General features: G+C 41.2%; 1 protein-coding gene and 1 long non-coding RNA gene across 5 annotated transcripts; both read left to right on the forward strand.

The window, feature by feature from the left end:
• The first annotated feature begins 26827 nt into the window (after window positions 1-26827).
• Window positions 26828-102931, forward strand: bahcc1b (BAH domain and coiled-coil containing 1b). Of its 4 annotated transcripts, none has more exons than XM_047376967.1 (28): window positions 26828-26901; window positions 40220-40574; window positions 64504-64662; window positions 67829-67939; window positions 68614-70563; window positions 70825-70936; window positions 71467-71657; window positions 72517-72657; window positions 74198-74388; window positions 74778-75165; window positions 75947-76786; window positions 81541-81707; window positions 83860-83996; window positions 84315-84419; window positions 87421-87499; window positions 87631-87802; window positions 87896-88057; window positions 89918-90079; window positions 90200-90435; window positions 93028-93199; window positions 93348-93465; window positions 93823-93898; window positions 93984-94092; window positions 94178-94300; window positions 95716-95853; window positions 96395-97824; window positions 99788-100024; window positions 100424-102931. In XM_047376967.1, exons 2-28 carry the CDS (start codon window positions 40403-40405, stop codon window positions 100631-100633), a joined length of 8088 nt encoding a protein of 2695 aa, XP_047232923.1. In that variant the 5' UTR covers window positions 26828-26901; window positions 40220-40402; the 3' UTR covers window positions 100634-102931. The 4 variants fall into 4 exon arrangements, with proteins under 4 accessions (XP_047232923.1, XP_047232922.1, XP_047232924.1 ...); XM_047376966.1 differs by lacking the exon at window positions 26828-26901 and adding an exon at window positions 37348-37541; XM_047376968.1 differs by lacking the exon at window positions 26828-26901 and adding an exon at window positions 37348-37541 and having other exon boundaries at window positions 93984-94089.
• LOC124875115 lies at window positions 53653-55497 on the forward strand. The gene is made up of 2 exons (XR_007039970.1): window positions 53653-53787; window positions 53990-55497. It is a non-coding gene; the product is annotated as an uncharacterized LOC124875115 (long non-coding RNA).
• Window positions 102932-144179: the final 41248 nt, after the last annotated feature.

Consider the following 144179-nt stretch of genomic DNA (forward strand, 5'->3'; position numbering starts at 1 on the left):
ACAAGAAATGGCATGCATGTGGAAGAGGAAGAAGGCATCATAAATCTCATCTTCTCACACATTGTACCTTGTAAACACGCCCACACACACGTTTATTTTTATATTAGCATGTGGACATTCATGGATGTCTTGGCTTCTTGGAACTGAAACATCAAACACTCCTTAAAGTCAATGACCAAGTGCTCTTGGAGCCAGTGTTCAAAGAGATTCCCCACAGGTTGGGTGTTGTCCAGTTCTGGATCCCAGGATTGTATAAAAACAAGCACATATACACACCTTCACATCTGCTTTGGTCATCTGTCCACAGTTCAGTGGCCCCTCCTCCAGTGCTCATGGACTCTTACCCACATGCATTGATTCCCCCTACACCATTGTATTGCAGCAGCTCTTCACCCCTCTCTCTATCACCACAGAGCAGCTAACCATGTGAGTATGATAAATGGGCCATTCTGCACCGGAAGCACACATTGGAAACCTCCCCTGCCACTGTGGGCCAACTTCATAGACACACACACATGCTTCCTCCCTACATTTCTCTCACCACTCTTCAGTGGGTTATCCTCTACCCTCCTTTTCTCCCCTCCTGACCTCGCAGGCCTCCTTCCTTCCTGGTCGCCACATCTTCTCTCCCTTCACGCACAGGATCCTGATGGTGTGGGTGTGAGATAGAGGGACTACAGGCTTTTTTGTCTGTAGCTTTTAGTCTTGCGCACATGCCTGCAGCTCTGCTGGTGTTTATTATTTGCTTTGGGTCTGCAGTTGCATTTAATTCACTGTAGCTTCATGTATGCATGTATCAGGCTAAAGTATTATTAGTTATCAAGAAAAAAAACAAAGAACATCCAATTGTTTCTCTAATATTTCTTTATTTCACAAAAACAAAGCTTTTAATACACCTGTGTTAAAATAAGAGTAAAACAACAAACATTTATAACAGTATTATATAGGTTTTACAGCGCAAATAAGACATTTGAGATAATCTGAAATCAGCCAGGAGAGAACTGCTGGAACTCCAGGAGGCCCCAAACTAATTAAATGAAGCTTAATTGTGTCTTTTTGAGATGCATATAAAGTCCTCTAGATCCAGAAGACACAAAAATAAGAAATGTCTTTTTTTCCTGACAACTACAGTATAAATGTTGGAGAAGAAAGGGGACAAAAAGCCAAAAAAACAGAGACAGGTTTCATTTGCAGCCAAAACATTTGTAGTGGAATTAAACATATGGATGCCACAGGGCAAAGTGAAGGCTGGAATATATTAGAGCAGCACAATGTTACACTAACCCTGCAGTATCTTACACCGCTCCCAGAAATTAATGGAATAAAGAGGAGAGAGAAGGATTGAGTGTTCCTCCTGTCTTTCTCGGGCCACTGAAAAATCAATATTTTGCCATGATACATGGCTCTCGCTTTTGGCCGCAGATTTACTCCCAGATACACTCATCAAAAGCCAAATATCAGGTCTCCCGAGCTAAGGTCTGGCTTCAGAGTTAATCGGACGGCTCTATTTGGAATTGTATTATTTGATTTGTTTAGGAATCTGCTCATTTGAGGTTTCCCGTATTTTATAATTAACCCAAACTGACATTGCTTGTAATTTTTTTTATTTTACACACACCTGGACATGTCACTCCCCTAAAGAAAATATTATCTGACCAGTTCGAACTCGATTCAAGCTTTTACCATGCTTCTTTCTGTTAGAGAAAAAAAAAAAAACTAAGTGTAAAAATAATCAGAGTATATCAGCAAGGTGAGGTCATTTTAATTTAAATAAGATTGAGATGGACAAATTTAGAAACATGCTTACAAATAAATTGCAGGTTTATTGTTTTATGCACTCATAGGAGAGAATTAATCGTAATCAATATATCAGGCTTTTGTGGTCATCTGTTTTCAGCATTTTATATACATTAAAAAAAAAAACATGGAACCCTTTTAACTTTTATTGTTTAAAAGAAAATATCCAAATTTGCTCAATTTAGTTTGGATTTTTGTGAAAAATATATTTAGCAACACGTGTCCTTAATGCATAAGGTTTGTAAGGAAAGTACTCAATGTCAATGAGGTAGAGGCTTCATTATTCTTGGTATAAGGTTAAAAAACAGATACATTTTGCATTATAGGGTAAAATGTGTTGATACTGCGTTTCAGGAAAAATAAAATTCTACTGATTCTGCTAAAAATATATCAGGTATCAGTGGGTCTGTAATTCTTTCCCAGTCAGCCTGGACACTGATATCAGTGTGATACCACACAGTGCAATGTTTGAGTCAAAAAAGCAGTTTTGTGGTTTAAACGCTCAGTGCGTTTTTCACACTTAAAAGACAAATCTGGTTAATGTCTGTCGCAGGAACTGAAAGTTAGTTTCAATAGCTTGGTGTGAAATTTAACAGATATCATAACAAGAAAAATTTAACGAAACGTAGTTCGTTGGCTTGAGGATTTCCGGCCAGTAATTTGATTATATTTGAAATAGTTCTTACTGTTTGTCAGGAAATAAGGTGCCATCACAGCTTGGGATAGGTACCGAATTTGGTACTTTTATAGGTACCGACTGAATTCCACCAGTACTACCGAGTACCTATTCATGTAAAATTCGGAACTGAAATGCATCATCGTGACACTGAGGGAGTGGAAGAGTGGGCGATTTTCCATGCCAGTCATGAACACATCATTACACATACAAGAGTATTATGATGTCAGTAGCTGCTGGTACCAAAGAGCGTCTGATAGAAACCGCTCGAAAGTATGGTTCCACTTTTCAAACTGCGATGCAGATTACGCTCGCTGCAATATTTGTGACGTGAGGTGCAAGGCCAGCAGCGGGAATACTTTTTCATTATAACAAACTTTTTCCAGTTTTCCACAAAAAATATATGTCACAGAAAAGAGCACGAAAATGTAATGATAAGTGGCATCATGCTTCAATACACTGTGATAACTTATTAAACATGGTCGTAAATAAATAAATAAACAAATAAAAAAATAGATAAAGCTGCTGCTGATTATTTCATGTCCTCTCTTAAATTTCTATTTATGAAAAACAATTATAGGGCTGGTCTATATAACATAACTAGAAAATGCTTTAACTAAATTCTCCGGGGAGTAAAAGCCTCTTTCCTTCTGCTCAACATTCTCCTCTTACTACCTTCATAACTGCTGTTTACACTATAAACTGCTTAAACCATATTTAAAGCCACAAAATGATTCAGCATTTTCTCAATATGCACATAGATTCATTATTATTATGATCTTATTTTTTGGGTAACAATGCAGCAGTTTTGCACATGTAGCTGTTTGACCTTAAACACACGCTCTAAGAAGCCAACCATGTCACTTGAGCTGGATTTTTCCAACAAAGCCATGGCTGGTGGTTGCCCCTCCTATGTTAAATTTGGTAAATGTGTGCCCATGCATATTTTACATAACGACTCTGCCTATTATTGAAAATTTCGGGAGGGAATTGGGTAAGAACGGCTGCCTATTTATCATTCATTGCCATAAATCACAGCGGAGAGCATTTAATTGAGTTGGTATTGTTTTTGGAAGCTGGGTGCCTGAGCAAGCAAAGGGTAGGCGGGGGTTGGGTTCTGTCTCAGGCCATCCCAGTGCAGCAGGGGTGTGACTGAGAGGAGAGGTACTTGGAGGAGAGTTTCTTTGTATGTTTGTAAGCTTTGTTATTGTGTTGTAATAGCTTATAAAATTTAAAATTATTTTCTATTTTAATGAAATACTTGGGATGTTTGTATGTGTCGATCTGTAATTTTTAACAAAGCGTGTTTGAGAAAAGCAGAAGAAAGAACAGGAAATATGCCTCCCCTCTACGATCCCCCACCACCACCCCTTACCCCTCCTCCTTTCAGCACCGCCTCTGTCGTTCAAAACAATCAACTGGTAGAAAAAAACTGCATCTCTCACGTAAAGTGGAGCAACAACAGGCTGCATGTTCACGTTTTTATGTAAACCCATTTACTGTTTCGGTTTCAATCACCATGGACAAACTGTTCATTGTGATGCAAATAATCAGGCGTTCAGAAATGACGCTATTTTGCATTTAGTTTATCCAATTGTGCTACCATCAGACCTGTGCTGTACTCATCGTAATGGCCGTGCACATTTTAGTTCATTTGCTACTTAATTGTTTGGGATTTCATACCTTGCAGACAGTTAGTGCTGCAGAAAAAATACATGCAGGCTCGCCGCAAAGTCTGCGAGCAGCCGCTATAGCGAACATTTCCAGGACCCTCGCAGCTCAGCGCCATCCGCTGCCGTGGCCCATCTCTGCAGCTTTCCACCCCACTGACAGCGCGTTTCAAACCCTAACCTGCACATCCATCGTCCTGCAGAGCAAGGGGGGTATATCAGGAGCAACTGCGGCGCTGGAAACTCAGGTTTGCAGGGTCACACATGCAAGCACACAAATATTTGTCTTGCGAAATTTTAAATAATTAAGGTAAACTAGTTCGAAACACAAACGCACTCACAGAAGCTCATGCACGCCAACCGTTTCCAGAAAAACGCCTCGAAATGTTTTAAAAAGCTGTGTTTTATATATAACAAAGAGTAAATCAAGCTCTTTGTTAGTCCTACCAAATAGTAGGCTCAATAAAAGCATTTCTGAAGATAATTTAGGAAACACAAAGGATAAAGGCAATAAAAGTAACACAATTATATAAAAAATCAAGCAAATTAAAATATGACATTAGGTTCTGAATACCCAGACTTCAATCTAAAATACATTTTAATGTATTAAATTTTAGCGCAAATCATCCACAGAACAAGTAGCGAAAATATTTCTCAACAAATTAAAAAAAAAAAAAAAAAAAAATTGACTGAGGGTGTTTCAGGAGCAAACTCTCAATCTACATAAAATATTTAAATTTTAAAATGTTTTATGGTATTACTTCAATAATAAAATAGATATGCGCGTAAATGCGGTAATTGCTGTAGTATTTGATCAGAAATTGTCCTTTCTGTTAGACTGCTCTTGTCGTTCCTGTCTTAGTTATCTTTCATTGTGAGCCGTGAGGCTCAAACATGAAGAAATCTCATGTCAGAAGAGAGAAAGTTACAAGCGAATAAAAGAATAAAAATACACAATACATTTCTGACGCTTTCAGCTGCGTGACAGATTTAATATACACAAATAAATGTAATTTAATTGCTACTTATTTCTATTATCAGTAGTAAAGCAATAATTAAATTGTGAACAGTGAAGAATGAGGCTCAAACTGTGTTTAAAAATAAGACAATTCTATCAAAATTAATAAATATATAAATCATTCAAAAACATGACATTTAAGTATTTTTTTAAAAATTAAACTTTTTTATTAGACTGCTCCTCGCGTTGCAATTTCGTCAATTATTGCCGGCGGTTATGCTGAAATTAAAGTGACGAACCGTGAGGCTCCAACACGAATTAAGCGGATTTTACCTACAACTAAAACTTTAACAAATGAAAACAATAAGCATGAGACAGCGGACTCATTTAGCCGCATTTTAGACGTTTTTAATCGCATCGGAGATTTCCTTCCTGCCGCAGCCATAATTTAACTTCTACAGCAGGTCAGGATCCCTCTTCGTTTGAAAGCCTCTAGATTTGAAGCAAACGCACCTCAGCTCGGACGCGTGTTTTCCAGCCGTTCCTGCTGCTGTGTGTGTGTGTGTGTGTGTGGTGGGAAATGAAAAATCGCTGAGAAGGAGAAAAGAACTCTGCTTTTTGTCGAAAAGACTTAAACCGCGTCGCAGAAACTGTGAATAAGATAATAAGGATAATATGTTGGCGTTTTAATTGACTGCTGTTCTACACGCTGCGATCATCCGCTCAACTAAAAGCGTGTTCTTCAAAGTGAGCGGACTTACTGCTCTGTGTGTAATTATGGAAAGCAGCTCTGTTGCTCCTGCTGCAGCTGCCAGCCCGTAATTTTAGACTTTGCTTTCTTTGATGGCGCACATTCAGCATTAGATCACACAACACGAAACAAAGGAAAAAACAGGGGGAAGTCGCTGGGAATGAAATCCTGTTTGCAGCGTGGAAAAATGAAGACGGAGTCATTTTGTTTTCACACGATGAAAGCTGTTTACTTTGTTTTCATACTTAGTCATGCAGGAAATTTAGATTTGGAGCAGTTAGATTTATGGGATATAACATGGGGAACCTCGGCGATCATCTGTACACACAAAGCTATTTTGTTAAAGTGCTGTTTTGTTACTTTTAATTTTAATAATTTCTATAATTCGAGTAAAATGAGTTCACTTTATGCCACTTGGTTAATATTATTATTAATATCACAAATCAAATCACAGCTTAAAATTTTACAAAAGTTTAAAATAATTTTTCTCACCTTTAAAAACATATTGAAAATATTGCTGGAATGCTAAAGGTTCAATTCGCTGTTCAACAAGACAGAAAATCATAAAGGAAAATGTCTCACCTTTGCAAAAAAAGAAAGAAAACGGCTGAGAATAAAAATGGAAAAGAGAGTTCATTCTCAGTGCGCTCCCCATGCAGTCCGCGCTCCTCTCGGCGCAGCAGATACGGGTGAAACACGAGAAGGCAGGACGGGTTGCGAACACATATCAAATGCAAAGCAAACTTTTTGAAAATGGCGCCCCAGTAAACGCCTCCCAGTCACAGTGAAGGCAGGAAGGAGGCGCGTGGTGTAACGCGCAACGCAGCGCGGCTACAGCTTCTGCTCTCGTTTCTGTTGGTTGTAAGATCACGGAGCTAAACTCGTCCGCGGTCATAGAGCACTCCTTCACCTCCTCTCCAAACGGTAACACCGGTGCAGCAATCTGAGCTGACGCGTTTGCGCACATAAGAAAAAGGCGCGCTCCTGGAAAATCTGCGGGCTTCCATCCCATCCCCCTCTTCTTTATCTCAACACGGAGCAGGTCTTCCCGTTTCTCCTGCGATCTGCCCCCAGCGTGCACATGCTTTTCTCTTATTTTGTTTCCTCCGTCCCATAGTTCCGGGATCGCTTTTGTGTAAAAGCCAAACAAAAACGCGAACTGTCCCCTCGCAGCTGTCCCAGCGCGCAGGCAAGCTGCCCGCCTAACCGCGCAGTCTAGCCAGCAGCTGAGACTTCCAGGGGAGAGCTGTGAAGAGAGGGGGATCTCTCTCTCTATCCTCCCTCTCTCCTCTCTCTCTCGCTCTCCGTGTGTCACTCTTTCTCTCGGTTCTTTCCTTAACGGCAGAGCTACAGCGAGAGAAAATAAAGGAGGAGGAGGGGGAAGCCCACGCTGATAGCTGGAGGAGAGGAAGCCCCAGCACGCTGAGCTTGTGTGTGTAGCTTTCCCTGTGTGTGTGTCTGCGCATTGTAGCAAATCCTCTCTGCACAGTTGTGAGGGAACACATACAAGGAGGATGAGAAGGCAGCAGCTTAAAGAAAGACAGCAAAATAAAATCAGCTTTAATGGCTTTAAAATATCCATTTCAGTCTTTTTAAATAGTCTGTTTTAAAAGATTTTTCTCTGGGTTGTGATGTGGGGTCAGGGCCAGAATTAGTAGGATGTACGCCCCTGGGCTAAAGAGTTTTGGGTACCTCCCCTCACATTTAAATTACAACAGACATGTAGTTAAGCACACATCAAGTCTATAAACAAGGTTTATAGACGGAGTCCATAAGAAAATAAAGTTTTTCCAGACTATCATTCCTGTGCAGCAAACCTTTGGAGCACTTTATACAGTGCTAGAGTCCAGTTTCTGGAGTGGATCATGGTGTGAACCCATCCCGGACCCTGAAACGGACCAGAGAACCATATTGTGGCATTGTTACCATTTCCGGATTCGGTACGGTTTATCTGGACCATGGAGAGGTGCAGTGTGAATGCCTGCTGGCCCAGCTTACAAAAAGCAGGAAGAGAGGATGTGAAAAGGGCAGCGTGTTTGAGTAGAAGAAGAAGTAGAGGAAAATCAAAGTGAGAGTGCGAATCCAAAGACTAGGCCCTGTCCCAATACCATACACTACACCCTGCGTCCCTCTATGAAGTATGTACTGAAGTGCACGTTCGAGTGCGCAGGTTACAAGAGTGCAAAATTGGAGAATTGGGACAGTAGGCGTTATGTCATGGAACTGCAACTCTGCATCGTAACTGCGACATCACTGCTTTTGCAGTCTTAGTGCTAAAAATTTGTTTAAAATTGCTGCAAGCAATTGTTTTGAGGAGAAGAAAGTGCAGGAACCAAAGGATGCTTACACACCAGACTCTCTTAATGCTATGGGCTACTGACTGCAGTAATACCCAGAATCACCCTGAACCAGGGTGGCATCTTACAATGTTGAGCCTGGAAAACCAGTAAAAAAAAATGATATATCGTCCCATTCATGTCTGAAGTTTAAGCTATTCTTGTTATTCTGATTTGATGGTTGATTACATTGATAGCTGTGATTGTTTTTTGCTCAAAACGTCACATGCAGCAATGAATTGTGGGTAATGTACTTTGGCAAAGTCCGCTAAGATGCGCACTTAACATGTGGTGATGTAACTGAATTTGTACTAAAGGATTTCTGTCTTGATCAGTGTCAGGACTATGACATCCCTGTTTTTAAATTGTTGCATAACGTGTATTTATTTGAAACAGACTAGTTCAAGTTTGATCAGACAAAGTATTTAAGATTTTAAACTAAGATTAAATGTGGTTCAGATTTAACAGTAGAAAAAATTAAACAAATAAAAAAAGTAAAATGGTGTTTTTATTTATAGCAGAATAAACTGACTTCAGGTGTGGTCTAAGGCCATATTTTCCTTACTGTGCTTACACTGTTCACAACAAGGGGTGAGTACTTATCATCGACTAGACATGCAAATAAACAATAATAAACCTGTACAACTTGGTGCAGCTGACAGAACTTTTTTTGTTTTTGTACTCAGAGTTCTTGTGCCAAACCTGGTAGTATGGCAGCCTAGGCAATGATCCTTATTTTCCAGATAAAAATGCTCCCAACAAGCTATGGCCTTGCTATGTGTGTTTGGAGGTATTTTCAGATAAATCACTTTCAGCTTGCAGAACAGTCAGCCCTCACCTATGTAAACGCACCCCTGAGGGCATTAGATTTATCTGCGAAAATACGATTCCACACACACACACACACACACACACACACACACACACACACACACCTACTCTTGTTTTGCTATATGTAGTGAGGACCATGTGTTGACTCCCATTGACTTCCATTGATTTTCAGTCATTTTCAACCCTTTCTATGCCCTAACCCTGACAATAACCCTAAACCTAACCATTACCAGTGCATGCCTAACCCTAACCTTAACCTAAAGTCAATTCACATCTTAGTCCTAAACCTAACCGTTAGCAAAATAGGTCGTGAGGACCAGCAAAATGTCCTCACTTTGGTACAAATGGTCCTCAATTTGATGGTGAAATCGGGAAAATGGTTCTCACTGCGATGCCAAGACAGGAACACCCCCCCCCCCACCCCCCCCCCCCCCACACACACACACACACACACACACACACATCCCCATGCCCTGTCAGTGTAACCCCCCACCCCCTTCTCTCAGCATAAAGATGAATGGCCAACATCTCCTTTGTCTACATGCAAATGGACTTTAACCCCAAATTAATGGATAACTCCCCAGAAAGGTCTAATAATGCTCTGCGCAGCAAACCAGCAGGAGCAGGGCCAGCCCAAGGTTGTGTGGCGCCCTGAGCAGGATTTCATTGGGGAACCAATTCCAGCAAAGGCACAAGTATTCTTTTGAAAAGGCAATCTCACGGCATCAGCATGAACAATGTGGACTTTTATGTTGCACAACACTTACTGTAGTAGCAAGCGTTTGCAGTCTGTCTTTACTCAACATCTGGTAGAAGAATTTAGAGGAAGCTCATTCCTCATGTACAACTCTAACCATACAGTTGGATCCTATAATTGTTAATTTTAGTGATTTTTAGGTTTGTGTAACATTGTGCAAGAAATATTCCTTCTGTGGTCATTTTCAACCATGGACATGCTTCTAAAATGGAAATTGCTTTCAGATTCCCCAGAGTCCCACTCACATGGCATGCATACATTTTATAAAAATTGGGTTGTTAATGACTAAAAACAGAACCAACAGGGTAGGGTTTGCACCATCATTTCTTTGGTGAGATGCTGTGGGTCCAGAAGTAGCATGCATAAACTGCATAAATACAAACCAATCTTATTATTGTGATATTATCCTACTGGAAGTAGCCATCAGAAGATGAAGACACTGTGGTTATAAAGGGAGGGACTATAGGCAATAATAATCAAGTAGGTTGTGGAGTTTAAATGAGGCCCATTTAGCACAAAGGAAAAAACCACCATCAGCAGCCTGAACCATTGATACGAGACCGGATGATCCATGCTTTAATGTTGTTCTGACCCAACCTTCTGAATTTTGCAAGAGACATAAGTTATTGAACTAGGCAACATTTCTCCAATCTCTTATGGTTCAAGTTTTTTGAGCCTGTGCATTTCTAGTCTCTGGGTTTTTTGACCACACAACTGCAGACACAATATCACTGAACATATTCTCATTTTTGGACCATTTTCTGTAAACCCAAGATATGGTTGTGTCTGAAAATCCCAGTAGATCAGCAGTTTCTGAAATACTCAGACCCACCTGTCTGGTGCCAACCGCCAATAACTCAAATCCCCTTTCTTCCACATTGTGATGCTCAGTTTGAACTTCAATATGTCGTCTTCCCAATAGGTGCATAAATTCATTGACCATGTGATGTGCTGAGTCCCTATTTGTGTTAAGAACTGTTATACCTAATAATATGGTCGGTAAGTGCATACAACTGGTACCTTTGAAAATCCGTTTTGTGCGAATCCAAGTGCCTTAGGGTCCCTAAGCCAACAAGAGGCCCTTAGTAAACTCTGCTTATTAGTTAGAATGGTTCTGTGCAGATGCAGAATATTGGCACTGCATCGCTCATAGGAGCAGCATCTGTCAGTAAAAAAGGAAACATCTCGCCAATTGGAGTGTTTTTTATTTTTATTTTCCTCTACAATGAGCGCTTTGGAAATTAAAGCAAGTCTGTCCCAAAGTGGGACATTTCAGAAACCACACAACCGCTGTGACCAACCTCCTCCACCGCAACAGTGAAAGAAATCCTCGTCAGTGTGCCTCCTCACTGTTTTCCCACCATTCTTTATAACTCCCTACGCCACAGAAACATCACATTGTTGTAATCCTGTTTGCGTTTTATGTCCTGACATTTGAACTTTCGGGCCTGTAATATCCTGCGCCAAATGCACAGGATGATGACAGACGCTGGTGGGAGTGATGGGGGCCAGCATGGAGCAGGGTGAAGGAATCAGGGTGCAGATATGATCCCCTCCATTAGCCACGGCGCCATGCTGCTCCGCAACATTACCACTGCACTAAAATTTTATTTTAGTAGCGCTGCAACTCGCTCGACTTGATCAGGAGAAATCCCCCCTGAGCGGCTCTGGCTGTGCTGTGTATTTAGGAGCAGGCTCTTGTTATATCCAGAATTTCTCTGCGAACAATAAACCCACATCCTGCGTGTGTGTGTAGCTGTCACCCTTGAGCGCAATCAATGGAACAGTCATTTGCTTCGTGTCAGGAGCAGGCCGGATTACCACGGACGTAAAAAATCATCTGGGTAAGGGGCCACTTGTTGCTGGGAATGACGATAACTAGAGGTATGAGGAGAGGAAATAGGAGGAGGGAGTCTGAGAGGTCCTGGAACAATTCCATCTAAACAAGATCAACCTTTCAGTACATTCCCATATTAACGTACATATTTATCTCCCAGATAGGGAGAGCTGTTAAGAGATGTCATTTGTTTCCAAATTAATTTTCACTGTGCATTTCCTATAAATAAACTCATCAGAACTGTCAAGTTTTATTGAACTGGATGAGGGTTGTTAAGAAGCACTCCCAAAGCATTTACTTCAAACTGGGGGTACCTCCGTTTCTACCCCACACGACCTCAGATGCAAGTCTTGTGCCTGGCTATTCATGTGTCAGTTCCAATTTTAAGAAAGTAGAAATTAATTAAATAGGAAATAATTCATGGTAAAATATCTCTTTAAAATTCATCAGCCAACATTATGAAATGGTCTGGCACAACTGCTGCAATCCTGGTGGAATATTGAACAATAATTTTCATTGTTTTAAGGTTTTCCCATCTCCGGCATATTTTAGCTTAAATTTATCAGATATATTAGGTCCCTTCCTTAAAATGGACTCCTATAGAATAATACAATATATAGATACCTCCTAATGCAAATTACAAATATGTGTTTTGGGGGATGGGGTCACAGGGCTGTAAAATATATTGTTGTTATTGCTAATTCATTGTCATCGCAATATCAGTGTGTACATTATTCATATTGCAAAGAGCTTTTTGGAGTGCAATAATTCTTGGCTAATATATTCCAAGTGTTATGAACTTGCATTTTACATGCAAATGTAATATTTAGCTATTTGGATAGATTCTTATGGCAGCAGATGTTCACACCGAACACAAATTACATTGCCCAAAATACTAAAGGTCAAAGAGTGATGGAAGCACAGGTGACAGACTGAGGAAAGAAGAATTAGGAAGATATCCCAATATTAACCAATATTATCAACATTACAAGATGTTCTGATATTCTGCAACCCTAGTGACAGCTATGGAGCAACTAGGCACCTTCTAAAGTCCACATACTCTCACAGAACACGCACACACACACACACACACACACACACACACACACATGCTTGCAAATACTTTGCATCGGGTCAATTCGCCCCTTTGGCTGTTCATACTCCAATGTTGTCCCTACCTGCTTCTATGTTGTACCATTTCATGCCCATTTATTTAGCCACTGTGCTTAGTTCATTTTTATTAAGTAAAATATTTTTTGATAAATTATGGAAGCCAATCATAAAATACTATAGTTTCATATATATGTTCAACTAATTGCATATTATTTTCTAATGATTTTTATAGCACCCTATTTCCATTGATTGTAGTTATCATTTTGGCCAGTCCGTTATTATAAAATATGCCAGATGCCCAAACAAACCAAAATAAAAACTATTAGCAATCTCCTGCTGCTATATATAAATAATTTGAGTTACATACCCACATTTCTTTACAGTAGTCTATAAGCTGAATATAAAAAATGACTAGACCTTAAATCAAGGGTTGTCAAAGTACAAATGTTTCCAAGGTGGGTTTGAAGTGATGTTTAAGGAGGGGCAGGATTCAACCAAAACTGCAAAGTAAGCAAAATGTCTAGCGTCTTAAATACACACATACAGATGCGCAAACACTTGCACAAAAACACACGAATGCCAATACTCAGGGACACACATTCTTGCAATATACATGTCTTATGTTTTTTGACAGCTCGATGTTTATTAAAATTTCTATTTTATCATTGATTCTGAGTAGTTTTAACATAGTAACACCCTGGAAGAAAGTTGCTGAGATTAAATCAAGCCTAAGTAATACAGCTGAAGCATATGATAAAAGTTTGATTTTTTACATTGACCCATTTAACCTGTCTAACCAGCCTTTTTTCAAATGAAAACTGTACTATATAAGAACTTGCCTATTTCACATGCACAATTGGCTGAATATACCTGTACAAAATTTTACTTGTACAAATAACTTTTCTTAACCTATAAAGTTGACCCTTTTCACCTGAACAACTGTGTCATTTTACCAAAAGAATTGTCCCATTTTACCAACACAACTGTCCCATTTTACCAAACAACTGGCCCATTTAACCTTAAACATTTGTGTTATTTTACCTGAACAGTTGCCCCAATTATAAACAACTGGCTCATTTTACCAGAGAATTGACTCATTTCAGCTGTGTAACTGGTCTATTTTACTCAAACAACTGTCCCCTTTTTAGTTAAATAACTATAATATAGAGAAATTAATAAAGAGAAAATTTATGTTACGATTTTGTTTTGCACTGAACCTTTTCCAAGTAAAAGAAATGATTACACTTCCACAGCTGTTCTAAAACTATTTAAATACATATCTTTAATAATTTTGCACTGGTTGGACAAAAGAGGCAGTATATAGAAGTCTCTATGAATTGAAAGAAAAACATCAATTGTCTCATAGAAAACTGCATGAATAACAAGTCAGGTCATATGGTTTGCAGTGCACTTTTTCTACAGTCAGTGGATGACACTCGTGCCCTGAATTTGTACCCTAACCCCCGACCATTTGGATTGCCATTAAGCTCCACAAAACGACACGTGAAAAGCGTAAAATTCGTAGAAATGACATGAACCGTATCCTGGGTTGCAAGCTATTTATACGCAATGCCTGGAGACCCCTGCTAGTACGCACTCTGAACTTTTCACTCATTCCTCAGCCCATGGCGTTGCCACATTCACTCAGTCTCATGATCTACACAGTGTTTATAGAAGCAGTATTGTTGTTGAGAAGGGTGGCTGCAACAGATGAGGGAAGCAACCTCGCCAGTGGCCTGCAATGTGCCCTAACACCCTGACTGTAACACCTGCAGCACAGTTTGCAGGTAGCACCGGTCCAGCATTAGATTCTCACAATATGATTATCTTGAGTTAAAAAAAAACTGTTTACATTAACTTTATATTAAAGATCAAATTTTTATATTTAACCAGAGAAACAACAATTATTACTACTGCTAACATAATTTATACATCTAAAAATATTAAAATAGCGTTATTTATAAGATTGTTATTTTGATTTTTAAATATAGACTTAAGCAAATATATAGGGTATAGTTTTAGGGCCATTATTTTAGCCAGATAACCAGCAGCGTACAGCAATGGGTGGGGGAAGGGCAGCACTCTGCAACCTGATACTCTGTAAACCCAGGGAATGTCATTGCCATCTCATTGAAAGGACTTCAAACCTTAGGAAGAGTACAACAGAAAATGTCAGGATTGATTCTGTGGTCTTTTAAAATCTTAGTGAACCTTGATACCTGCAACTGGCTTTTGACTCATCTGCAGGTGGTGATTGAGTTGATTGAATCTCTTTCCTCTGTTCAACCAGAAATCCATAAACAGCAGCATTAACAGAGTTCTGTGATGTCTCAAATCTTTATTGCTGAACAGTTTCAACTTTTTCTAATTTCACACATATTAGACATGACTGTATGCTCTTTTTCCCTTTTGCATTTTACCAGTAAATGCACAGAATTGAGTGTCTATTCCTCGAACAGTCAACATCTAGTTCTGGGACATGTCTTTGTGAGCTGTCTGATGCCCTGTTCATGTTGAATTTCACTAACCACATCTTTAATCACAGCCAGCCTCAGGCTTTGAAGGGAGACATCTGGGTCAGACCAGAGGCCAAGCAGCAGAAAAGAAAGAGCCTATAGTTAAAAAAAGAGAAACCCAAAGAGTAAAAGTGAGTTGTCCCTTGTGCTTCTGGAACCCACAGGATCAGCGTTAAGTTGACCTTTGACCTCCCAGCTGGACCAAAAAAAAACAGCCTTTGGACACACACTTCCCCTCTTTTTCCTCTGAGGAGATCACATGACTCTTCAGGGCCTGCCACGTCAGGCCGCGTGATGCTGCTGCAGATGTGAAGACAAGAAGGGAGGCGGGGGATTGTGAACTTATAAAAGGGGGAAGAAAAGAAGTTTTTAGTGAAAGATTGGAAGGGGAACAAGGGCTCTGAGATGACACGGAGAACAAGCGATCGCATCAGCAGACAGCCAGGAGGGGGCTGGAGGGGGTCACAAAGCTAGCTTTGTTTCTGTTCTGGCTGCAACATTAGCAGCTGCAATCTAAAAAACTCTGAGAGAATAGAGGATGGATGGCCAACTCTGTGGAGGGGGTGAACGGCCTGGCGTGGTGTTAAAGAGACGTCTCTGTTTGTGCTCTGAGCGCACTGTTTCATAGAATATGCATACAGGCCGTAACTCATGCAGAGAAATAAGGACCTACATGACAGATTGGAAGACAAAGGCAAAGCTGTGTCCCCTGTGATGTAACACCCTTTTATGGGTGATATGCATTACAGTGTGAAAGAAAAGATGAAGGTGTTTGCTGCTTTGGCATGAAGTCATATCCTAGGATGCTTTGCTGTCTTAGCTCACCAGTTTGTAGCTGTCTTAGTTATTTACCTCTGGGGTCACTGGACCTCCATAAACTAGAGGTCAGAGTAAGTTTTCCATGCAGTCATTGAGTGTGTGAGTGTGTGTGTGTGTGCGCTGTGAGTTCTCTAAACTGAACACCCTCCACTCTGCTAAAAATCACGTTAATCGCAGAAACTGCCGCCTTCAGTGGCATCAAGAAGATCGTGGCAAAAACGTTCCTTCTGTAACCTTAGATCAGTCTACTATCTCATTTGTCTAGATTGCTTTAAATCTTATCTCTCTGGCCACACTCATATGGTTTAATTATTAAATCATGTACATCCCATCCACCCCCTCTCTCTTCTGGTGTATCCCAAGACATTCAGTGCGATTGTTCCAACCCCTTGAGGAAGTCACATCCTGGTTCTCCAAAGACATTCTTAAACTTAACTTGATCTCTGAACATCAAGCTGATGGTCACTTAGACAGGAGGGCTGCAGGTTGGCTAAAATCTGTTGATGTTTTGGTTGTTCCTCACTCTGGATCACTCACAGATCAAGTTGGATGTGATGGAATACCTCTATTGAAGAAATGTACTAAGTTCAAGGGTCACTGAGTGTGTGTGGAGGAAAAACAAGACAAAAATCGTTGCAGAATTTTCCACTGAAGAAGAAGAACGCAACTGAAAGCACACGATGCGCAAAACAAGATTGCAACTGGATCTTGAAAAGATGATCAGGTTTGCTTTGATTTGGGTTGGGCCTCTCTTCTCGCTCTCTGTGGTTCTGTTTTGAATCTTTCTTCTCTGGCTCAGGAGGAAGCAGACATCATCGTCGCCTGATCAAAAAGCAGAGGAGGTTTTTGGGAAAATGGTCTCCACGTTGCATTAGATCAGAGTGTTTATATTTGGATATCTAATGGCAACAATTAAAAAATGCTTATTTATCAATAAATGGCTTTTTGTCAGCTTACGTTAAATATTTGTGTTCAAAACAAATTTTAGTTGCATTATAGTGGCAGAATGGTGATAAGTGCTTTCCAGCATAGAAATCTGAACTCTGCTCATGCTATCTCTTTGAGTTTTTCAGTATACAATCTGATTTCCTGCTCACCTAGCTCTCTATTTCCATATCATCTATAATATCTTACTTCTTACCTTGAAGGCCTTCAAGAACCTTGCTCCACTCTGTCCTATTGAGCTTATTCACACGTGCTCTTTGTTGCTCCTTTTTCATCAAGTTCACCCAACCACACGCTTACCTGTCCTCTGTGGAACTAAGGCCCTCCTGGCTTGATGTATCATTGTTTTAGTGTGTTTTTTTACTGCTTTAATTTTTGTGCTTCATGCTGTATTGATTCCTTTGTTGCCATTGTAAAGTGACCTTGAGTGTCTTGAAAGGTGCTTACAAATAAAATGTCTTATTATTATTATTATTGTTACGATTCATTTCCAACCTGTCACACACACTCACACACCAATACAGATGGCTGAAGAATGAGCAACTGTACTATACCACAGCAAAGCAAAAGTATTGCTTCTATGGTGTAAATCTCAAACATTTGTCCACGTTTATCTATTCTGCCAGCTTCATGATCAGCTTATGCTGGAGAAGAGATGCTACAAATGCTGCAAGACTGAGCTCTGTCTTTGGAGCAACTGCTGGATTTTGCAATGAATGTTAGATGTTTCCTGTCTAAACGTGTTTACCACATAATGGTACACAGTCAGGAGGTTTTTATGAATGGCTTTAAATGCAACCTAATTGTGTAGAAATGCTCAACAGAGTTGACAGGACAGTGCGAAAAATATCTTGGTGCCGACAGGTGTTAGCACTCTGAAGAGGAATCCATGAGGGGAAGGGTCACCTGACACCTCTTATAGTATCTTACAGGTTGTATTTACCCAACACAAGCAGAGAGGGAGCAGAGACAGGGCCCGAACTAATGAGCTTCTCTAGGAAGTCAACCAGTTGCCTTTTTTTTTTCTTTTTAAGGCTCACCACCCAGGGCGCCATTCTGGCACTTGGCAGCACTAGGCAGCACCGTCGGGGCAGCACTATGGAGGACCGATCCTGACAAAATTAAAAATAAAAGCATAAATATATATATTTTCTTTTTCCTTTTCCTTAGACATGCGTTTTCATCAAGAAATGTAAATATTTTCCCTTTCCTTACACATGCCTTTGTTCTTTTTACATTTCCTCGTCTCTCTTTTTCCTTTACCGTATGCATTTCTGCTTCATTATGCAAATTAGGAGGGCTGCCTTCTTCTCTCCAGCTCCTCTACTATTGGTCAATAAACAGGAAGAAGGAGGATCCATGTGCAGGCCGAGGGTGTGTCCCAATTCAGGGGCTGGGGCCCTGTCCCAATACCCACACTACACCCTACGCCCCTCTATGAAGTGTTTACTTTGTACAAGTGCATGTAAGGGTTGAAGTGCGCAGGTTACAAGCGTGCAAAATTGGAGAATTGGGACAGTAGGGGTTACGTCATCGACTTGCACCTCTGCACCGTAACTGCAACATCAAAAAGGGCGGGAACCAGGGCTGTTTTCACAGTCTTGCTGCTAAAAAAAACTATTTAAAACTGCAACAAGCAATTGTTTTGAGGAGAAGAAAGTGCAGGAAGCGACGGAGGTTTATACACCAGACTCTCGCCGCGCCAGTGTTTGTTTGAAAGGTAACTTCCGTGTTATGGCCTACTGACTGCCCAGACTCACTCTGAACCCAGTGGTATCTTACTATGTTGAGCCTGGAAAACCAGTAAAAAAATATATTTGTCGGCTTGCTGTCTAAATTTAACGCAGTTCTTATTATTCTGATTTGATGGCTGGTTACGTTGACGGCTGTGGTTGGTTTTTGCTCAGAACGTCACGTGCAGCAGTGAATTGTGGGTAATATACTTCGGCGAAGTCCGCTTCGATGCGGGCTTCGCCGAAGGGCGGATGTGGGGCACAAATGGGGCGGGGTTAAGGACCATTCTGGAGAATTGGGACACACTGCGCACTCGAACCCATCAACGGGAACGCCCAATTCAGGGACACAAGGGTGGAAGTGCGGGTATTGGGACAGGGCCCCAATCCTTCCAAGTCCGTACTTGTGGGCCGATTACGTCACAGCGCCGGGCGTAATGTCTGTCAAATGCTGCCGACAAATGTGTCCTTCTTTTGCCCGATTTGAAGGATGAGTTGTGTGTATCCTTCGCGGTCCATCTTTTCCCATGATTCAGTCGAAGCTGTTTGGTCAAACAGCGGCAGCCATGGCGGACCACTGTGGCAAAAGCTGTGAGTAAACTGTGAAAAATTACACTTTCTGTGACAGAAATGAACTTTTACAATGTTTTTAGTGGGGTAATATAACTGTGTAGACGTGAAAAATCTGCTTGATTCATCAAGACATTGCTTAGTTTCAAACGTGCTCCGACGTGTTCGGAGTTTTCCAATCTCACCGTAGTAACTGCTGGCTTGCTTCGCCAACCCTACCGGCGGTGGGGCGAGCTAGACCCGATAGAGATCTGATCGGACTATCGGCACTGAGCTCCTGCTGCCAGTTATCACAGTGAACGTTTAACACAAGTGATTTCTAACAGGTTATGTTAGTATTATTTTAATGTATTGTGTCATTTGTTCATGTAAGTCGATTTGACATTACAGGTGATATTAAAGTTAACCTGAATAAATGGAAAATTTTATGTAATACCGTATCGCTGGAGAGTGTGATTGAGAATAAATAAGCTTTTAAATATTCATTTTTGATGAAGAAATGTGCTATATGTGTTTTTAAAAGTGTCTTTATAATTCAGCTAGCATTATAATTCGTGATTCCAGGAACAGCTGAAGAGAAATAGGAAGGAGGAGGAAGGAGGAAGCTCAGGGGTAAGAATGACCACCTTTTTACTGGAGCTAAAAACTCAGCCACCGTGGCTTGGAGGTACAATAACAACATTCTTTGCAGTCAGTTTCTGTCCAGTTTCAAAAACTCCTATCTTTCTAACTTTCATAAATATCCATCCAGTGATTAACAAACTTCTTTTGGTTTTCCCTCTTTCCTTTTGCTTGTTTAGGACAATCCTGGAGAAGATGGGCCAACAGGGGAAGATCACCCCCTTGCAGGCCCAAAAAAAGTGGGACAATATGAAAAAGAAATATAAAGTATGTTCAGAAGTTCTCATGTCACACACAAATAAAACAAATATTTCTAAAAGTCTTATTGGTTTCTCTGTTTAATCAACTCTTTTTTTCTTCCTTCTAACTTTAGGATTGCAAGTATCCAGGGTCAGGAGAGGGAGTCAGTGAAAAGCCCACTGCTGCTACTTGGCCCTGGTTTGTCTTTATGGATGAGGTGTTGGGACAGAGGTCTTCCACAACACCTCCTGTCCTAATTGCCTCCATCCCTGAGGACACGCCAGGACCAAGCGGAGCGGTGGGCAACCAGATGGAGAAGGAAGACAGTGAGCCAGCAGGAAGGGGTCAGAAAAGAAAGAGAGACAGATATGATGGAGTTGATCAGGGAGGACATGAGGGCACAGAGAATGGACAGACTGTTTTTCTTCGTAGAAAGAATGGTACTGAAATAAGGTGCTATATAAGAAATAAATAAATATGTTTTGTTCAGATAGTTTCTTAAAGTTTTAAGCTGTTCTAATACATTTCTAAATTGTTTTTGTCACCAATGTATTTTATTTCCATTTGACCTAACAATACATCAACTTCATTTAAATTTCTAAACACAGTTTATTTTGAAAATTACAAATAGCATTTTAAACAGAATGTGGAAAAAAAGAACATTCAAACAGATCAAGATTACAAGACACAAAAGACATAAAATAAAACTATGTACAAGTATTTACAATGGCGACAGCAGGATCAACCTGAGTGACCGGTTCCTGGAAAAACTCTTCAACAGAACAAAGAGGCAGATGTCTTTCTGAACAGAAAGTCTCTGGCAGTGTGGCTAAATCTCTCACAAGGTCAGAGACTTGGATGGGATGCTGCAACCACTGATGGACAATCGGTTTCTCATGCTGTTGTGCAAATGGAATAGACAACCCCATTTGTGGACGTCGGGCCCTCATACCATCCTCATGGAGTCGGTTTCTAACCGTTTGTGCAGACACATGCACATTTGTGGCCTGCTGGAGGTCATTTTGCAGAGCTCTGGCAGTGCTCCTCCTGTTCCTCCTTGCACAAAGGTGGAGGTAGCGGTCCTGCTGCTGGGTTGTTGCCCTCCTACGGCCTCCTCCACGTCTCCTGGTGTACTGGCCTGTCTCCTGGTAGCGCCTCCAGGTTCTGGACACTACGCTGACAGACACAGCAAACCTTCTTGCCACAGCTCGCATTAATCTGCCATCCTGGATGAGCTGCACTACCTGAGCCACTTGTGTGGGTTGTAGAGTCCGTCTCATGCTACTACGAGTGTGAAAGCACCACCAACATTTAAAAGTGACCAAAACATCAGCCAGAAAGCATAGGTACTGAGAAGTGGTCTGTGGTCCCCACCTGCAGAACCACTCCTTTATTGAGTGTGTCTTTCTAATCACCAAAGATTTCTCCCTGTTGTCTATTCCATTTGCACAACAACTGTGAAATTGATTGTAACTCAGTGGTGCTTCCTAAGTGGACAGTTTGATTTCACAGAAGTTTGATTTACTTGGAGTTATATTGTTTTATTGAAGTGTTCCCTTTATTTTTTTCAGCAATATATATATATATATATATATATATATATATCACACAGGTGGTCTGCAGATGTTTGTGATGCCTCTTTCATCTATCAAGTTTAAAGGGCCAGCTGGACCACATCACTAAGATGTAAGATGTAATATATATCCATATATATATATATATGTATATGTATATATATATATATATATATATATACACACCACCAGAACATGACTACTGTATGCAGGCAGGTATAATATCATAGATGTGATTAATGTTTGAGGTGTATAACTAATTGTCATATTTTGTGAGCACTATCTTCTAATTCTGCATATTTCTGATTACATCTTAGTGATGCAGGCCCTTTAAACTTGATGGATGAAAGAGGAATCACAAACATCTGCAGACCACCTGTGTGATGCTTCGCTCACCATCCAGAAAGACTAACCAAAGGTCTCAGTTGCAGCATCCCATCCAAGTCTCTGACCTTGTGAGAGATTTAGCCACACCGCCAGACTTTCTGTTCAGAAAGACATCTGCCTCTTTGTTCTGTTGAAGAGTTGTTCCAGGAACCGGTCACTCAGGTTGATCCTGCTGTCGCCATTGTAAATACTTGTACATAGTTTTATTTTATGTCTTTTGTGTCTTGTAATCTTGATCTGTTTGAATGTTCTTTTTTTCCACATTCTGTTTAAAATGCTATTTGTAATTTTCAAAATAAACTGTGTTTAGAAATTTAAATGAAGTTGATGTATTGTTAGGTCAAATGGAAATAAAATACATTGGTGACAAAAACAATTTAGAAATGTATTAGAACAGCTTAAAACTTTAAGAAACTATCTGAACAAAACATATTTATTTATTTCTTATATAGCACCTTATTTCAGTACCATTCTTTCTACGAAGGAAAACAGTCTGTCCATTCTCTGTACCCTCATGTCCTCCCTGATCAACTCCATCATCTCTTCATATCTGTCCCTCTTTCTTTTCTGACCCCTTCCTGCTGGCTCACTGTCTTCCTTCTCCATCTGGTTGCCCACCGCTCCACTTGGCCCTGGAGTGTCCTCAGGGATGGAGGCAATTAGGACAGGAGGTGTTGTGGAAGACCTCTGTCCCAACACCTCATCCATAAAGACAAACCAGGGCCAAGTAGCAGCAGTGGGCTTTTCACTGACTCCCTCTCCTGACCCTGGATACTTGGATACTTGGTCTAAGGAAAAGGAAAAACAAAATATATATATTTCTGCTTTTATTTTTAATTTTGTCAGGATCGGTCCTCCATACAGCACAAACACTTCTGAGAAAAGTAAATGAGTTACAGTCAGAAGACGTTTTTTCTTGTTTCTTGTCCTGTCCAGTCAATAAACTTTTGTTCTGGTCAGAAATATGTCCATCACATGACACACAGGACTAACAACCATGCATGCACACACTCATACCTACGGACAGTTACAGATCGGAGAAACATTACGTAAATGTAATTCAGGCCAATACATATACTATATTGCCAAAAGTGTCTGTCTACTTCTACATGCACATAAACTTTGATGACATCCTTTTCTTAATCTATATGGTCCAGTTTGTTGATGGACTCACCGTTGCCAGCAACAGCAAATTTAACTATTATGTAAACATCTTCAACAAGGTTTAGGAGTGTGTTCATTGTTAGACGAGAAAACCAGAACAAGAGCCTCCGCTCTAATTCATTACAAAGGTGTTCAAAAAGGTTGAGGTCAGGACTCTGTGCAGGCCAGTCAGGTTTCTCCACACCTGCAGCCATAAAAGTTATTGGAACACCAGAATTCATTGATTTGGTTGTGGAACCCAATATTTTTGGCAATTTAATGTAAATACGATCCTGACGCCTTTTAATAAGTGAGGAACGTACCTCCATATTGTGAGTTAATGTGTAAAGTAGTTGAATTCTTATTTTCATTGGTGGTGAGTGGGGTATATATGCTGGAAACCCATCCACTCCCCTTCTGTTCATAAATCCTTTCAAAGGAAAGGCCAAAACCATAATGGAAAGATTTATGCGTCCATTGTTGCTTTTGGTGCAGAGAACAGAAGAGTTTCTATTTTTCATCGGAGGCAACCGTGGTTTGAAAAAGTCACAGCAGAATTACTTAGCGTGAACTCTGAGTTTGTTTAAGCAGATTTTTCCTGCTGAAAATTCTGGTAAACCTGTAAAGCACTTTTGTCCCTGTTGTTTGTGTGGAAATATCTGATGTTACATTTGTCAAAAATGCACATGTCTCACTTCACTCTAACAACACCCAAAATCTGCCCTGATGTGAATGCTGGACATTTATGCACATGTTTTTCTGGCTATTCAGGCTAAGCCAATCCTGAATGAACTTGTTAAGCCCATATGTCCAATCGAAATTTAGTCAAAACAAAGATGTTGAAAGTCAGGGTTGGTTAACCCATTGATCAACAATAGCAAATTTCTAAGCTTATTGAGATATCACTAGAAGTTTTTATGTAAACATCTGAAGAGGTCTATTTGCAGTTCGCCATAAGCCATGTAGGGAAAACAGCAAACATGTGAAAGAAGGTTGCCTTATCAAATGAGATCAAATTATGAAAGAGTTGCAAAATGCTAAATGGGGCAGAAAACTAACACTGCATGTCACTGTGAGCACACCATTTTCAACATGATACATGGTGATGGCAGCATAATGCTATGGGGATACTTTTCTTCAGCCTGAACAGGGAAGCTGGACAGAAGTGATAGGAAGATAGGTCTTCTTCTAGGACAATCTTGGAAGAAAACCTTAGACTCAGACGAAGGTTCACCTTCCAGCAAGATAACAACGCTTAACATACATATTGGTATTCACAAACATTCTCTTTGCTTGAATGCAGAAGAAGAAAAATATATTTTTTCCAAAAAAAAACAAACGTTGAAAGCATCATAATCTTTTCCTTCTATTTTACAATTATGCACAGTTTTATGTTTGTTTATCACGTAACATTTTCTATTAAATACATTGAAATATGTGGTTTTAGCGTCACAAAATGTGCATACACTGTAAGTGTACCCCATTGAAGGACACATTTGATTAAATGCATGTGAATAAAGAGCAAAAAACAACAACAAATAGTTCAGTTATGTAATAGTATGCCTCATGTGATGTTGCCATGTGCAAGCTTGTTTCTGGGAAGGAAGATTTTATCTCCACTAAATAATATTTTACAACAGAGAAACAAAAGAAACTGATGATGGTATGATGTTCTACCGATTTAAAATGTTATCTGAAGTGAATTTGATTGATTTAACAGAATGGTCTGTTTCTTATTTGTATCCAGGACACCCAGCATGCACCCGGGGTTCACCCCATCCTCGTTGGAGACTCCCCTTCTCCTCCTTTCCTTTGGGGATCTCGGCTCTTGCTTATGGGATCGTCGGCGACGCAGGGGTTAAGGTAGTGACGTAGTGCCCCTGAAGCGGTGACCCGGCGGGGGCAGCGTGCAGTGCATTGGGGGTGCATGTGCATGGAGGAGAAGAGAGAGAAAGGCGAGGCTGTGGTCCCATTTGGGAATAGTGCAGGAGACGCTTTAGTTGTTGGACACATCTTCCTCCACTTCCAGCCTGTGTTTCTTTTACGTTAATGTGAATATCTGGGAAGAATCCGCGATTTTTCTTAATATTCTCTGTTTGGTCTGAGCTACAAGGGGAGGTTACTGCACTTTAACGCTAAGGCTTGTCTGGATCGATCAAAAGCTGCGGAGAAGGACGCGCAGAAACGCCGCGGACTATTTAACGCTTGTGTTTATTGCGCTCCCTTTAATTAAAGCAGCGTGTATGTGCGAGGTTCAGTTTGCCTGCGAGGAACAGAGCGTCTCTGAAACTCTGGAAAACAGCAATAAATATATATGTATGTACACATGTAGCGGGCATTCATGATTCTGATGAATCTCAGAAAGTTGGATAAGCCGTGACCTCCAGGAGGGCCGATCATTTGCCAAAACAGCCGCCACTATAAACAAATATCAATTAGATCTCTGGAGAAGGGCTCATTGCTCCTGTTTCATGCCATGCAGGGTCGGGTTATTCCGTAAATAAAAAAGAAACAAGGACTTGGTGTAGCAGAGCACATGAATAGAGGGGGGAATGGTCTCCTTAAATCATTGGGCTTTACACTGGTATGAAGGTGGGGGGCTGATGAAGCCTTAAACAAGACTGAATGTCAGAGAAATGCTCCAGCTTCAACGCAATCATGAAAAAAACCAAAACAATACCACATAAATAAAGCAGAAGCCGGCCTTTACACTGTAAAAAATGAATATTCAATTTTGATCATTGGAATTGTAATCAGGAATATTGCGTAAAATGTAGCACCAAACAAAACCAAATCACATCTATTTTCTAGACTGTGCTCAACTAGGGTGCAACATCAATTCCAGATATGCACTCCGCTTCCAAATCAAATGAAACACACAACCTTTGGCAGCCATAGTGTGAACCCATATTAGCTTTAGTTGCCAGTGAAATGTTTTACATGTCAACCTTATTTTTTTTTTTTTCTATTTCAGCAACAATTTAGCTTTAATCAAAAACTAGGTTCTTATTTTCTATTTCTTTTTAACATGAGAGGACTAACGCCATAAGAATGATTATCTAAATACTTAAGAGTTTAACAGATTTAGTTCAGTAAGTGCAATAAACTTATTTATTTAAGTTGCTACATTTAGAGAATTTAAAATCTAGCCTAAATAAAGTATTCACACCCATTTTATAGTTCAAATTCTAACAGTTTATTTGATCAGTGTTGAAGCTGGCTTACACCTTCCTTTTTCTCTGCTCTCTGTTTTGAGGGGGTCAAACCTTAGGAAAGGGGGAGTGTGACCCATAAGCCTGCTTGATGATGTCCCTTTGCCCCCTCCACTGATGAAAGGAAAGTGAAAAAAAAGCCCCTGAAAATTCAAGAAAGCCTCTACAGTCTCCGGAGCGACAGCGTATGTAGGAAAGATGGAGCAAAACGGAGAGTTTCTCTATTAATTTTCTGTTTAATGTCAGCGCTGTAGAGAGAGAGGGAGGGAGAGAGAGAGAGAGGGGGGGTGTGCTAAGGACTCGTTGCACTGACATAAATGTGCTATTATACAGCAGCTTCACGGAGACGCACAGAGGATCCGGCGCTCTGGATACGAGGGGAAATCCCTGGGTGGATAAATTCAGCGACGAGTTGGTGCGTAAGTATGCGGAGCGCAGTTTAAGCCCAAGCGTTTGGATGCGCCTCGTGATTTGGATAAGTACCTTTAGCTGCAAAACAGTGAAGGTTTTATCCTGCAAGTTGTTCGAGAGATGTGCTCTTATTAAACACCTGAACGTTGTATTACTTTATAGTTTCTTGTTGCAACTCTTAACCTTTCAGATGAGGTTCTTAAGCAGTTTTAAGTTAATATAACAAAGTTTGCCGGTGCGCCAGGAGGGACATGGTCAACATATAACGCCGGACTCCCATTACTGCACACAGTGTTTTATATATATACTGCAGGTAGAGACTTTACATAAGGACTCAGCTGCTGTAGATTTACCTTTTCTCTCACACACACCTTGTGCGCTTTGGTTGGCAGAAGCTGTCTGATTTCTGACAGTTTGATAAAGTGAAAATTAAATTCAAATTTGTATAGTAAACTGATCCTGGATTAAAATTTTGAAGCCGGGGTTATTTCTTTTCTTCTTCTTTCTCAATTTTATTTAAGACCTTTTTCATCTGGGATGGACCAGTGACTTGATTTTTATGCAGATAAAGAAGGTGAAGAAAATCTCTGTTTGGTTTCATTCCTATAATAAAGACAGACTACATAGAATTTAATAATAATACAAATAATATATTTTGGGATTTATCACTAATACTAATAAATTAATAAAAAAAAGTTTCTAAGGAAATTATTTCCTTTTATTAACCTAAAAATATTATTTTTAAAAATTTTATTAATTATGTAAAAACAAAAATTATTTCAGCTTTATTTATTTTATTTCAGTTACATTTATTATGATCTAATTTACTTATAATTAAATTTATTTCATTTTACTTACATTTATTTCGATCAAAAAGTTATTTTATTTTACTTAATTTTACTTTAACTTAATCTTATTTTGGTTGAATTTTGGTTGATTTAATTAAATTCAAATTTCTGTTTAATTTAGTTTATTATCATTTATTTTTATTTTATTTAACATTTGAATATAGCAACATTTGTTGTATGTTTTAAAAAGTTTTAACTTTAAAAAAGTCACAGTATAATTTTTTCTTGCATATAATCCTGGGGATAAGAAGAGGCTCTCTGGGATCTTCTGTCCACTCTTTAAAATGTTCTTGTTTCTTCCAGATTTTGTTGTCATTTGTAATGATCACAATAGGACTCAATCTGCTCAGATGTTAACGTGAGAAGTTTTCTTAACGCGTTCATCCTTTAGGACATTTTTCCCCCATCGTTTTATTCTGGGAACTGGTTTCTCACAGAGCCGAAAGGTCGGCTAGAGGGGGTCAGCTGACCTCCTGACCCCACGGCCCGTCCTGTTCCTGCAAAGGTTTTTCCCCCCCCAACACATTCTTTTCAACACTTCTCTCCTGACTCTGGCTGCTCAGGGTTTCTCCACTCGAGTAGGACATATTTTATTGGATCTTTGGAGCTCAACAAGAAAAACTTGCAACTCGCTTTTCATTTCCAGTATCCCATCGCTGTGAGTGTGCAAGCGTGCACACAGGAAGCGATGCTAACACTTTTTGGAAGACAAATACACTAAGCCGAGGTTGGCACATGGGGCTGACGTGGTGCTGCAGCGTGTCAAGCAGTTGGTAGAGCTAATCCCGTCATTTGCGTGCGTAATATCAACACACAAGTTCGCAAGTTGCCTGAATATAAACTCACATATCAGCTGCACACGGTGCGAGCAGCGCAGCAGGGAGGGACACTATGGCTGTTAATGTTGACACGGTAATGATAAATAAATCCTCCATCTGAATACACGGTGGCTTCAGCTTGTCCATACGTGTGTGTGTGTGTGTGTGTGTGAGACAGACTCAGATTTGGTGCCTAAGCTAGTACTTCTGCCACCCTAACCATATTCTTCTCTAGCACTCTATCATTATTTCAGTCTTAAAGATACTATCCAGTTGTTGTACACTTACTGGAGTTGGCTGGTCAAGTATGGATTTCTGCAGCAGGGTTTCTCAAAATAGTTTTTCAATGTTTTTAAAAAAAGGCATATTCTGTATTTGGCTTGATGACATCATAAGAGGCATGGTTGCATTTTTAAACGCCATTGAAGGAGCAATTTGATTAGAAAAGTGTGTGAATAAAGAGGAAAAATAAAAATAGAAATGGGCATTCAGGAGAACTCTGATCATTTGCCTTCTGTGATATCATCAGAGGCATTGGCACATGAAAGCTTGTTTTTTGGAAGGTTGATACTGATGCAATAATGATTTACAACAAAATAGCAAAAATAACAAAAAAGACGACCAAGTATGTTGTCCTACAGGTGACAGACTATATAAAGTGAGTTGAATTGATTTCACTGGCTAGCAGCTTTAAAGGTGTCTAGATATTCTGTAGCTGTGTGTTATCTCTCATTCCTGACTGTTTCATATTTCCTGACCCGTTCTGAGCCTCTCTGCCAGGATGAGCTGAAATAGCTGCATCTGCCCTGGCTGCGTGTGCACACAGACAGGAAAAGGTCATGTTGTTTTTGTGTCCAGTCCACTTCTGACTTCATCACGTCTGCTCCTGTCGTCACGAGGCCAAATTGTTGTTTGTTGCAGCTGATGTTTACAATGTGGAAAGAAAAGCGGTCCGAGATGTTTGTGCACACCCCCAGAGTGCACAAATATCTACTGTGTCTGAATTGGGTAGTATAGGGGGTTGGTGGGGGGGGGGGTCAAGATGAGACCCTCTCCTGGACACACTGGCTATTAAATGGCTATCAGACAGAATCTGGTGCAAACAGGATCTCTGCCCCGCTCAGATGGCCTCCTGTGGGAGACTACTCTCCATTTGGACCTCATTTTAAGCCAATGTGTTTCCCGTTGATTCTAAATTGTCTGTGTGTGAATGTTTTTTAAATTTGGTCCTATACATTTTTAAGCTTGTTTAGACTGTGTTTTAGGGAGCCATGTGGAAGCAGTTTGTATTTCTCATGTAGCAAAAAAACCTGCATGTTCACTTATTTTAGGCGGGCCAAACTCCACCAAACGTACGCCGTAATCACCAACTACATTAAAGATGATTTTCATTAGGGGTTTTTGCATTAGCAATTGCTCGCTGATAATAAAAAACACAGTTTAGTAATGAAGCATGAATTTCCACAAAAAAACAAAGTTTTTAAAGACACAGAAGGAAAAACACAAGAGACCCAAAAATCCCACTAATTGGGATTGGTATTGGTAAACAGTGGACTAATTTCTTAACAGTGGTTCACCCAGGAAGAACTGACTACTAGGCGGTGTGGGAGGAGTTTTCCTGTGAAATGCAGAGTGACGTGTGTACAGACTATGTCGAGGTCAGACTCAAACAATCTGAGTTTATGATGTTATTAACCGCTGACAGTACAAATCTGCAATAATAAAATTAAACTATTGGAGATCATCTGCTAGTTGATAAACAGCCTGGAGTCGATCTTAAATTGATGACTCCTTGAATCTTAATTATCTAAGACAACATTTTTATCTTTGCACATAAACAACTCTGTTAGGCTTATTTTAGGCACATGGTCTAACCTGGATCATGTCTAGCTGGTGCATCCTCGCCTGGAGACAAATGATGTCACCCACTGTGAACACTGACAGATTTCGACTTAAATTCTGAAGCATTTGAAGTACCATTCCAGTCTGCCGTGGTTCTCTTCAAAAACCACTTCTGTGTGTTTTAATGTTACCGAATTTTTCTGAAATATTCTTGCTTACAGCTCAAGTTTTCTGCTGCGGGCGCACAAAATAGAACACAAACACATGGTTTTAAAAATCCTGAAAAAGAAGGCATTAAAACACCAGAAAAATACAACAAAACATAAGCGAAAGAACTCTGGTTGGTTGCACTATGCCTTCTGTGATGTCATCAGAGGCAGGACCTTATTTTTAAGAAGGCTGATTTTATCTCGACCCAGTAATGTTACATCAAAACAGCAAAACAGAGTGAAAAACTAACCATGGCCTGCTGTTCTAACGGGGGGGAAACTACACCAAAAGTAAGTACATATCTGTCTAGCTAGTAGCTTTAAAACAACCATATGAACAACAGCAGCGGAGCTCAGAAATTGCCCGGTATCTGGCCGGAGCAAGAGGCTGGAAAGAGGCCACGAACGTGCCTCGCTCCAGCGCTGGAGAGAGAAAGAAGGCAGCGAGAGGCAGAGGGAGAAAGGAGGAAGAAGTGGAAGAAGGAAGCGAGGGAGGGGAAGGTGGAAAGTGTCAGTCAGGAACGCTTCATTGCTCGAGGACAATCCGTGTGCAGGACCGGTCTGTTTCAAGAGCAATCAGTCAATCCGCATTAATTACCCCCCACCCCTTCTCCGCCTTTCCTCCTCTTCCCCCCACTGGCACTCGGACTATAGAAGGAGACTGGGGAGGAGGGGGTGGTGGGGGTGTCGTGTTATGCTTTCTCTCCCTCTCCCTCATCCACACACCCATCCCCCACCTTTTTTTTCTGCTTTTAGGTGAAAAGGAACCAATAAAAATCAAGCAACAAAAGCCTTTTCCTTGTCACTAAATAAATTAAATGCAGATTTCTGTTTTAAGTGGCAGCACCCCCTCTTCCTCCCCCTTCCTCCTTTGTGAGCTGTGGAACAGGATTCTTTATTGTCCCCTGGTCATTAGTGCTGTGGACAACACTGTTATAGGGGGGAGAGAACGGGGAAAGCAAGTCATTTCATAATAAATGTACCCCACATTTCACTGGTACCGTTGCTGGATCCGTCCAGTTTTTCCGACAGTGGGTCCTGCTGGAATTATTCTAGATTTTTTATTTTGTTGTTTTATTTTAATATAGAAATACACAATTTTTAAACAACATGATTAGTTAAAAACTATAACTGTAGCTCTCTTGAAGTGTTGATAAATCAGCACTGAGATTCAGATGAGTTTAGATGGACTGAATAATGAATGAAGGTTTTGCCTCACTTAAAATTATCTGAACAAATAAACTACAACCATAGCATGTCAATGCATGATTTACCTTTTAAAATAATGCCTTTGAAAGCGTGGAAGGATTTGCAAATACACACACAGCACACAGTGTGTGGTGTGTGTCTGTGCGTGTGATTGCAGAAAAGGAGCATGGACAAGCAGCCTGCTAGTTAGGAAAACAACAGCATAGCAAATACCCTCTCACTTTGTCCGTATTTGATTTTAATAATATAAATTAACTCTCCGTGCATTCAGCTTTACAAGTAGTAGATCAACTGCAGAACCCAGCCTGTGCTTGGGTCAGGTCGGCCCGGAGCGCTGCAGAGAGCCTATATTTTAATGTAAATGGACATAACCTGGAACAGCCTGGGTGAGTGCTTTATGAGGTGCATGCTTCACGTTGTCAGTTCTGGAGAAGTTCTGTTAAAAAAGCACGCAGGCTGCAGGATCTGCTTTAATGCTGCACTGTTAAAACAAACAGCTGCATTAAAAAACATACAAGTGAAAGTATTTGCAAACACTTTATTTGGGTAGAAAGTACATTTCATTTGACAGCTCAACGACACTAAATAAAACAGTTAAATTCACATTTTTTTTAAATGTCAAAAAAACAAAAAAAAATTTAAACTACTTCACACAAATAATTTAGCAAGGTTCCGACGGTCCTGTTTTCTATTGACTTAAACTGCATCATGGTTACAGCTTGGTAAATTGACACTAGGCAGCTAGTCTGTTAAAACAAACTGAAGATCTGCTGGAAGGATGAAATGTAACATGCATGAACTGAGCATTTAGTTTGAGCAGTTCAGTTGTTTTTTTTTTTGGATTAATTTCTCATGGACTAAACTGCATCAAATTTTACATGGTACAAAATGGTGAGCAAGTTTGACTTCAGCAAGCTACGTTTAGCTTGATGCAGACCTAAATTCTTGCTCCAAAGCAGAAACCTTTACCTCTAACACTTATAATGACAGTTTTGCTAAGTTGGTATATTTATTCATAATATAAACCATAGAAACATATTAGTCCGATTGCTCTCTGGAAAACAGACCCAGGGAATAATGGTCGACTGAAAGAACATCTGTAGTTAAATCCTAATCAGCAGTTTGTTTTACCAGAAGCTAACAATGTTAGAATGTAACTATTTTTCTAAGTATATTTACAAACTAATATGCCTAATTGAAACTTAATTTAATGGGTAGTATTTATCACCCTCCAAAACTGCTTTTTATAGTGTGCGCTATGACTTTTTCTCCTTCATTGTCTGAAAAATCAAACACACCACAGCTCTAGTCCTTTACAATTAGGATATTATACGACTTAAAACAAGTGTACCAGTTATTTAAGGCTATCACTAAACTTCAGGTCCTGAACCATCATAAACCATTTATCATTTAGTGTATTATTCCAACTCACCAACTATTTAGGCTCCCGTGTGGAATAAACTCGGAAATTTCCACTTATTGAATCAGCGGCGATAAAACAGAACGGGTTTTATTTTAGGCGCGGCTGCATGTGAGCGTCAGGACGTAGATCTAAATTTCTGTTTTTTCGGGATTAAAGAGAGAAATCTTACTATTTTCCCCACTGTCTTCCTTTGCCGACGTGAAAAACTTTTTTTCCTCCATAGTCTATTTGTTGGGGGGAAAATCCCCTTAATTCTTGGCAGAGCCATGGCTGTTTTCTTGTTTTTCTCCACTCTCGAGAGTTGTTTCTGCATCATTGTGCGGATCTAGCCTCCACGTTTAATACAACGTGTAATTTCTCCCCTTTTCTGCCGTCTTTCCCTTTGATTTAGTCACTCTTGACTCTCCTTTTGCTCTGGGGCCAACGGGGCTCGCCGTGCGGAGGGAGGTGGAGGGCGCCTTGAAACCGCCCCTCCTTATCTCCTTTCATCGTTCAGCGCTGGGGGCGCCTTGAAACCGCAGAGGCAGTAATTGCTTTTTTCAGGCAGTCCAGTGCGGACTGGCCAGCAGCCAATCAGAGCCTTGTTTACACTCGGTGATTGACAGCGCGCTGGCAAGTCGCCATCCAATAAGGAGCCTCGCTGGGCCGAACAAGCCTTGAGTTTTAACCCTTTGCCTGGACGTATATAAACAAAAAAGCTGCACGGGTATATTAGCCCTTAGCAGCTCATATATTTCGACATGGAAACAAACACACAAGCTCATATCCTTCCACTTTTAATTGGCTAAATTAGTGAACCATGCGCTGGGCTAACCCGGAGGACAGTAACGCTTTCAAATTATGCACTGATTCAATTTGTCCTGTGTGGCTGTGTGTGTGGATGGGTGGGTAGGTAGAGACAGGTGAACAGGCCTGGAATTTAAATAAATAAATATACTGCTGACGGTTTTGTCTTTTGCATGTAACACATAAACATCCCAAAAGACAACAGAACACTTGACTTTATTAGAGAGTAATATTTGTGATGCTGGATCTTCCAAAAAGTTTTTAAAGGAGAGGGGGCTGATATCAGTTCTTATATTTATGGCAATTTATGGTTGCAGGATGGACAATTTAAAGTAGCTCAAAATAAAAGGCAAAATAATGACACAGACATAAATAACCCCTAACCCAATTACAAGCATAAATATTTTAAAAATAAATAAATATATTATATACACCGAATTTATCGTCCTTCTATTTTAAATTAATATTCATAATAATTAAATAAATGCATATGAGATGGACCTGAAAGGAGCCGTAGGGCAATCATTTACAGAAACCAACATAAGTTTCAACTTTAATGCACTTAAACTGCATCATTTATTCCCTTGTGATAGTAGTCCACAGCACTGAAAGTCATAAAATTGTTTTATTTCAAAATAATTAGGCTGAACTGGACAGAGACTGCAAACTGAGCCTGATAACCACTGATACACTGATAAACAAAATGGTTATATCTAGCCAATAAAAAAGCTGCAACAATTTGTTCACACTTCCTTTGGGTAAATCTCAATGTTTCTGGGTAGAAATTATGTAAGTTTAAAAGCTACAAGACACTTTCATAATTTAGGTAAATTTTAACAAATTTTGGAACTAAATGAGTTAAATTCAAACAAATTATAAAAATAATTTTGCCCAACCAGTTTGTCCTCCTACGATGTTTGGTTTGTGATTAAGTCATGAAATGTCACTGCAATAATTATAAACCTGCAAAATCTTTTCTAATGGGCTTGCATGTAAATCGTGTCCGTGACAACCAAATCTAAGATGTACTGTTCATTAGCAATGACTGCCTCAGGCGATTGGTGCCTTCAGTTGTTTCGGTTGTCGAAGCTCACTTCGGGGAATGGTGTCACCCGCGGGTTCAGTAAGTTCTACTTGCAAGTTGGTGCGATTTGCTGTTTGTTTTGGTGCAACTATTAGCAACGTAAGCCAATAACAATTTATGTACATGTTTAAACTAATAGAGGATTCACATAGGGCTGCTTTGGGTTTACTGCCCTGCAAACTCACATTTTCCCAATGGTAACTTCGCTATTCAACTTTTAAAGACAAAGAGAACGAACCACAAGGAGCCCAGCTTCCTTGCAAGTTTATCTGTAGCATTAGCACAAAACTAATTCATATAAACACGTCAGCCTTACTGTTCTCTGCTGCACACCGAACGCAATGAATGAAAATAAAAACTAACTGAACATCATCAATTACAATTTGATCAAAACAGGGTTTTTTGGGGGGGATTTGTTACCAACACAAAATAGCAAATTTAGGGAAAATTTAACTCTTTTTAAAGTAATATACTTAATTAAAATGTTACTATTTTAATAGTTATATTTAATACCCTGCTGCATTTATTTTTATAGTGCACGTCATGACTTAATTTTGTCATTGACTAATGTTCAGTTGTTACAAATATTAATCCAGCGCAAATATTAGGCTAGAATTTGAGTTGCTTTAATGTCAGTCTGTTTTTATTAGCAAGCTGAAGTAATGTAGCAGCTGGATTATATGTTTGATAGGAGCTCAGTTTGGGTTGGTTGTATCATGCTTACATGAGTTTAAAAATCAGTCCTGGAATCTGTGTAGAATCTGTGTCCTGCTCCTTTCTTTGTGCCTTTAAGAAATGTCGTAAGTTTCTAATTTCCATTAAGTTTCACTGCTCATCTGCATAATATAATACACAATCATTTACAAAAATGCTGTTTTTATTTCTAGAAGTTTTAATGTCTCCCTTTTTGGGAAAAAAAAATATAAGCTGGACTTTAAACAAATTACCTTTTTTTTTTCTTTTTTAACTGAAACTCGGTTTCATATAGGAGACAGCTAAATCCTGTACCCTGTGAGACAACCTGCCCCAATAGCAAAATGTCAGAGTATCATTGATAGTAAATTACCTTTTGTTAAAATGAATCACAAAAATAATAAGGATCCATTTAAAGCTCTGGTTTAATGAAGGCACTTACTAAGGAATGCTCCAACCACCAAACTACCTAACTTAGCTCCTAACGCTTTATATTAGAACCTGTGATCTACACAAGCAGTGGACATCAAAACAAAATGCTATTGAAATGGTAGGATAATGAAAGGTTTACTTGTAGTTGACTAAATATCAAGGATAAATTATAAAAGAAAATATAAAAATATAAAAGAATAAGAATGAGTAAGAAGTCATGTTGATAAAACAGCAGAAGGAGCATAAAAGGACAGCAAAATAAAATATTGCACTTGTGTAATATGTCTAAAATGTTTGGACTTGCATATTATATATATTGATATACATGCATACAGATGTGCACATACACATTAACACATATACAAATACAAATAAATATGCCATTAAATTTAAATAATTTTAATGACCCAAATATAACACCCAACAAAATTTCTTTTTACAGTGTAAAAGTCCGTTAATGTTCTGCTTACTCAGGAAAAACTCCTGCAACTCGCCAAATCAAATGTAAAAGTTCCCTAAAGGAGCTCCATTAAAAGAAAATATAACCGCTGACACGCAGGAAAATAACCATCCATTCCGACCAGAACACATTTTGGACACAGCTGCAGCGGGATCACACGGAATGAACGCTGGATGCTATTTCGCAGGCTGCGCCAACTCCCGTCGGCTCCTCTCCTCTCCGTAGAAGCAGCTCCAACCTGTGCCGCCTGTCTCCTCGCATTTGCTCCAGCACGCCGAGGGTTGCAAATCAAACGCCCGCCGTTTCGCACCGCGGCTTCGATGGCTCCCTCATTGGCTCCTGGCAGCAGCCAATAGCAGCTTGTGTTTACCGTCGAAAGGGAGGATGGTGGTGGTGGTTCTGTGTGTGTGTGTGTGAGAGAGAGAGGGTGTGTGTGTGTTAGTGCGTGCGTAAAGGGTTGCGGGGGAGGAGGGGGAGCGCCTCACGGGCACGCTTTCACATTGTCGTCCTCAAACCAATAGGCCTGCGCGTCCACTCCTCCCCGCACACACACCCCTTCAACCTCCTCCTCCTCCTCTTCCCCTCCTCCTCCTCCCGCCGTGTCTGAGTCTCCGGCTGCATGAACGAACTCCGATTCACTACAAGCCTGAACTTCTATGATGCGTCTCTCCCATAGCTCAGCTGAGCGCACACACAGCACAGTCTGCAGCAGCAGCAGCGTTAGGATGTAATCAATCCCACATGTTTCATCTGTGCGACTCGGGGATTTTCACTCGAATATTTTTCTACTTTTTTCCTTTCATTTTACCCTCATCGCTGTACAACGGATCTAAGTTACCAGTAAGTCGCAAATTATATCAATACTTCCTTTAGTGGATGGAGAAAATCGCTTTTAGTTCAGTTGTTCCACTAAAGGGGTTATCTTAATTTAGCACTCTTTAGGTTTTACCTTTAGGAATATAGGGGAATAATGACGCCTTTTACAAAAAAAAAAAACATAGTTGGAGATAAGCAGACGCAGGCTAGTATGAAGAATCAGGATAAAACACTCTATACAGCGTCTATTCCGATACATTTAAACATTAGATTGATATTTTAAAGCGTTCATTGTATTCATTGATGTATCTCCACCATCTCCTGACCAGTGTGCAGTGGCAGCAGCTCTTAACTGTGTGTGTGTGCGTCACCTTTTTTTATGATCTCACCTCAAACTCACATTACCTGCCGTTTCTTAAAATCATTTATTGTAGACCGCGCCCGAGGGGATCGATTTTAAAATGTAAATTCCGTGTTTTCCTTTAGTCTCCTGTTGTGTGTGTGTGTGTGTGTGTGTGTGTGTGTATAGACTGCGGTGCTCCCTCGGCTTCAGCGCTGAGGAATACGCCGGGGCTGTCTTCGGCTGCAGTCCGGGTTAAGCTCTCCCTGCTCCGGGCTGGCCTTTTGGTTTTCTGGGTCCAGTGCGTCAGTTCTGCCTTGTGACTCTTAGACGGGTTGGCCTCAGAACCGGGACCAATTTAATAATTAAAAGCGTCATAATTCAAGTACTTTTATTTTTTGCGCAAAGGTCAAGACATTTATGATTTAATATATTTCCACTAGCACCCCCCTCCCCCCAAACCACATACACACAAGGCGCCGTTTTTGCTCGAAACCGCAAATGCACGTGATCTGACAAGCACACGTCTTTGCAGATTTTCTGGCTTTCGTGCAAAGTTAATGTAATTTCGCCTTGACCAGAGGTGGGTTACTATAGTCTGGCGACATTTTGACCTCTTCTCTGCCTCCTAGTGTGTGGTGGTGTGTGTCTGAAAGAGGAGCCTTGCCTGGATGGAAGGAAGTCTGAACCCCTTCCACGTTGACTGGCATTAAACGCGCACACCAACAGCTCCAAAACGACCAGTTTCTCATTCAGCTGTTTGCATGGATTTAGAGTCGGAGATTGTTGCTGAACGCGGGGGCCTGAGTGGCTTCTCTGTTGACGTGGAATGTAAACACCCTGAGACGTGTGTTTATGGGCCGAAAATGTAAAAAACCTATAGACAAACGTCAGAGAAGAGAGTGGTGTGTGATTAATGCCCCCGCGGAGAAGGGCCATTGTTTCTCACAGCCTTAGGGCCCAGGAGAAAGAGAGAGGAGCCCATTTTGCCTCCCCCCGTCACAACCACCACATTTTTGTTACCCTTTTATTTCTCCCAGCGCTGCCGACCAGATATGCACCGCAGAGATAACGCTAGGCTCTCAAACAAAAAGGAAAATTAATAATTTAAAAGCGCTCTGAGTTCGGAAAAGCGCCTAGATATATATTTATAAATAAGAGTGTTCAAAACTAGACCCCTTAGATCCAATGAACTGTGGACAATTTCTCCTCTTTAAATAAATAAGAAAAAGTTAATGCGTGTGTCTGAAAAAGTGTTTGTGTGAAGCTCATGGAACTTCGTAAACCCCCCTGGTCCACCAGAGCGTTTGATATTTTCTTTGTTCCTCTCGCCAGTTCCTGGGAGGTGGAGGTAAGATCAGCATCTACAAAGTGTTAGGTGGACGTGCCATGCATTGGAAAAGCTAATAGATGGAGGTACGCTGCTTGGGGACTCATGTTTCCCCTTCCTCTGCATGCGCATCTCAGAGAGCCCTATTTAAGTAAACGAGCGGAGCTATATGAGGGATATGACGTCCATACCTAGTTGGTTTCCCTTCTCATTTCTGCACCCATTCGCATTGGAGCGTAAAGGTGAATGATTTGTGTTCGTGAGTCCAGTGTAGCTCTAAAAACTGCAGAAATGTGTCGTGTTTTTGCCTTTGTGCTGATTCAAGGGCTCACAAATAATGTTGTATTTTTTGTGTAAGTTGATTTTTCTGTTGCGTTGTCCTCTGCTGAATAAAAATCAGCAACATCTTAACATACGTCAATATCACCTGCATCAATCAAAAATGCACCCAACTTAGTTTACATAAAAAAACATAATTCCGAGCGCAATAACGCTTTTAGTGTGCACACATAAAAATAGCGCATATGTTTTTGTTGGAGTTTTTGCGCAACATTCTGACCAGTCCTTGTTGAGACTGGACTAAACATTTTCAATCGAGAAAAAGACTTCCATAACCCAACCCGGATTGTTGTTTTGCTGCCGTAGGTGAATTAGTTGTTTGTAACCTGGGCCAAATGAACCGTTTTCTCAGCTTTCCATTCTTTGCGCTCTTTTCTGTGCGTTTTTTTTTTTTTTGCTTTCTGACTTTGAAATGGAAGAATGGCAGTGTGTGCGTGTATGAATATGTCTGTTCATGTCGTGCAGTTTAAAGTGAGACTGTTTTCATGCAAGCTGCTTACCTTCATGGCACAATCGTCGTTCAGATAGAGCCAGATTTTAATATAAGGCTGGTCTTTTTTAGGTGTTTTGTGAAATTTTAATCGGCTTTTTTTGTAAATGAGTAATGCTTGTTTGTCTAAACTCTAACAGCGGCTGTCTCTCAGCGAAACATCACTGCTTGGCTTTGACTTGTCTCCGGCTCTCTTTCCGCAGGACATGACGGGGACTCCGTTGCAGCCGCGCACTGGGCTCCGAGCAGCGACGGGAGCCAGAAGTTCATAAAAAGGATTACTATTATTATTATATTTTACTTTTTGGGATCTGGGTGCCTGAAACCTTCAGTGCCTCTGAATTTTTTGCTTTGGATTTTGTGGGGATTTAACGCTTCTCATCGGGATGGAAAGCCGCGATTTCGCGCCGCCGCACCACCTCCTGACAGAGCGAAGCGCCCTGGTGCATAACGCCGCGTCTCGGATGGCGCCGGGCGGCCACGGCTCCGTGCAGCACCCGGCGCACTTCCAGCCCGGGAAGTACTACTCATCCCACCTACCCATGGGTCCGCACTCAGGTCGGTGTCTTTAATGCGCTTATTTTTGCCGAGTTTTTGAAGGAATTGTTTTCTTAATGTTTTTGTTGCATATGCATATGTTAAATGCTGACTTGGAAAACTTGGAAACTAGGTTTTAGAATGAAAATCTGCGCTTTTGTTTGGGAAACGGAGAGAAAGAGACGCAAGCTTGTCTTCAGCAGCTCTGAAACAAACACAGAAAGCTGCATGATTTTACAAACCAGGTCAACATTTACAATGATTATTATTTTATTTATTATGTACTCCAACCTCTGACAAATTAAAAAAAATCTAAAATAATTTGGTTTCGTGTAAAGGCGACTGTACAGTGGCACAATCGTCCTATAGATTTATATTGGGCTCATCAGTTAAATAATGATTACCACAATTAACTTCATTTGGCTTATTTAATCACTTATTTTCTATTGAACAACAATTTGCCATTAAATAAAATTTTTGGGATGCAGTCCCAGGTTGAGGTTCTGGTCACATGCTGGTGTACCGGTCCCAAACGTGTGTTGTGGGTGTTGTAGTGGTTGGAAGTAAGGAGGTTGTGGGTAATACTAGAAAAGCCAGTTTCTATATTAAGCGGGGACGTGATGGGGTGCGAATGGGTTGACAGTGCATGCATTAGTTTTAACAAGTAGCTATGGTATCCTGCCTCAATAATGGAGTAGTGTGTGTCCGCGTGTTTGTGTGCGGAGGAAAAGAAAGGAAGAAAGAGTATTATCTGATAATTTTTGAAAATCTTTAATTGCATATTTGTAGGAACACGTTGGAGTGACTGGATTAGTGGGATCCTGTTTGAATAATAGGACAAGAATCCATGCATTGTTATTTTCAAGTGGATCTGGGTCTTTAAGAGACGCTGCTACTGTCTAGTGTATGGGCTCCACACAGACTGTCTTCACTTATTTTCATATTCTGTTGTCCTTCACAACAGCAGCACAGACCTCCAGCACTGATATGATCTAATTTAGAAGCATAATTTATACCTTGTCCTGCACAACGTGTTTTGGTTATGCCTGCAGCAAAAGGAAACGTCAGAGCAGAAGTTTATATATATATATATATATATATATATATATATATATATATATATATATATATATGCATTTCACTGTCACATCATCATATATCATTTTGTATTTGTGTAATGTACATAATTGACACACTATAAACACACTTGCTTCACACACACCTATATATATATATGCATTTCACTGTCACATCATCATATATCATTTTGTATTTGTGTAATGTACATAATTGACACACTATAAACACACTTGCTTCACACACCTAAAACAGTTTGTATTTATTTTAATGAAGGTGACTTAGCAGGACTCAGATCTCCTGCCAAGCAGCTTGTAGTAGCGCTATATAGCACTATAGATATTTCTTGTTGTCAGTCTGTGAAATGTGGAATACATGTAAAACATGGAGGTTTAGTAATCAAGGAAAAATACCTAGCTTGTCCAAGCATGCTTTCTGATTCAGATTGTCTGAATTATTCATTGTAAAAATATACATGATGAGATATTCTGTTGCCACTTTTTCTCAAATCTGACTAAAATTATTCAAGCAAAAGAAACACTTGATGTCATTCTTAGACCAATCATTAACACTCATTTATCTGGCAAAACAACTGAAATGCCAATTTGAGTGATATTGTTGCTCACTGGCATGGCATGCATTACAACCCATTTTGTAAATGATTCGATACTGTTAAAAGGTGGTGGTGGAGGGGTAAGCATTGTAATTTCGGGTGATAATGCTATTGTAATATATTCAAGAGGGCCTCTCAGTGCGTCTCAAGGTGCATGACACTGTATTGAGATTCCAGATATTCAGACTCTCCATGCATGTCCCTTATGGGGCTTTGACTGACATGATGGGCATGGAGGATTGTTGTTTAGGGGTGGGGGGTTGGGTGTGTGTGTTTGGTTTGAGGTTTGGATGGGAAGGGGCGGGGGTTACCTTTGTCCTTGCCCCCCTTAGAGATCGAGGGAGCTGTACGCCTGGCCCTAGGCCTCGTCACAGGGGGTATATATGATGTGGAGTTGGGCATAGAAGAGCAGGAGGGGGGTTTGTTTCAGATTTTTGTGAAGACACACACACATTCACGCATGTGCACACACGTTTTACAGCCACACCAGACTTGCTATATCACTTACAATAATTCAAGGAAGAAAAAAATAAAAAAGGACTCCCCCGTTCTGCTGTTTTTTCACATCCCAAAGAACCTGCAATCCATCAATTTGCTGAAGCCTCTCATTTAGATCAGCATGGTGTCTGCTTGAATATGGTTTCTCTTGACAAAGTAGTGGAATGACAGACGCATACCAGCGCCATAAGACTCAGCCCCTCTGTGATATTACACAGGCGTTCAGATTACTGATAGGAGCACTAGGAAAGCCTTTGTGTCTGTCCGTCCGTCTGTCTAGAACCCCTTTCCTACCATTTTGTCCGGATTGTTTTTTATTCACTTCTCCATTTTTCTTTTTCCTCCCTTTTTCTTCTGTGATGTTAGCCCCTTGAAGCAGTTGTCTTACTGTGTATGTGTGTTAATGTGTGTGTATAAGATTAGGGCTAGGTTTAGCCTGAAGTAGCGCAGGTGTGCAGTATTGTGGAGGGAGTGGCAGTGCTTGTCATTGAACAGGTGTGTTACTTCCCAGACAGCAGACGGTTTTTGTTTACATGGTTGTGTGTGTGTGTCAGGGAGGGAGTGCGCATTTGTGTGGCCCCGTATTAGAGTTTACATTAGTGTCATGCAGCACAAACACTCACAACTCTGAGGGGTCCATATTTTCAATTTCCCGTGTTTTGTTAGAGTAGATTATCTCCCAGTTGATTCTTCTGCTGCTCTGTTTCATTTCATGTTCAGTCTTGTTAACCAAACTCAAGTTCCTGCATCTAATATCTTCATACTTGCTTTAGGTGAACCCTGTCCGTTCATCATGATCATGCCTGGGAAAAATCTTGCAGGCTTGGAAGTTTCTCTGCTTTGATCGTAATGCCAGCCTCTGTGACACACCCCTTCACACCTCTCTTCCTGCTCATGGTTTCATCTGTGGAATTTGAGATATGAAGCCATGTGGTTAATGCAGACATGGCAACAGAGTCTGGGTGAGTGCATGTTGCCCTGTTAAGCCTGGTGAAGGTGGAAAAGTAAGGGGGGGGGGGGGGGGGGGGGGTTCGGGGTGCAAGTGGGTGGGATAGAGTAGATAGGCTAAATCTTTCCACCTGGTTGGTAATCCAGTCAGATTACCACTGCCTGACAGCACCCACTAGCCGTCTTTCCCAACTCCCCGGGCCAGCGTCTCCTCTGTCTCTTAAGAGTCTGAGTGGGTAAAAGCAAGAGAGAGAGTGGGTGTGTGTGTGTTTCTGTGTGTTTGAAACACAGAGAGCTGAGTCAGTAGTGGATGACTGCCCCCTCCAACCCCCATCCTGCCCTGGGTATAAGGGGGCACATCTCGGGTGCAGCATGCCAGGCGAACCCCCCCAGTTGGAGGAGACAGCTGGTGAGGGCTGCGGCCAGCTGAGCCGAGGCTGGAGGAAAAACAATGTAAACTGTCAATTCAGTTTAATTCCAAAAGGGGAAAAAAAATTGGTCCTTACCCAAATTTAATCAATACTGTACCATGTTACACTGGGATGAGCCACAAGTGGGAAATTAATGAAGACAATGCTGTAAAAAATTATTAATTATGCATAAAATTATATATATATCTATATATACAGTACAGACCAAAAGTTTGGACACACCTTCTCATTCAAAGAGTTTTCTTTATTTTCATGACTATGAATATTGTAGCTTCACACTGAAGGCATCAAAACTATGAATTAACATGTGGAATTATATACTGAACAAAAAAGTGTGAAACAGCTGAAAATATGTCTTATATTCTAGGTTCTTTAAAGTAGCCACCTTTTACTTTGATTACTGCTCCGCACACTCTTGGCATTCTGTTGATGAGCTTCAAGAGGTAGTCACCTGAAATGGTTTTCCAACAGTCTTGAAGGAGTTCCCAGAGATGCTTAGCACTTGTTGTGCCTTTTACCTTCACTCTGCAGTCCAGCTCACCCCAAACCATCTCGATTTGGTTCAGGTCCGGTGACTGTGGAGGCCAGGTCATCTGGCGCAGCACCCCATCACTCTCCTTCTTGGTCAAATAGCCCTTACACAGCCTGGAGGTGTGTTTGGGGTCATTGTCCTGTTGAAAAGTAAATGATGGTCCAACTAAACGCAAACCGGATGGAATAGCATGCCGCTGCAAGATGCTGTGGTAGCCATGCTGGTTCAGTATGCCTTCAATTTTGAATAAATCCCCAACAGTGTCACCAGCAAAGCACCCCCACACCATCACACCTCCTCCTCCATGCTTCACGGTTTGAACCAGACATGTAGAGTCCATCCGTTCACCTCTTCTTTGCCGCACAAAGACACGGTGGTAGGAACCAAAGATCTCAAACTTGGACTCATCAGACCAAAGCACAGATTTCCACTGTTCTAATGTCCATTCCTTGTGTTCTTTAGCCCAAACAAGTCTCTTCTGCTTGTTGCCTGTCCTCAGCAGTGGTTTCCTAGCAGCTATTTTACCATGAAGGCCTGATTCACACAGTCTCCTCTTAACAGTTGTTCTAGAGATGTGTCTGCTGCTAGAACTCTGTGTGGCATTGACCTGTTCTCTAATCTGAGCTGCTGTTAACCTGTGATTTCTGAGGCTGGTGACTCAGATTAACTTATTGTCCGCAGCAGAGGTGACTCTTGGTCTTCCTTTCTGGGGGCGGTCCTCATGTGACCCAGTTTTTTTGTAGCGCTTGAAGGTTTTTGCGACTGCACTTGGGGACACTTTCAAAGTTTTCCCAATTGTTTGGACTGACTGACCTTCATTTATTAAAGTAATGATAGCCACTCGTTTTTCTTTACGTAGCTGCTTCTTTCTTGCCATAATACAAATTCTAACAGTCTGTTCAGTAGCTGTGTACTGTATCCACCTCCTGCACAACACAACTGATGGTCCCAACCCCATTTATAAGGCTTGAAATCCCACTTATCAAACCTGACAGGGCACACCTGTGAAGTGAAAACCATTTCAGGAGACTACCTCTTGAAGCTCATCAACAGAATGCCAAGAGTGTGCGGAGCAGTAATCAAAGCAAAAGGTGGCAAAAGAGAAAACTCTTTGAATGAGAAGGTGTGCAAACTTTTGGTCTGTACTGTATATATATATATATATACAGGGGTTGGACAATGAAACTGAAACACCTGTCATTTTAGTGTGGGAGGTTTCATGGCTAAATTAGACCAGCCTGGTAGCCAGTCTTCATTGATTGCACATTGCACCAGTAAGAGCAGAGTGTGAAGGTTCAATTAGCAGGGTAAGAGCACAGTTTTGCTCAAAATATTAAAATGCACACAACATTATGGGTGACATACCAGAGTTCAAAAGAGGGCAAATTGTTGGTGCACGTCTTGCTGGCGCATCTGTGACCAAGACAGCAAGTCTTTGTGATGTATCAAGAGCCACGATATCCAGGGTAATGTCAACATACCACCAAGAAGGACGAACCACATCCAACAGGATTAACTGTGGACGCAAGAGGAAGCTGTCTGAAAGGGATGTTCGGGTGCTAACCTGGATTGTATCCAAAAAACACAAAACCACGGCTGCCCAAATCACGGCAGAATTAAATGTGCACCTCAACTCTCCTGTTTCAACCAGAACTGTCCGTCGGGAGCTCCACAGGGTCAATATACACGGCCGGGCTGCTATAGCCAAACCTTTGGTTACTCATGCCAATGCCAAACGTCGGTTTCAATGGTGCAAGGAGCGCAAATCTTGGGCTGTGGACAATGTGAAACATGTATTGTTCTCTGATGAGTCCACCTTTACTGTTTTCCCCACATCCGAGAGAGTTACGGTGTGGAGAAGCCCCAAAGAAGCGTACCACCCAGACTGTTGCATGCCCAGAGTGAAGCATGGGGGTGGATCAGTGATGGTTTGGGCTGCCATATCATGGCATTCCCTTGGCCAAATACTTGTACTAGATGGGCACATCACTGCCAAGGACTACCGAACCATTTTTGAGGACCATGTTCAACCAATGGTTCAAACATTGTATCCTGAAGACGGTGCCGTGTATCAGGATGACAATGCACCAATACACACAGCAAGACTGGTGAAAGATTGGTTTAATGAACATGAAAGTGAAGTTGAACATCTCCCATGGCCTGCACAGTCACCAGATCTAATATTATTGAGCCACTTTGGGGTGTTTTGGAGGAGCGAGTCAGGAAACGTTTTCCTCCACCAGTATCATGTAGTGACCTGGCCACTATCCTGCAAGAAGAATGGCTTAAAATCCCTCTGACCACTGAGCAGGACTTGTATATGTCATTCCCAAGACGAATTGATGCTGGATTGGCCGCAAAAGGAGGCCCTACACCATACTAATAAATTATTGTGGTCTAAAACCAGGTGTTTCACTTTCATTGTCAACCCCTGTATATATATATATATATATATATATATATATATATATATATATATATATATATATATATATATATATATATATATATACACACACATAGTGACCGAAATGCTTTAGGACACTGAGTGTTGTGGGGACACCATGATGGTGCAAAATAAAAAGAAGCTGGAGGAAATGCAGGTTAATCAACACTGATGTGCCAATATTTAAAAAATACAGCATTTGTGTGTTTTCTCACTAAGGTGCAGCCCGAGTTTCTACAGTTCCTGCAGTTTAAAGTCCCTTTAATGACATACCAGAGAAAAGTGCTGGGGTTATTGGTGTTTTCTTTGGCAGTCTCCCCCACCTGCTGCTGCGCACTGCCAGCATTCAGCATCTGCTAAATTCGGCTGCTTATAATTTTTTCTAGTCTTAAAAGACAAAGTAAAAAGCAACATGTTTCAGGTGTTTGTTCTTTCAGAGCAAACACAGACTGAAATTTACTGACCATTTAAAAGCATTAAGTTAGTAAATAATGTAAGTGAAGCTAAAAAAGGCATTTCCATTTGAAATTACACTATGTTAATATTTCAAGAAACAGTGAAGCGTCATTTAAAAGCATTGTTTCACTGCAACTAAACGACTTGACCTCAGAGTGGGGGACACGGACGAGACTGGAGCTGCCTGAGAGCTTGTATCAGCGCAGAGATAAAAAACATGTGAGACGGAGAGGTTTGGGCTGAGCCTTCCGTTTGCTCCGAAGCGCATGTGCCTCTGTGACAGGAAGACTTTTGTTTCGTCTCCAGCTCTCATCCAAGTTGAGAACAGCTGCTTATTGTTGGTAGCAGTGATTTAAAGGGAGTGGGGCACATTTGGTTGCGACATCTCTGGGGTGTGAACACACACCGCCATCTGATGACTTGGCATGTAAGTGAAAAGTGCCAGACTTCCTGTGTCCATGTGGTTGCTTCTCTCCCTCTCGCTCTTCTTCTTTCTCTTCTCCTCCCTGTTCTCCGTTCCCTTTCTGGCCAGACTTTCTCCCTTACTCCTCCCCCTCCTCCCCTTCTGCTTTCCTCTTTCACTTCCCCTTCACTAGGGCATTCGCTCCTCTCAGCTCTTCAAGTGGTGCTCCAGCCCTCCTCCTCCTCCTCCTCCTCCTTGTACTCCTCCTCCTCCTTGTACTCCTTCTCCTCAGAACCATGTTCCTCCCTGCTTGCCTCTGCTCTCTTCTCAATTTTCAATCGATCCCCACACCTCTTATATCCATCTTGCGTCTCCGTCTGCCTCCCTGTGCAAGCCTTCTCCTTCCTTGTGTTGTTAGCAGGCCTGCATCTCTCAGCACTTCTCTAGTTTCTGTCTCAGTTTCGGGCTGCTTTCTCCCACTCTTACACACTGCCTTGTTTGTTTCTCCCTTCTTCCTTTCTCTCCTCACTACACGGCCGGTTGTTGACGGGCCCGTCCCGGTGTAGCTCGGCCTGCGGCCAATTCACTAAATCAGAAACGTTTGGAGGATTTGGCAACAGGGAGTGAGAGCTCAGCAAGGCGCCTTTGAAGTTAGCGCAATGAGAGGAAAATCACGTTTTAAACACAAGGCTAAAACAGCTTCGTGTTGGAAGAGGAGCAAAATACTTTGCAAGCCATTTAAGGTATTCATACCTAACCAAACTAGACCATATTTTATTAGGATTTTATGTGACAGACCAACTCAAATCAATAAATGATCGTGAAATGGAAGGAAAATTTCTACATGGGTGTAAATACTTTTTACGAATACAAATTTGAATTACAAGCTGCACTTTATGTAAATACTAAATACTACACATTCCATATACATATATTCTTTTTTTCTATAAGTGTTTTTAAATTTTGTAAGTGTCTATAACCTAGATGTGTATCTTTTTAGCCGGGTCTCAGCTAAATTTCATTATGGTGACATAATGACAATAAAGAATATTGAATCTTGAAAAGTGTGGCATACATTTGTGGTCTAGTTGCCTTAAGAAGTTACCTAATTAGAAGAGTCTATCTGTATATAAATTAATCACGGGATAAATACAGCTGAAGTGTGAAGACTTCAGAGGTTCCTTGGTCTCCAGCATTGAGAAGACCAAGGAACACAGGTGACAGGCCAGGGAGAAATGTCGAAGAGGTGCATGATAACTTTGGAAGAGCTGAAGAGATCCTTGGTTCAATTGGAAGAATATGTTGACAGGAAAGTTTATAGAAGAAAGAAAGAAGAGGTCCCATTTAAAGTTTGCCACAAATAGGGAACATAGCAAACATGATTGAAGAAGGTACCCTGGTCAGATGATTACTACACTAAATCTTTTGGCCATTATGCAAAATGCATTGTAGGGAGGAACACTAGCACTTCACATCACCCTGAGCACACCATATCCACAATGAAACATGGTGGTGGCAGCATCATGCTTTGGAGATTTCAGCAGGTGTAAGCAAGCTGATCAGAGTTAATTGGAATATGGATGGAGCTACATACAGGACAATCCTGCTGTAAACCAGTTCAGGAAACTTGAGACTGGGATGGAAGTTCACTTTCCAGCAAGACTTCATTTACAGCTAAACAGCTACACAAGCTAATTAATAAAGAATGGGCAAAAACATTACTCTCTAAATGTGTAAAACCAGTAGAGACAGATTGCAAAAGACCTGCAGCAGTGAAAGGTAGTACTATAAAGTCTGGACTCAGAGGGGCTGACTACAAATACACTACTTTGTACTGATTGGTCACATCCACATAAAATACATTGAGGTTTCTGGTTCTAAGGTCACAAAAACTTCAAGTGTGTGAATACTTTCGCGAGGCACTGTACATTGTTTTCAACCGCAGATGTTGTATGAAGAGAACCTTGCATGATGCCTGAAACTGAACTTCTCCACATGCTTTAATTGTCTGCATTTTATGCCTTTCCTCCTGTTCAGATTCTAATCCATGTTTACGCAGAGTCACATAGCACAGTCCGGGCAGATTTACAGGTCACCATCGAGCAAGATGGCTGCAATCACTACAATCCCTTACCACAACCAGCCCCTGAGCTAGACTGGACCTTTTTTAAATCCACCTCTGGGTCACATTTACGCCTGGCTCATCCCAACTTGAGCTGCCCTGCTTGACTCAGTCAAGGCCTTCGCTCTCAGCTGGCGTGTTTTATTTTTTTGCTTCTCCATTCCATTCATTTCAGCCCCGTTTACCTCATTCACATTGTAATGGGCTCCATTCAGGCCAGTCTATGTCCAGTTTGTTTTGCTGTCAGGCGTTTAGATGGATGGATGGAGGTGTGGGGGCTGCAGGTTCATCTGGAGGTGAGGTTAAAGGATGAAGAGTTGTCGAACGCCCTTTGCTTTTCATGAGCCACACTGCTGCTGTGGAGCCTCGGATTGAACAGACTTAGCATTTGGTGTGAAAGACAGCTAATGTGCTCTAAATGGGAAATAGGTACATATCGGTGTGTGTTTCTGCATGTGCGGGTGTAAGGGAGTAAAGAAAAAGAGAGATGCAGCTGTGTGGAACAGCATGGATCATTACACAGCGACTCACATGAAAGCATTAAGTATATTCAGAAACCTTTGTTGAATATACATGGAGTTGTGTGCAGCTGTGTGTGTGTGTGTGTGTGTGTGTGTGTGTGTATGAAATAGCAAACGCTTTCCGAGCTCTTTCCCGAGCTGAGGGTTGTGAGAAGAGAAACGAGAGAGCAAGAGAGAGTCGAAAAAAAAAGATCCGTCATCAGTCATTCATGGCTAATCAGTCTCATGGGAAACACATACACACACACACACACACACACACACACACACACACACACACACACACACACACAGAGAACCAAGGTTCTAATCCTACTGGGACTACTCATGCCTCAATGTGTGCCTGTCTAAATCTTGGATTCAGGCTGATTAGAAGCTGACTCTCTCTCTCTCTACCTCCACCTCCTCCCTCTGTGGCTTCTTACTCTGCATCTTTGATTGCTGGTAAAGTGTCTCGTCGTCTCCTCTCTGTTTTTCTGTCGTGTCTTTTTAATAACCACCTACTGTCTGTTCTGCCCGTTTTTGATGTGTGTTTTGGTGAGATTTGGAATGCATGTGTGTGTGCATAATACAAGCACCTTGTTTGTGTGTGAGCGCGTACTTATTTTTTAGTACACGTTCCTGTCTGTGTGCAACATGTCCCTGCTTCATCATTAGAGTTGTCTGCGTTTTTATTTCCACCCTTATGTCAACTCTGTCATTTTTCAAGTCAAATAAGGAACACTGGAAAAATGGTAGAATTAAATCAATAAAGTTGGTGTTAAAGTTTGCATAAATTTTACTTTGGTGGATTTTAATAGTATAGACTGAATAGAAATTATGTGAGTCAAACAGCTAAAGAAAGTTAAAGAAATTCTAACTATTTATCTGTTTCTTCTCCTTTATTCAAAAGGAAAAAATAAGAACTGGTTAGTCATAAAGGCCAAAAACTTTACTAAATTAGAAATAACTTATTTTTGAATGTATTTAAACCTTTTCCCTGACAACCAGTATCTGCCTTCCGTTGGCTTAACCAACAGGTAGGACAAAATAGTTACTGTTGTTAGAATTTAACTATTAGAAATGATTAATTTTACAAAAAATATACTTGATTAAAATTAAATCAGTTTTAATGACAGACACCCCCCAGACCAGGGGTTCCCAAAGTGGGGGTCAGGCCCGGTAATTGTGGTGTGAAACCTAAAGCGTGAAGAGGGCCAAAAAGGACAAAATCAAATAAATAAATATATATTATGAAATAAAAAAATGTACTATTAAATAATTTTATTGTATTTATTCAATACATTATTAAATAATAAAATATACCTTTAGATTATGAAATTTTATATTTATTTATTTAATAAATAAATATAAAATGAAATAATTATATGTAATTTTAGGGGGTTGCCACGTCGCCAATAGGGGGTCGCCAGTCTCTGATACTATTATTTTAGGGGTCACAGGCTGAAATGTTTGGGAACCCTGCCCTAGATGTCCTTCTCTATAACGTAGCAGGTTTGACATTAGCATTAGCGCTCTCGCTAAACTAGTTAAAGTCAGACACAAAGCTACATTATTGTTGCAGCACAAAAACCTTTTCAACCACAAAACGTTATTAACTTTTTTAGAGTTGATGAATTAATTCATAATACAACTCATAAAAGTATCAACCTCACTGTTCTCTGCTAGATTCTGTACAAGACGTGTGAGAACAACAGTGAACTGAATCCACGTCTCGTAATTATGCTGCAAGAACAGATGTCTTAAACAGCATAATAATCTAGCAAACATAAAACAAAGATATGATTTGTTTTCTTTACTTATGTAATAACATTTTGCAGTTACATATAAAACAATGTGAAGGAGCTGATGTTTGTGTTCAGTTTCACTGGTTTGAACAGATTCCCAATGCATGCTATAATGTGCTATAATTTTTTATATTCTTAAAATCTTAACTGTAATTTTCCTTCTTGATATAAACAAATAAACAAATGATATGACCCACGAGTTACCTATGATTATTAAAGTTCTTGAGTTCAGCTTTGTGGAAAAATGTATTCCATCATTGATTTAAGGATAAAAAGGGTGACTCAAAGTCAAGCGGACATCTTTAATTTGCTTAAATACAGCACAACGTACGGTTGTTTGCTTTCTTTTTATTTGGTATTAAGTGGAACATAATTCACAGAAACTAATAACTGAAAACATGTTTGTTCTTGCCTCTAAACGTCTTTATAAAAACTAACTAGTAGGGAGAAAAGGGACTGTGGAAGGCTTTCTTGTAGCACTTTCACATTATGGAGAATCTTTGCATCTTTCTTGACAGACTGCTCACTAAAACACCCAGTCCTGTTTTAAAAATGCACTGCTGAAGCCACATTTACACAATTAACAATTTGTATTCATCAATCAGCAGCTTTAGTTTGTCAACAACTGTTAATGACTGTTAATTTTTCAAACTCTTTCTCTTGTTTGTTGAAGGCAAAGCGGAAGTAATTTTATTGACTTTAAGAACAATCTATATGCCAGTCATTTTAAAGCAACACCATAAACATAGACGTGCTCCAGGGTTTTCTATTTTTAAAAGCAGAACATTTTTAGGGTTTAACACTTAAAATTTATGCTTTTTCTGCTATTTTCTACTCGCATGCTATAAATGAAAAATAATAAACTGGCAAACTAAATCGAGGATGAAAATAATCATTAGTCACAACTCTAACATGACATTCATGCCTCTCCTGCACTCCCACACTATGTCTTAACCCCACAAGTTTCCATTTTTCCATGGTTTCCTTTTGTTTATCTCTCCCTGTCTTTTTTCATTTCTTCTCTGCTGATCTCTCAAATAAACTTTTATTCCTGTGTAAATATTACAATAATGAGGGAAAAGCAAGCTGAAATAAGGTCAGACTGTCTTTTTCTCACCTGTTTTCTCTCGTTCTCCACCCCCCCACCACCCTTGCTGCCTCTCTCGTGTTTCCTGTCTGCTGATTTGGTTCTTCAGTCTCCTCTCCTTCTCACACACATGCGCACACCCATTTTCTGGCGCCCACACAGTCAGTTTACTTGCAGACACGGGCATACACACACAGCGCAGGCGGCAGAAACACATTGACACCTGCACGTCGAGTTGTTGAGGGTCTAATTTAAGTAAAGTGCTTCTCTAGGAACCACAGCCCCTCGACTCACGATGATGGAGGGTGATACGGTACGATGACGGGGTTGAACACACATAGACACACATCTGCAGGGTTATACATATTTGCTTGCACACACACACACACACACACACACACACGTCTTCCAGTGATGATGAGCTATAACTACGTGTGGTGTGAGGCTGAGGAGGGCTCTGTAGATGGCTTGCAAGTAGCATGTTGCAATAATAATGTGATATTTGATCCCTGCAGGGAAATTCATGGTCTCTGGGCTGCTGGCAGACCCAACTGTATGGCCAGTTCACGCATCGGCAGGGAGGATTGAGTGTTTGCAACAGGATCCCTCAGTGGGATGGATGCTTGGTAACTTGGATGTGGTTAAATCTGGGACTGCTGGTTAAAGGATGTTGTCTCCTCTGCTGCAGCCGCCCTCTTCCTTCGCTTCTGCTGTGTAGGTGTGTTTCTTTCCGCTGGAGTTCAAGCCGTTTTAAGCCAGGTTTGTGCTGCATCGCTGCTGCAAATCTTGGGCTGCAACAACAAAAATAGCTTCAAACGTTTGGTTTTCTTCAGCTTTAGTCTAACAACTGTAATGACTCTATGTCTGAAATTGCTTTCTGGTAATTATTGGATAAAAAGGTACAAACTATGACAAATTTGAACTGAAATTCAAATTTGTATCTCTGTAATTTCTGTTTATTGAAATTTGTTTTGTAGAAAATATTTTCTGTATTTTGACAGTCCCATTGTGCTTTTAATTGCAAAATTTAAATTCTTTGTGCTTTTCTTTTTTTTTTCAAATAAAAATTAGAATTATAATGAAAGTATTCATTTAAGTTTAAGCTCAATAAAGCTGAAATCATATCATGTTTTACTGCTGCTGTACATTTTGAGCTGCAATAACAAAAATAACCTGAAACGGGTTTGGATTTCAGTAACTAATAGTTGTAGAAGTAGGACACCAACCGACTCTAAATCTGATATCCTGAAAATTGTTACATGGAAAAAGAACAATAATTTTTTTTTCAAATGTGTTTGTAATATAATTCATGCAACAGCCTTATCTAAGCTGTAGTTAAGTTTTGTTGCACTTTCAATGAAATTGCTTGTGTAAACAAAAATAGTTAAAGTAGCTTTTGTCTAACATCTGTAGACTAAGGACAACAGCTGGATATGAATCTGAGATACTAGTAAAAAGGCACAAAAATTAGTAAAACACATTAGTTTTTATATGAACCCAGATTTGAATGTTGGTAAATTTTCCATGTGTGAAATTGCAGAGACATTTAGAGTCTGAGCTAAGAGGAAGTTGGGCTGTTGTAACAAAAGTTCCCCTTAAAAGGTTTTGTTTTTAAATGTTTTGGTCTACCTACTTCAGACTGAAGACACCTGGATCTAAATCTAAAATATCTGAAAAATACTTAACCAAAAGTGAGGAAAATCATATGTAGCTTTTGCCTGATTCAGATTTTAAAACTGCAATTTTGTTTAGCTAGACTAATATATGAAATGTGTTGACTGCCCTTGATTGTTAGCTAGCTATTTTTGTTTTGTTAGCTAATATCTAAATTGTACAGGACTTTAAATGTGTATTTTGATAGAAGTCACCCATGCAGCCTGAGGTAAGCTGTTGTTAAAATGGCGGGGTTTCATTAAGCTTTAAAATGGTTTTTCTGTAGTTTTCTCCTTATAAATGTAGACTGAGTTATCAAAATACATCTTAATCTGAGGAATTTGAAATAAAACAAGAAACACAAACAAAACAGATCTACGTTTTACATTAATTCAGATTCGGATTGTAAACTTTCTAGGTTTGAACTTTGTTGAAGTCATTGATTGTTAACTAGCTTCATTCTTGTGTTAGCCGATATCTCAATTTTTCTTGTCTTTAAATGTTTATTTTTCCAATAGAAGAAGGTTTTGAGGTACGGTATATATTTTAACTGGACTAGGCTGAGTTCTGCTGACCTCTTTCAGGGTCTTTTGGGTTACAATAACAAAAAAGTGGTTTTGTTCCCCTGAAGACAGCAGCCGAATGAAAATGTGAGGGACCACATGAACACCACATAAAACAATTTAAATATTAATCTCTGTTGAACTTCTATGCATTGATTTTGTTGACTGCCCTTGATAAATATCTAGCCGCTAGCTTGTCGTAGCTGATTTTTCGTGTCTCTCCGTGTTTTTTCATAATAGTTTGTAGTCCTGAAGGACCTCTTAATTTATTAAATCCATTTCTTAATGTTGTTTTAGTACTGCCGTCACCTTAACCTTTTGGAAAATAATGAGATTTAAATATTTCTCTGCCAAATATCTGCAAACTTTTTGGTCCCAAGCAGTTTCCTCGACTTCTGCTTTCAGAGCCTTTGAGTAGAAAAGCTGCTTCGATAACAGTAATTGAATTGCTGAATGATCCTGAAATGTTTTTAACCGTATAGTGAACTTAATTTGCTACAGGTTTACTGGGACAATCTTTAACATTTAGGCTTTGAGTACCTGAATGTGTCTGTTTTTTGTCTGTTTTAACCTTCTTCGTAACTCAGGACCAACCGATGCATCATCAGAATCAAATCAATAAGGGGCAAGAAACTAAATCTCTCCCACTTCATCAAACAATTCGTTTTTTAACCCATCCAGGTAAAGAAAGCTCATCTCTCTACTGTAACATTAGTAATCTGGTCCCCTCTGCAGGCCTCCACCTTCCGAGTCTTGAGTTGTGTTATAAAGTAATAATATTGTACAAATTGCAATTTGAAATACTATCTAAAGAGATATTGAACATCACACTTCTTCCTTATAGTCAGTGTGTGTGTGTGTGTTTGCGGACTGAATGGACCACAGAGGCGTGGCATGGGCATGTTGGACTGAATGATGACCATGACAAGCTTCCTCACTCAAACACACACGCACACACACACACATCCGTGTTTTACTATCTTTATGAGGACTTTTCGGTTACTTCCATTGAGTTCCATTCATTTCCCTTGATTTTTAGTGCCTAACCCTAACCCTAACACTAACTCAATTCATACCCTAGTCCTAAACCTAACCCCTGTCCCAAGAACGGAATTTGAAAAAGTGAGGACCAGGAAAATTTCCTCACTTTGTCAAAATGTCCTCACTTTGCGATAAAAATACGTAAAATGGTTCTCACTCAGCAACAAGTACAAGAACACACACACACACACAACTTAGAGGGAACTGCGTTATCGACCCTCACCCCAGGCTTTCCTTAACATCAGCAGCCTTATGCTCTTCATTAGCGTCTCCATTTGTATGTATTTGTGTGTTGTTCTGGCCATAGCAGGAGGGGCACCCCCTCTTTTTCCCCAAATTCCCTTGTTTTTTGCTAAAACATGGAAAAACTTAATTTGACAACCCGGCTCTCTCCAACCTTCCTGCTTTCTTAAAATCTCTCCTGTTGTTAGTTCCTGCTCTCCTTGACCATACATGGTCCTTTCTGATGTTGTAGGTGGGTGGGTGTGTAGTGTCCATGTAGTCTATGGTCAAAAATATTCTTCTCACTTGCAGTTAGCAGACCTCCGAGAGGTGGACTGGAAACTCTTCCAGCAGTTGGACACTTGCAACATTGCATGTTTTCTTTTGTTAGATTTCTCCTGTGAATTATTGCCTTTAATTCTCATAAAGTGGGTACCATCAGATGTTTCTTTTGAGTGTCCTTACTGTGTCTAACTACAGTAGCCTCATGAAGGCACAGAACTTGAAAAAAAATTAGAGAGAAACGTGTGTGTATATGTGTGTAGGGGGTGTGTGTGTGGTGGATGCTCTGGTCTGCAGCCTGGGAGTCAGGCTTTGCTGTTCATAGTCTGCTGATTTATGCGCCTCACAGGGAAATCTCTCATTTGTAGCTCTTTTATCTTATTTTTCTCCCCCTTCACTCCTTTTCTCCCATCCTCTCTCTCTCTGTCCTCACTCTTCTTCCTGCCGTAATGTGATTCAGCATGGCTGCTTGTCTCAGGCGATATGCCATGCTTTACTTGTGCACCATTCTCTCTCTCTGGAACATGAATGAGTCAAGAGGAATCGCTGATGAATAACGAGATAGAGCAGGAGGAAAATGCTATCTGGATCAAGTCGAGCAAAAGAACCACTCTTCTGCCTTGAACGCGTTCTTTGTAAAGCACTGCTCTGCCGTTTACTCACACATTGAATGTGTTGATGTCCCCAGTGTCACAATGCTTTTATGGACCTGTGGGTGTGTGCATCAGTGTGTGTGTGTGTATGTGAGGGGGGTTTCTAAGCGCCTTCTGCAACCGACTTGTTTGAATAGCCCTGTCACTTGTGCACACACACCCACACGCACACACACTCACACAAAAATGTGTGCACACACAGAGCCGGAGGCTCGGTGCCAGGGCCCTTGGTGGTTGGAGGCTCATGAAAGGGCCAGACTGGCGAGAGGTTGCCAAGTGTTCGCCAATAAGCGTAACAGCCAAGCTAACGACAATAAAAAACCTCTGACACACACGCACACTCGGAGGCTGCACATCCACACTCTTGAGGTGTCTCAACTAGTCCAAGAGTGTATGAGTGTGTCGGAAAGAGAGTTCAGTATATCAGTGTGAGGCTTTTGTTAATTGGAAAATGTGACAATACGACACAAGAGGATATTGATCCTCAATTGGATGGAGATTGATTTAACTCATCATCCTTCCAGGAATGTGTGTATAGATGGCTCTCTCTGTGTGTGTGTGTGTGTGTGTGTGTGTGTGTTTGTGTGTCCATTGATCAGCAGCAGTCCATTCAGTGAGATGCAACAAAGGAAATCACTCCTCTGCTTCATCCTTGTTTGCTTGTTTCACTGTGTGACATTGGTTTATCACCATTAACACCCCTCCCTTTGGAGCCTTCCTTTTCTACTCTCCCTCTTCCTCCTTTGTCATCATCTTCCTTCTTTCTTTTCCTCTTTAGAACTATGAGAAACCTTGGGACAGTCTGGGCTGTTTTCAATAGTTGCTCTGTTTTCTTTCACTGTTGATTCATCAAGTGCTCTTCAGCAACTGCTGAAACACCCCAGAAGAAGATGCAGGTTTATGTATTTATTTTAACTTTGTGTTGTACCTCATTCACATGCAACACACCGTGTCTATGAACTGCATTCAGAAATCCAAGAACATAGCTTTCTGGAAATAATAAATGGGAAAATATTCTTGTTCTGTTTTGAGGGTTTTGACTAGTTTTTTCAGAATTTCAGTGTTGGAGCACAACCACATAGGGGTTTTAAGAGAGCTGAGCTGCTATTATAAATAGTTTCAACTTGCAATTTTATCCTTTCTGCCATAATATTCTAAGTCAACTCCATTCAGTTGATTTTCATTTTATATTTATCAGCAATTCACAACAAATGTCATGTCCAGGCAGTGTACAAGACAAAAGGTACAGTTCATATCTTATTATATAGAATCAAATTCTGTCCAAATTTATTTTAAATCAATCCAGTTATGGAGTCAGATTCAGATCCCATTCCATGCAGTCCATTTCAGTAAAAATCTATATAAGATGCAGTTAAAATTATTTGACCAAATAATACCAACTGGTTAAAAGCTAGATCTCTAAGGAAGCATTGAATCATTGACTTTGCAGCAATCCCGCAACCTGACAAACATGTGGTGACAGTGGAGCACAATAACTTCCTTTTTAACAGGACAAATGATCATCTGGTGTGAGGGGTTGAGAAGACTCCTCACACCAGATGATCTTGGCCAGGTCTGTCTTACAAAAGAGATCTTATGATTTTAATGGGACAAACCTTGCTAAATAAAGGTTATAATTATTATTATTATTATTATTAATTATTATTATTATTATTGTTATAAGACAATAAAGAGACAAGAAAAAAACTGGAAGGAGTGAACTAGGAGTAAATTTTATCGGACAGATAAACATGGAGTTCATAAATGGCAAAAATGTTTCCATCAATGTCAATAAAGGAGACACAGGCACTGAAAAAAGAATACTTTCTCACTTGCTCTTTACCAGCAATAGCCCCTTAAATTACTCTGTCCAGGAATGGAACATAGCTTTACAGAAAAGCACTGATCAAATAAAACATACACAGTTAATGGCAGCAAAAGCTCTGTCAGTGGCTCCCCCAAGGAAAGAGAAGCAGCTAAACAAGAAAGAGGCACAGTTAAACACATAAGCACTGAGCCAGTAGTACTTTCTATGGACATAAGAAGAAAGACACATTCCATACAATTTCATTCTTGTTTTTTAGGGTAGTTATTTTATCTGCATTTATTTATTAGGGCTATTTTAAGAGAATATTGCAGTTCTGATTCTAGGCTAGTAAAGTCCAGGGCGATTGTACCAAATGCTGCTACTTGTTTAATAAAATTTATCTGCTGCCGCCAAAGTCTAAAGATCTACACATGAGTTTTGGTGAGTTCCTACATTAATAAGTATAAAAACAAGCAAACCGCCAAGCAACAGAACCCAGAAAGGCAAGGCATCGGTCCTGATTGGGTTTTTAAACGATTCTTTTCCTTAACCAATCACAGCTATTTATAAATAAACTGAAGCAGATTCTGCTTGAGTGTAAATAAAAAGTCTTAATTCTGACTTTTATTACCTCAGATTGTCAACACTGGAGTATTCACTGCTTTTGTGTTGACACAATGTTCCAAGTTATCATGCCAGCTGGGAAAACTGGAAGCATGCAAACACATTTTCTTTTTTAATTACCACTGCGGAGACTGAATGGAGCTGCATCCTCAGTCAGCAGCTTGTATTTATAATAAATAACATATGCACAAAGAGAAATATGAAATATGATGTGTGTTTTTATGTATGATTTTTTTAAACTGATCACAAAATGAAAACCAGTCGTAGTGTGTTTTTACATCAGCTGTTGCTAATTTATTCTAGCAGTTTTGTGTTTCTGCATGGAGGAACATGAAACTAAAGAAGGAAGCAGTGGCGACAGATGGAAAGGAAGTGTGAGTGTATATGAATCGGGATAAAACAAAGGTGGAAACAGAGTCCAGGAAGAGACAAATGGGAGGGATGGGATGAAAGCAGGGAGTGAAATTAGGTTTACGTTAGTGGCTGGCCTCTGGTGTGATTTTCCATATCGGCAACCGAGAGGGAGTGGGCAAATACGATTTCCGGATCAACCCGCCAACAGAAAACAGACGGGGAGGGTATGGAGTCCGGTCACAGGAAAAAGAGGGAATGGAGAAAAGAGGAGAGGATGATGTAAATAAAATGGAAAACAGAAAATGTAGACATCAGGAGAGGCTGATGTCCAACACAAACTAGATGTTTTAAACCGTCTTCTGTTCACAGATTCAGTAAATGATGTACCATGCAGGGAGCGAGGATCCTTCTGCATTCAGTGTGTGTGTCTGTGCTGCCAGGGGGGCCTTGTTAAACCTGCTCTAAATGATCTGCATTTTATTATGACTGCCTACAAGTCTGTTGATGTACATTGGACAAGAAAAGATTCAGAGGGGGGAAAAACTAAACATATCCTGTCTGAGTAAGAGTGAGAACAACATAGCGAAAATAAATGTCTGGATGAATCTTTTTCGTTTCCTGTTCGATGACTACAGAGGGGAAATATCAACAGCGAGAAACAGAGGGGGGGTTGTACATTTAAAATGGTGGAGTGTGTGTCACTTGGTTTGTCTGCTAATACAACGCCGCTGCTTCATCCAGCTCTGATTAATTCAATGCTTTCTCACTTGTGTTTGTTGGAGAGAAAGACTGGCAGACAGCTGAAGGCACTTGTGGTTGTGGTTATCAGAGCGTCACGATGTAGCTGAGGTGAGGGTACTGTACACGCGTGTGTGAGTGACTCCACTATGGACTTTTGTGGTTGTGGTGATTGGCTCTGATGCGATGCAGCGTTTATGGGTAACGACCTAGCCACCCCGAGCCCCCCTGTCTCTCTCCATCCAGTCGCTAATTACCTGATCCCCTGTGGATTAGTTTCCTTCTTACCCTGGAACTGTTCAGATCTTTCCTCTAAATGAGAGTAAGCAGACGAGTGAAAAAAACACCCAAACAAACTCACCCATCAACTTAGTTTGCTAAGAGGGAACCTTTGCTTTGTTTCATGTAGAAGATCAAAATTTTGGTCATGTTTAAATTCGATTTTCTAAATAATGAAATCTTTCCACCATAGTTTAAACTAATTCAAGTCCAGTTTTCTTTTGTCATGGATTTCTGTTCTCTCTCTATTCAGCGTCTGCCTTGGTGTTAAATGTTGTATGGAGAAACAAGGCTTGAAGTTAATAAACACTTTCTACGTATCTGATACATCACATACTGTATGTAGGTCAGACATGAGCATTGCAACTTTCAAATGCATGCTTTACAGAGGCTCCACTGCTATAACATTTATGTCACTCAAATTACCTACAGTGTGCACAGGAGCAGTTCACAGCCAAGTGGAAAGCAACTAGGATCAGAGTCAGCTCCTCCAAGTCTGAGGACAAGGTTTTAAACCAGAAAAAGGGAGTTTGCTCTTTCCGGGTCAGGGGTTAGTGTCTGCCTCAGATGGAGGACTATGAGTGTCTCACAGAGATGATAGGAGGGAACAGGTAGAAGAATCGGCTCCTCATCCGCAGTAATGTGTGTGTTGCTTCTGTCTGTTGTGGTGAAGAAAGAGCTGAGCTCTTGTTTTACCAGTGAGACTGGCCATAGGGTTGCAAAACTGAAAAGTACAAAATGGTGAAACAACAACACAAGTTAATATTTCTCCTGACACAGATATTGAGATGTAAGTAACAGCATTATAAGTTCATCTAATATTATGAATAATATTTTAAAACTACGAACAATAGTTTAAAATAAGAAATGAGATATTGTTGATGATTGTAGTGGTGCATGCTCTCTCTGACTTTCATTTCAGACCCCTGACTTATCCTTGAAATAGTTAACTGTTCTTTCATTAATAACGTCCTCATTGAAGAGTGCGGAAGATATTACTGAGAGATCAGAATGACCTCTGATTTTTATTTTCCGACCAGCCAGTCACCATATTACGCAATAACACAATAGAATATCAAGGACTTTTTGTCACTCTGGTTAAGACCATTTTATTACTTTGTTGATGTTGTTAATCAGAATCAGGGGTTGAAACAATTTGTTGTTATGGCTCACAAAAATTTCATCTCAAGGAGGAACTTTCATCCGTGCTTTTCTGCACGTTAAAGCTGGAGTTGAAGGTTAATGTGCTCGAGGTTGGATACAAGTCAGCACGTATCTTCAGACAAATATTAGAACTACTTCAGAAGCTAAAGTAGGTGCTCAGTTTTAGAGAAGTTGTGTAAATGGTCATTCATTCATTCTTCTTCTATTTCCCTCTTATTCCATAGTGGGCCTCAGGGGAGCTGGTGTGTGTCTCCAGCAGTCTACGGGCGAGAGGCAGGGTACACCCTGGACAGGTTGCCGGTCCATCGCAGCGCAACACAGAGACATGCAGGACAAACAACCATGCAGACACCATTCACACCTAAGGGCAATTTATAGAAACCAATTAACCTTAATTCATTCATTTATTCATTCATTCATTAACACAGCTTTAGTGCTGTGATCCAGGATATGGAATCTGAACAGCAGATGCAGAGCTGTGAATGTTGAAACAATTAATTATATGACTGATCAGAAACAAGGCAAATAAATTTTAAAATAAATGTGTAGCTGCTTAAAGAAAATGAAGAGCTTTGCATTTTGCTAGAATGTCAGATTTCAGTCTGCAGCTAAGAATAACTTCGCTGGTTGGATCTCATAGGTCTAAAAATGTTCTAAAGGTAAAGGAAAGTTCCTTTCTACATTAGATGCGCATAAAGGTAAAGCCATGCTTCCAGGTTTTTAAGGTTTCATGTAATATTTCTTCTTTATCCATGACACGTTACACCCGCTTGAAAAATTATGGTTATAATCCCGTCAAAGTGGCCTTCCACATTCAGCTGTCATAGTTTGTCATTATGCTAAAAAGATCCATCACCAAAATAACGATGAACCTCTCAGGCGGAAACATGTCAACTGACTGTACAGCAGACAGACACCTCGGTTTCTACTGGTTTGGATCTGATCTGCAAAGAAACTGTGAGTCTGATGCTTTTTCAATCTAAAAGAGATAAAGATCTGAGTCAGACCAGCTGCAGGGCTGATATATTGCAGTTAGCTCACTTTTTTAAACCACTAATTGAGGTTAATATGTCTGCACCGAGTGTCACAGATATTGAGATGTGGGTGGATCAGCAGCATTATCAGTTCATCTAAACATTAAACATTATGGTTTCAGCTTTTAATTTCAGAAATAATTTGCAGAAATTTACTGTTTAAAGCAGAATAAATGCAGGGATGCCTTACAGATTATATTACAATATTTATGCTGACATTAAAAAGCACACAGGGGTAATACATTTAGTAATCAGGTGACTTCTGAATGTAGTTGGTTGCACTGGATTTTATTCAGGGGTATCAGAATAAAAGAGAACAGGAATGCACACCCCAGCTTTTTAATTGTTAATAATTTAGAAAAACATGCTTTTCCTTTCATATTGCAGTGATACACTGGGTGTTAATCTATCACTGTATGCCGTTTACACTTTGATCTTTCTAACCTCAGAATTTTCAGAGTGTGTTTTGACTTTGCTCAGTAGAAATATGTTGGAACTTCTCTTCCTCTTTATCTCAGTTCGATTGTTGTCACCTTATCAGACTTTTGTCTAAACTCAAAAAACTCTCTTTTAATCCATGCTGGGCTGTCTAACCCTCTTCTCTCTGTCACTCAGGTGCCCCCTTCATGGGCTCCTTTCTGGCCAGGAGTCTGGGGACACCACCTTCCCACCCACCTCACCCTTCTGGACCCGCTGCCTCCCCTTCCTCCCCTTCCTACAGGACTGGAACCCATTCAAGCACCTCCCCTATCTGGTTCCCACATTCACATGAAGGTAAGACACACATACAGTAGACACACAGGAAGTAGCCCGGTTCTCTGACTAATCCGAAGTCTTGGTTTGGGATTAGACCGAGATGTAGCCATTAAGTGGTTTTACCAACACGGATCTGAGGCCAAACATGTGCAACAGTGATGCCTCAGATGATGCTACTTATAGCAGCACACATGTACCACTGTTTGTGGTTTCGTATTTGTGGTTGTTTTCTAGTTCAGAGCTTAAGCACAACAAAGGCTCCCCTCGCTCACCTCTTCTTCCTTCTCCAGCTAAGAATAAGCACCCAAATCTCCTCACAAAAACATTGAACCTATTAATCAGCATTACTCCACTTCACCGCTACAATTTTACAGCCAACTTCATCAATAGCCACGACTTCCTCCCTTTACGCCCAGGTAGGCTTCAGAAATGTACCCCCATTTCCACCATGCCCTTTCTCTGCACCACCCCCACCACCACCACCTCTGACCGCAGCCCCACCCTCGGGGCCCCTTCTAGGCTAACCGACCTCCAACGGCCCCCTTCCTGATCTGACACACACATATGCACTGAAACAGCTTGCGGATCCTCATGCATCATGTCCTCTTTTGACTGTTAACCGTTTGTGGTGAAATTCTGAGTTATCTGTCCCTTTCAGGTATTTCTGTGCATATTTCTGTATGCTCAAGAGTATACATGAGCGTTGGGGGTTCAAGATGGGACCAAAAAGATAACACCTCAAAAAAACTTGAACAAAGTGACAGTTTACACCACGGACTGTGTTTCTCAACCAACAGAGAACTAATTCAGAATCTGAGTCTTTTTTAGCGTTTTGTGAATATATGGCTGCAGTTCTGAGTGATGTCGAGTCAAAAACATCTATGAGATTTCCAGCAGAATTAAACCACTGACTTTCTGCACAGAGACTACACTCTTTATACCAGTCGTCCTACCGATCCACAATTTTTCACTTCATGTCAGCAGCAGCGGTGCAATCAATAACAAAAATAATGAGTGCATTCCATCCAGGTGAATAAGTTTCAGCCTCCTGGTGCCATGCGGGCTGGGACGCTCCAATGAAACTGGTTGTGTGATAATGTTATTTATTACACCTGTGCTTTTCCTGCCAGACAAGTCAAAATGTGTCTTCTGCCTAGCCAGTGGTACCGTGAACACCACTTGTTGAGAAAATAGTTGGCACATTTGCTGTTTTAAGTGGCTGTAACCTAATTTGTGTTTGTGCTTAATCCAGGAGGGTACAAAAAAAAGCCTTAGCGGGCTGTGTAAAACTGCTGTTTACTTATACCTGTTATTGAAACACTTAGAAGCTCTCTCCTTATTTAAGCCTACAGAGTTTTGTCAAATTTTTTATGACTGAGCCATAAAACTGAGCACTAATGTAGCTCTGAGTGACCATCCTAACCTGAATTAATGGAAGAATTTGTATATAAGACTTCAGGCTAAAGGCTACAGGGACCAGCGGTGAACATAGAGCAGGAATGTGTGTGTGAGGAGGAAGAGTATGTGTGCCTATAAGACAGATTTTACATTTGTGTGGCTCAGCTTTGATGTTCAAACGCACACACGCTTTCATGCACTTGCATGCGCACACACTACAAATGATTGTTTTTAAGAATTCAAGCCAGGGAGCTCCAATAGGCAGCCTGCCAGCTGGCCATGGTCCAGGGAGCGGAGCACAGCCAGCACAGCCAGCAGAGAGGGAAGGAACCTACCTAACACACACACACACACGCACACACACACACGCACACACACACACACAGCCTTGCACACACACTTATAGCCACTTACTGGCTCTTCTACACTTGTCCTTGTTTTATGTCTCTGTACTCATGTGCTTTTCCTCATCTCTTTACCTCCCTTTCTCCCTTTCTCTCATCTCCACCATCTCAAAGGTTTTCATTTTCCTTTCACTTGTCCCTTCATCTTCAATTCTCCCCTACAAGCACACACACATCCCGCATCCCTGTTTCTCCGTAGGCTTTTCAGCAACATGACTTTTCATATTGACAGCCCTCCTCTACTCTAGTGTCTTTTCCCAACCACTGAACCTCTTCCTTTTTCCTTCCTTCTTTAGTTTATTTTCTCTCCACATTTCGGCCCCAGTGGCTCTCCATGCCCTCCCCGTTCCCTCTCACTCGGTCCCATCTTTCACTCTCCCCCGATTTTATCACTCATCATTACCCAGGGGATTGGCCCTAGATGGCAGATAGAGCCTTTTGGCTAATTGTCACCATTTAGATTCACTGGTTGCTAACCAGTCAGAGTAATCACACACGCACGCACGCACGCACACACACATACACACACACACACACACACACACACACCACACACACGCAAACACACACACACACGCACACACACACCACACACACACACACACACACACACACACACACCACACACACGCTAACACACACACACACACACACACACACCACACACACACAAACACACTAGAAGCAGCGTGGGGGTGTTGCTGGTTTTGCTGTGTGACTGTGGAATGCGTAGGATGAGTTTTTATGGGGTGCTGTTTACTTTGGCCACCACCGTTAAACTTTTAACGGCTGCCAATTAACAGGCCAGCAAGGACACTCTGTGGGGCATGAAACTAACTTCTGGAGAAAACAGACTCTAGGAGCCGCACAGCCACGCAGTCTAACATCATATTCTAAAGATATACATATGTGGGTCTGCCAAGATCTCCTTATTGCAGTTCAACATCCTTGAAGACAAGGAACAGAGTGAAACGACCATTCACCTCCCAGTGACCTCCTTGGATGACTCAGTGTGTGTCTGTGTTTCAGGGTGAGGAGTGGGAGTGATGCTTCTTCCTATTTGTCTTAAGTTTTGGGAGGAAAACCGTGTTTTGTAGAAGAGCAAATTCCATCCATTCAAAATCTGCAAACATTTGGCAAGAATGGTCGGCTGTGGTTTCTGTCACTCTTCTGTCCACTGTGAATAATGTAAACTCATCTGGCATGTTTGTGCAAAAGTGCATTTATGGTGAAAGTAGAACTAACTGGCTGTAGTTTTCTGTGTTTTTCCAAAATGGTCTTTTGTGATAGATTGCACAGATAAACTGTTTGTGTTGAGTGCTGCTGAATGTCAACGCTGGGAAGAAACATCAATTCTCTCTTGCTCCCCCTCCCTCTGACAGGGTACCCTGGCTATTCAGGAAGTCTTGCTTCTCCTTTTCTCTCCATGAGTGCCCTGGATCACCATAGCAGCAGTCTCTATGGACAGTCCCGCTTCTACGAAACCCAAAAAGGTGAGTGCTAAAGAGTAACGGGGGGAATGTTACATATGTTGTGGGGAAAAAACATCCTTTTTAACCACTTATTGAGCATCACTCCACAACCCTAACCCTTACGATGATTATAGTTGACTTTAGTCTCTATGAAAAAAACTGGTCCTTCACAAACCTACAAAGATAAATCCCATTTTAATCTGCCTCTGGTCACAAAAGTGAGCTTTTAAAAATCAAGCTGGCATCGTGGAAGCAAGGGATGCTCAAAAGGTTTAATAGAGTGTGTTTTGTATAAAATATGAGTCAGAAAACACCTAAAGGGTGAAACACATGGGATATGCGGGTGACATTTTTTCTATTTTGTGCTGATTTCATGTCACTCCTCCTAAAGGAACTAGCTTTGCTGAAGTACAGTGATTTGCCCTTATTTACCCAATATGTGTAAACAGCAACAAATCAATAATTCACCACACATAGGTGTTCCATGTGTGTTTTTGCCTTATATCCCCTGGCCAGCTGGCTATCCAGACTGTCTGTAATCACCAGACACACTCCTGAGCTGCAGTGCAGTTTTACCCTTGCACAAGACAGCTGAAGGGACTGTAACTTCATCACTTGGCAAGTCAGATGATGTGTAATAGCATGGGTTAATTTCAGTCTCCTTTGTCACCTTGGTTCTTTCTTCTTTCTTCAAGATCACTTCTACCTGAGAGGCCTTTCTCCCCAGTCTCCTCTGCTCTCCACCAATCACAGCCTTCCTCCACTGTCCAGGACAGCCCTAGGCCACCCACTTGGCCCTTGCAGCCGTGAGATGGACAGTGGAGGAGGAAGTGTGAAGAGTGTTAAAGATGTGAGCGAAAAGGGGGTCTTGTCGAAAGAGAGGGAGCGATTGAGCAACAAAGAGCGACATCAGGACAGCAAAGAAAAGCAGCAGCTTCACAACCACCACCATTCTCATCAGATGAACTCTGCCACCACTCCATCTGGCTCCCACCAAGCTTACTCTCACCCACACCATGCCCTTCTTCAACATCTTGCCCTCCAGGGCCGGGAACAAGACCACAGAAACTCTTTAGAGCGACACATTGAGTATAAAGACAGTGACCTGGGTAGTCAGGGAGCAAAACCTTTGAGTGCCTGTAAACTGTCCAGTGGAACGGAGTCAGAGGCTGCCTGTGAAGCAAAAGGTGGAACACTAAGCAGTTGCAATGGTGGTGGGGTGGGGAGAGTATCATCTGGAATCACCAGGCAAGGCTCAAAGGATGGAACCATAAATGGGGAAATGAGAATTAGTGAATCTTCCTCTTTCTCATCTGAATGTATGCGTCAAGGAACTGTTGCAGTAACAGCATTCTTGGCACCCTCAAACCCTCAATCTGTAGCTTCCTACTCCATGCCTCCACCTCCTGCACCACCACCACCTCATGCCTTGCACCTAGGCTCCACAGTAACTGGAGGGTGGCTACACCCTGCAAATCATCACCCTCATTCTGAGTTTTACTGTCCTCCTCCCCCACCTCTAACTCTTACACCTTCAAAAGATCCAACATCCAGCCCTGGAGGATCCAGCAGGGAATCAAAGGTCAATGGCACAACTTCCGTGCCCTCAGTTGGATCACAAGTCGATATGTCAACCCCTGACTGCCGTGGGGCAGGAGGAGAGGTGAGAAAAGATGATAAAACTGCAGAGGGATCACATGAAAGCCCCTCTCATTGTCCAAGTCGCCCTAGTAGCTGCCAGAGGAAGGACAAATCCCAGCCACACCGACAGCAGATGGGATATGGCAAAGCTGACAAACCTCCTGACTGGAACCACCAGACACATCACTTCAACAAACCTAGCTCCAGTGCAAGCTCTCAACCTGAACTGAGGTCCTACAGTGTAGAAACAAATTCCTCTTTTAAAGAGGCTGAAGTTGCAAATGAGATTTGCAATCCTCTCCCACAAGATAGTCAGCGGACAATCAAGACCGGTCTTGATGCTGGTGCTTCTTCCCTAAGGGACTGTTCTCTCACAAGCCCAGATGGAAAGGTGGGATCTGGGCTTGGAACTCAGAGGGAAGGACAAAAGGTTGCAAGGATACGGCACCAGCAGCACACCAGCCAGACCGCAGGAGCAGAGGAAAGGGTAAGAGATGGAAGTCAGGCAGCATCTTTATGGGGAGCTCGAGGAAGCCAGCAAGAGGACCAGGGGAAAGGTAGCCATTTTGCATCAGTTAGTAAACAGCCTCCGCCGCTACCCCATTCATCATCATCACACACAGCTGATGGTGAGGGGGGTGCCATGAAGAACCTTATGAACTACAGCTCCCAGCAACCTTTGTTATTGCCACAGCGAAGCCCCTTTGGCGGTCTAGGCTGCCTTAACAAGAGTGGGGAGAGAACAGAGCGGGTCGACAGAGGAGGAGCTAAAAGCAACATGTGCTTGCAAGACCCCTCCAAACAATCTCTCCCTTCTCGCCGTGGCTCCACTAACGATGGAGAAAAGACTGAAAGGGGTGCAAAGGAAGCCGGAGAAGCTGGAGAGGGGGAGGTCCGACAGCCTCCAGTGGGTATTGCTGTCGCTGTAGCTCGGCCTCCCCATCGTTCTCCAGACAGCACTCCTGGAAACAGCAGACAGGGTCGGGTTCTGCCCAGCCTTAAAGGTCAGACATCATATTCTGCTTTTAATAATTTGGGGGCTGTTTTGGTAATCACTGGTGTCTTGTTGCTAGCCAAATGGTTTTTTAATCTTTAAAGTTCTCATTCTTACAATCACAAGAAGCAAGACAGACTTGGTAGCTTTTGCATAAACTCACAAAGCATAAAAGAAAAGCACAATATCTATCACCACCATGTGCTCTGTGCAAGTAGCACAAGTTCTGCAAATGAGTGAGCATGTTTGTCCTGTTGTCGTGGCTACTCAGGGGTATCGCGCTGTGTGTATCCTCTTGGTCGGGAGTTGGAAGAGAGGAAGATGATGACAGAGGACCAGATTGGTCTTCATCACCTCGACAGAGACAGAGACCTGGTCATCAGGTAAAGTCACAAATACAACCCCGCACACACATGTACACTGTAGCATCTATTCAGTTGTCCTCTCATCTGATAAGCTGCACTTCCTTTATTTTCCTTGCTTCTTTCTCCCAGTCTGAAGCCTTGCTTCTCTTTTCTCTCAGCTCCTCACTCCATTTACTCCTCTCACCCTTTGATGTGGTTTTTCTGTTCCTCCTCATTCTCTTACCTCACATCTCTCTCTTTCTCCTGAAGATGAGATGTAGTGCATTAATGTTACAGGGACTAATACAGAAGTCTCTGAAGTATCAGGCTCTTATTATGTAGTCATATTAAGGGAAGAAAACATATAATGAGTAGTCATAGACCAGGCACAAGATTATGGCTGTTCCTGTTGCCGTCACATTTCCTTTTCTTCATGATTATAATGGTAGTAGAGGTAATGAAGATGACATGGATGAAGATAATGATCATAATAATGGTGATGATAGTGATGACAATAAGAGGGATAATCAACATAATGACAAAGTTCACCTCGCCTAACGCCATGGCAGGGAAAACAAGGACTGCATGGAGTTTGCTCGGATCCACCCTTCCAGTAGCTGCCACGGTGACCTGACCCCTCACCTCCTTGTCCCTGGTGGAGCGAGTCAATTAGGGGACCCTGTTGCACATCCTCACCCAGCTCACCACCACTGGATGCAGAGGACAGGAAGTCCCTCCTACTGGATGGGCCCTTCATACAGTGAGTAGAATAAACACAGTTTTAAATGTTTCCATAGAGGAGTATTTTCTTTTGATGTTTCCATATGCTTATCATTTTTTTTTATTTCATGTTAATACTTTTGCCTTTTAAGTATCATAATGCAAAATGACAGTGCCTTGCTAGTGATTTTATACTTTTTTAGATTTATCTCATTACAGCAGCAAACATAATTTCATTTGGATTATATTAGGATAGTGAAGTAGGGGGAAAATTATTCCTAGTTTTCAAAATTCTTTACAAAAATCTGAAAAGAGAGGTATGCATATGTATTCAGCCTCCTTTACTCTAATGCATCTAGTTAGTCATCTAGTTACCAAATATTGTCCATCTGTGTATTATTTAATCTCAGTATGAATCCAGCTGTTCTGTGAAGGCCTCACAGGTTAGTTAGAGAATATTTGAGAACAAACAGGATCGCGAAGACCATGAAACAGAGCAGACAGGTCAGCGAGAACATTTTGGAGAAGTTTAAAGCAGGTTTAGGTTATAGGGCAATATCCCAAGACTTAGAAGATCTCTCAGAACTCTCCCAGATTATTTAGGGAGAGCAGTAATCAGAGAAATAGCTGTTAGACCCACGAACACTGCACATCACCCTAGTGGTGACATCATGATGTGCTTTTTATACAGCGGGAAAGAGAGAGCTGAATATAAATGCATTCCACACTAAAATGTATTTGTAAAAATGTTTAAATATGAAATATTATTCACTACTTTGTGACGGTCTGGCACATAAAATAAAATAAAATACATTAACATTGGAGGTAGGAACATGACAAAAGAATCGCTTCTAGTGGCTCTGATTTAACTGTGAGCTGTGTGGAAACCCTTATTCCAGGTCTGGGCCATGTGGGGATGAACCCCGGCTTCCCACCAGGTCTTGCCAGCCCTTTGCAGCCTGTCTTGGGGTCCCTCAGCCAAGATCCTAACTCCCCCCTCGTGGTTCTTCCTACAGATCCAGGGCCTCATCATCCTCTCGGTATGATAAATATGCTTTCACAGAAACAGTATGCACAATGATTGTTGTGTACCCAGAATTACTGCCTTGCTGCCTCCTGCTTTCTTCACATTTATACCATTGATGCTACTGCCGTGTTTCTCCCAGAGTTTTAGTATAACTGACTAATCATAATATAATGCTCAACTAAGCTCCTCTGTCAGTGGGACAATGTTTTATTGCTTTGTTAATGGGAGCGGCCATTCCATTGGCCTCTCTGCATGTGACCAGCATTATGCAAACCATTTAAACTGGCGTTTTATCTTTCCTGTGGCAGAGTGCAGATGTGTTTGAACTGCGTGTGTGTGTGTGTGTGTGTGTGTGTGTGTGTGTGTGTGTGTGTGTGTGCATGTGTTACAAGCTATGTTAATGCCTAAAACAACATTTGTTACAGGTTTTGTTGTATACCTCAGCCATTGCTTGAGAGAGAAAGTAATGTGCGTGCGTGCGTGCATGCGTGCGTGCGTGCGTGCGTGCGTGCGTGTGTGTGTGTGTGTGTGTGTGTGTGAATGGTGCTTTGCAAACAGGCTGTGAAATTTAATTATCTCCCGCCTCCCTTGACTCGCTCCGTGAGAGTTCCTACAGAGAGGGGAAGTGCATCCACTGAACCCTTCCCCTGGGAAACATTAGCCCACTCAGGCTAATCTCACAGAACAAAGGTTCCCAGCGACAAGGCAGCTGAGGAGGGGATGGATATGTGTGTATATGTGTGTGTGTGTCTGTGGGTGAAAGCCTGACAAAATATCCAGGTTTCTTGGCAAAAGTACCATTTCTTCAGAAAAAGAGAGTTGTGGTGACATTAGGGACGTAACGGGATAAGATGGTAATAAAACTTCAAAATATTTCTTGTCAAAAAGTCTGTCTTACAAACCACTATTTAGTTGCTGTGCTTTTTTAAGCTAGACACTCAGGATCCATATGTTTGAGTCTTGAGGAACTATGACCCTGTTGGACTATCTGGCCCTGTTATGTTGATGGAGTGGACTAGTTAAGAATGCCTCTGGATCCTTGGCAGATAAAACAAACACGGTCTCTGATGGACCCGATACAAACTAAACACTGAATACTGCAACTGGCTAACCATTAGTCTCCAGCGACAATAAAGCTAAAATCTAATTCATAGCTTCCTATCTACACTAAAGGGCTATTTCACAGTTTTTTAATACATCTGGACTGCATTTATAATACAGCGTACAAATCCTGAAACTTTTATTCTATTTGTCAAAGCACAAAAAGAAGCATGTTCCAGACTTTTTAGCAGTAGGACCAACGTAGCATTAGACAATAAATGTAATGTGTAGTCAAACCTGGACTAAGTTCCATGAACTGTGTACCATTCCACCCCTAATGAACAAAGATTGGACAATTATTTATCCCTCAGAAATGAAATTAAATCCAGAATTTCTTTTAAACACAGTAATTGCAATATATTACTGCCTATATACATAATCTGAGCTTGTTATGTGATCATTCAGATTCAATGGTCTTCATAAGGTCCTATCCTCTTTGGTTCTTCCTTTAGATGTTCTGGAGCAGTCCGGTCTGTGGCCCCCAGTGTATGGAGCCAGAGGCCCTCCCACTCACCTGCAGCCCCACCCAGTGTTCTCCCGCACCTCGTTCCTACAGCAGCAGGAGTTGTATGCCATGCAGCATCAGCACCACCAACAACAGCAGCGTGCTATGGGACACATGCAACGACTCCCCTTAGGACAAGTAAGACTGGTATTCCAGTAATGAGATTCAGAACAAGTAGGAATATTGTAAACTTCCTCTTTTATTGCATCAGGAGTGGAATGCAGTTAACTGTCAATTACTTTGTGCAGGTGTTAGGAAACCATGCAATGGTGATGTTATTTCTTAGTCCATCCATTGTTGATCTATTGTTCTCAGCACCTAATCATCAGAAAGTTTTATTTACTTTAATAACTTCTGGGTTTTAGAACATGCCGATAGATAGGAATTTTCCTCACTTTGTAAGATCCTTTTGCAAGCACAATAAACTAGAATAACTAGAATAAACTTGCATCTGTATGTTGCTCCAACTTCCTGAGAATTCTTTCTTGCTCCACCAATATTTTTTGCTTTATTTCAATTTTTTAAAGAGAAAACGTGAGGAGCATACAATCACAATAGACGACTCTCCCAATGGATCTCCAAATTCCAGAACTCCATCTTCTTCCTCCTTTTCTTCATCCTCTGCCTCATCCCATGCAGCAAAACCATTCTCTCACACCCTTCCTCTAACCAAGATCTCCACACCATCTCCGGGACTGTGTCCAAGCAGCCGCCAGTCGCCCTGCTACCTCTCACCATCCACTCGTTTGACGCATCCACCAAATCCCCTGACTCCTGCTCCGAGCCCCGCAGCAGCAGCACCACGCTCTCCGGCCCTTAGCCCTGCACCATCACACCTCTCCAAAGGGCTTGAGAGAGGGAGTGACAGAGGAGAAGGGCAACCACCTCAGGACTACCCACAGTCCTTAGAACCAGGTGTGTTTTCAGAAGACTGCATGAGCTTGTCAAACTGTAGGCATGGCAGAGATTGAGATAGAAAAAACAGGCACTGTTGCTAAAATGTGGTGCATGCATTTAAAGCATGGTTTTATTTTAGTTTTGCAGAAATAGCTTGAAGAAGAGCTAATTCCCTCACTTTGTGTCCTTGAGTTTATTCGTGAAAGCTGAAGGGGACAGTAGGCAAGCCAGCCATTAAGGTTAGAGAAACATATGGACACTCTTTGTGTGAATGAGTGTAACCTGCCAGGGCGCACATGTGTGCCACAAGAGGAAGGTCAGCGATATCTTCAGACAAAGCCTCCTTATCCTTCAGTAGTCCTTGGAAAAGTGCAGGTGGAAGGATACACATTCATCTGGCTGTGTTGTCAGGGGGTGGAAGGATATCATCAATAAAATGAGAGCGGGGTGACAGGGCTGCCGCTGCAATCACAGGAAAAAAGCAGGGTGTCATCAATATCCAACATAGATCTATAAACTCACACTTCTACACACACTCCGTATATTTAATATACACTCACACACACACAGTGTTTTTTGCACCTTGCTGTTAATGCATTATGTCAACTGTAATCACGTGCTTCATCCTGTCTGCCTAAACAGAATGCCAATGAACTTAAAAGCATAAAAACCATCCCAGAGATTACTTCTGTTTTTGTTTTCTAGGACCAAAAATATTTTTCAGTTTTCTGACAGGTAGATCCATGTTTTAGTTTTATGTCAAAATTTGACATTTGCTCTCACTTTTTGTTTCCACCAGACTTGCCTCCTGTTTATAGCTTCTCTCCAATTTCCATGGGTTACAAGGCCGGACCTTCGCCTCCTGAAGAGCGGGCGGCAGAGCAACCTTCGGAGGAAGAACAGCCAACAGGGTGTGAAACCAAGTCTCTCCCAAAGCAATGCCGCATCCCACCTCTCACCGAGGAGGGAACAAGGGAAGAAGAGAATACAGTGGACTGCAAAGTGATGGAGTCCGTGACAGAAACGATAGGATGCTCTATCTCCAAACCCCAGACCGCCTTTTCTGGGTCGCCGCAATGCCCTTTCCGAGCACCAGTCTGCCCAGCAGGCAAAACCCTAAAAGTGGACGTTCCTCTAGTTTGCCTTACGGAACCCCAGATGTCCAAAGAGCAGGGAGACAATTTGGAGGACGGCAAACGTAATGACATCGGGAAGAGTGAGATAGCAGAGCCTGAACCAGCTGAATGTACTGTCTCTGTGCCTGTAGAGCCTAGAAAGAGGGAGCTGGAGCAGGATCAAGACGATAATGAAGAGATTGTTGAGGTGGTTGAGGATAAGAAAGAGGAAGAGGATGGGAGTGGGAAAAGTCCAGATGAGGAATTGGTTGCTTCCTCCTCTGCTGACCCGTTCCCCCCTTCCACTATGACCACGGTGACCCAGCTCGAAGGGGCTTACATGTGGAGTTTGGAGCTCTTGATTGCGGCCGCTTTGTGTGCCACCAGAGATGCCTTGTATCCACCACCACCAGTTGCTCAGACTCTGGGCCCTTCTTCTCACCATGGTATGGAAATATTGGGGGAACTGGCTGAGCTGGAGATCAAACGAAGGAGCAGGGAGAGCAAAGGGAAAGATGTAGAAGGTAAGAAGAACTTTTTATTACTCTTAAATTTTGTCTGTTTTGTGCTTCTCCACCTACTTAAATGCTTACTGTTTTCTGGAGCTCTTGGTAAAAATACCCAAATTTAAGTAGACGACACACTTTGAATGGGATGTCAATGCTGATTGGTGCAACAGAAGTGTAAAATAATCAATTAGGTGTTTTTTTTTTAAGGTCTAGGTGGTTGAATATCATGTCAGACAAAATATTATGTAATGCAGCTGGTAATCACTGATTTGTAAAGTTGTGTAGAAAAACTTTAGAGGAAAGCATTTGCAATGGAGTTAGTATGAAGTGACAGATTAAACTATTTAGAATCAGCAGTCAGAGGTGATATTATGTTATTGTATAACTTGTCTGCCATGACATTCCAGGCACCCAAAACTACAGATTTTGCTTATTTCCTGCCTTTATTGCGCCACACGCCACGGAAGTTGCATTGACTCCCATTAAAACCATTGGGTCTACTTTTCCTCTAAAGGGAGCTCGGCCATTGTGCAAAAGCTTGAATGTTTTACTCCATCTATTACGTTGTGTTTTTTTGCTCTGTATAGAGTATCACAGAACTGACAACCTGACTACCTGTTCGAGCAGCTAGCCTGTAGTAGGCTGCTGCTCGTAGCTTGCTTACTTTAGCTAGTGTAGTGTTAGCTCTAGTGTTAGTTAGGGTAGCTATGGCTTTCCAAACAGCTGATTTTCTTGGGAGGAAAGAAGAAATTTAGGGTTTACTTACAACGTGCATAAATGCGCTGCACTGCCCCTTACAACAAAACACTGTCTCTGGCATCTCAGAAGGACCATAGGAGCAGACTGGTGGAAAATGCATGGAGACTGCTGTTAGATTTGTTACTCTGTCATCATCTGAGCAGCTTCTGTGTCGCCACATGAAATTGCACGTGCTGAGGCCGCCAGCTATATCAATCCTCCCTGATCAGCTATGACTCTTGAGTCCGCAGATATAATTTCCAAACAACTACGAGACTTGGAAAAGAACAGGAATGCACTGTCTTCAATGCCACTGGACAAGTGACAGCCTGTCACAACATCCAAAGGTTTACTCCTCTGTTGGCAGACTTAGAGAAATGACAGGTTGCGACTGATCTGGCAGGCTGATACTGACGGCAGCCTCAGAACACATACTTTGTTGTTCAGCTGAGAAAACAGCAGCCACTTAAATAACAGTATCTGGTGAGGTTTGAATACCTGCTCACATTGTGCTGAAATCCAAATGTTAACATTTATGGTTTGAGTTGTTTTAAACTGCTAAAATCAGCTAAAACAGCCAGCTGACTGACTAGCTGATAAGCTTCCACCTTTGTGAGGGTTGATTTAAAAACTAACAACAATATGACTGCTTCAGAAAAAGGAAATATTACTGATAATAACCTATAGAACCTCACTTCTTTTCAAACTATGTCTTTAAGGCCAGAAAATTAGATCAAGGAAGAAGAAAAATAAGTTACCCCACCTTTTCATTGCTTAAACAAATATACAAACTTGCAGCAAACCCAAAACCAAAGGTGGCCTTTATGAAAAGCACATGTGTGAAATCCAGATGTCTATGTCACACACAAACCCACAGAAATGTTCCCTTAACTGTCCTGCTTCCTCCCTCTTGCGCTGACTCTCAGCTGCTTCCCATAGACCACATTTCCCCTCTGGGAGTAAGTGTGTGTGCTGAGCTGTGTGTGTGTTCTGAGGGAACGCAGAGATGGACAAACAAGCTAAGCTTCAGACACAAACAGGGACACACATGCACAGACTCTCTGCCCAATGTGTCCCTCAGGCTGTGGCGTCTTGCTTTGCTAATTAGATCCTTTCCTTTAAAACACTTCTCCTGTAAGCGCTCCTATTTTCCTCTTGTCCCTCTGAGAGAAAGTGTTTTTATTTATGCCAGCATCTGTGCATATGTGTGTGTGTTGTGTTCATGCCGTGCACACACCGGTGTATGTGGCTAAGCTGTTAAGTAATCCCAGATGAATCCCTCCTCTCCTCCATCAGAGTCACTGTGTCTCTCAACCAGACTGCCTCATCCTGCCTCTCCTTCTCCTTCTTTGTTATTTTTTCCCTCCCACCGTGTCTTTTTTTCCCTTATAAAACCAGTGTAATCTTGTGTCTAAATCCTGCCTCACCAAGCCTTGTTGATGGAATTAATATGTGTAAAAATCATAAGTCGCTCAGCTGCTGCCTGCCCATGTGTGTACAAGAGAGATACAGGCTGTGTGAGCGTGCATTTGTTTACATGAGCGTGCACGTGCTTAGCATGTGTAATAGGTGTGAAATCAATAAGTCAGTTCTGTCCGGGGTGCGGAAAACGCCAGATCCAGCATTTTATTTAAAAGCAGCAGCTGAGGTCCCATTGCTGAAAATGTTATTAATACAGCTGATGGGGTTTGGGTCGCCATGGAGGCGATTGGGAGAGAAAACCGATCCCAGACAAATGCAGTTATGATGGATATCTCAGCTGTTCACTCCATGTTCCAACTACAGATCAAGGATCCAGCATAACATCTCCCCTCACTTTCAATCAATCAACAAATGTACCTCTGTTTAAACTGCAAATCCATTGGCATCATAGTTTTCTCCTTTCTTCTCGACAAACGTTCTAAAAGGTCACTAACTAGGCTGCATGAGATTCTCACAGCAAGAAGACATTAAGTAAAACCACAGATTCATAATATTAAAACAAAACTTTAAAACAAATATATAACACAATGTGATTGCTTTTGTTTTAAACTGAAAAACAACACTTATTCCTACTGCTGCTAAAATGATAGTTTACAGTTATAATGATATTATCTGTAGCATTTCCGTTCAATAATCACCCAGTAAATTCAGTAGCTGTCAAATGCTTCTAACGTAGAATTGTATGCAATTTTCGGCTCTATATGAAAACCACAAGCTTATACTAGCTGGTTAATTAAGTTGGGCTGAACAGCTTTTAGGTTGCCAGCTATATGTCTAAAACAGCACTACTATAATAAGAGTGATAGGTGGCGCTAATTTAGTTTCCAGACTAGGACTTCCTTCAGCCAGCTGGCTGACAGTGTGCAGTAACAGGTAGGGAAAAGGCAGTGCTGTGATACCCTATCCTCCATACTGCCAGAGAAAAGTCTGACGTTCTCTGGCACCTGCACTTTGATCTATAAGAACAGTATAAAGGAAACATTTATTGGTTTTGAAACTAACATTTTAAAACATTAATACCTATAACTATAGCCCATATTTGGTCAGCTGTTGTAAAGATATGCTGCTTGTAGCTTGTCAGCTGTAGTTATTTTAATAAAGTAAGGGACAGCGCTCCTTTAATTTCTGTATAGAATCCTTCTTTCAGAGAGCTTACTAGCAGTGCACAGCAACAGGTGATGGCGCTGCATTAATCCATACGGCCGGAGAAAGCTCCAGTCACTGTTGGTCACCCATACACAGAAACGTTTGGCAGTTTGGAAACAGAAACTTTATAAAACCATGGTAACCAACCCATGCCTAGGTCTAATGACGGCATATCAGCTGTTTTCATTTTCACCTTTTTTCATGTCAAATCCCTCGAGCAACTTCTATTTCAGCCCTCAACCCTGTTAGGGACGCATGCTGGTGTCATTACTGTGTGTGGTTGTGTGTGTGTGTGTGTGTGGGGAGGGGGGGGGGTAATGCTGTGGGTGGAAGGTACATATTGATTGCGGCGATCCTCCATAGTAACTACACTGGGCATGGTGATGTCAGCGCTGATATCATTCTACCAGGGTAACCGGAGTGTGCCATTGGCTCAGAGGGCTTGACACATGAGATGACACTGACCTCTGCGAGCTGGGACAGGACAAAGCCATATCCCCGCAGCTCCCTCTTGCCCTCTCTGTCCGAGCTCCTACTCATATCCGTCCACTCCTTCGCTACATGCTCGATTCTCTGACCACACAGAAAGGCTCCCGTCCTTTCTGCCCTCTTCTCCCTCCTGTGTTTCCCACATTCCCCTCACTGTATCCTACTTACGTGCACAGGTTTTAAAAAAGTTAGATGTCAGCAGGCAGGTCTAGCAGCTCCAGCATGCAGCATGTGAGTGATCCAGTGAAACTTCGCTTCTCTTCTCGTCTCCTCATCCCCTCTACTCGTCTTTCTCCTTGAAGGGAAAATTGGATTCTGTCCATGTCCATAATGAGAAGATGTAGGAGAATAAATAGATAGCTCAATAAACACATTGCCTCTTATTGCTTCTCCTCCCCTTCACTCCTCATCGCCTCCTTGCTTTTTTCTCACTGAGCTGCAGTCCTCCTCCTCCTGCTCCTACCTCCCGCTGCTCTCCTTCTCTCCATTTCTCCCACACATACATATGCTCTTGCAGTTTCTCCATGTCTGCAGAGCTCAGCGAAAACTGGGTGTTCAGAGTGAGTGTGTTGTAATTGCACAGGTTTCTGTATGTGAACCTCCTCATGAATATTCTGTTTTATCTGCTGCTGCGATGACAATGACAGAGTTAATGACAGTGACAGATGCAGAGAGGACACCCCCCTTTACAATACTCCCCTCTGGTTGTGTATGTGTGTTTGTGTGTACAATTAGGCAGCAACACAAGAATACATCAAGTAAACTGCACAGCTAATATCATAAATATCACCACTTTTCAGGGCGCAGATTCACTGTTCTGAGAAAATAAATCTGTTGAGCGCAAAACGTGTTTTACGGCATCAGCCACTGTGCAACGCTCATGTCTAAATTTAAACCATCCATCTCTCATGCAGGTAAGGAAATGCTGACCTTTGACCTCCACAGTCTGGCAACGCTGGCGGCGGCCAGGGCTTTGGAGACAGGCAGCAGGACCGTGGACGAGGAGTCTGACCAGCAGTGTCTGATCAGGAAAAGGCTAAACCTTCGCAGGAAGTGCAGCTGGACACCTCGCCACGAGCCGGTGAGGCTACAACGTGTTTTCCAGGAGACGTTTGAGCTTGAATCATTTATGCTAAACTGTATGTTGCTGCTGAGTTGGACAGTAGAAACACACTTTGTTTGTTTTTGACAGCAGAGCACAGATCATGTGGCATTTAAATTTTTCTAATAAGTGAATCACTTGCAGAAGCATTGATATAGCTTCATTTTTTTCCCACATTTTGGGATAATCTCATATTTCAAATGTCTTTTTTTAGATTTTATGTGATAAATCAAAATATAATAGTAGAGATTCATGAAGTGGATTGAGACGGTGTATTGTGAAATGACACTAAAAAAATAAATTGAATTACATTGAAATAATAATTATACGTGCTTTTCATAAGATTTATAAACAAAATATGGGAGATAATCAGTCATTAGTAAATAAAGAGCATAATGACCAACGAGCAAACCTGAGATGTGACGAGGCTAAAAGCAGGGCTAGATTATGAATAAATATCAAAACAGCACAATGGAGTACCGTTTTATCCATCATCTCAAAATTGAAAGAGTATTTCAGACCAGCAAAAATACAAAGACACAAGAAATGACCATCTACTTTAACTTAACTGTCCTTGGTAACTCTGGAGGAACTGCAGAGACCCATAGCTCAACTTGGAGAATCTGTCGAATAAGCAGCTTTGGTTATACTCCATATATCTGGCCTTGCAGTTTAGCTGAGGCCATGGAGGGGGCCCATCCAACATGTAGAAGAAGCTGCTTTGTTCAGATAAGACCATATTTGTACTTTTTGACCAGCATGGCATTTAACATAATTCTGAACTCACCATTCACATGGTGGTGGCAGCATCATGCTGGGGTGATACTTTTCTTTTGCAGCATATTCTGTGTTAGAATGGCCCAGATGCTGTCTATCCAGTCTGCCTGAGCAGATTTTATATTTCTTTATTCTGGCTTTGAAGTGCAACTGCAGAGATTATGTTGAGACGAAGCCACTTTTGTGCAGTGAGTTGGACCGAACCATCTCTGAGGAGGTAAAACTAAAATAAGACAATTATTTGTAATATTTATTTTTGTAGGGCTCATTAAAAGAAGCGCAATGAGAGACGACAGACAGTGTTGGACTGCTGGCACTGATCTGATTTCTGTCGGTCATTAAATAGGGGAAAAAAAAACATAACCGCTGTTGTTTTGGTGTCTATGGCTCTGTATGACTACTTCCCATCAGAGAAGCACCTCATCATCATGGAGGCACACTATCAGTGATATGTGCACTATGTTAGGCTGTTTTGCATATTCAAAACGTTTTCAAAACTTCATTGTAGTGGAACAGTTCATATCATAGTCACAAACATCACAGTCAATAAAGTGGATGAGATACCAATTTAGATAGTCAAAAATTAAAGAAACAGAACATGATAAAACTGGTTCAGTAAATACTTCAATTCAATTCAATTCAGTTTTATTTATATAGCGCCAATTCACAAACACATGTCGTCTCAAGGCACTTCACAAAGTCAGATACATACATTCCAATTAATCCTAACCATTGAACAGTGCAGTCAGATTCAGTTATTTATTCAAATTGGATAAAAAGTTTTTCTATCTAAGGAAACCCAGCAGATTGTATCCAGTCAGTGACTTGCAGTATTCACTCCTCCCGGATGAGCATGTAGAGACAGTGGACCGTCACTGGCGTTGACCTTGCAGCAATCCCCCATACTGAGCATGCATGTAGCGACAGTGGAGAGGAAAACTCCCTTTTAACAGGAAGAAACCTCCAACAGAACCAGGCTCAGTGTGAGCGTCCATCTGCCACGACTGACTGGGGGTTTGAGAGAACAAGGAATAAAAAGGAGAAATACAAGGATAGAAACATTAAATCTATAAACCTGAGCTTGAGGTAATTCCAACCTATTGAAATCAATGAACAACTCCTCATGCTGCTTTTAAACTTAGTTTTCAAAAGTGACATCATGTTGCAAATATGTTGCAGAGGTGCCAGTCTTCCAGAAATCTGCATTTAAGAGCAGAAGCTGCTCGTTAAAAAAAGAATAAAACCTACATTATCAACAAGCTGGCCAAAAACCTACTAGTTACATATTCCATGCCTGTGGACAGCATTATAAGTTCCTCTGCTTTGTGTGTGTGTGTGTGTGTGTGTGTGTCAGGTGTGCCCAGTGAAGGGATCCATGGAAACGATGGGAGGGGAGGAGCTGGCCATGCGTGTCCAGCTGGCTGAGCTACAGCGCCGCTACAAAGAGAAACAGAGAGAGCTGGCCAAACTACAGAGGAAACACGACCACCAGTGAGCAGAATAAAAACACTCAAACAACACACACACACACACACACACACACACACACAGACACACACACACACACACACACACACACACACTTTTTTTTGTCTTTACTGAATTGTGCATTCCAGCATTCACAGTTGTGCTTTCATTCTGCATCCCCTCCTGATTTATCACGACTTGCTGCCTTTCTCACACCCAATGCATTTTGACCTGCAACCGATGCAGCCCCCTGCCTGATTTCTGCAGCATTTTTAACTCCCCCACTCCCCCACCCCTCCATCTTCCTCCTCCTTTTCACTTTTAATCCTCCTCTCTCTGCAGGAAAGACGAAATGTCTCGTAGCCCCGCTCGCCGGGGGCCTGGCCGCCCCCGCAAGCGCAAGTCCACCCCCGGCCCAGCTGCTGTAGAGAGCTCCAAAAGACTTAGGTCAGTGCTCTGATATTGCGTCGGTATAATCAGCGTGATTGGCAAGCCCAGCTCATTCATCCTGATTTTTGTTTGTGTTTTTCGTGAAAGGCACGGTTGATTTTCAAGAAGTTCTTCTTCAGCTGAATTGATTCAAATGCTCTATAGATGATGGTTTGCTTGATTGGGCCCTTTAAGGAATAGCTCATGCATGCTCTCACACATACAGGCACGTACACAGTGTGCTATGTGATGGAAGCTGTAAGATGACTGTGATTTTTAATGAGAACAGGTAATGGAGCTGAGGGCTTCATTAATCATCATTAATCACTTTTAATCATATTTATCACTTGTATTGATTGTGTCCGGATTTCATGTGAACCTCTTGCACATACTAATACAGCTGGACAAAGTCTTGATGTACAGTTATTACAGTGATAAATGACTCAACACCTCCCCCACCTGCAGCAACACATCACCACACATTTTAGCACCTCAAACATGCTAACTTTTAGGCAGACGCAGACACACACACACACACACACACACACACACACACACTTACAGCATTCGCTGTGATAAATGTGTTTTCTCATGGTGCCCCACCTCTGTTAGCAAGTGCACCCGTCGCTTTGATAAAATGATTAAAGAATTCAGGGTTTGTCACGGTTACCATGATTAGAAGGCGCTAATGAAAATGACAATGAAAGCCTTTTGTCATAATATGCCGGCATCTACTCACGCACAGTCACACAGGGAACTTGTTTAATTAGCTGAGCTGGTTGCTACGTGCAGCTTCACTGTTGTCATTAACAAGCGATGTATCGTTTGTTGATACTTTTATCTTCCCATGAATATTGAGAGTGAAGGTCAACATTAAAAAAGTGAAAAATGATGAGGATCAGGCAAATTTAAAATGGTTGTTTTCCTTAACATGAGCAATGTATTGTAGGTGGTATGCTAATAATGGAGTAGTTAGTTATGTGAAATAGCCTCCAACTCTTTGGACAGTTTTCCTCAGTTAGTCATGTTTAGAAATTTTCCTTTCACTCTCTCACATGACTGAAAAAATCACTTTACAGATTGGCATTTTTAGTTAAGATGTAACATATTCTGAGAAATTATATTAGAACACAACAAGTCAGGGAATCTGCATGACCCATTCCCCGTCTTTGTCTGTGACCCAGGTGTGACACCCCAGATGATGAGTCCAAAATGTGGGGACTTCCTGTTACTTTATCCAATGCACGAACACACAACCTCCCTACCCCCAACCAGAATCAAATTTCTAGATTTTTATACCTTCATCAATATCTGAGTATAAAACATTTAAAACCCTATTAGGATTTTATTACTGGTTTGTTCCCCTGCTAATGAAATAGTCCTGCAGTTGGCAGGACAGTCAGGTGCACAAGTAACAGATCAGTGTTAGTCATACAAAAGGAGTGCTCTACTTGGCAACTATTACCTTGAAGTCCCCACAGCATCTTTCCAAAAACAACAAAAATGGTCAAACAATATATACATCAATTGAAGCAGCACATATTTGACTGCATATTTAATTATGTGCATATTGTGTGTTCATCTTTTTTATTTATTTCTAGTAGTAAACTCTAATATTGGTAATGAGAAATGAGAAATTATCTGTGATGAAGGATGTCAGATTTTGTTTGGGGACTCATCCAGTCTTTGTCCGATGCGCTGTTTGTTAATACAGTCAAATGAAATTTTTAAATGTTAATGGAATGTAATTCAGGCTGCATTCAGTACCAATTGCATGTGACGCAATTTTGGTCCTTGAAGCCTAAAATGTGGAGGTATACAGTAAAGCCCGGCGATGTGGTTTTAGATTGCAGACTCCTCCTCTTTTTCCTCTCCTCTCCTGGGAGCAGAGATGCTCCAAACCAATCCTTCCCTCTTTGGGAATATAGAATTCACCTGCCTCAGACACCAGCTGCTAATAGAGTGTGTGTGTGTGTGTGTTGACTGCCTGTGGTGTTAGACTCCATGCAGGCAGTGAAGGAAGGACAGAGCGAAAGAGAGGCAGGGAGGAGTAGTGTTCGATAGAGGTTAGTGTTTATCGATTGAGCCCTGAAGCTCCGGTCAACGGACAGACTCCCTTGAGACTGCTTCTTATCTCCCCCCCAAACCTTTCTCCCCTTCTCCATCTCCATCTTCACTACTAGTGCAGCTTAGTTTTTCATCGGACCAGCCCTTGCTCTTTTATGCCGTGCTTCATATTTCTGTGTTTGCCATGAAACCGTATTGGCAGTTCTCAAAACCTGCATCCTGCCTCATGAAAGAGATAAGACAGTGAGAACCAGCGGGAGGGCTGAGAGACAATTAATGAGCCATCATGGGATAAAAGTGAAACCAGAAATAAAAGAGCAGAGAGGGTGAACTATGGCAGAGATTACTCCAGCAAGAGAATAAAGCCCTGACCAATCAAGGCACGGCCTCCACCTGACCCCTGGATATGTGCTGTGATATCTAGCACCAAGATGTTAACAGCAGATTCTTAATATCCTGTAAGTTGCAAGGTAGAGCCTTGACAGACTGGACTTGTTTGTCCACCACGGATGCTCTATTTGATTGAGAATTTGGAGACCAAGTCAACACATTGAACCTTGTGTTCTTCAAACCATTCCTGAACCATTTTAGCTTTGTGGCAGGATACATTATCCTTCTGAAATAGACTACCACCATTGGGATAATTCAGTTTCCATGAACGGGTGTAAATGGTCTGTGACAATGCTTATGTAGTGTCAAACATCTACAGACTACACGGTCCAGCCTTCACTCCCCACATCTATAGGTGAGATTTGGTACATGGCCCTGTCATTGGTTCTTAACTGTTCCTTCCTCGAACCACTTTAAATAGATATTGAGCACTAGAGACCAGGAAAACTTAATAAGAGCTACAGTTTTGGAGATTTTCTCACCCAGTCATCTAGCCATCATATTATTTGGTCTTTTTCAAACTTGCTTGAATCCTCACGCTGTGTGTCTTGTTGTTTTCCAGGACTGGGCTGAACATACTAGAGCAAAAGACCAGGAATAACTTGTCCAATCACAGCTTCGACAGTCTGAGCATTGCTCAGGTCAGTTGTTCTCTGAGTTTAGTTACACGCAAATTAACAACCATCTGCTGCTGCGTTGCTTTCTTTCCAGAATGTTTCAATTACCTTGAAGAAATGAGTCAATAATTAGTTGTTCCTCTCACTGTTCACAGATGAAAGCTCGTTGTAAGCACAAAGGCCTACCCAGCTCTCTGAGCTCCAGGCTGGCCAGGCGGGTGACCCAGATGAAGCAGAAAACCACTCAGCGTGATGCACCAACAGTCGGCGGGCTGCCCAGCAGTGAGGAAGACCCTTTCAAGAATTTCTGCAGACAAGGGGGCAAAGGTAAGGAATTGGTGTAAGCACACATACAAATGTGTTAGCCGTCAAGCATCTGCCGTTCCAAACTTAAAACTTTGTTTGCTGTTACTCCACCAGGTCGACAGGACCGGATGCTGCCAGGCGAGACTGTGAAGAAGAAGAGGGGTCGAAAGCCCAAAGTGGTGATGGGCATCAACCCTAACCGAGCTCACCACAGGGACAGACAGGACACACATGATGTAAGGGAAAACAAGACCTGCAGCGAGAGTTCGGAGCATGGTGAGTTACTGCTCGGGTCACGCAGCAGGTTTGTGTGTCCTGGTGTGAATGATCCAACTACGAATCAAATAAAAGTTACACAAGATTAGCAACTGGAAAACATATTTAGTAGAGCTGTTATCCTACTGTTACCTTTTAGTTCATCATATTGGTCAAACCGTGCTAAACAGGCTGATGGGGTGATGAACATTGACCATTCAGTGTGAGATTTTGCTGTGAGAATGTGTGTGTGTGTGTGTCATGGTGAGGCATCTGATAGTGAGATGTTCGCCGTCATCGGGGGGCTCCTCTTACTCCCCGACTTGTCTGTCACACTGTTAAAACCATTAACAACTTGCCACAGGCATACAGCACTGACACACCCTCGTTTTCGCACGGTAACGTGAGCCCATCCAGAATGTCACACCCTCATCCTTCTGTTTCTTCCTTTTGACTCTTGCCTCATGAAAACACCTTCAGAGGAGGCTTTGAGTTGACAAGAACATCAAACCCATCCTGGTGTTGACCTTTTGATGAGAAGAAACTAAAACTTTGAAAACTCAAGAATTTGATCCACCTGTGACCTCTGCGGCAGGGATAGGTGGTATTTGTATGAGTGTAGGGCAAAGTGTTGACGAGAATGCCGTGGAAGTGACAAGTGTTTTTGAGAAGTGTTGACACCTGACACAACACCCCCACCCCACCCCACCCCCTAAGTTAGCAACACTCAGCTGCCTATAACAGTCTGTTTGTGTGTACACACCAGAAAAGGTAGCTCTAGTCTCAGACCTAAGTTGCAAATATAAAGACTTTATTTAGACTTTCACTCTTCAGACCTGAATTAGGTTCTAAGTCTGGGAACCAAATTTCATGAAGAGTCTTGATCTACTGGTGAATGGCCTGTTGGTGACCTATAACAATCTTTCCATGTTAGCTGTACCTTCATGAATGTCTCTACTGAACTCTGTATTAAATGATTTTTAGAAAGAATTAAACTTGACACTTCTTCAACATCTTGTTCTCTTACTGATACAGTAGCGTCAATACAAGCAAGAACACTTCTGGATTTTCAAAACAAAAGCACTTTAATTTAGAATGTCAGAATTCCCTCTCTCATTTACTCCATATTTTGCTCCTCAGTCTATCTAATGTACTTTATACCTTGTTTTAAAATTAGATTTACTTTTGAGTTTCCGACAAAGTTTAGGAAAAAACTCCGAACCAAGTCTAGTCCACTATACGGTCTAATTAAAGAGTTGACAGTTTGAACAAGGGGAATATCAGGTGTTAACTGTGTCAATATAAAGACGCTGGAAGTTCTTAAAAAATAAAAGCGCTTCCTATTTAATTCATTCAGAAATTTGACATAAACAGTTGTTAACCCATTTCTGTGTATTTATATTTCTAATAAAGTTACGTTACAGTCTTCACATATGGTTTGCCTTTATAACCTGCAGCAATGGTATATTGTAAGCAGACTAGGTGGCATGCATGTAGACACTTGAGACTTGACTTGGAAAAATTACCAGTTATCATCTGCGTCAACATTTACTTCTGCAGTTAGGGAATGAGACAATCCATGACAATCCAAAAAATTCAAATTTTGTGAAGCAGACTTGTTAGGTTAATCACTCTAAATTGCCCTTTTGTGTGACTTTTTGTCCTGTGTGGAGACCTGTCCAGAGTGTACTCCGCAGTAACTTCAATCTGTTGGTGGTCATGATTATGCAGTTTTATCCACTGGCTCATGAGGTGTTCTACACATGGAAAGGAAATCCTGAAAACCTGCTGTTGATACATTCCATCAACATCTTATGTTGGCTGTTAATAGTGTTCACTCCAAGTCCTCTGACTGATCACACTGATGCTCACGTTTAACAGAGGTTGACAGTGACGACAGTGAAGAGGAAGCAGGTGATATGAAGATTACCTTATCCTCGAAAGAAGTTCCTTTAAACTCTGCTGGGACTTATACCTTTTCAGCTCAGTCCTCCAAGCTCCAAGCAAACCTGAAAGCCAGGAGTAAAAGACCAGGACCTCCAGGTGAGAATTTACATTCACCACTTATAATTTGCTGAAGTTCCATATGCTATTTATCTATTCAAACCTGAATGAAATTGCACTTTATCTGTAGCTTCTTTGACGTTTCCTCATCATCTTCAGGCCTAGGAAACTTTCCCTTTATTGAGCAGAGGAGTGCACCCAGGAGGCCACATTTCAGCAACTTGGACAGGGGAAATCCAGATCACGTGGAGGCTAACAAAGCTTCTCTCCCCAGCTGGGGTGTGCCATCACTGGGCTGCAACTTTGGGGACAGCCACCAAGCTCTGACTGAGGCAAGGAGACTCATCAAAGACAACGAGAGAAAGGCCTCTGTAAGACAAGGCTCAAGGGGAAAGGTGAGACCTCAATATTAATAATTACAGCACCATGCAAGTATACATATTTGTTGAGCTTTGCACTATTTTAAGACAAAAAATCAAAAAAGTGTGGTATTCTTTTGGATTCACCACCGCTGAGTCAGTACTTTGAAGAACCACATTGTAATGCGACTACAGCTGGTGACCTTTTAAGGCAAGTCTCTACCAGCTTTGTACATCCAAAGACTGAAACCTTTTCCCATTCTACTTTCTCCAAACGGCTTCAACTCAGTCAGACTAGATGTAAAGCATCTGTGAAATTCGATTTTCAAGTCTTACCACAACCTTAATTAGATTTGTTGCCTCATGGTTTTTAGCAAACCTGAGCAGTGGATCTCTGCAGTTCCTCCAGAATTACACTGGGCCTCTTAGTTGCCTCTTTGCTTAAAGCTCTCCTTGCCCAGTCAGTGTAGGGAATGGGTTTGGTAGGTTTGCAGTTGTGCCAAACATTTCCAATCTTGGAATGATTAGTTCAAGAGTGCTCCCTGAAGTGTTCAAAGGTTGGGATATTGTTTTACATCCTATTCTATCTACTACTCAAGCAACTACTAAAAACAGTTGGTTGCACTGGATTTTATTTAGGGGAGTCAGAGTAAAGAGGGCCAACCCAAGAATGCTCTGTGCTTTTCTAATCTTTATTTGTAAAAATTGTTGTTAGACGTAAAGTGAAAAAATGTTGAAAATGTTTAATACTTTTGAAAGGAACTGTACATCAGTAGCCTTACACTAATACCACTATAAGTTGTGAAGGTAAACCCCACCCAGTCAGGAAGCTTGACAATCATATATTAACAGTGACATCTGGGTTAATTTGTGCTGCCTTGTGAGGAGTAACTAAAACATCAGGAAAAAAATCCATCAAATATATTGTTGTTATAGATCTATCCTTATTAGAGATGCACTAACAATTTGACCCCAGATTTTGATCTTCAATTTGACCAATTCTGATTTATCTTCAAGAGCTAAAAATAGAAAACATTAAGAACTATAATATATAAACAACATTCAAAATATTGTTCCTAGTCTTCCTGCCTTGAGGAGTCATTAATTATTTACAATAATAATGGAGGTGATGTCACGCTGCCTGGGTTAGGGTGCGGGATTCTAATATTTTAAACCAGACAAAATGATTACAACGTTAACATTTTAACTGTCTTTAGTCTTCTGTCAGAAATGAACATAGCTCGCATTACTAAAATTGCAATCTCTGTGTGCACATTCTAGAGGATCTAGATCCTTACCTTAATTCTGAGATTTTTTAATGGTTGCCAACACTTCTGAATTCCCCATGTTTCATAATAAAAGTCTCAAAAAGGTAATGCAGCAACTTTGCTGCAACACATCCTGCCTTTCTGTTATCTACCGAAAATCTTGCTCTCTCTTGCTCCCTCGTGACTTCAGGGAACCTTATATGTGTTGTAGAAAATAGTTTCCTGTTAAAAAAGCTTTTTACATCTATGTTCCTCCAAAGTAATTTTTTTAACTTCAGAAGAAAAACAGCCTTTATACTAACTCTCTGTGATTTTGAAAGTACCTTTGACTTTGAGTCAGGGGGTTGTTATTGTCATGAGTTGGTAGTGCTTAGTGGTCCATTTACTGCTCAGAAAAATATTGGATATTTGAGTTTCCAATCGGCTGGTCAATGATCAGGGCTATTTAACCGTAAAATCATCTGATTTCCTGCTGCATCTCCAACCAGTCCAGCATATTTGAATGAAGATGAGCAGCCGAGGGCAAGACAAGAGGTTTTAGTCCTTTTGAGTCATCATGTGGGAATGTCCAAAAACACCTAACAGCAAACCAAACAGAGGAAGATACACACGCACACACACACACACACACACACACACACACACACACACACACACACACACACACACACACACACACACACACACACACACACACACACACACTCAGTGGTACTAGCGGGAAATAATCCTCCATGCCCTCTGGTGATGAAACTTCTGTCACAAAAATATACGATCTCCTGGTGTGAAAAGCTTTGAGACATACACACTAAGGCGCGCACACACACACCCACACACACACACACACACAAACACACACACACACACACATTATCATGGTCTTTTGAAAGCCTAAATACAAGCAGAAACCTGTTGGGTGAGCTGGCTTTTTATCATCACTCGTTTCTCATCTTTAGACAGACCAGCTCAAACCAGTGTGGAGATGGGTAGGATCTGGTGTATATTGTGTGTGTGTGTGTGTGTGTGTCCACCTGAAGTGAAGCGTCATGTAGCAATAAGCCGAAACCCAGTCTGTTCAGGGGCAGCAGTTATTACTCACTGTGGCCTCAAACCTTCAAGTGAACTGTGCAGAATGAGGAAAAAACAGCTCAGGTCTTAATTGAAGCATCATATTACTGGTGGTGTTGATCTCAGTGGTTGCATCTCACCGATGTGTTTACTGCATTAGTCAGATCTGGTTGAAACATGCCAGGTTTGCTCACCTTAAAGTCCTGTTTCTGTTGACTCATTTGCATTCATAACCAAGCAAAGCCAAATCCTGCTTTCTTCCCAACTGATGACACATCCTTTTCCCGGTCAGGAAAAGGGTCACGGAGTGAGCAGGCTCCTGCAGAGCTTCTCAGCTGATGAAGGCTTCCGTTTGGATGAGGAGAGCAGCTTCTCTGAGGGGGAAGAGGATGATGAGGAGGAGGACGGGCTGAAGGTGAAGCTGTCGTCCCACCTTCCCCCCAACATGCCTTCCAGAATACCGGGTAAGCATAAACACACAGCTCTGTATCCGGCTGGCTTGTCCCTGTCCCTGATGTCATGCTACAATGCATCGACTCAGTCACAAATGATCTCTTTGTTTCCTTTTATCTCCACTACCAGTCTTTCAACTTTCACATCCTTTGTGTGCAGCTCTGCCAAACTGTGTCCTGAGCAAAGAGATGCTGGTAGATGGCCTGAAGATCCTAATCTCCAAGGAGGATGAGCTGCTGTACGCCGCGTCTGTTCAAACCCTGGACTTGCCTGACATGTAGGAGCCTTTTCTCCTCTGATCCTCCAAAAAAACTCCCAGAATCTTCCAGGGCTTGTCAGAGATTGCCTTTTTGTTAAGATAAATTGACACTTTCCTTTTTCTGGAAATGTGACACATGGTTTGGGTGGCGTAGTCCAAAACTTAGTCAAGCACAAGGTATTAATGTCTGGCAGCATAAAGAGTGATCAGGACAGGACAAACCGCAGCAACACCTGCCAACACATCTGCTGACAGAAATAATTAATAAGTCCGGTTTTCACAAGACACCCTACAGACTTAGTTTTTATATTTTTTTTATAACGTGAAATGACAGTTTGGTATTTAATTAGCATAATTTCCCTTCTATTCGCTCAGATTTAGTGTCGTCATTGAAGGGGAACGGGGAAACCGCCCAAGGATCTACTCGCTGGAGCAGCTACTACAAGAAGCTGTGAGTCAAACCACATCACATTTTTAAAATTTTATAAATAGCCTTTTTTTCTCTTACTGAAAGCTTTATGTCTGTTTTCTTCCAGGTCTTAGATGTGAGACCCCAAACCGAGGCTATCCTAACAGAGGGTACGCGGGTTTGTGCCTACTGGAGTGAGCGTTCTCGATGCCTTTACCCTGGTTACGTCCACCGTGGTGAGATGCACCTGCAAACAACCCCGTTGGCCTCTCCCTCGATCACTATTTCCTGGAAACTCTTTCTTTTGTGTCACCCCTTCAGGAGGTCCGGGTGAGGAGGACAAGGAGAAGGAGGAGAGTGTGATGGTGGAGTTTGACGATGGAGACAGAGGAAAGATCTCCCTTGTAAACATCAGACTTCTGCCTCCTGGATACCAAATCCGCTGTGAGTATGGTTTTATAAAGAATCACGAGAAAGAAGAACAGCACATACTGCCTTATTGGCACTCTTAGTTAAGATGGGTAAATATCATTAAAACATATTAATCTTCAGTAGCATCATTTAATGCCTGAAAAGGTTTGAAAAATTCACAGTTAAATTCGAGTAAATGTATAGATTGGGAAAAATCCCAGATGAAGAAATTATTTTTAAATTTAGTCATGCACACCACAATTACTGACCCCCTTGCTGTTCTTACATTGTGCAATCATCTTTTTCCAATAAGAGAGCACCTAGTCTTTCTCTGTTCTACAAGGTTGGAGCATAAAGAGAGAGAGATCTTTGACCATTCATCTTTATGCAGTTACTTTAGGGGTGGCCAGCTGCAATCCTCAAGAGCTGCCCTCCATGTTTTAGATGCTAATAATCCAGGTGCTCCAACGCAGCTGGATTATTAGCTGTATTACCTCCTCGGTATGTCATCAGGTTCTGTGAAGGCCTCTAAATGAACTTTTCATTTGATTCAGGTTTGTTGAACCAGGGTAATACCTAAAACATGCAGGAAACCAGCTCTTGAGGACTGGAATTGGCAACACTTGGCTGAGAGGTTTTGAGGCTCTCTTCTCTTTCAGCTCACCGCACAGATTTTGTACAGGATTTATCGCCTGGGGACCTAACATAAGCCCGTGTGATCTAATGGTAGAGCAGATGGGCATTATATGGAGTCTTTGAGTCCTTGATGCAGCTGCCCATAGTTTGGAGTGTTTCTTCCCATTAAAGCCCAAGTTTTGTCTCATCTGAACAATGCACATGATCATAGTTAAAGTCCCTGTAAAGTTGAGCAAACACCTGATGTTGGCGTTTGTGATGGTAGGACTTTGCATGCCTTCCAAACAACCATTTGGCTTATATATAGGATCTGATTGTTGATGTGGAGACTTGGTGACCTTTTGTAAGTGTTTTGTGATCTTGTCACTGTGCATGGTTTCAAGATCACCTTTTCATTTTATGAATTATTGCTCTGACTGTAGATGTTGACAAATTTTGGCAAGTAACTATAATCGTGTTGCCAGATCCTGACTTATGAAGATAAACACACGTAACTTCGTTTTTGGCTTTCTAATTTTGAAGAGGGACTAAGAAAAACATTATTTTGTTCCATGTCTTATTTATACCCCAGGGAAAAGTAATTTTACATGCATAATATTTATAAATAGATCAGTTCCCTTCAATTAGGAATCATTAGGCAAACCAATAGGTGAGGTACCTCTGAGTTTTTAAAAATACAGTTATTCCATAATGTGGAAATTTTTTACCCCCACTGAATAAACATCCTCAAATAAAAGGAATGATATTTACATATTTTTACCAGGGTAACCATTAGGAGTGGTGGGTGCTTTAAATAAATGATTTTGTCTTAGGTGCCGAACCCTCTCCTGCTCTCTTGATCTCTCCGGGTCATCGGGGTCGGAGAAGCTCTACAGCAGAGAAGAAAGATGCCCCTACAGAGAAACTAGACAATGAGGAGGTAGAAGGGAAGCCCCAGGGAAAAAGACCAGGTACATTGATGGTTTATATTTGGTCACTGCTTCTCCAACAGCCCATCTGTTATATGTTGATTAGGTATTAGCAAACAAGTGCTATTTTAACTCCTGCACGTAGTCTAAAGGTCCTCGAGGTTCACTGCCTAAAGCAAAATTACAGTTTCAGTTGTTTGTCAATTATCCAAAGCTTTCAGGTCACAGGTGAGCACTGAGCAGATATATTAACTGAGGGTCTCATAAATTAAGATGACTTTTCTGCTGGCTGTTATTTACCCTCAATAAAAACACATAAATCATGGTTTTATGGAATTTTATAAGGGTGCTTTGTAAAGTTAGGAAACATACACACACGTCCTCTCAAACTCAGAGTAAACCTGGGGGAGGAAGACAGGTTTACCAGGTTTGTTGCTGTTTGAGTAATGGATCTGTCGAAACTTGGCGAAGATCAAGAAGATAGAGATTACGTTTCACCAAAGCTTTTAGGTTTATAATTAATAAACGTTTGCCTTTAGGGTCTGCCATTCCTTCCATCCCCATCTTTTTTGTTTCCTTTTAGTTGGACGGCCGAAGAAAACATACTCAGTGCCAAAGACAGCCAACACGTCAACTTCAGCAACCGACTCTGTAATAAAGGGAAAGACATCGCTGTTAAACTGGTCCATACCCAGAAAGAGACCGCCAGTCGACTTCTTCCTCTTCAATTGGACATCCCGTAAGACCCAGCAGAAGATCAGAGAGCGAGACTTAGGCTTGTTTCATCGCCCAGCCCTGCATTCTCTAGCACCACCAACCCCTATTAAAAGCATTTTTGGCACTGCATTCGAGGTTGACTCATTCAGTAGCATTGCTAATGGCTACTCAACCTTCGGAAATGGTGGAGCCTCCGGATCCGGGAGACCTGTTACCACCATGGGTGCCATGGGCCTCCGCGAGTTGCCTTGTTCTTCATCAGTCACCATGGCCGCGGCAGCTGGGAGCCGCAAGCCTTTGAGTGAGCGCGACAGAAAACACTTCTTAGTGAAGCTTGACCATGAAGGAGTGACTTCCCCAAAAACCAAAAATGGCAAAGCTTTGCTTCGACTTGGAGGGGTTGGAGGGAGAGGAGTAAAAGGCCAAGCTTGTGCAGGGGCACTTCTCCAATACACACAACCTTCTCTTGTTGTGAAAAATGACAAGAAGGTAGGGGAGGACAAAGAAAGTGTCAGGCGTCGATCCGAGATTCTTCTAAAATGTGTTTCACCACTGAGAAAAGATATTCTCTCTGTGGATCTTGGAGTGAAAGGTGGGGACTACAGTTTGGAATACCCTAGTGACTGCCCTAGCTCTTACTCTGAGCTGGATGAGGATGATGAGGATGATAGTCAAAACGCTGAAGCTCAAAGAAGACGAGCAGCCGTCTCATCCCATCGTGGCGGTCGTTTTCTGTCCCGTCCGTCTATCTGCTTCTCATCATCTTCCTCCTCCTCTTCTTCGTCTGGTTCCATTTCCTCCTCCTCTCTCTGTTCATCTGACAATGACTCCTCCTACTCATCTGATGAAGACTCCTCCTCTGTGCTGCTGCGGCGGGCGCTCCTCCAGCAGGACAAACAGAAAATCAGGCAGAATGTGAACTCCAGCCTCCAGGGCCCTGACCGCACGACCTCCAACCCCGCTTCAGCACCAGCTAATGGCTATATCACCAAGGCTGGTGTGACCATCAGAGGGTCAAAGGTGAGAGCTGACAGAGTGGAAGACAGGAAGGAGTATATCTCTAAAGGAAGCACGATGGTCAACAGAATGACTAAGATGCAGCTGAAGAGGAAAGAAAGTGTTTCTAATGACCACCATCAAACCCACAGCAGTCCTGTCAGGCAGCAGGTGAAACATGCTTCCAAGGATTTAGCATCAACCAAGAAGCAAAGGATGTCTTCGCCTGAACCTCTTCCCAAAATGGCTTCCCTGCTGCCTGGACGCCAGCTCTGGAAATGGTCCGGCAATCCCACACAGGTACGACAAGTTCTTTTAACCTTGAAAGCACTTTTTACATGAGGTTCTGTAAAGAAATTATGAGCTGTTAATATGTTACCTACATTAGCTGACACTCTTGGCATCTTTATTTAGTATAAATACAGACTAGGCTAAGACTAAATGACTATACAAGCTCTGTAAGAGCAAGTAAATCTGTTTTTTAGTTAAGGTGGTAAGAACAGGAACAAAGTTCTCTTTGGCCAGAATATTTAATATTTCCCAAGAACTTCCCAGCCATTCCTGGGACGTTCTCATTGGTTCCTCCCATTGCAGCATTTGTCATTGTTTACACAGGAAATGGGAGTAGAAGGTTTTGCACCACCAATGACAAATACTGTAAAATCTAATTTAGTAAACTTTAGACACATAAGGAACTCATTGACCACTAAGGCACCACACATGTATTTAAGTGCTTTAATAATCCCACATTTTTTGTATTGCATGACAAGTTGGTCTCAGGGATGTAAAAATGGCTTAAGGCCACTAGAGTCATTATACAAACAATCTATCAAGATTCATGATAAGAAGACATGTTTGTTTCATTGTTATCATACTCTTACCAAGTTTAACATTCTCAGTTTTGAGAATTTAATCAGGTACAAAAACGTATGTCTGCTTTTCAAAATTATTCATGGTTTTACTCCCCCTCCTTTAAAAGAATTAATATCCCTCAGCTCTGGGAAAACATTTTGAGTCACTTGTTCAACTATTCGCAGTGAGTGCAGGGTTCCCAAATGTAGAACCTCTTTTGGTAAAACAACGTTCTCAAGTGTGGCCACACAGCAGCGGAATACTTTGCCAAAAGACCTATTGCAATGTACAGACTTTAATAAGTTGTCACACATGACAGAAAATGGCTTCTTTTAAATCAAATCTGTCCACACACAATGTAAACTGATGTGTGTGGACCCACCTGCTTTAAGGCTTTGAGAGTATGGATGTGATGACTTGTTGTATTGACAAGTTGTATTTTGTGTCAGCCTGTTTTAAAGTGTTTTTTTTTTGGTTTTGTTTTTTTGTTGCATTTTATATTTACTGAATAGCATCCAGCTGTTTTTATGTATTTATTTATATTTCGTTTGGTTTGTATGTACTAGTTAGGTGAGAGACTACAGGTGGAAATTAGCACTTACAGCTATAACACTGATATAGTGCATCTCTCCTCTAATGGTTAATGTATACTTTATATAGTCCCTGTTTTAAATAAATAATAATAATTATTATTATAATGAAATTCGATTATGAAACAAGTACTAATAAAGAACCACGTAAAGCATTTCTATCATAATATTTAGAAATCAATCAGCCACTATTATATTCTTGCTTTTTCCAGTGCTTTACGTTTATATCCAACAGTTATTCTGACTAGAAAAGCTTTACATGTTCAGTTTGTGTTTTATACAGGACAATCATTGGTGGCACACTGGCTCCTACCTCCATTTCCCATTTAAAAATCCACTGGCAACTATGTCAAATGCAAACCTGAAAATGTAAAGATTCAAAAAAATTGCATTAGCATAAAGTGCCATTATGTTTTAGGGGTTGGCGTTGTTTTAAGATGACAGAAGTCCACTTTGGTCTCCGCTCCTCTTAGACTAGCCATTAGCTTCACCTTCTGGGACCAATTTATTTGTGAATGGAGACACCAAGAGATTTATCTACTGTAGATAAGATATTAACTGTAGATAAAGTTTTTACAGAACATCCCATAGATTAACATCAGGCACTAGATTTGTTCTTAGGCACAAAAAGCGCACCTAAAACAATAAGCCTGTGGTTTTACCCACTGACAACTTGTTTTCTTGTTGTAAGATAAGCATATTTTATGGCACAAAGGCAAAAATGTCTTGCTTATTTCTACATTTTGTGTTCAATAAAGCAGTAGAGATATTTTAAAAGAACATGCTGGAAAAAACACTGGTATTTTCTCTTTCTCTAACAGAGAAGAGGTCTTAAGGGTAAAGCCCGTAAGCTTTTCTACAAGGCCATCATGCGGGGCAAGGAGATGGTGCGTGTCGGCGACTGCGCTGTGTTCCTGTCACCTGGTCGGCCCCAGCTGCCCTACGTGGGTAGAGTGGAGAGCCTCTGGGAGTCCTGGAGCTCCAGCATGGTAGTCAGGGTCAAGTGGTTCTACCACCCAGAGGAAACTCGCCTGGGGAAGCGACATCGTGATGGCAAGGTATCAGCAAGAAGTACAAGGATCCTTTCTACAAAGCAAATATCAACTCAGTGTTATTTTAGATTAATGTAATACCATTTTAACTTCTGATATGAAGGAATATATTTCAGATTTTCAGATCAGAAAACTGAAAACATTTGTGTTCCTTACATACAATCCACCGTCATAAGGGTAATGCAGGAGAAGTCCTGCCCGTTTGTGTGTTATACAGCCATTAATGCCAGAAGAAAATTACTGTTTACAGTAGATTATAGTGTAAAATTGATACAACCTTAATGTTAAGCTGCAACACCCCCATAAAGATTCTGAAACTTTGCACAAATCCAACCTAATGTCTCCCAAATGTTTCCCTTTCTATTAGAAAGTTCTTATTGTTTATCTCTGTCGTCATTCCACCAGAACGCGTTGTACCAGTCAAGCCACGAGGATGAAAACGACGTGCAGACCATCTCCCATCGCTGCCAGGTGGTCAGCAAGGCAGAGTATGACCACCTGATGCGTGAACGCAAGCCGGGCAGCCCCTCCAATGACCTGTTCTACCTGGCCGGAAGCTATGAGCCAACCACGGGCCAGCTGGTCAGTGCAGACGGCATGGTCATCTTGTCCTAGCACCGTCCACGGAACCATGAATTCAAATGAGTAGTTGCTGGAGTTCTTCATGGTGGAGGCAAAACTAAGTTGGTTTCACAGATTGAACTGCTTGAGAATGAGTGAGCCAATGTGTTGGTAACAAAGGAGAGCCAGTTGTTCAGAGGAAAGGGCTGGTCCATGCCAGATTTACTGAAGCTCTTTGTCGTACACAGAGTTTTAACCCTTCTTTATGGTTGTCTCATTTGACGTGAAATGATTACAGCAAGCAAAGCCGAGATACCGAGGAGAGTAGCACTTTGGATTGGAACGTCTTGGAAGTAATACAATGGGGTTGGCTTTCTGAAACAAAGACACAATGTTAAGGACAGATATGCTGTAAACCACACTGGTTTGGATGGATGTAATGGTCTTATACCTGTAGTCTGAGTAGGACAATGCTATTAGAAGACCCCAGATAGGACCAACAAACACTGTAGTTCTGACTTAAATGCATATACGTGTCTGCAGAGGGACTGTGATGGCATTTATTAAAAATTTAATGCACATTATCAGTGCTTCAACACATGCTTGTGTTTGTACAGTATTTGTGACATTATGCACGTCAAGCAAAGACATAATGTCATGATCCAAAGTGGGTATGTCTCTGATACTCTAATAATCAATTCAGTGTTCAACCTTAGTTTTCTTAGTCGTTGCGACTGAAAGGCAGAACAAAGTTTCTCATTTTAAGCCATACACATCGATACCTCTCTATCTATGTCTGTCGTGTCTGCCTGACGGGGGCAAAAGACTTATGTGATTCGTGTGCAGGCAGTAGGATTGTTAATTTGAGCTGTGTGTGTGTGCCTGGGCTGATGAGTGTGTGCTTTGTACAGCATTCTGAATAACCACACTGTAAATAGTATATGAATATAAATAAATACGGTATGTATATATATATATATATCTATATAAATATATAGATATATATATAGATATAGACATGTACGTATGTAAAAAAAATATATGTTTATGTGGTTTGTTTTGCAGAGATTATTGTATTTTAGAGTTTTTTAGGGATGGTGGGTGTTTTTTGGGGGGATGTTGCAGAGATAGAAGGTGGGCTCATGTTTCCTTCTGTATAAATGCACTGAATAGGACTAGAGGTTTGCATTTGGGGTGAAACTCTGCAACCCATTGATGACTTTGTGGCTGTAGCCTTTGCTCTAGGTAAAAGATAAATATGTAGAAAAGGTGTCTGGGAGGGAGGTTTTTTTAAAAGGAAATCTGAAAAAAGGCTCTTTTTTATACATATTTAGTTATTATTGTATTCTTTTTGTGCTCATTTTAATCTGTTGGATATAGAATGTGCATTTCCTTTTATTTCTGTTCAGCAAATACTGGAAATAAAAATGCTGAATTTCTTCCTGGATCCTGAAAACAAAAATTCAGCTTTTATCTGTTTTAGCCTGCGTTCCTTTGGAAAATAGATATTTATCTGGCAGCAAAATGAACCAAGATACCAAAGCACCTGTGAGTTTATGCTACACCACAATAGATTAAAAGACGTCCAATCAATTCTGAAACCGGGACCCCTGCAATTTCAGAGGGATTTCCTCTCGTCCTGTTCGCATTCATCCGATGTTCAGGGAGGCAAAGTCCGTGCGCCGCCCAGCTGATGCACTTGAGGTCTCTATGGCAACCAGTATGGCATCACGTGACTGTGAAGGACAATCAAAGAAAATCCATGGGACAATGTTGAGAGACAAAAATACAAGACAGAGGATCAAATTACAAATTTATGCTTCTCGTCACTTTTATTCACGCTTTGCCAAAAATGTCTGTACATTTTTATGTTGGTTTCTTTCTTAATCATCATCTTGTTTATGCAAGCCTGGATGACTGTTTGCTTTATAGGATGTACAGGAGGAAGAACATGAATGCCTTTTTTCCCTTTTTAGGACTGACTGACTGACTTTTAACGGCTGTTTTGCTGTTACACTGCAAAGCAAAAGCTTTAAATTGAACCTAATGTGAAACTCAGCTTTGAAATAATGATTTTAAGGGTCTAAAGCTGTATTTTCTTTAAGAAACACTGGATTGAATTCTAATCACATTTCGACAGGGGCAAGATCATTGTTTGTTTTTTAGACCCACTGGAACCTGCTTTGTTTGGTTAAAATAGCCTACTAAAATATATAATGTAATTTCAGTCATTCTTTGGAAATATGACTAAAATATTTCCTTGTGTACAAAAGAAAAATATTTATCTTAATTTTATTGCATTTGTGTTTCATTAAAAAAAAGCATTCGTAAGAAATAAAGGATCTAAATTTCTTTGTTTTCAACGTTCCTGTAGCATGTGCGCTCTCTGATTGCCGCCTTGTGTGCGTCAACAGCAAGCGTTCATCAGATGTGAGAATACAAGCACAGAAGAAAGCAGGAATGAAGAGGTGGAGGCCGAAGGGGTGGGGGTGCTCGAGAAGGGAAGCAATTTGAAATTGTAGCTCCTTCTGAGAGGAAGAGAAGAATCAGGAGAGAATGGGAAATTGTATCTTGCGGTGTTTCATGAGAGGAGAACGGGGCAGGATATAGAGTCTCCTCTGGCTCCTCAGGTGGGTCAGGTATTCACTGTAACACAAAAACGGAACAGCACCATTAATAGAACAAAGCGGGGGGTATCCGCTTTCAGCCTGCAAAGATTTTAAATCTCGCCCACAGTTTTCACACATTTACTGTATACAGGTGCAAAAGTATTCGTACCCCTTGAACTTCTTCCCATTTTGTCACATTAAAACCACAGATATTGGGATTTTATAGTAGAGATCAACACCAGATAGTGCATATGTGTGAAGTGATGGGAAATAAGGCATGATTTTTTATTTTTTTACCCGTGTCCTGTCTGGCAGAGTAGCGCTCAGAATTGTTGTCTGAGACCCTAGAAAAATCCCAACAGATTTACTTTCACAAGTAAAGCATTACAGCTAATGCTTTAAAGCTCTGCTTGATATTTATAAAAGAAGCTTTTTTAGAAACTGCTTTGGGATTATTTCAATTGTTACGGACACGGAGACAAAAATTAAAAGGAAACAAAAGGAAGCATGAAAGAGAGACAGGTGGGACAAAAAGGAAAAGGGGAGAGAAGGAGAAAAGAATGGAGGAGAGAAAGAAGGATGAAGAGAATACAGGATAACACCCTGCTTGCTTCTACACCTGCAGAAATGTTCATATTAACAGCTTTTTTACCAAAAAATGCATGGTACTTATGAATGCAAGATGTATTTAGTGGTAAATGTGGCACAATATAGAAGATTTGTGTATCTGTTAACACCTGAATCTAAACACATGTGGGTCTGAGTGTGAGCGCGCTTGTGTATACAAGGTTTCTCCATAAAAATACAGTGAGTGTGTGGAGCCACAGACCTGCCCCACTGGACCCAGGACAGTTACGGAGGAGATCTGAGCCATAGCAGAGGAATTCCAGGAGAAGCACCGCTGGGACTACCGCAACCCCCCCAGAGAAGAGCAGGGGAGAGTCCCAGGAGAACCACCCAGCAGCCACAGTGCAGAAGCCCCTGGGAGTTGCAGCGACAAGCCCACAGGCCCCACCTGTCCAACTGAAACACCCCTGAAAGTTGTGGGCATTTGATAAGGGGCCTAAACTGATCCAGGGGAGGGAGCAGTCCAAGACCCACCTTGACACAAGAAACAGGCACACACAGTCACAATCAAACATTCCCACCCTCATGCATATACATAAAAACACTCTCACCCACGCACCCAACGTAAAGACAAACAACAATGGACGTCATACACTAACTCACACTCCCCATAGATTCTCTATACTCCCAGGTCCAGGTGCCGATACCTGCCCCTGGACCCAGGAGCTGGTCCCCTTCCCTCCGGGGGTGGAGACAGGCAGACAACCCCAGCACTTGCACCTGGGCTGGGCTAGCCCGGGGTGGTGCCTGAACCTAAGCGCCCACAGGCACAACAGGCCGGGCCCCCATGACCACAGCGTCCACAACGGACCCCCGAACCCACACCAAGATGGGACAAACTCACCCAGCAGCAGGTCCACGGCCAGCAGCAAGGACCCCACCATGCGTCCCACCACGCCCCCCACAACCACACCAATACACCACATCACCACCACTGCAACGATAGCCCAGGGAGAAACATTATCCAGCTCAGTTCTACCATCGCCGCTCAGCCAATCCAAATGGCATGGTTTACTAATAGTTGTCACACCAACAGATTGTTCCACCTGAGCTGTTGATCTCTGCACCTCCTCCAGACCTACTATTAGCCTCTCGTCTGCTTCTCTGATTAATGCTCTCATTGTCCTGCCTGTCAGTTTATGTAGAGAGCCATGGTGGTTGGGTAGGTGTGCAGTTGTGCTGTTCTAATCCATTTTCAAATAATAGGTCAATGAGCAGGATTCTGTAGAACTTGAGAACATGCTGAGACATGTTGGAACTGGGAGACATCTATATGTTGCAGGACACCAGCCCTTGGGGCCTGGAGTGTCACAACCCTGGTTTAGGATGTATGGATACCTTTGCATGTGTGCAGGCTTCCTTGTGTTCATTAGATAGCTATTATAGGTGCGTCTGTGTAAACCTAGAACCTGGTAGACAAACTGGGATTATCACCCACTGAGTGTTGACTTTCCAGGACAAAGTGTATAACGTTTTACTGTGTCATCATTCGAGACTTCCTGCAACATATTCACACCTTCTTATCATACTGTAACTGCAGCCTTTGTCTTGATCATTGCAATAATCTGTAGGCCATTTACCTTTGACCTAAAATTACAATCAGACTGTCTCGTGGTACAGCTCAAAGGAAGCTGAAGCATGGAGTTGCCTTGAACATCGGTCATAAACTATATCTAACTCTGAGCTGGGTGTTTTTAATGACATTGCATCCTTCAGACGTTTGCATTTTTTGTACTCAGCGTTTTTACTTGTCAGTTCAGAAAAAGTGTCTGACCAATGGTCCAGGGCCATAAATTAAACCTTTACAAACATTTACTAATTACTCATTTACTCAATTACAACCTATTTGAGCCGTTCTCTTTTAGCCATTTTGGCAGTTTGTTATTGAAGCAGATATGAAGCAGTACTCCAACCACACACACACACACACACACACACACACACACACACACACACTCTTGTTTTGCTATATGTAGTGAGGACCATGTGTTGACTCCCATTGACTTCCATTGATTTTCAGTCATTTTCAACCCTTTCTATGCCCTAACCCTGACTATAACCCTAAACCTAACCAATACCAGTGCATGCCTAACCCTAACCTTAACCTAAAGTCAATTCACACCTTAGTCCTAAACCTAACCATTAGCAAAATAGGTCGTGAGGACCAGCAAAATGTCCTCACTTTGGTCCTCAATTTGATGGTGAAATCGGGAAAATGGTTCTCACTGTGATGCCAAGACAGGAAAACACACACACACACACACACACACACACACACACACATGCCCCCATCATGCTCCCTGTTGGTCTTTTACATCCTCCTCATTGGCTTCTCAATCAACCCACGCCTTTAAAACACACAGACATTTAGTGCAGTCTTTTGGCTCCTTATCGGCAAGTTTGCATTGGGCTTATCTGGTTGACATTGTTAAACTACTTTACCCAGAATGCTACAGGAAATACAAGCACAGGTAGGCTGAGGGTGTTCTCTGGGTTAATGAGAGAGGCTTTCAAGTTGTAGGAGCAAATATCCTGCAAACTGATTTGTGTGTATGAATGTGTGTGTGTGTGTGTGTGTGTGTGTGTGTGTGTGTGAAGGGTCAAGGTGTCGCAGAAAGGTGTGGCAGTTTTTATTGTATTTTTGGAGGGGGAGGGTGATGGCTGAATTTATTGTGCATGCTTTTCTGTTTTATGAAATGTGACAGAAGAGAAGCTGAGGAAAATTTAGGGGCTGAAAAGATAAATGGTTCAAACTGGCATAAAATAGAAGGAATGGGTGCATAATCGTGTATGCAAAGCTGTGAATGGGGGTGGGGATTTCCAATCATAAGAAAGCCTTCCATTTAGATGTAGTCTGACCATGTCAGAGAAGTGAATGAATGGCTGTCAGCTGCAGCAAGATGCAAAGATGTATTCAGGTCAGCATGGGAGCAAGGAGATCAGCGGTCCTGTCCGCATCACCTCATCCATCATCCACATGAGCCCTATAAGCTCGCTGCTGCTGTCCGTTTTACTGTAAGGGAGAAACACTGTAAATGTCCCCGCAGCCAATTGGACTTGTTTCTAGTTGTACAACATATTCCTCAGCGACAGATGGTACACTCACATAAATCACAAATTCTTGGTGGAATGGAAGTCAAGTTTTCCTACATTACAGCACCAACAAATGTTTCAGGCTTTCCTTTTTCTCCCAACCAGTTTTAAGACTTGTTTCTGTTTCTCGTTCATTACACAGTTCAGACAGCTCAAAGGAACATTTCTAAGATGTATATTTATCTTTTTTACTATAGATGAGAAGATAAGTTTAAAGCTGCGTTTAGTTTGATCTTGGAAGTCAAAATTCCAACCTCCAAGAAGGATATTTCAACTGAAACACCCCTGAAAGTTGGAATTACGAAAGTCAGGGCAAAACAAGCATACCTGACTTCTACATTCAAGATGGCTGCTACTCGCAAACGGTCTTACTTTGACAGTTTTTAGCAGTGGTAAGTAACATTTAGTCGGTCATACAGGTACTGCTTTTCAGTGTGGAGATGAGATCTTTCACCATTGTTTAAGTAGTTTATAACGGTGTTAATGTCAGTGTTATTGTTGTAACAGTGGCCACAGTGGACATTTTCCAGCAATGAAGAATACGAGTGTCCATGTTTTTTCAGACTTTCAGACAAGTGGAAAACTGGAACGCCATTACATAGGAGATCACGTCATTCCGACTTCCTAGGTAAATGCAATGCAGCATAAGGGTACGTCCTCAGAACCATGCTCCTCTTTATTACAGGAGTTGTCCAACAGCCATGAAGAACACACCATGGCATATAGAGTAAAACTAAGGCATTATATGTAAATGTCCCAGAGCAATTTGCCCAAGCCATCATCGAGGTTCTGGTATAATTCATTCAAGTTTTTGTATGGTTTAGGGCTCAAGCACAGGCAGGAGGCAGGCAAGATCACTGGGGTGACAGCAGCTCAAGTAGTAGGGGTTTGTCCTGTAACTGGTGGGTTGCTGGTATGAATCTCTGCTCCGTCTCAGAGACTTAACCAGCCTTGCCTGCTGATGGTGGTCAGAAGATCTGGTGGCTGCCACACAATCGGCGCCACCAGGTCCTTGCTCACGGATGAAATACGTCCTGTTTGAAGGAAAATCCATATCTTTTCTACATCATTCCTAAAGGTATTTACATTTAAAAAAATGTTTAAATATCGTGAAAAGTTCAACATTTTCACTCATTTAAGAAAGTGAAACTCATATAGATTCATCACAAATAGAGAGAAATATTGCAACCTTTTATTTCTTGTAATTTTAATAATTATGGGTTCCAGATCATTGAAACCCCAAAGTTATTTTTTGAAATGGATTTTGCAGAATGAAATATGTTTATAGATTATTTACTTATGTTGCTCATTTCTACGTGGTTTTATCTCACAGTGTGATTTAGGTTTATACAATATTATAATAGGGCTGCACGGTGGCGCAGTTGGTAGCACTGTTGCCTTGCAGCAAGAAGGTCCTGGGTTCAATTCCCAGCCAGGGATCTTTCTGCATGGAGTTTGCATGTTCTCCCCATGCATGTGTGGGTTCTCACCAGGTACTCCGGCTTCCTCCCACAGTCCAAAGACATGCCTGTTAGGTTAATTGGTAACTCTAAATTGCCCTTAGGTGTGTGCATGGTTGTTTGTGTGTTGCCCTGCAATGGACTGGCAACCTGTCCAGGGTGTACCCCGCCTCTCACCCATAGACTGCTGGAGATAGGCACCAGCTCCCCTGTGACCCACTATGGAATAAGCAGTAGACAATGACTGACTGACAATATTATAATAAGACTTTTGAGAACAAAACTGACCCAAATACCTGCTAAATAATATTATCAGAATATTGTCTGTTAAGAAAAGGTAATCATATTTTATTTACAATCATTTCATACTAAAAGCCCGCAAAGTTAGTAAGAAATAAACAAGATAGCAAAACTGCTAAGACTCAAATCCTCATGGGTCATGAGCATACCTCAGCAAAGCCAAAAGTCAACATAAAACAAACCCCACAAATAAACAAGAATTAGTCATAATCTGGGTTAAAGTTAATTTTTACTCTAACCCTGAAATTTTATTTGAGAAAATCAAAGGATAAAGCAGAGAAGGATAAAGCAGAGCAAGCTGAAGAAGAGTGTTTTATATTGAGAACAGCCTCCATAGCCTTTCCAGACGGTTCAGAGTCAAGGTGAGAGAGGCGGAAAACACTCTGGACAGGAGGACAATCCGCCACAGGACCCACAGACAAAAGTGTTACACTAGCCCCAGTAAAAAACACTTTAGATGGCACAGGGCTGGAAGTGTGCCACCTGCTGTTACGTCTCTGAACAGCAGAGTGAGGGGTAAACAGAACTGAGTTGTTGAGTAAGTGTAAAGTGGCGTGAAGAGCACTAAATAACAACCAATTACAACAAGGCAGAGATTTATCATCAGCTTTATTGTTTTACCTTTATAGGGTTCCTACACCGATGGCAAAAGTATGAGTTTTATTTGAACATTTTCCAGTTCTGGGTAAAAATGTTAGAAAGAAAATTCAGTATGGAAAATTAGTTGATTTTCCCGATTTTTTCCTCTTCTATAATTTTCTAAAGGACAAAAAGCATGAGCCTGTATACGTTTCAGTTTATTAGTCACTGTTTCTTTGTTTATAATCCATTATTTTTACTTCGTAGGTCATACTGTGTTCTTCATGGCTGTAATCAAGAGGACCATGGTTCTGAGGACATGACAAAACTCATCAACATTGATTTAAATGAATTCATCTTTGATTTGTCACATCACCCCTTGACTTTAATATTTTACCCATCAGTATTTTTGGTTTTTGACTTACTGCCTAAATGTACACATTCCAAACGAAAAAAGGACAATTTCACAAATTTGTGGAAATTAGGCAACTTCAAATTTTGGTTAAGATGGACCTAGGGTGCCTATACTGTGGCTGCTTAACAGCATATTAAAAATGCTTTTTTTTTTTCCTAAATAAAGTTACAAAAACTCACAAACTGCTTTAAAGTCTCCATTTATTGCAGTTAGGTCCAATCCTTATTTGACAAGTACAGCAGTTACAGTTTTTGACCTGAGTTGGTGGAAACATTTCCCAGTTGCAGTGAACCGATAGCTGTGATCGGACTCAGACTAAAAGCAGGTGTGTCTGTTGATCTTTGCACTGATCTTTCTCACTTAACTAATCTGTGCCTTGTTTCAGAAAGCAGGGTTAGTGAAAACTCAGAGTAAGTTCTGGAGTAAGTATGTGCATACCCTGGGTTTTCGGTTTCAAAAAGGCTACCTGCCTTTCTGAAACCGAAAACCCCCTGCAATTAACTCTGTGAACCAACCCTGCTTGATAGCAGGGTATATTCTAACTAACCCTGACCTACTCCACACTAACATATCCAGGGTATTCGGTTTCAGAACATGGGGGTAACACTTGGGTTACTCAACTTTGAGCCAAAGTCACTCGGAGTTGAGCGCGAGTATATAAGAAGCCCTCATCAATAGAAGGCAGATAACAAAATTCACTATGGCAACGGGAGGAAATAAAAAAGCTTGAAGTGTATATTTATCACCGATGGAATTAGATGGAATTAGAAATCTTAATGATAATGAATGAGCATGGAGAACATCGGCACATATTTAAGAAGAAAAGCAATAGCGAGAGTTAGCGTAGCAGAGACCAAGTCAATGCGTGACTGCAGGACTACACGTATCAAACATCCAAAAAAAAAAAAAAAAAATCATAAACTGTGTGTGTGCAATAAATGTGTGTCTAGGTGCATCACATCAGGCCCAAAAAGGACATTGCAGCAAATCAAGATGTAATTTGTAAAAATCCAGTTAAATCAGGTAAGGTCCAATTATCAGCTATTGTTCTGTTTAACCTTTACCAACTGGATTACACAGCATTCACTGGATATATTGAACATATGCAATTATTGATGTGTAAGAAGTTAATGGTTGGGTCATGACCTAATATGAAAAAGAGTAGACATGCAACTGAAATTTTGATATTTTTCTGTCCCTACAACTGCCTGTGAAACAGCTGTAAGAGGTGTACTTACAAGACAACATAGGAACACATATAATCAGAAAGGAAGACCTAAATATGAAGCTGCAAAAAGTACAAATTGAAACACAACTGCTGGAGGATCAGTTAAAATGTGGGTGAGGTGCCCACAGAGTTGGATGATTTTATTTCTTTGAACAGAATATCAATAACTACTGGATTTCACTGGCAGGAAATAAAGAACACTTAAAGAAATGAAAAGACTATTTTATTTAGTTGGGAAGTGATTGGTAAATCAGAAAAAAAAAAAAAAAAAGATTATTTAGATAGATAGAGTACGAGACTAAAGGCTATAAGAACTAGTCAGGAAAAACAATCAGGCTGTATAGTAAAGGAGAATAAAACCCAGGATAAATGACATTTATTCTTAAACATACTGTGTGGTTATCAACAAGGCATACTCGGATTAATTAAACGCAGTGCAGCATAGTCAGGTGATAGTGATGTCTCAAACGTTGTCGCACTGTTGTCTCGGAGTGCATTCACAAACTGTAATCTGGCTTTTTATGCTGTCTTTGAAGTAAAGTCTTCTTCCTTTCTCAGAGGCCTTTCAACCCATGGTGGTACATGACTCATTTCACTTTAGATGATGATTTTCTTTCATCTGCAAGCATCTTCACAGGGTCTTATGCTGTGGTTCTTTGACTGAGACGCACATTTCACACCTAAACGTGTTTATGTCTGGGACAAAGAATCCGTGTTCTCCCTGAACAGCATGATGGCTCAACATTCCCATGCTGTTTGTACTTGTAGAAATGTAATGTAAACCTGAAGACAGTACTCTATATATTTATATAGATATATTTTTATACCTCTTTGCACTGAACGGTTCTTGTTATTAGGTAGTTGATAATGGCTGACTCATGGCCGCCAGGACCAGCAGTCAGAATACGTCAAACATCCTGTAAGAGTCTTGGTGGACACTGCAACCCAAGCCACAGCCTCCTGATAGCAGCTGTGTGGGGATCTGTCAGTGTGATATTAATGATATGATCTTCATGCAGGCTGGAATTTACAAGTATGTGTGTGCGTAGCAGAGCGAGAACGCTGCCAAGATCGCCAGCTCCACCCCAGCGTCAAGAAGAGAGAAAATAGCTGCAGAGTATTAGAAATAAACTGCAGCTGCAAATACACAACACACACAGATCCTCCTTCTTGAAGTGCTGTCAGCTGCACTGTGGGGGTCATCAAAATGCCGGTAACATTACACTTATGTCAATTTAATACGTACAGTAAATTAAGGTGAAACCTGAACTCTGCAACAGTGTTAGAGGATTTATCACCTCACCAAGTTAAATATGAACCCAAAAAAAATCTCTGGTATGAATAGGCGAATAGGTTGTATTTGATTACATTTGAAGTTTATCTCACACTGCATTTTTAAATGCAATGACACTGTACTCTGCAATGATGCTGTTATAGTAGAACCAGAACCATTCCAAAAAAGAGCTCCTTTACTCTAAACCAACATCAAGAACTATGACTAACATGTGTCTCCTCACATTATGTGAGGAAAAAATAATGCTTGAGACATTGTGATCCAACTTCATATAAATATGTATGTATGTACATATGCTTGTGCATAAGGACACAACTTTGCAGAGTACATTAGGTAGAAATATCCAACTTATCTCTATAACACATCAATGAACAACACTGCATTCTCACATGTTAGCAAACCATCTCCCAGAGATCAAAAACAGATTTAGAAATAAAATGGAAAAATCTACTTTTAGCCCTTAAATGGGATCATATAGTATTTCATCATTGTATCTCCAGGCAAAATAAATGTAGCTGCATCATCACCTTCAACAACCTAAGGAGTTTTGAGTTGGGTCAGTACTGACAGTAATAGGCTAGGTAGCATTTTGTCAAAGGGAGGTTAGCAGAGCCTTGTTTACAAAAAAGCAGACAGAGGAGAAATACGACCCCAGCCTGCTCATGTGCTGCAGAACCAGGGCAACCTCCAGTCGTGCAGCTGCAAAATTAGCTGCAAAGAAGTTAAAAAAGCTAATATATCAGTAATATGGAATTTTCTATGCCTTTAAATTTGCTGAGAGCACATTAGTAGTGCATTTGATTATTTTTTTATTTTTCACTTGTAGGTTGAGAATGCTGTCAAGAAGTTATGGATATTATGTTCCTATGTGCAGTAGAAATGAAATACAGAAAGAATGCCTAACATGTCAAAGGGCAAATAACCGTGACATCACATATTATTAATATCCATAGTTATACATATCCATAGTTTCATCCTCTAAGGATATAAGTATGCCCAAATCTAAGAAATTGAAAAGAAAATGGTTACTTCAAACATACAGCTCGCCACATAGCTTCCAAAACAACCACCAGGGAAGTGGTGGACAAGGTAGATTTTTAAAGTAATTTTATGAACATTCTGTCAATCTTTACATATGAAACATATATAATGAAACAAAATTGTTGAATTTCTTCAGATAATTTTGATGAAACAGTATCTTCCTTCTGGTGTAGCTCAAATAGGACTTGTCATACCTCTTGATGCAAAAGACCAGGAAGATCTGCCTGAGAAATCAGTGTGACTCTTTGGTCAACAGAGCCTATGTCCATGGTAATGAGCTGCTGTACTGAGCGATGGGGTGTGGTAGTCCCAGTACTTCTATTAATGTTTTGGGTTTATCTCACAGTAATAGGATACAGGTTGCCTCTTTAGCTGCTGTGAATGCACGAACAGCATGCTGGCAAGTAAACATTTTCAAATAAGCCAAAGAAAATCACAGAAATGAATTGATAGGGCCAACACTGCTGACAAACTATTGGCTTTCTGTAAACTGTTTAGAGTTCAGCTTAAAATCCATGTCACATTTAGACACATTTAGAAAGTCATGAGGCAGTTAAATGGGTATAAACTTACCAATAAGTGTGAGCAAATTCAATTCAATTCAAAAATACTTTATTAATCCCAAAGGGAAATTAAATGTTGTTGTATGAAGGTTTCTTCAAAGAGCTGTTGTAGATGCTGATGGCTGTGGGCAGGAAGGATCTCCTGTAGCGCTCCGTCTTACAGCAGATCTGAAGAAGCCTAAGACTGAAGACACTCTGTTGTTATACAACAGCCTCATGAAGAGGATGCTCAGGGTTCTCCACAATGTTCTTCTTTTTATGAAGAATCCTTCTTTGCACAATGATCTCCAGGGGTTCCACAGGAGTTCCTAGAACAGAGCCAGTCTTCTTTATTAGCTTGTTGAGCTTTTTTAGGTTCCTGGCTCTGATGCTGCTTCTCTAGCAGATGATGGTAGAAGAGATCACACTTTCCACAACAGACTTATAGAAGATATGCAGCATCTTGCTGCAAACACCAAAGGTCCGACGCGTCCTCAAGAAGTACAGTCTGCTCTGTCTCATCTTGTAGTTGCATTTCCACTCCAGTCTGTTGTCTAGGTGAACACCAAGGTATTTACAGTGTACTTCTCCACCAAATATTTTATCTCAAAACACATCTAAAATATGTCCATGATAATTTCTACTTGTCTTTCACTTTGGCATACTGAGCTCGCTGAGTTTGGCAACAAACCCTCATGTGTGCATCTGAGTAAATTAGAATGTCCTTGAAACATTTATTTACCTTTTTTACAGCATTATTTACATGCTGCAATAATCCTGTAATTCTTGCACCGATGCAGAAATCACGGCACTGCTTCATTCTAGGATAAAGAAGATCACAGGCTTCAAGAAGAAGGACAACTGGACCGATGGATGTCTTCGACAAACCTTTACAGAAATTGGCTGTTTTGGAGATGAAAATCCATTGACTAGAAGTGGATGTAAAGGTGAATATGGGGTACAGTGATGATTCAACTCTGCTTGTGATCCAAAACAGTGACAGCCAGCTCAACAACTCAGCCGACAAACAGAACACTGAGATTAAACGTACCGGCATGCCCAAAAAATCAAGGAAGACGACTCACTGGAAGATCTCAGCAATTAAATAAATTAGAATGGCCAGAATTACAGAGAAATGCCCCCGTTTCCCCTGGGAAAAGGAGACTTCGACAGCGAGTTGCTGTCACAACAACTGATAGGAGTGAGACAGCTGGAAATAATGGAATTCCCCTCCAAAACAGATTTGCCCCACTACAGAATGAAAACCAGGAAATGATCCATCTTCTGAGAACAATAAAAGGTTTGAGAACAACCTTCATTCTAAACAGTCTTCTCCTAAGCTGTCAGAGAAAAAGCGCCCCACCGGCCAAGAACCCTAATAGTGGTCAACACAGCGGATGGGAGGAAAATTAAGGGGCTGAAAAGATAAATGGTTAAAACTGGCATAAAATAGAAGGAATGGGTGCATAATCGTGTATGCAAATCCCAACCACATGGGATGTGTATGGGATTAAAAACTTCTGCAACAAGAAAGACACAGAAGTTAGGATTGGTACCAGTAACGTGGTGTCCGACATCTAAGAGAATATTCTTGCAATCAAAGAAAAGCGCCCATCTCTAGAAAACCTTATTATACACTGTGGAGCCATGGATGACGTGGGTAAGAAAAAATCAGAAGGATTGAAGGAGGATTTCACTCGTGTTCTGAATATTGTGGGAGGTCTCAATATAAAGGTGTTTCTCAGCGGACCCTTTGCACCGATTTTTTGTGGAAATGAGATTTTTTCGAGACTTCTGATGATTAATAAGTGGTTGAAAAAAACATGTGCTACTACATCTGTGAACTTCATGGACAACTTCAATATTGTTTGGGAAAAAAGACAACTCTTCAAGCAAGATGGTTTCTGTTCGAACAAGCCAGGAGCCAGACGTCTGACATCTAATCTCTTCTATTCAGAAAATAATCCGCCAGCAGCTTCGACCTTCAGCAGAGAATATGGAGTATCAACAACAATAACGCTGCCTCCAACGGCTCCAGCAGAGACTAGCGGCCAGTTGGCTGAGAAAAAGAGGTCATCACAAAAGGTCTCCCCGCCGAAATCCACAGAAGAAGTGGACCCCCCTGTTATACCGCCCTCCCCCCAAACCCAGACCCAGACCGACGCCCCCGTTAAACCCCCTCACCCCAGACCCCGACCGCACAGAACTCTCCCATCTCCCCACTGAGCCCGCTTTTCGCTTTACTGGATTCTGATAACAAGAAAGGAGCTCTTAAGATCAGGACCCAAATGGTTCTGACATCTTCTCCATTCAACACCCCCCGTGGCCGAGGCCCTGCTACTACACCAACTTCTTCCAAATGCCACACAGCCCCACCACCTCCTAATCTATCTCCTCCTAATCAGGACCTTTTAATCACTTCTCTGTGATACAGTCTGGGCCCCAGTGGTAACTATCAGAAATGAGCATATCCAGGAAAAACTTAGGCCCCTAATAGGAGATAGTTGTAAAATCTCTGTGCTTATACGTGACAGAGAGAACAAAGCCAAAAGGATAAGAGACAGTAATAAACAATCAAAAAAAGCCATAAACTGTCAGGTACAACCAGAAACAGAGTTAATATCAGCAACTAAGTCATATAAACTGGCTTTACTGAACATTAGATCAAACACACAGACAGGGACATATTTTGGACTTGATCATCACTAAGGGTCTAAACATTTCCAAGGTGTCTGTAACTGATGTTGCTCTATTTGACCACTTTTCTGTTATTTTTGAAAGCATCATCTCCAATGACTCAGTTTGCCAAAGGGACATGATAAGAAAACGCATCTTTAAGGACGGTGCTGCTGAAACTTTTAACCAGATTTACTCTTCTATGTTCACTGTAACACTGTAAATCAGCTGGTAGATAACTTTCATTCTAAAATCTCGGACATCATAGATTCAATTGCTCCAATTAAAGTGAAAGTTGTTTCTGGGAAGAAAAAGTCTCCGTGAAGAAATGCTCCACCAGTCAGAAGTGGAAAAAAAGGAGTGTCATAAGCAGTACATTAGTGGACTCCAATTTCACTATATTATCTATAGAGAGAGACTATACAGATATAACCTACAACTGAAAAATGCGAGAGAATCTTTCTTCTCCGATCATCAGCAAAAACATGAATAATGCTCGTGCATTATTTGCCTTGGTCGACAGGTTAACAAACCCTCCTGTAACTGTAGCATCTGAACTCCACTCTACCAGGGCCTGCATTGAATTTGCTAACTTCTTCACTGAAAAAACCCAAAAGATCAGAGAGGCAGTCAGCACATCCACATCAAGTCCAGTACCTATGCTGTCTCGAACTAGAACTGATTTTGACAAAATTTCCCAATTTCACCAAATAACCTAGAAGAAATTGTACAGCAACTAAGCTCTTCTTCCTGCTGTCTCGATCTTTTACCCACAGCTTTCCTTAAGAAAGCTTTGCCTGTAATAACATCTGATTTAACACAAATAATAAACATGTCCCTTTTTTCAGGTGTTTTCCGTCAGGCCCTAAAAACAGCAATTATCAAACCTCTATTGAAAAAGAGCAACTTGGACAAACTGCTACTACAGAACTACAGGCCTATATCAAACCTCCCCTTCATCAGTAAGATTATTGAAAAAGCTGTGTTTCAGCAGTTAAACAACTTCCTAACAACAACCAACCGCTTCAATGTCTTCCAGTCAGGCTTCCTGCTCACCACAGTACAGAGACTGTTCTTGTCAAGGTGTTCAATGACATCCGTATAAATGCAGACTGTGGAAGAACCAAAGTGCTGGTATTATTGGACCTTAGTGCAGCATTCAACACTGTTGATCACTCCATTTTATTAGAGCGCCTGGAAAACTGGGTCGGCCTTTCTGGTACAGCACTCAACTGGTTTAAATCCTACTTGAAGGACCGGGACTTTTTTGTGTCAGTAGGTAACTTTACATCAGAGAGCACAAAAATCACATGTGGTATTCCCCAAGGAACTTAGGGCCCCTCCTATTCAATATCTACATGCTCCCCCTAACTCAGATTTTAATAAGCAACAACGTAAGTTATCATAACTATGCAGACGACACACAGCTATACGTTACGATGTCACCAGGTGACCATGAACCCATTCAAGTGCTGGGTAAATGCTTAGAAGAAATCAATGCATGGATGGGCCTAAATTTCTTTCAGCTGAATCAAAACAAAACTGAAGTAATAATCTTTGGACCAAAGGAAGAGTGTTTAAAAGTTAGCACACAGCTTCAATTAATACAGCTAGAAACCACCAGTCAGGCTCGAAACCTGGGTGTAGTGATGGACTTAGACCTGAACCTTCAGAGGAACATAAAGACAGTAACAAGGTCAGCCTTCTATCACCTAAAGAACATCTCCAGGATTAAAGGACTAATGTCTCAGCAGGACCTTGAAAAACTAATTCATGCGTTCATCTTTAGTAGAATTGATTACTGAAACGGTGTCTTCACAGGTCTGCCTAAAAAGTCGATCAGACAGCTGCTGTTGATCCAGAATGCTGCTGCCCACGTCCTCACTAGAACTAAGAAAGTGGAGCACATCAGCCCGGTTCTAAAGTCCCTACACTGGCTCCCTGTAGCTCAGACAATAGACTGAGCTACAGTCTAAATATTTCTGTTGGTCTATAAATCACTGAATGGCTTAGCACCAAAATACATTACAGCCTTGTTGTCAATGTATCAACCACCCAGACCTCTCAGGTCTTCTGGCTCAAATCTACTCTGCATACCCAGGACCAGAACCAAACATGGAGAAGCAGCTTTTAGTTCTTATGCTCCACTAATTTGGAATAAACTCCCAGAAAACTGTAAAAGCGCTGAAACCCTAAGTTGCTTTAAATTTAGATTAAAAACTTATTTGTTTAGAGTGGCCTTTGAATGTGTTATCTAAACATAATTGGTTAAGTTTTCAGTCCAATTTTCCTTTCGTTTTCTTACCAATCATTCTATTCTCTTTATTTTTTAATTACCTCTGTTGCTTGGTTTTCTGTATCATTGTAATGTTTTTCCTTATGTACAGCGCTTTGAGTGCCTTGTTGCTGAAAAGCGCTATATAAATAAACTTGACTTGACTTGACTTGGACAGAGCCAATGAACTAAACACATTGTTCAATAGGTTCAGTTCAGAAACAAGCTCATTCTATTCTATTCTATTCTATTCTATTCTATTCTATTCTATTCTATTCTATTCTATTCTACATTCCAGATCATTAAGTTCCTGGAGAGACTTATGTTGGTCCACCCGAGTAAGCCAACAAGCACATATTTAATTTAATTCAACTTAATATAACCAAGTATTACATGCCTAGACTGTACAGTACATGGATATACTTAGCCGTAGGCTGACATTTCTGTGTTAAAAATCCTTTTTTATATGTTTTAGGTAATATTCTAATTTTATGAATTAGTGAATTTTGGGTTTTCATAATCTGTATTCATCATAATTAACAGAAATGAAAAATTTTTAAATTTTCACTCAGTGTAATGAATCCAGTTTAATTTTTTCAGTGGAATTACTGAAATGAATTCATGTATTTTATTCTAATCGTTTGAGATGCACCTGTACATGAACCTCAGCACTCATCAGTTGGTTTAAATTTTTTTTTTGCCCATAGCCGAGACCTTTTATGTAAAGTAAATGTACACCTAGTTTTGTAATGTTTAGTATCAGTAACAAAGCAGCAATTTCTGTTTTCTCTTTAAATAATTCTCTAAAGATCTGCATGAAAACAATGGATTGAAGAAATGTACACATTTATAGAAATGTGCACAAAACACATGAAAACAAACCTTTATTGTAGTAGGGAATAGTCTGGAATAGTTTTCTATACCGAACTACCTGATCCCTGCAGATCCCTGCAGTTTCTAATAAAATTAGATCAATTGGTAATTTTGAACCCATAAAACACAGACTACAAATAAGACATTTAAGAAATTAAAACCAATACAGTTTTTAAAAAGACGTGGAAGGCAGCTCACTGATGTTTTTTTTTGTAGGTTACACACACAACCTCAGCAGTTACTGCAAAACTACAAGATGATTTGAGCTAATAATAATAACCACAGTCCCCTTCCAATAGAGCTAATGTGAAGGCATGGTTACCATGGCGATAAATGGCAGGACATTAATAAACAATTTAGACTATAATTGGTAAACTTTGTCATTTCTGAATAGATATTTACCCCAGAGGACTAACTTTTCATCTAAATAATGAGTTGGTAGAAAACCATGCAAGACCCACATAGACAAAATGTCATCAACTATGAGACCCTCAACATGTTGTCTGAGGTATGTTCTCTGTGGCAGTTGTCCTCTTGTGGTCCTAAAAGCTGAAATCTGCACTCCTTGTGTCTAGATGACTGACAATTCATCAACTGACAGCAGTCCTGAGAGATTAAGACACCCCGTTGAACGAGCAGAGCGCTACCACCAGGAATGTATGGTGAGAAATCAATGGAATGGTTAAGCTTCCTCCTATATATCAGACAGATGTAATGGAGACAGGCAGGGGAAATCCTTGTTATATGTTGGGCTTTTTTATCTGCCTTGACTCAGCAAATGGTGTGTGTGTGTGTGTGTCTGTGTGTATTTACTTGCATGTCAAAAAGAATGCAGGGGAGACGGAGAATTGTGCATGAATTGTGTGCATGTGCAGAAATTGTGAAGAAATTGTGTGACTGTGTTCTTGTGGCAGGGAAACTGTGACATAGGTGCGTGAACAAGACTGGAGATTTTTGGATGGTGTGTGTGTGTGTGTGTGAGAGCCCCTGGCAGCTGTTTGCCTGGCCTAGAGTGGTGTTGGCAGAGTTTCTTTAGTGTAACAGCTCCCACATGTTGGCAGAGCACAGAACAGCAAGGGCACTCTCCTCAGGTGCCAGGTGTGTGTGTGTGTGTGTGTGTGTGTGTTGAAAAGAAAAAAGAGAGCATGTGGAAACCTGACGTCCCTTTAAAGCTACAAGCCAGACATAAAAAAAAAGAAAAAAAAGAAAAACACATATCTACTAATGGAAGTTGGTTTTTGGGAGGTTAGAGGGCAAAAACATTCAGAAAAACTGACCATGACGTGTTGTTCTAAAGGTGATTAATTACAGCTGTGAAAATTTGCACCCCTTCAGTTGTTTTCTGTTTTTGTCTTTTCACTTACGTGATGCAAGCAGCTGAAATGAGCTTCCTCCACAGGGTGGCTGGGCACTACATTGGAGATAGGGTGAGTTGCTCGGCCATCCGGGAGGAGCTCGGAGTAGAGCTGCTGCTCCTCCCGGATGAGACGAGATGAGTCAGCTGAGGTGGCTCAGGCATCTGTTTCAGATGCCTCCTGAACGTCCCACCGGGAGGAGGCCCAGGGGATGGCCCAGGACACGCTGGAGGAACTATGTCTCTCAGCTGGCCTGGGAATGCCTTGGGCTTCCCCCAGAGGAGCTGGAGAAGGTGTCTGGGGAGAGGGAAGTCTGAGCATCTCTACTACTGCTGCTCCTTTGACCCGGTCCCCGATAAACAGAAGATGACCAGTACGAGTACACACTTAAATATTTCAGATCACTAAAACAAATTTTAATATCACACAAAGATAACCTGCGTAAATACAAATTTCATTTTTAAAATTATATATTTTTAAGGGGAATTGAACTAACCAAGCAGGCCCTGTGTGAAAAGGAGTTACTCCTACACCCAATAACCATCAAAAGTTTGCAGTAACTGGCAGCTAGTATTTTACTATGGGAGAATGTTGGCCCACTCTTCTTTGTAGAATTGTTTTAATTCACCATATTAGAAGGTTTTAGAGCAGAAACGATCAGTTTAAGGTCATGCCACAACATCTCAATCAGATTTATGTCGTAACTTTGAATAGGCCACTCTAAAACCCTAATTTTGTTTTGTTCTTAGGTGAACTGGCTGGTGTCTCTTAGAACATTCTTCCTCAGCATAAACTTAAAGGATTAGTTCAGATTTTTTGAAGTGAGGTTTTATGAAGTTATCTGTGTCAGTTCCCCTTCCTGCAGCAGAAAGATATCATACCACCATCATGAAAGTTCAGCTTTTATCTCATCAGTCCACACAGTATTTTGTCAAAAGTCTTGACATATATCAAGGTGTTTTTTGACAGGAAATTTCACCTTTGAACTCTCTCATGGATTTTATTTATGCCCAGTCTTTTTATTATTGTTGAATCATGAATACTGAACTTAACTGAGACAAGTGAGGCCTGCAGTGCTTGGAAGATGAGGATAAGCCATTAAAGGCCATTGGTGAAGAAGCTGTCTTTGTACAGAGTCCTGAATTCAAGCATAATAATGGAAAGTTGAGTGAAAGGAAAAAGTGTGGGAGGAAAAGGTATAACAGCACAAGAGACAACTGTAGCCTTGAGAGGATTGCGGGAGTTTCACAAGGAGTGAACTGAGGCTGGATTCAGAACATCAGGAGCCACTATGCTCAGACGAATCATCACATTATTCATGTCAAGCCACTCCTCAAGCTGAGACAATGTCAGAAGCGTGTACCTGGACTAGAGAAAAAGAACTAGACTGTTGCTCAGTCATCCAAAGTCATCTTTTCAGATAAAACTAAAGGTTGCAGTTCATGCAGAAGGACAAGAGTCTAGAGGAAGAATGGAGAGGCCCAGAATCCATTGTGCTTGAAGTCCAGTGTAAAGTTTCCACAGTCAGTGATGGTTTGGGGTGCCATGTCATGTGCTGGTTCTGGTCCACTAGGTTTTCTGAAGTCTACAGTCAACGCTGCCATCCATCAGGGCATTTTAGAGCTCTTTATGCTTCCTTATGCTGATAAGTTTCATGGAGATGCTGATTTCATTTTCCAACAAGACTTGGTACCGGCCAACACTGCCAAAGGTACCAAAAGCTAGTCCAATGACCATGGTGGTACTGTGCTTTACTGGCCAGCAGACTGGTCTGACCAAAACCCAATTGAGAATCTATAGAGTATTGTCAGGAGGAAGATGAGGCACACCAGATCCAACAATGCAGATGACCTGAAGGCAGCTATAAAAGCAACCTGGGCTTCCTGAACACATCAGCAGAACCACAGGCTGATCGCCTCCATGCCACACCGCGTTGGTGCAGTAATTCATGCAAAAGGATCCCGAACCAGGTATTGAGAGCATAGAAATGAACACACTTTTCAGTAGCTTGACATTTCTGTTTAAAAATCCTTTACTGATCTGATGTAACGTTCAAATTGTCTGAGACACTGAATTTGGGGTTTTCATTGTCTGTAAACCAGAATCATCAAAATAACAAGAAATGAAGGCTTGAAGTATTTCACTCTATGTGTGATGTATTAATACAACAAATAGGTTTTACTTTCTGGATGAGTGACTAAACATATTGAGCTTTTTCACAATATTCAAATTGTTGAGATGTACTGTATCTGTAAATGCTCTTCTGGATGAATAGTTGATGCACACTTGGAATATTTTGGTAGGAAAGCCACTCCTGGGAATTTTCACCACTGTTCCATGTTTTTCTATAAATGTCAAATAACAGCGGTTCACTGCAATTCAATTCAATTCAATTCAGTTTATTTATATAGCACCAATTTACAACACATGTCGTCTCAAGGCACTTCACAAAAGTCAGGTACATACATTCCAATTAATCCTAATCATTGAACAGTGCAGTCAGATTCAGTTATTTATTCAAATTGGATAAAAAGTTTTTCTGTCTAAGGAAAACCAGCAGATTGCATCCAGTCAGTGACTTGCAGCATTCACTCCTTCTGGATGAGCATGTAGACACAGTGGACAGTCACTGGTGTTGACTTTGCAGCAATCCCTCATACTGAGCATGCATGTAGCAACAGCGGAGAGGAAAAACTCCCTTTTAACAGGAAGAAACCTCCAGCAGTACCAGGCTCAGTGTGAGCGGCCATCTGCCACGACCGACTGGGGATTTGAGAGAACAGAGCAGAGACACAAAGAGAACAAAGAAGCACTGATCCAGGAGTCCTTTCTATGTGAAGGAAAAGTAAATGTTAATGGATGTAGCTCCTTTAGTCGTTTCACCTAGAAAGAAAGAAAGAACAGATAAACTCTGAGCCAGTTTTCAAAGTTAGAGTCTGAAAGAGAGCACATAGAGTTAGTCACAGTAAAAGGTCAGTCAATCGCCATGTCTAGGAGAGAGAAAGGGTTAAACACTGAAAGACAGGGCCATGTGGATCATCGGTAGAGGGTGAGCATTAAGTTGTTGCCAGCAGAAGCTTAGACGATGCTCCTCTCCAGAAAGGTGTCACAGGTAGAAACAGAGTCAGGCCAGGTTTAGCTTCTAGAAAGAGAAAAGAGAGAGAACAAAGTTAAAAGCTGAAATAACAGCAAATAATGCAAAATTGAAGAGTAGTATGAGAATGTAGCAAAGCAGGTGAAAGTGGCCTAAGCCTATAGCAGCATAACTACAGAGATAGCTCAGGATAACCTAAGTCACTCTAACTATAAGCTTTATCAAAAAGGAAAGTTTTAAGCCTAACCTTAAAAGTAGACAGTTTGTCCATCTAGAGCCCACTGATGGTCATTGTTATACTAAAAACCAAAACGATTGGGATACCTCTCTCTGTCAGATTGAGCATAACCATTGGAAAAGAGAGAGGGTCATACATCTAGCAGAAATGGAGGGTGTGTTTGCACCTCAACCATAACTGAGCCAGTTTAGGCTAAACCTGACTCCCCCTTACTCCATCCAACAGGGAGGGAGGAAGGCTCCCTCCCTGATAAACTTAAGCCACTCTATCTATAAGCTTTATCAAAAAGGAAAGTTTTAAGCCTAGCCTTAAAAGTAGACAGGGTGTCTGCCTCACGGACTAAAACTGGGAGCTGGTTCCACAGGAGAGGAGCTCGATAACTAAAGGATCTGCCTCCCATTCTACTTCTGGAGACTCTAGGAACCACCAGTAAACCTGCAGTTTGAGAACGAAGTGCTCTGTTAGGAACATATGGACCAATCCGATCTCTGATGTATGATGGAGTTAGATCATTAAGGGCCTTATATGTGAGGAGGAGAATTTTAAATTCTATTCTGGATTCAACAGGGAGCCAATGAAGGGAAGCTAAATTAGGAGAAATATGATCTATCTTTTTAATTTTCACCAGAACTCTTGCTGCAGCATTTTGAATCAGCTGAAGGCTTTTAACTGCATTTTGTGGACATCCTGATAGTAAAGAATTATAATAGTCCAGCCTTGAAGTAACAAATGCTTGGACTAGTTTTTCAGCGTCACTCGTGGATAGGATGTTTCTAATATTGGCAATGTTCCGGAGATGAAAGAAGGAAACCCTAGAAACCTGTTTAATATGGGATTTAAATGACATGTCCTGGTCAATAATAACACCAAGGTTTTTTACTTTATTATCAGAGGTCAATTTAATGCCATCTAGGTTAAGTGATTGACTAAGCAGTTTCTTTTTTACAGACTCCCGTCCAAAGACAACAACTTCTGTCTTGTCTGAATTTAGAAGCAGAAAATTTAAAGTCATCCAAGTTTTTATGTCTTCAAGACATGCTTGTAGTCCATCTAACTGGATGGGTTAATCAGGATTTATGGATAAGTAAAGCTGAGTATCATCAGCGTAACAGTGAAAATCTATTCTATGCTGCCTGACAATTTTACTTATTGGAAGCATATATATAGTAAAGAGAACTGGCCCAAGTACTGAACCCTGTGGTACTGCACAATTAACCCTGGAGTTTAAAGATGATTTATCATTTACATGAACAAACTGGAATCTGTTAGACAAATAAGATTTAAACCAGCCTAGTGCTGTTCCCCTGATCCCTACAGCATATTCCAGCCTTTCTAAGAGAATATTATGGTCGACTGTATCAAATGCAGCACTGAGATCTAACAGGACAAGTACAGACACAAGTCCATTATCTGAGGCCATAAGAATATCATTAGTGACTTTCAGCAGAGCTGTTTCAGTGCTATGATGATATCTGAAATCTGACTGAAACTCTTCAAACAGGTCATTGCTGTGTAAATGCTCACACATTTGATTAGCAACTATTTTCTCAAGAATTTTAGATAAGAATGGAAGATTGGATATAGGTCTGTAATTTATTAAGTCATCTCGATCAAGCGATGGTTTCTTAAGCAAAGGTTTAATTACAGCTACCTTAAAAGCTTGTGGTACATATCCATTTACTAAGGATAAATTAGTCATATCTAAAATGTGGCTGGTAATCAGAGGGAACACTTCCTTAAATAATTTGGTTGAGATTGGGTCTAACATACAAGTTGAAGGTTTAGATGAAGCTAATATTTCTGATAACTCAGGAAGATCCACAGGATCAAAACAGTCCAAACACAGATCAGGTTCTACAGTTAGTTCCAATGTTGTCTCACTTGCTGAGGATGAAGTAATCATCTTCGGGAGTATGTCAAAGATTTTCTTTTTAATAGAATCAATTTTATTTTGGAAGAATCCCATAAAGTCATGACTGCTGAGAGCTAAGGGAATGGATGGGTCAACAGAGCTATGACTCTGTAAGTTTAGCAACTGTACTAAAGAAAAACCTAGGATTATTCTTGTTCTCTTCTATTAATGATGAGAAATAAGCTGTTCTAGCTTGAAGTGTCTTTTTATACAACAGTAGGCTATTTTTCCAGATTAAGTAGGAATCCTCTAGGTGTGTAGAGCGCCATTTTCTTAAACCAAGGAGCTAGCCTCCTATGAATGATTACCTTCTTTTTCAAGGGGGCTGCATTGTCTAATGCACACAATGATGAAGTAACACTATGAACAAGAGAATCAATTTGTGAATGGGAAGAAACTAAATTATTGTCCTCCGCTGTGTTTTTCTGTGATAATGAGGAGATTAAAAGTGGAACAGATTCTTTAAAGGTTGTTACAGCATCGTCTGATAATGATCTACTATAATGAAATTTTCTTTCAGGTGTGGAGTACTCAGTTAAATTAAACTCAAAAGTTATTAAAAATGGTCAGACAGGACAGGGTTATGAGAAAATATTGTTATGTCTTTACACTCAATGCCATATGTCAGCACAAGGTCCAGAGAATGAAGAAAAAGGTGGGTAGGTTTGTTTAGCAAAGCCAATTGAGTCTAAGATAGCATTAAAGGCTACATTTAGGCTATCACTTTCAGTGTCAGCATGAATGTTAAAATCCCCACTATAAAAACCTTATCTGTATTTAACACTAAATCAGATAAAAGGCCTGAAAACTGATCTAAAAATTGAGAGTAAAGGCCTGGTGGACGGTACAAAACAACACACAGAAGTGGTTTTAGTGCTTTGCAATTTGGATGAGGAAAACTAAGGATTAAATGTTCAAAAGAGTTGTAGCTGTTGGAAGTATGATTATTGATTAATTAATCTTAATCAATAATTATAATTAAAAATCATAATTTGACAAAATTAATTTCTGAACCAAAATCCTATTTTATGAATCGAGACCAGAGATGTCTTCTGGTGTTGTAATTGTGGCTCAACGCCTTTGATAATTACAACCGTTAAATACTCAGTAATAATTAATAACTATTACTGGAGATGTCACTGTTTAATCGACCGTTTCTGCCAAAACGTGTGGAACTTTTAACCTTATCTTGACTGACGAATCACTCTTGCACAAAATAACTCAGAAACGCCTTCTCTTTATCTATGTGAATATTTATTAAATCACATCCTGATACAATCCGTTCTTCTGATTTAATAATCTTCACCTACTGAAACATGCAAAGTTCTACACAAAAGGGGTAAAATATCTAACTAAAAAAAAATAAACCGAAACAGCAGTGGGTGTGTATGGGATCAAACCAGCAGTTATGGCAAAATTGGTAATATGACGAAAGGGGTGTGGTGGTGAGGATGTTGGGGCGCACTTCCACTGTAACTCAGTTATACTCAGTCATAAAACTTCCCCCAACTCTGCGAGGTGAGCAGACAAAGGGTTATAAAACTTTTGGCGGCAAGCGAGCAAGTAGTAAGGTTGAAGACAAAGAAAATGGGGAATTTCACCATGAGGTTATTTTAACAGTCCAGTCTCACAGCGCACCTGCGCTTGCTCTCAGGGGTTCAATAACCCCGCAAAACACACACAAAGATGGGGAGCGCAGCGGCTTCCAGATGTCCAACACGGCACATCAAAGTTTCAATAACAAGGTTACAAGCACATATCATTCAAAAGACATTAGATTAAATAGCGAATCTCATCGCACTAAAACCTCCAACCCTGCCCAGGCTTCTAAGAAATAAATAAAAATAAAGGATGGGTATTACTTGTTGTCGGCTTTCTTCTGAGCAGGGTCGAGAGAGGAGGGGAAAGTTGGAAGTTACTGTGCGTCCACAGTTAACTTCAGGAAAAGCGGTCAATCTTCGTCCTCTGGCCTCCTTGGCGAAAGGGAAAAATATGATATGTCCTTCAAAGTCGTCTCCTCGAAACTCCGTGTTTTTAGTTACGTTTTAAACTCACGTCTTCGATCAGCAAAGTGAAATTTCTGGCCTTCTTAGTCCAGAAACCTCAGTTATGAATTGTTCGTTGGCCAACGAGAGAGAATAAATGAGATCCACTCGGGACTCTTCTCCAGGTGATGCTTCAGATGTTGGTAACCGGACCCGGTGTCCTGCTGAAGGCGAGTGTTCAAGATGGAGGCCTTCCTATATAGCGTCTTGTGATGTCAGACTTGGGACTTCCCGTCATATCAGTCGCAATGTCCTGGATACAAAATGGCCGAAAACGCCAGGAGGCCTGGTGGCGTCCAGCAACGTGCAAATAGTCCAATATTCAGCAAACAAGTGGTCCAACATAGCTATTGATTGGTCTGGGACTAATCAATAAATCAGACTGAAACATGGTTGCTACTCCACCTCCTCGCCCAGTATTTCGAGGAATGTGAAAATTTAAATAATTAGTAGGAGTTGACTCATTTATAGTAACATAATCCTCTTGCTGCAGCCAGGTTTCTGTGAGGCAAAATAAATCAATCTGATTGTCACAAATCAGGTCACTAACTAGCAAAGTCTTTAAAGAGAGAGATCTTATGTTCAGTAAGCCAGATTTAATTGTTTTATTATTTTTCTTTTAGTCTGAGTTGTGTTTATTTTTATTAGATTTTCCTGATTTCCTCATTTTAGATTATTTTTTAATCTATTAAATTTTGACCTGGGCGAGACACTGTCTTAATAGGGTAATCGGTGGGTAGCAGTACAGAAGCTGCAGAGAGGAGTGTTAAACTACAACCCTGCTTCCTGGTCTGAACCTTGGGTTGTCAGAAGTTTGGAGAACTAATAAATTTGGCCGGATTCCTTGAAAGAACAGCTGCTCCATCCAAAGTGGGATGGATGCCGTCTCTCCGGATCAGACCAGGTTTTCCCCAAAATGTTCGCCAATTATAAATGTAGCCCACATCGTTTTCTGGACACCACCTAGACAACCAGCAGTTGAATGACAGCATGCGGCTAAACATGTCGTCACTGGTCAGATTGGGGAGGGGACCAGAGAAAATGACGGAGTCCGACATTGTTTTGGCAAACTTACACACCGAAGCAACACTAACTTTTGTGAGCTCCAATTGACGTAACCGGGTGTCATTACCGCCAGCGTGAATAACAGTCCCAAAGCCTTAGATAATGACTTTGTTTCTAATCTTTTCTGGAATTTGGAATCTGGAATAGATCAAGGCATAATGTATTGCTTTTTGAGATCTTTTAGACTACTCCATGTTATCAAACTTGTTCTTTTTTTAATTAATTTAGCAGGTCTGGCACTACTCAGGCCTAGGTTTGACTAATTAAGTTTAACACAGCTTTCCTAAAGAATTAGTTTACTTACCGTTAATTCCTGATTAAACATGAATATTCAGAGAGTGTTGATTAATTTTTAGCAAAAAGTATGGTTAAGTAGCTTTAAGGAAGTACATTATTAATATCAAATGTAATCTATTACAGTTTATTGGATGAGAATATTTGATGACTGTTGTGAGAGTCAAACTGAATAGGTTTAATGGAGAAAATACGTACATTTACAGATTTCTTTCCTGGGCAAACTTTAAAACATCTCTGTTTGTGTGAACAGCCCTATCACCTTTCTCTACCACAGCATCGCAAAAACTATTAAAACCTCTGCAAAGTATGGGTAGAGCAAGTCTATGGTTCTGCAGCCTTCACCATGCTTTTAATGTCACACTTCAGTTAGTTTGAAGAAAATGTTTTAACTAAATCATCCCTTCATCTACCCAGGTGGTATCTCAGAAAGTGCCTTTTGTTTCTGTAATTTGTGTCTCTCTTCAAGTATGCATTCTTTATCGTCAGCTCCCTCTCTCTCTGTGTTGATGAGTGTGTGTATGCCTGTGTTTGCACGCCAATGGCGCTTCACCCTTTCATCACATCAAGTGTTCATCACTCTGTCCCTCATCAATCTCACCATCCTGCAGATCACTCATCAGCTGAGGGCCCTGTTTTGAAATGATAAGATCTCTCTCTGACTGAACATGCACAAAAAGAGGCAACCCCCCCCCCCCCCCACACACACACACACACGTTTGTGACGTGACATATGACCATAGTACACTATGAACGAATTCTTGCAAACATAGTGAAAGGTCCTTCATTTAGCACCTACATATTATTATTCTCCTTCATGATGACACACACGATTCAGCTCATGCACATGCACAAACACACACATAGTTGCCATGGTGACCAATAAGCAGCCATGCAGAATGAACGTGTCGTCTCTTGGGACATCTCCTTTGTCCATCTTTCCATCGGTCTCTTTTAGTGATGACAAGATGTCTCCTCTGTCTCTGTGTTTTTCCTCCGGCCTCTGTTCATTATGCATAATGCATGCATTTTAATTCACAAGCTTTACTTCATATGGCCCATCCAGAGAGTTTGCAGCACACAGCCTTTGTCAGAAACTCTTTCCCCTAGATTAGTCCACTGTATTGCTCAAAACTCTGTTTCAACAAATGAAACCAAGACATTAATCCCAGCTGAGCACACTTGTCCCAGAACCTCAACGGTGTTGCAATAAGTCCAGCTGGAGGCAGCTTGAGTGACAGATCCTCATTATGAGTAAATGTGGCGTGGATGGAGGGGGGAATGCCTGGAGGGAGAGAAATGCTGTTTTGTCACAGATTGTGAGATAGCTTGAGACGGATGTTAAATATTACTTGCATCAACTTATCGAGTTTTTGTTGGACAGAACCGTTGTCCTTACAGCAACTACATTGTGGGTGACAACAATAAATCCAGATCAAGGATTCACCAAGTACACCTAAACTCAGTGTCTGTTTAGTTTTACAGCCTTTTAGAGTTGTAAACAGAACCAGCTATCATGTCTGCTGCGTCCAAACATTTGAGTGGAAAACGAGAGGAGTAGAGGCAGAGTTTGATCCACTACTGCCACCTTTTCAGGGTTTAAAGATTTGGATGAGTACAACCAGTTCACTAGATTGGAGATCTGCCCAGTCTATACTACACCTGGTGCCCATTTACCTGCAGAATGGACTAAATTTATATAGCTCTTTTCTAGTCATACTGACCACTTCAGTGGGTTTACACAATTGCACTCACAAGCACAATACACAGATTAGAAGGCAACTCAGGGTTAAGTGATTTGCCCAAGGGCACATCAACATGTGGTAGGAGGAAGCTGGAATCAAACCCACAACTTTTAGATTGCAAGATGACCACTCTTCCCATTGAGGCACAGTCACTAGCAACTCTGCTATTTTTCAATGAAGGATGGATGGATGGATGGATGGATGGATGGATGAGTCCAGTCTTTGATCAGATAAGAGGTGTGAAAAAAGAATGAGTAAGTGGAAAAACAGTTGCCCACTGTTAGGTTTGGTAGAGGAACTGTGATGCTGTGTGCCTGTTTCTCTTAAAAAAGAACTGAAAATCCTGTTACAGTTCTTGGCAACATGAACTTTGGAAACACCAGCAGATTTTAAGCAAACATTTGATGAACTAAAGATTTGCTGTCACTAGTCTTGAGGTAGGATAATGAACCAGAAATGAGCATGACGGATCCACAGAGGTTGCAGCTACTGAGACTAGCTGAGGCAATAAAACACGATCAATGTGTTTTCATATGCTGGTGACTTTCAGATTTTTCTGTCCATCAAAGATCTTTCTGCAAACTGCCTGATGGTTTTAGACCATTTTTTCAGCTCTGTGGTGGCAGCTGGATTTTACATGGCAAACAGAGCAGAGTTGGTCCACTGCACAAAAAATGCCATTTTATATGAAAGGGTCAGCTTTAGAAACTAACTGCCAAAACTTTAATGTGAGTAATGTGAATCTTACATAACAGTAATGCTCAGGAAAGTGTTGAATTTTAGACTGTCTCTAGTTTGAAACTCCCATTAGCTACCAGGGATGCTGCACTAAGGGCAACTTATGATCCCACTCAGTTCTTCTTTCCAGGCTGAAAGGAGTCAGTTAAGGTGCCTGCCTTTGGAGGGATCTGGGCATGTCCCTCTGGGAGCAGACTCAGAATTCACTGGAAGGACAGTACTTTCCTTGTGGTATGGGAACAAATTGAGATCCCCTTTGAGGATCTGGAGAGTGTCACTGGGAAGAGGGATGTCTGTATTTCCCTACTTAAAGTGTACCCTCTACAACTCGATCTCAGACAGCTGAAAAGAACAGACGAATGGATGCATTGTGAGGATCAAACCAAAATCTGCAGCGATGTCAACTGTTATATCTACTCTGAAACTGACTAACTCTACATGCATTTCTTTTAATTTTACATCACATGGCAACAAAACACAATCTAACAAAAATGTAATACGTACCCAGACATGTCTTGCTAAAGCTGCTGAATAATGTCTGTATACTTGTATCAATGATGTGGAATTCATATTGTTCAGCACCATCATGATTATCTGTGTAATTTGTTTCATATTAAATAATCAACTGACCGTCTTGCAATGGAATTTCAATGCTCCATGAGTTCCTCCAAATGGTCAGATAATTACTGGCTAATTACTAGTTAATCAGACAGTAAATTATGCCATCAGTTTCCCTTTCTGTTTTAAGCATACAGCTTTCGGATGTAAGCAAAGCATAGTGTTGCAAAAGAATAAGAAATATTGGTTGATTACTGCAGTATTTTAGTCGCACTTACGTAGATTCATCAGTGGTGCACTTGTGCACTGTATATGGCATGGAAAAGCTATGGCCCCATGCTGAGGATATTTATGGCATGCTCAAAAAATATTGGCCGCCTGGCTTCTCTGGTGAGCAAGCTAGGCATGCCAGGGTGTTAAATGGATTGTAAGGTGATGCAGGACCATTATTTTGTCATGGCATCGTGTCTTGAGATGTCATTAAAATGAAAGGCTGATATGTGATAGTTTGATGGGGTTATGACCATAGATTAAGAGTGAGCAGACAAAGATGGATTGGGTTTTGAAATAGTAAAAATTTTACTTCTTACATAACAGATTGAAATCAGTACTTCATGTCATGTTGGTTTGGTTTTAGATCCTTGCGCAGGCAACACTTAAAGACACCAAAGAGAAGCTTGAACAGTTTATTGATGCAAGGGAATGAATGAATGGTTCTTCCGGGTTCAGAGGGGAAATCCAGGTTGGCAGTGAGGAGGAGATACAGGGGTTGGACAATGAAAGTGAAACACCTGGTTTTAGACCACAATAATTTATTAGTATGGCGGGGCCTCCTTTTGAGGCCAATACAGCGTCAATTCATCATGGGAATGACATATACAAGTCCTGCTCAGTGGTCCGAGAGATTTTAAGCCATTCTTCTTGCAGGATAGTGGCCAGGTCACTACGTGATACTGGTGGAGGAAAACGTTTCCTGACTCGCTCCTCCAAAACACCCCAAAGTGGCTCAATAATATTTAGATCTGGTGACGGTGCAGGCCATGGGAGATGTTCAACTTCACTTTCATGTTCATCAAACCAATCTTTCACCAGTCTTGCTGTGTGTATTGGTGCATTGTCATCCTGATACACGGCACCGCCTTCAGGATACAATGTTTGAACCATTGGATGCACATGGTCCTCAAGAATGGTTCAGTAGTCCTTGGCAGTGACGTGCCCATCTAGCACAAGTATTGGGCCAAGGGAATGCCATGATATGGCAGCCCAAGCCATCACCGATCCACCACCCATGCTTCACTCTAGGCATGCAACAGTCTGGGTGGTACTAACTCTCTCGGATGTGGGGAAAACAGTATAGGTGGACTCATCAGAGAACAATACATGTTTCACATTGTCCACAGCCCAAGATTTACGCTCCTTGCACCATTGAAACCGATGTTTGGCATTGGTATGAGTGACCAAAGGTTTGGCTATAGCAGCCCAGCCGTGTATATTGACCCTGTGGAGCTCCCGACGGACAGTTCTGGTGGAAACAGGAGAGTTGAGGTGCACATTTAATTCTGCCGTGATTTGGGCAGCCGTGGTTTAATGTTTTTTGGATACAATCCGGGTTAGCACCCGAACATCCCTTTCAGACAGCTTCCTCTTGCGTCCACAGTTAATCCTGTTGGATGTGGTTCGTCCTTCTTGGTGGCATGCTGACATTTCCCTGGATACCGTGGCTCTTGATACATCACAAAGACTTGGTGTCTTGGTCACAGATGCACCAGCAAGACATGCACCAACAATTTGTCTTCTTTTGAACTCTGGTAAGTCACCCATAATGTTGTGTGCATTTCAATATTTTGAGCAAAACTGTGCTCTTACCCTGCTAATTGAACCATCACACTCTGCTCTTACTGGTGCAATGTGCAATCAATGAAGACTGGCTACCAGGCTGGTCCAATTTAGCCATGAAACCTCCCACACTAAAATGACAGGTCTTTCAGTTTCATTGTCCAACCCCTGTAAGATTAAACTACAAAACTGGAAGATGATCAGAAATACTAGAGTCACACATCTCAGTAATATGTCCATTTTAGTCAAAAGTTAAAACCAAGTCCAGCGTGTGTCTCTTTTCATGAGTGAGACCACTCACTAAGAGAGACAAATTAATTAGCCATGAACCCTCCCACACTAAAATGACAGGTGTTTCAGTTTCATTGTCCAACCCCTGTATGTGTTGTTACTATAAGAAGTGTTATATGGTTCTGACATGTTGAGATTTAAAATTGATTTCACTGTGAGATATTGAGAGCAAAGTATTGGAGTCAAATTCCTTGTTTGTCTGTACAAATTTGCCAGTAAAGCTGGTTCTGATTCTGACTCTGATATGAGGGAAATAATGGATGAGACGGTTAGCCTACTGCTTGAGAGATGGTGGATTTCCAAGTTAGGAAGGTGAGTATACCCACAGAGGCTGAGATCCTTGGGTGGTGGTGAGCAGTGGCAGCTAGTGAAAAATATTTTCGGTGGGGCTGATGTAACAATACATTTCTCTACCTACTCCAATATATGAAATGAAATCAACAGTGAGATGGCGAATATAATTGAACTGCATCCCTTTCATAATGCCCGCACAATGCTAGTTCAAAAGCACCACAAAATTTAATAAAGTCAAAGAGTTTAGATAAAATATAATGATTCTTATTAAGGCGGTGTCCGTCATCTAGCTGCGCCACTATGCTAATCTTTCCGAGCACAGCTGGCTTGAAACAGTTTTCCATATGAACTTTTGATTGTTCGTGCTTCTTAATGTGTTCGGAGAGACGCTTCAAGTCGGTTTGTCCTGACTGTGTCCACGTTAAATCACATTTGGCACTTTTAAAATGAATGTTAGGAAAACAGAAAAGTGCATTGGCTATTTCACACTGGTCAGCCACGACTTGCGCTCGAACCAACTCCAGTTGTAGACCTTATTTTTTTCCTTGGTCTGCTGGTTGATGGTAATGTTGGGTTTATCAGGTCCCATCTCCTTACACAAGATTTTCTCCCCCACTGTCCTTCTTGCAAATGGGTAGATTTTAAGGATCTCACCGATTTCAGTGGAAGTTGCGACTTGCTCGTTAAGTTCGCCATCATGTCTGATTGATTGCGCCGCACAGGCGTTTTTCTTTTTTTTTTTACCTGCGAGGGGCGATATTTTCAGTGTCCCAAAGCCATGAAATTCTGCGACACTGATTGGTCATATATTTATTCATTTGCCCTAGCTACTGCACACAACTGGCTATTTGGCTGCACTGCTGGGGCACTCGTGCACTCAACAGTGCCCCATGATAGAAACATACGACTCTGTCTGTGGGACTTCACTGAATGAATAAATAAATAGGTGAATAAATATCAGTAGGTGGGAAATGTAGTTTATATATTTTTCATATTACATAGAGGTACACTTTAGTAAGTAAAACTGGAATATTTATATATAAGAGAATTTGTAAAAATATTTTTTACATTTTCCCCTCTTTTATCAGGGAGGGCAGCGCCCCCTATGGGCCGCCCGCCACTGGTGGTGAATGGTGCTTGTTGGTATTGATTTCTTTGTTCTTTCTTCCAGGTGGAGACGTGAGAGGCGATGGAAGGTCAGAGGGGAGACAGGCAGGTGAGTAACGGTGGATGGTTATAGCATGAACAAGGGCAGCAGCCAGAGGAGATACAGACGGAGTTTTGAGTTGAGGTCTTCCACAAACTCTGAGAGCGAGGAGGCAGAACTCTGGAATCCATGAACGGGAAAACTGGTTTCCACTCATGGAGCAAAACAATCTGGCATCTGTCTCAAGGAATCTGCTCCTCTTCAAGCTCCTCCTTATTGGGCTTGACGAGCTCCAGTTGTGGGGACACACCTGCTGGTCACACCCTGCAGTCACAGGAGGTAGAGACATGCACACACAACAAACTACACAGAGCCCTGTGAAAATGACACATCAACTTTAGTTCTTGCCAGAACTAAAGGGTTACTAATATGCATGGTGTTGGCGCCATCCATGGGATGAAGCAAGGACTGAACTACACACGGAAAAGAGACTGGTAAAAAACTCTGAATCCCAGAATGTACAATATTAACCCATCCTCCTACGCAGCTCGTAGAAAGGAGTCACAACTGGAATCCCTGTAATGTCATGAATCCACAAAATTCTAAGCAGGAGCATCGCTTCCTCTTATCTGCAAACATCAATAACTTTGAGGGAATCATGTGCATGAATGCTCTGAAATTGCTGGTTGAGACATCTTGAAAGAATCCCAGGATCCAAAGTTAAGTACAGTCTGTTGTTTGTGTACCCGGCGACCATAACACAGCCAAAAATAAGACTAGTTTTTTTTTTGTCTTTTACTTATATAGCACCAATTCACAACACATGTCATCTCAAGGCACTTTACAAAAGTCAGATACATACATTCCATTTAATCCTAACCATTGAACAGTGCAGTCAGATTCAGTTATTTATTCAAATTGGATAAAAAGTTTTTCTGTCTAAAGAAAACCAGCAGATTGCATCCAGTCAGTGACTTGCAACATTCACTCCTCCTGGATGAGCATGTAGAGACAGTGGACAGTCACTGGCGTTGACTTTGCAGCAATCCCTCATACTGAGTATGCATGTAGCGACAGTTGAGAGGAAAAACTCCCTTGTAACAGGAAGAAACCTCCAGCAGTACCAGGCTCAGTGTGAGCGGCCATCTGCCACGACCGACTGGGGGTTTGAGAGAACAGAGCAGAGACACAAAGAGAACAAAGAAGCACTGATCCAGGAGTCCTTTATATGGGAAGGAAAAGTAAATGTTAGTGGACGTAGCTCCTTTAGTCGTTTCATCTAGAAAGAAAGAACAGATAAACTCTGAGCCAGTTTTCAATGTTAGAGTCTGAAAGAGAGCACATAGAGTTAGTCACAGTAAAAGCTCAGTCAATTGCCATGTCTAGGAGAGAGAAAGGGTTAAACACTGAAAGACAGGGCCATGTGGATCATCGGTAGAGGGTGAGCATTAAGTTGTTGCCAGCAGAAGCTTGGACGATGCCCCTCTCCAGAAAGGTGTCACAGGTAGAAACAGAGTCAGGCCAGGTGTAGCTTCTAGGAAGAGAAAATTCAATTCAATTCAATTCAAAAATACTTTATTAATCCCAAAGGGAAATTAAATAAAAGAGAGAATAAAAGATAGAGAACAAAGTTAAAAGCTGAAATAACAGCAAATAATGCAAAATTGGAGAGTAGTGTGAGAATGTAGCGAAGAGGGTGAAAGTGGTCATTATGTCCTCCAGCAGCCTAAGCCTATAGCAGCATGACTACAGAGATAGCTCAGGATAACCTAAGCCCCTCTAACTATAAGCTTTATCAAACAGGAAATTTTTAAGCCTAACCTTAAAAGTAGACATTTTGTCCATCTAGAGCCCACTGATGGCCATTGTTATACTAAAAACCACAACGATTGGGATACCTCTCTGTCAGATTGACCATAACCATTGGAAAAGAGAGGGGGTCATACATGTAGCAGAAATGGAGGGTGTGTTTGCACCTCAACCATAACTGAGCTGGTTTAGGCTAAACCTGACTCCCCCTTACTCCATCCAACGGGGAGGGAAGAAGACAAAGGTAAAAAAATAAGGAAGAGAGCTCAGGATAACCTAAGCCACTCTAACTATAAGCTTTATCAAAAAGGAAAGTTTTAAGTCTAGCCTTAAAAGTAGACAGGGTGTCTGCCTCACGGACTAAAACTGGGAGCTGGGATCTAGGACTATGTTTTCTACGTACCCTCACCCAGCCCGTCTGAGGCCCCGGCTGCGAGGGCTCTGCTGAAGGACTGCTATGGGGAGCTACCCTCGGTGGTTAAGGGGCCTCGGTTATCTGCTGGTTTTTCAACAGCGCGGAGCCAGGCCTCCAATTCCAACACCCTCGACTCCAATGCTACAAAGATTCTACATTTATTACACGTAACATTATCTCTAAAGGAGGCAGAGGAGTAACTGAACATCTGACAGAGAGAGCAGGAGAGAGGAGGAGACTCAGAGAAAGAAACAGCAGAACGGGTAGCCATGGTGGAGCTAAAGCTAACGCTAAGCTAGCGACCCCTTACCACTACTAGAAAAAACCGTGTAAAACATGGAGAGTCCCCAAACGTTAAAAGCAGCAACACAAAGTATGTGTTTTATCGTGTTTATGTATTAGAACAAGTAAGAGGTATCACAGTAGAGAGAAATCAGATCAAACGAGTGAGCCTTCACACACCAAACAATCCACCGAGTGCAACAGCGAAAACAGGAAGTGACGAATACGCCTTACCACACCTGTCCAGCAGAGGCAGTCCTCGAACCAATTTTGTTCATGCTGTGCACTTGGAGCTGGTACTTGTTACTGAGAGGGCCCACCACTCAACTCACTGCCCCTATTGAACTTCCTATCCTCCAGTTCATTTGAACAGTTCACATAAGAGGTTGTGTCTGGGCAAAGAAAATTGGTTTAGGATAAAACTATTTAAATTATCTTTATTTCATTTATTTTGCTTATTCATTTTGCTTTGTGGTGCTCAACTATTTGAGTGCTAGCAGGCTACCTAGCTTTGATGCTACAAATTTGTTTTGGGTTGTGTTATAAAGTTAAGTGGCTTAAACACAGACGGTCCTGAAATGTAAGCTTGCTCCATTTTATCTGTATTTTGGGTAGACTACATAGCTGAAAAAGAAACACAAGAGGGTCAAAGGTAGACGGTTGAAAGGGACAGGATCTGTGACGTTATACTCCACAAAGTTTGATGTTGGTGTAAAATAAGCCAACATTAAAAAAGATTCAAGGTTCATGTGAAAACTATAAATTATAAAAACAAGGTAGTCATTCTTTCACTGGTTTCATTATTAGATGGGAACACATTACAGTATCAAGTTTTAAGCTGATTTGTGAAGCATAATTTCAGCAAAAGCTGAATGAGGCAATGTGGCCCCTAATGTTATAACAAGCTCCCCATCTCACTGAGCGAGATGATGAAAATCTGGTTACTTATAAGGGACGCTGCATGCAATGAGGGGAAATGTTAAGAAAATATTCTCTTGGTTTTGAACTGCCACCCAGTGACTGTTCACCCACACCCCAGGATCTTTAATAAATAAAACTCTGCACTTCACTTTTATTGTGCATGTGCCTGCATGCATCCTTGTTTGTGTGAATGTGACCTCCGCTGCTCTTTGGCACGAGGAACGTTTTGCGCTGCTGTTTTACAAGCTGGGTATTAAGCTGTCCATCATCTGCCAGAAAAATACCTTGGATCCTTTCCTCCCTGTCACACTCAAACACACTCACATCAATTCCCCAGAAACCACAGTTCCAGTTGTCGTATCCGCTCCTTGGTCAGACTCTTAAACACACTGAAACCAAGCTCTCTTTTCCTTATGACCTCTTTTACACATGAGCCTTCTCTCTTTACATCTCTTTTCTAATCATCCATCCTCCCTGCCACCAATCAGCTATCTTTCTAGATATTTGTTCCCTAAATATCCTCTGCTTGGATGCAAGAGAAGTTATAAGGTGAGTAACTGCTGACTAGATGGGTTGTGATACACCCAGCTGGCACCACCACAGATCGGCTTGTTGTGAGATGTGTCTGTAAATGTGAAATACAGATTGTCATGGTGCATGGCTCTCTATTAAACTTCTTTTTTACAGTCCAAGCAAACAGAGTCATGGTTGCCTTTGAGTGAGTGCATATCTTTTCAGAAAAGGTAAACCTTTATATTCCAATAAAATGAGCAAATACCACATATTGCAGGAAATATGGAGTGTGTACTTGATTTACTGCCACTAAAAACTAGCCCAGTTTGACTTCTGCAAAGCCTTTGTGGTCAGCTTGGAGTACATTTCCAATTCATCTAATAATGGTCAAAAAGAAATAAAAAGTAGTTTAATTTCAGCAAAGCAGTTTTTAGGAGCAGCCTAAGATTAATGTTTAATGTAGAAATGTGCACCTTCTCTATGTTTAACTCAAGTAAACTGGTCGTGGTCTCAAATGATGCAGTGGATAACCTAGAACTTCACTCTCTGAAAAGACTATGCTTTATAAAATAAGGGATGCTCCATTTAGCTAAATATCAAGAAAATATATTTATATTTATATCTAGTACAAGTTTGTGTTCATACTTGTTAATCAGAACAATAAACTTATTCCCTTTCAAGTTTTCATTTGTATTTACGGTAACTTCACCATATGATCATTCCTACCACAGAACCATCACTGAACCAAAGTAGCCTTTACTGTTCAGACTGTCTTCAAATTAAACCCTGAAGTAATGACTAGACTTTACTAACATTATGAGTGAACATATATGAGACAATAAAACATGTTCATGGAAATCAAAACCAATTCATCAACCGTTTTTAGCCTCAAAATGTCTTGAATCAATTAAGCCCCCGCCATTATTAGACCTGCAGATACTATTCCACTGGTTCTGCTCATCACAAAACCCCAAACCTTCACTAGTCTGGTCTATAATCCACTATATTCACAACAAACAAATGCCTGTTTACTTTGAATAATTATTTTACTGTTTGGGTGAGTGATTGTAGCCCTTTCCATTTGTGCCAGAATCTGCAGTAAACAAGGAGTTCTCAACTATAAACAGGTCTGTTATACATTTTCTCCTCTCTATGACTGCTTCCGTAATACAAACATGCACAAAAACAATCCCAGCTTGCAAAAACATGATTTCTTCAAATTTCCCAGTTGCTTGTTGCTTACCATAGCACTGAGGCTCTCTCACATAAGGCAGAGATGACATCTCGGGTTAATTTGCACTCCACCCCATGTGTGTTCAGTTAGATAGATAAAACCAAACAGCCATGCCACCTGAAAACCAATCAAAGTTCAGGAAATCCTTTCAGATGTGGGGCAGAGAAAAATGCTTTGCAACCCATTCAGGTAACCCGCTCCCTCTGTCAGCAGCAAACACGATGCTCCTATTCTACACAGGGGAGTGCCAACTCCTCACTGACTGCATATGCAAAAAAATTGCAATACAAAATCATCCAAGGCGCAAGAGAGAGAGGTAAAAATGTGCCTTTTCTTTAAATTGGTGCTGATGTACTCTATTGCCATCATGGACAACTATCCATGTTGTTCATATAAAAAGCACCACTGCTGGTATGTTAGAGTCATACACAGATCGTTGCTTGGTGTCTTACGACAGTTCAACCTGGAAAGACTCACATAACGGAGAAACAACAAGAAGACGGTTAAAGAGTTTATTAATGAAAGATTATTTATTTGGCGCTCGGACACCTGACGAAGACGTAAACGCTGAGGATGAAGTAGGTTTGAATAAACATCTTAGGATTATGATTAGGTACATCTCCCCCCATGGGATCTGATCCTGGTGGTGGCGTAGGCCTTGGTATGGAAGGAGTTGGGAGCCTATGGTGGAGGAGGGGTGGACGAGGGTCGAAGCTCAGCAGAAGAGCAGTGTTTTCCATGCAGAGGGTCTTTAAAAGTGATTCCCTGGGAGATGATTGGCTGAGGAGGAGTGCGGACCTGCCGTTGATTGGAGCAACCAGTGAGGAGTGATTGGACGTGGCGGGGTGGTGAGTCTTCCATGTTGAATTTTCACATAACGAAGAATCAACAAGAAGACGGTTAGAGAGTTTATTAATGAAAGATTATTTCTTTGGCGCTCGGACCCCTGAGGAAGACGTAAACGCTGAGGATGAAGTAGGTTTGAATAAACATCTTAAGATTATGATTAGGTACGTCTTCCCCCAAAAGGGCTGAGACCAGGCAGAGGCTGAACTGAAGGAGATTAGTTATGGATGATCTGAGATGAGCGGGGAGTAAAAACTCAGACCAAAAAATTTTTTTTAATGGATTAGTCTCGAATGGGCTTACCTGAGTTATGACTGAAGATGGGTGGATGGTCGATGCCAGGTCGGGTGAAGATGGGTTGCACCTGACAGGCATCAAGGTGGCTAGATGAATGCCTGACAAGGCATAGAATTGAGATGCCTGCCAAGGCATGTTTGTAAACGCCTGCCAATGGCGCGTGAGAGCCCGACGGCTGAATGAAACGCCTGCCAATTGCGTGTGAGCCTGACGACTGAATGAAACGCCTGCCAATGGCATGTGTGAGCCTGACAAGGCTGAATGAAACGCCTGCCAATGGCATGTGTGAGCCCAACGGTTGAATGAAACGCCTGCCAATGGCGTGAGTGAGCCTGACAAGGCTGAATAAAACGCCTGCCAATGGCGTAGACAGTGATGAGCCTAAAGAGGCGGGATTGCTATTGTTGGACCACTTGTTTGCTGAATATTGGACCATTTGCACGTTGCTGGACGCCACAATGCCTTTCCAACATCATCGGCCATTTTGTACCGCAGGATAGTCTGTCCTACAAAACCCAGCAGCCACTGCGGCTGATATGACGGGGCCGTCCCAGGTCTGACGTCACAGGAGGCAATATAGGAAGGCGGACATTTGGAAGAAGCTGCTTTTCACGCTGGAAGCTGGACCAGCAACTGAAGCGCATCAATTTCTGGATTATGGTTAAGAAATTAATTTTGTTAAATTATGATTGTTAATTATAATTCTTGATAAATATTAATTAATCGATAATCATAATTCCAACAGAATTTGGAGCGGAGCCTGAGCGAAATGTTAGAATGCATGGGAGTACATGATCTACCTGAATGTAAAAGAGTGGGAAACACAGCGTGCTTAAAGGGCATATGAAAGAGGAAACAATTGAGAAAAAAGAATGGAGTGATATATCTCACCCTTAAAGACGAGGCAGGACGAGCTTTGGCCATAACTGCTGGTTGATTCCATACGCACCCACTGCTGTTTTGCTTTATTTTGTTTAGTTAGATATTTTACCCCCTTTTTGTGTAGAACTTTCCATGTTTGAGTAGGTGAAGATTATTAAATCGGAAGAGCGGATTGTATCAGGCTGTGATTTAATAAATATTCACATAGATAAAGAGAAGGCATTTTGTGTTTATTTTGTGCAAGAGTGATTTGTCAGTCAAGATAAGGTTAAAAGTTCCCCATGTTTCGGTAGAAACAGTTGATTAAACAGTGACATCTCTGGTAATAGTTATCAATTATTACTGAGTATTTAACGGTTGTAATTATCAAAGGCGTTGAGCCACAGTTACAACACCAGAAGACATCTCTGGTCTTCGATTCATAAATGAGGATTTTGGTTAAGAAATTCATTTTGTCAAATTACGATTGTTAATTATAATTCTTGATAAATATTAATTAATCGATAATCATAATTCCAACACTATGCCTGCCAAGGCATATTTCGATACACTTGCCAATAGCGTAAAATGATGGGCCTAAAGGCTGAATGAGGAGCATGACAAGGCTTAGTTGGATATGCCTGCCATTGGCGAAGATCCAGGTGCGTCTGAAAGAGAGAAAACTAAAAATAAACTGTCTAAAAACATGGTAAATGAATTGGAATAGGAGAATAAAATATGCAAATTTAAAAGGTTAGATATGAGAACCAGGAATAGAGAAGGAAGATTAAAAATTGA

Source organism: Girardinichthys multiradiatus, chromosome 10 (assembly GCF_021462225.1).
Source record: "Girardinichthys multiradiatus isolate DD_20200921_A chromosome 10, DD_fGirMul_XY1, whole genome shotgun sequence".
Classification (NCBI taxonomy): Eukaryota; Metazoa; Chordata; class Actinopteri; order Cyprinodontiformes; family Goodeidae; genus Girardinichthys; species Girardinichthys multiradiatus.

What these genes read in the sequence shown, in the direction of transcription:
- bahcc1b (XM_047376967.1), top strand. Translation starts at nt 40,403, where the DNA reads ATGGAAAGCCGCGATTTCGCGCCGCCGCACCACCTCCTGACAGAGCGA. An exon ending in CAAAGGGAAAGATGTAGAAG is followed by an intron (nt 76,787 to 81,540) that starts GTAAGAAGAACT and finishes TCTCTCATGCAG; the next exon opens with GTAAGGAAATGCTGACCTTT. An exon ending in ACCCTGGACTTGCCTGACAT is followed by an intron (nt 93,466 to 93,822) that starts GTAGGAGCCTTT and finishes CTATTCGCTCAG; the next exon opens with ATTTAGTGTCGTCATTGAAG.